This window comes from Aricia agestis, chromosome 21 (genome assembly GCF_905147365.1).
Source record: "Aricia agestis chromosome 21, ilAriAges1.1, whole genome shotgun sequence".
Lineage (NCBI taxonomy): Eukaryota > Metazoa > Arthropoda > Insecta > Lepidoptera > Lycaenidae > Aricia > Aricia agestis.
The window spans coordinates 3,668,847-3,813,025 of NC_056426.1; the positions used below are offsets into that span (position 1 = coordinate 3,668,847).

Here is a 144,179-nt window from a genome sequence, read left to right on the forward strand (position 1 = left end):
ACCGATTTGAGTAATTTTTTCATTAAATATTAAAGAAAGGCCTGAGCTGTGTTCCTATGTTTTAGTTTTTTTTGTATAATCTAGCCAAATCTGTTTTCTGGCTGTTTGAACACAGCGGAAAATCTGGCCATTTTTTTTTGGGTTTTTGAACGTGCATATCTTATTTAATAATTAAATTATGAAAAAAAAGAAAATATAGGGACATTGTATTAGTGGCCGTAGATATTCAAGAAAAAAATTATAACTCTACTAGCATTATCCAGGGACGAAACAGGGGACAACGTTTGTATGGAAAAAAGGGCGGTGTGGACTCCTCTTAACGCAAAAAATCAAACATCGTCCTTCTCTCTTCGCACTCACGCCCGTCTTTCAAATACATATTATTACAGTCAAGTCATTTTTAGGGTTCCGTACCCAAAGGGTAAAAACGGGACCCTATTACTGAGACTTCGATGTCTGTCCGTCTGACAAGAATCGCTATAGCTAGAATTCTGAAATTTTCACAGATTGTGTATATCGACGACCACTGTGGCTCAGTTGGTGGGCTGTTGGTAGCTCAAGCCGCGGGTCGCGGGCTCGAATCCCGCCGACGGAACAAAAAGTTTTCAAAAGTTCCTGGGTCATGGATGTTTATATAATAAAAATCTTAAATATATGTATAGTATAAAAGTATTAAATAATAAATATATTTCGTTGTCTGGTACCCGTAACACAAGTCCTTCAGGTACTTAGCACGGGGCCAGACTAACGTGGTGTGAAGCGTGCATAGATATTATTATTATTATACTATTATTATTATTATCTGTTGCCGCTATAACAAATACCTTCTAAAAACAAAATAAAATTAATATTTAAGGGGGGCTCTCATACAACAAACGTGATTTTTTGGCCTTTTTTGCTCTATATCAATAATGACAACAGGTAGGTAAGTACCTACTTAAATTTTTTCCAAAGTCCTCCGAGTTGAACGTCGATCTTCACTCAACGTCCAACTAGTTAGCGATTTGTAATATAGCCCTTTGAAGATAGCGGACATGAAATCAGTCAGGTAACTGAAAGTATTTCAGCGGCGCTAGTTGTCACTAAAACAAATATGGCGTCACAGAGCTCGCACAGCTGATATCATGTGTTCATATTTTGTGGATTAAATTTACTTTAAAGTGCTTTATTTATGATAAAATAATATGACAGCGTGGATTAACCTATTACTACCCCGTCAAAGGCTACTTAAAAAAATTATATCATCCCATTTAACAAATTCACTTTAACGTTTTGACTTTTAGTCAAAACGTTAAACGTCATAATCAACGTCTTGACGAGTTGTCCTTTAGTCATTCAATTGAATGATGTCATTCAATGAAATCGCTAGTCATTCAATCGAATCGTAGATTGAACTAGATGACTGTGACATATCCACTTCTTTTGCCTACCGTTTTGGAATTTTTCTGTCCCCAATATAACATCTGCAATAGACTTGTAAATCTGTTTAACTTGAAGCTACACTCAGTTCATAAAGGAAAAAAGATACTTACCAAATCACTGCTGTCCTGGATGGTCGTACGACGAATTCGAAAATCTATAAAAAGTGTACAAATAACACATAATATAAAATTACGTTCACACACACACGCACTCGCACGCACACACACACACCACCATACATTTTATCTTCTTATACAGGGTGTAATAAAAATAAGTGATTATACTTTAGGGTGTGTACTTGTTCCTTGTAGAGAGTTTACTGTGAAAGTAGCAGCACTGAAAGACCAAAAAAATGTTTCACTTTTGTATGGGGAAACTCGTGACGCTCGGGCCCTTGCCCATACAAAAGTGAAAAAAATTTTTCGTCTTTCAGCGCTGCTACTTTCACAGTGAACTCTCTACAAGGAACACGTACACACCCTAAAGTATTATCAATTATTTTTGTTACACACTGTATATAAAAATGGATTTCCAAATGTGTTAGTCGCGCTAAAAGTCGAAAATGGCTGAACGGATTGGGCTGATTTTAATCTTAAAATATTCGTAGAAGTCCAGGAAAGGTTTTAAAGTGACACGAAGTTCACCGGGACAGCTAGTTCATCTATATTTTGTTAAGAATAAGGATTTTTTTTTACTTTATTTTAACTGAGTTTTTAATTTATTGAAACTGAGTACCTAACTACTAAACTATGCCTTGTAAAAACCTAACTAAGATTCACGTCACGTAAAAAAAATCCTTTGAAAGGGAGACGTGGATTCGATATTTGAAATGATAAGAAACCTGACCTTGTACCCTTAGCTTTGTAGGAATCGAAATAGACCCTCAGATTTGAGAAGTAAAAAAGCAATAAACTGTGATACTAATTTTACCCTTTGACTTTAAGCCCCAATTTCACCAACGTATGTTAGTGTTAACAGCTTGTTAAAATGTCATGTCTTCTCTTTCATTCATAAGAAAAATGAAAGAGGTAACGTGATACTAATTCGAGCGTTAACTTTAACAGTCCTTGGTGAAATTGGGGCTAAGCCTGCTGGTTTCAAATAAACCGGCTACATTTCAATACAGTGAACCTACTTTCGAAAAAGAGGTTATATGTTTGACTGTTAAGCCTAACCGTCTAAGGTTTAAGATGAATATAAGAATAACAAAATATTATTAATATGAATAACAGTCAAACATATAACCTCTTTTTCGAAAGTCGGTTCAATGTATTGAAATCATAAAGTTAATATACCTAGCGGAATAGAGAAACAAGGCCTGAGCAAGAGAGATGTCACTATCAGTAACACTGCGTGGTAAAGAGACGTGTGATACATGACAGCAGAACTCTTTTTTTGACGTCCAGTTGGCACGTGCCGCACGTTGACAATTTAATCTCATAGAAATCATGTTCGGTCATGCTTGTGTAAGTGTATACGTACACAAGCACGTATACACTTACACAAGCATGACCACACACATATTTTAAATATTTTATACACAGATAAAACCAATTTCGGTTTCGTTTGACAACTCGAGATTGTTGCTCTATAGTCTATTCCGCTAGGTATATTAACTTTATGATTGAAATATTGAAACTGACAGACACCTGTCTTTCCGATCCTCGTGGTGTCGCAAGCGACCGCGACCGACAAAAATTCAAATAAAATGCCGCGTTTTATTTTTTAAAAATTCCGTTTTTAAATAATAAAATATTACGTTTTAAAAATTCAAATAAAATGTCTAGACGGTACCTTAGGTTGGATTGCACCAACTATATCTGTAACTTCAACTACAATGCAAAATGTCAAATCTTTGGTTAAAGTTAAAAATGAAAGCCATCAAGACGCCATATTTAACCATAACCATAGAGCTCGACAAGGTTTTATATGCACGTGGCGAAAAAAGGAACTAACGCTGTCATCATACAAAAACGCCATTTTTGACAGTTCTCCTTTACCAGCAGCGCCCCCGCCCACGTTCATTTAAATAACCTTGTTGGACCAGCTGTCATCTGTCAATTTCTCCGGTTAAAGTTAAAGGACGTCATATTTTACTATAACCTTAACTTTAACCACGCCTCTGGTGCAACCCAACCTTAGGGTTATATAAAACAAAAGTATCATTCATTAGTATTTATTTTCAAATATTAAAAATAAGAATTATAAATAAATTGTTAGAAAAAAAGTTTACAAAAGTATTAAAAACTAATGGCACTAAAACTAATAATAAAGCTTAAAAAAATACATCATTCGTTTTTAATTTATAAAAATATGTTTGGACGAATAAAAATGGACGGATTAACATTATAACTATTTATAACACACAGAAATTAAATGGGCACCTCGTTTTATTGAAACTTTCTGGAAGCAGGTACCAAGCTAATTTGTGCGTATTATAATTTCTAATAATATCAATATTCAAACTTGTGCTTAAAAATGAAAATTAGTTCTTTAATATGTATCATCGAGGAAGTTGATTCCTATGCAATTGACAGACCAACGTTATATGGTCGAATATGTCAATTCAATGTTAATTGTGATCTGTCAAGTGTCAGCTGGGTTTGACGTAACGCGACGAAACCACGTAGGTCCCCGATTTGCATAGGAATCAACTTCTCTGATAGTACAAATATTACCCTTTTTCAGTACTTAGGTTAAATTTCGGAAATTTCATGTTAACAAATGTTAAGGGCCTGTTTCACCATTTCCTGATAAGTGTCGAATAGGCTATCCACCACTTAACTTGACAGATAAAGTATAGACAATCTGTCAAAAAAGTTGTGGATCCTAACCTATCCGGCACTTTATCGGGAAGTGGTGAAACAGGCCCCAAGTCTTTGTTTGATACGCAAGAAATTGACAAGACGGAAGCTACGACAAAACATAACATTTTTGTAAATACAAAGTGATTTTTTTTTATCAGTGATCTAAAATGTTACTTGATTTTTCTAATAACTTTACATTTACGGGACACTTAAACCTACAAGTTAATCATATTTACATGTTGGACGGAGGTTATTCAGACTTATAATATTACTATAAGTACGATTGGAGGTATTATACAGACATTAACGGCCGTTCCCAATATTCAATCTATCTCTGGTTTGACATACAACCGATCGCAGTTAACATTCAATTGACATAAAATATATGTCTCTAATGTCTAATGTGAGCTATTCCTGTTTCTATTAGGGCAAAACCAGAGATAGATCAAATATTGGGAACGGCCGTTAAAGTGCTAGGACATTTGCATAGACTATGGGGTAGACTTCGTTTCTTATTACTTTGATCTAAAAAACACAAAGAATGGGAAATACCAATTCAATTAACAAGCTTTGTATATCAAAACACACTAAAACTTTAAAAATATATAATAACAGTAATTTAAATAAAGGTTTAACACAAAAATACTTTAGTGCTTCAACTGAATTGTTAATTTACCCATTTTAAAAACTCTTTCTTTATACGGTCGTGCTATGTATAGCCGGATACAGAACAGGCAGAAATGGTCTATTGACCTAGAGCAACTTGCTTCTTTCACTCGCTCATGAAAACATCTTTAGCCCGCTATAATGTTTATGAAAACCAGATAGCAATCTATTCGAGGCTCGAGCGAAACAGACAAGCAGCGATAGGTTGAAGATCGAATTTCTCTGTCATTCGCGTCCCGACTATAGAATAGAATAATTTATACTTAATACAATTTACAATTGATTTTGGAAAAACATAATCCTGGAAAGTCTGTATGAGCTGAGAACCTAAGGATTCTATGAAATAATGTCAAAGATGAAGAAGAAAATACATGATATTGTGATGATAATGATTATTGAGGATATAGATAATGTTAATGAAATTTTAGATGCGACTTTATGAAGTATTTAATAGTTTAATGTTTGGCGTTAGTAAAAGAAACAATAATGAAATGAATAAAAATGTTTCCATAATGATTTCGTTAATGGTGAAAATGACATGAATATAATAAACAATATAGCATGTGTTGATCACGAGAAAATAGTTCTTTGATATAAATCCGAGGGTATTCTAATTTCTAAAAAATATTTCTCAACTGACATACGACATTGACAGTTGACAGCTAGCTTTTTTAAGACTAGCGGCCTCTAGCACAGCATGATGGCGCCGTTTTCTTTCGTCTCACAACTTAGTTCAGTACATGAATAATTAACACAACACACAAGCATAATCTTTAAATCGAATCCGAGGGTATTTTTCTTCCTTCTTATGGCGTGGAGTCAGAGAAGAAATATCATATCTGACATACGACCTTCACACTGTCAGATAACAAACGACGACAGCTGGCTTTCATAACTGGCGATGTTGACACTGACAGATGACAGCTAGCTTTTTCACGCTAGCGGCCTATATTATACGTGCATTTATCATAAGGAATTAGTTCTTTGATGAATCTGAGGGTATTCCATAACTATACTATATCTGACTTTGACATTGACATATGACAGCTAGCTTTTTTCACGCTAGCGGTCTCTAGTACAGCACTACAGCATGATTGCGCCGTTTTCTTTCTTCACACAATTTAGTTCAGTACATGAATAATTAACACAACACACAAGCACAATATCTTTAAATCGAATCCGAGTGTATTTTCTTCTTCGTATGGCTGGCTCACTATGTCAGAGTTGCTAGATAGCACTTTATCTTAAAAAAATATAACTGACATTCGACTTTGACATTTACAGGTGACAGTTGACAGATGACAGCTAGCTTTTTTCACGCTAGCGGCCTCTAATACAGCATGATGGCGCCGTTGACTTTCTCCTCGAGCGCCGGCGCTATCGTCTCCATGTCCCGTCCGTCCGCCATCGCGATCAGTATACACACGTTGTTCACGAACGCTGTTATAGTAGCCGCGACGACTAGCCTGAAATTATTTAGGACGGTATTAGATTATTTGCTGTTAATTTCAGTTCGAAAATATACTTTGATTTAAACTAGGGACCTTAAATTGAGACTTAGCTTAACGACTTAAACTGTTTTTATCTTGCAGGTTCTATGAGAATGAGCGTAATGTCATTGGAGCATAACATATGGCATCTATTTGTTTTGACTGTGAAGAATGCTTCAGCCAGACCATCTATAGCGTCGAGCGTAAACAGCTTATCTTGCTAGAAGGACCATTTTGGTCATTCGAGCCGCATTCCAGAAGGATAGCCCCAGGTCAGCCAGACAATATAGCACCCAGCGTAAAAAACCTATCTTGCTAGAAGGACCATTTTGGTTCTTCACTCAATCACCAGAAGGACATCCCCAGGTCGGCTGTCGGATCGGACGTAAACAGCCTATCTTAAGGCACTCAGGACAGCCCCAAGTTGACCAGCGCCGCGCCGAGTGTGAACAGCTTATCCTGCTAGAAGGACCATTTTGATCTTTCGAGCCACATTCCAGAAGGACAGCCCCAGGTCAGCCTGGCAACTATAGCACCCAGCGTAAAAAAAAAAACCTATCCTGCTAAAAGGACCATTTTGATCCTTCGCGCCACTCAACAGAAGGACAGTCCCAGGTCGGCTGTCTGGTCGGACGTCCACGTGTTGGCGAGGTCCTCGTGCGTCATGACATTGTGCTGGAGCCTCAGGAAATACTCAGTCAGCCAGACAGTTATAGTGACGAGCGTAAACAGCCTATCCTGCTATGAGCATTATGGTCCCTCGAGTCACTCACCAGAAGGACAGCCCCAGGTCTGCTGTCCGATAGGACGGCCACGTGTTGGCGAGGTCCTTGTCCGACATCACGTTGTGCTGAAGCCTCAGGAAGTACTCCGTCAGCCAGACAGCTACCGCGCTAAGCGAAAACAGTCTATCCTGCTTCGAAGAACCATTTTGGTCCTTCGACCCACTCACCAGAAGGACAGCCCCAGGTCAGCCAGACTGCTATAGCGCTAAGCGTGAACAGACTATCCTGCTAGAAGGACCATTCTGGTCCTTCGAGACACTCACCAGAAGGATAGCCCCAGGTCCGCTGTCTGGTCGGACGTCCACGTGTTGGCGAGGTCCTCGTCCGACATGACATTATGCTGGAGCCTCAGGAAGTACTCCGTTAGCCAGACAGCTATCGCGCCGAGCGTGAAGAGCACTGGAATGTGAAAAGCATTGTATGAATGTACTGTATAATATTACATATTATTATAACTAATATGAATTATTTTAAAACTTAATTATTTTTGTAACTAATTTTTATATGCTTCTATGCTCTTATTTTTCTATGCTTTTTAGTGCCAATGCATCATTTTGGATTTTTGTGTCGTATAGCTTTTGTGGCACTTTTGTGTCGTGTCGTTAAAACTTTTTCCGTGTAGCCCCTTTCGCAACGCGTGATAAGGAACTTGGTTCTAAAAACGACCCTCCTCACCTGTAGCACAGTTACACACTAGCAGCGGGCGCGGCGAGCATCTCGTCCTGGCCGCGGACCCTAACGCCGCGAGCACACAGGCGCCGCCCGACGCTGCTAGGGCCACAGCCAGCTGCGCCGCCGTCCCGCACCACGCCCACCGCCGCGCGGGGTGTGTGCCTGCCTTTACTGGAAACGAAACAAGATATTTTAAAAACCAGACTACATAAAATATTTTTCCTAACAAATATTGTAAATGCGATGTCTGTCAAACAATCAATGTTTTTAACAATTAAATACTTTCACAAAGGCCAACTCTAGAGCAAAGTTATTACCATTGGCAACAAAATCTCTTTTTATGTCACCAAATTACTGACACTGGCTATACCTTATGGGAGGCCATTTTTAAAAAGAAGAAGAACAATAAAATGACAAACTGCTACGGATAGATGGCACTGTACACCAATCGTGTCACTTCAGTTAGATGTGTCGCGGTGTCATATTTTTGTTACAAGCTTATTCCACTGTTTTGCAATCTTTTTTCACATACATGAAGCTAAAATTCGCTAAATAAACTTATTGTTATGAAGCTTATAGCACGCTTTGTCGTAGAATAAAGTCGCTGATCTAACTCCCATTCAGAGTAATCTTTTACTGCAAAAAACTTTATTAAGAAAAAAATAACAATAAAAACTTACTGCTCAAATCATAGTCTCTTTGTCCATACTTCAGAATCAGCTTCTTGTGACCTTCGAAGAGTCCAAAGTTTATTCTACCCTCAGATTCCAGTGTGTTTGACAGTCTTCTTGCTCTTGCATCCACCCAATGTGTGGTACCCAGGGACGCGACGATCAGCGCTATACATAGACAAGCGCCGAAGAACGTCGCAAAGATCATCGATCTTTTGAATAAGTTTAGCTTCATGTTTACTGTCGATAGATGGCGTTGTCACATTAGTTCATTGTTCCTCCGCTAGATGGCGTTTTCAAGTTTGATGCATCCCATCGTTTTTGCGACAGATCTCTATATTGTAACCATTGTTCGCTTTCCTTTTTCTCGCGGTGTCTTCGAGAAAAGTCTGTAACAATGGAAGTATAGGTTGCAGTGATATTGTCAAGGTGAATACAAGAACACATGCCTAGATAATTTTCGCTATGCATTTTTGCAAACAAATTTTCGACGAGTCAAGTTTGTCTCTTGGTCAGTAGTCAGTACACATCTAAAGTCTAAACGATACGTAACGATACGCGACGCGATGACGAAGAAAAATTGACTTGTGTCAATATAACATGTCAAATATTATCCAGTCAACGGCCCTATTGAATAGATTAAATCTGTAAAAAACCCACAGAAAGTAGACAAGACATGAGTCGTCCTAATCCAGACCTTAAGTCCTCTTACTGACATTTCTAAAAAAGATCATTCTAGGGATGCCGTATTAATTAATTCGTACTTCAGTACCGTACTTTGTATCATATCTGTGTTGAAATCAGTAGACCTGTCAGTTTCCCCCATTAGTATTTAGAACACCTTTCTAGACACGCATACTATCATTATGATCATGCAATTCAAATCATTAATGGAATCTTGTAGGCACGGTTGCATTCAGAGACGTTTGATGATAACTTTAACTCGACGAATATTCTGACAGCAAATATATGAGATGTCAAAATCGTCATTAAATTATTTAAATCTTTCAGAAGTAAGCGATTGGAATTTTTCGCTATGAACGCGGATGGAGGACCCAAAGATTTTGAAGAAATGTACACACCGCAAAAAAGTAGCCTATGTTATTTCCGTGTTCTCTATATCTTTGCTAAAGTACATGAAAATTGAATCAGTACCTACTTCGAGAGATCAGCGCGTTCAAACCAACTATTGTGCTTATACAATACACTAGATGACGCCAGCAACTCCGTTGCACCAATATTCGGTTTTATATACAGCGTGACTGGTGAGACATGATCAATACTTAAGGAGAGTACTCGGTACTCGATACTCATTATAATTATGTAATAAAATTAGGTACTTAATTTTTGACCAAATTTCCCTTTAAATAAATTAATCATGGACACTTAGTAAATTACTATGCGGCCGGCGCGGCACGGCGGGAGTCCATGCGTTGGGCAAGCAATTATTTAACTTTAAGCTACATTTACTCAGTGATCAATTGAAATTTTTTATATATTTTTTTTCAACTAATATAATAGCCAAATATCACGTCCTCGAGTATTTAACATGTCTCACTAGTCATGCTCTAAATATTTTCGGGAAAAAAGGCCAAATAACTATCCTGTGCCCTTTCCCGACACTCAAAGTAACTCCATACCTTTCAGCAAAATCAGTACAGAGGTTTGGCCGAGAAAAGGTAATAGACAGACACACTTTGGCATTTATAATATTAGTATGGATGGCTTTGTGAGTGATGTTAGATGTATCATGTATGTGTATTGTGTACGCATGATGTATGAAACATGTAGGTATGTGTGTTTGTGCGATATATGAAATATGTATGTGTACGTTTGTATGATGTTACATGAAACATGTATTTGTGCGTTTGTACGACGTATGAAATATGCATGAGTGCGTTTCACCTGGCGACTCGTGAGCAATTAAACCATCTTTTATTTAACACTCGCCATGGCGTGAAGGAATTGTGCCACTCTCGATTGTACACTCCGTCATAAATGCTGCAGTGGATCCATACAAATATTATAAATTGCGAAAGTGTCTCCGTCTGTTATCTCTTCACGCCCAAACCTACTTTTGAGTCCCAGGAAAGGACTTTTGATACCTTTTCATCCAGAAAATGTACGATTGCCGCGCGATAAACGAAATTTCGGTGCAACGGACGTCTTACGGCGCGGCGGAGCGGGCGTCATCTATTTTGAAATTATCGGGATTCGGGACTCAAAGCATCTCCATACCAAATTTAAGCAAAATCAGTTTTAAAAGGAGAGGTAACAGACAGACAGACGGACAGATATACAGACAGACACACTTTCGCATTTATAATATTAGTACGTAAATGGATGTGGGTGCCTTAAATCCTACATTTTACTAAGCTGAGTGTACAACATAAACGCCTTGTTTTCCAATGAGAGCTGTTCAAAAGCCATGTGGTTTCACATTGCAGCACTTAATGGGTATTAATTAACTTAGGATTTTAAGTCATTTGGTACAGAAATTAATAAAATATGTTTTTAAAATCTTTAGGTCAGCTTATCTTAAAGTGATTGTAAGGGCTGTGCGAGCGATACATTTAAATTGTTTCCAGAAATGTCACGACTCATGACACCAACAATCAGCATGGACACAATTACGTGGGAGAGCCATGCTTCGGCACGAATGGGCCGGCTCGACCGGAAAAATACCACGTTCTCACAGAAAACCGGCGTGAAACAGCGATTGCGCTGTGTTTCGCCGAGTGAGTGAGTTTACCGGAAGCCCAATCCCCTACTCTATTCCCTTCCCTACCCACCCCTATTCCCTCCCCTTCTCTCCCCTATTCCTTCCCCTCTTAAAAGACCGGCAATGCACCTGCAGCTCTTCTGATGCTGCGAGTGTCCATGGGCGACGGTAGTTGCTTTCCATCAGGTGACCCGTTTGCTCGTTTGCCCGTTTATTTCATTAAAAAAAATTAAAGACAAAACATTTTTTGGGGTCCGTCAAAAATTACACTTTTTAAAAAATGTTAAAGATAGCACGCGAGCGCTTCATTACGTCCGATCCAAATTCGACCCGAACCCGAGAAAATACGCTCCGGACTCCGGAGGCTGGAGCGGTTCTTAGGGCGTTTGTGCACTACACGGAAATTTACCATCCGGCGCGGCGCGGCATCTCGATTTCCTACCTTATTTATATGGCAAACGTGAAAGTTATGAACGCCGGACGGTAAAATTCCGTGTGGTGCACAAACGCCCTTAGAGGGGCATATTCGTTGCCCATCGATCTTCATGCTTACAGCTTCGTCATCATGAGGACAATAATATTTATCCATCATTGGCCAAGGCCTTACTAGGAAACGGTTATCAAATAACATTTCCTGTTTGACCCATCGTTAAACTTTTTAACCTGTGACTCTAACCGTCAAATATTCCACCTCATTAACCTCCCTAAATGCATGCACCTTGATGTTAGGTCCCTTCTTATAACCAAATTGCGTACTTCCTTTTAAACTCTAGGGTTACGTTTATAAATAAAAACTAGAAGGTGAATTTACTTTGTTGGTCGAATGAGTTATGAGACATTTTCAGATCTCAAGTACATAATACGGACGCTCGTACGGTGAAGGAAAACATCGTGAGGAAACCCGCACATAGTTGGTCCCAGACGTATTGACTAGTTATTTCCTCTGGAATAGGCCGACTATGTTGCGAGAATTCCGTATGTGATTATAGGCAACCATGTGGCCATATTTTCAAAGTGTCAGGTACCCAAGTGGGTGGGGACTTGTAGACGTCTTCAATTCCCAAACACTATTTTGTTTGTATGTAATATGTATTACGGAACGAGCAAGTCATTCAACCCATATTGGGGTCCGCCCGTCGGCCCCATTTTGATGATAGACTGCTGTGTCCGCTCTGCTGAGCACTGGACACGGGCTATTATATTATGTTCCAAGGCCACTAACGCAGAGGATAGTAATTTAAATGTTACATATATCCACACATTCGAACTTATATTGCAATCTATATATTATATAAAACTCAAAGGTGACTGACTGATTGACATAGTGATCTATCAACGCACAGCCCAAACCACTGGACGGATCGGGCTGAGATTTGGCATGCAGGAAGATGTTATGACGTAGGCATCCGCTAAGAAAGGATTTTGATAAATTCCAACCCCAAGGGGTTCAAATAGGGGATGAAAGTTTGTATGTAATAATACTTCTTAACGCGAGCGAAGCCGCGGGCAAAAGCTCGTACAGAATAAATCCTATAATATTGTACCTAAATGCGATTGTGTCTGTCTTTTTACGCTCAAACCGATTTAGATGAGTGATGGAGATGCTTTGAGTCCCGGGATAGGACATAGGATACTTTTTATCCCGGAAAAATGTACGGTTCTCGCGCCATTAACGAATTTTGGCGCGTTGCGAGCGTCATCTAGTTTAAAAATATGTCCTGTCGAACCTTAGAAACTTGGCATAAAAACCGTGCGTTTTTCAAACCTCTTTTCCACCAAGCAGCCATTATTACATCTTCATTTTCGCAAGGCTTTTGAATTGCTAAACCGATTTTAGCTAATAGAGTTAGCCAAATAGGTTGAAATGTTCGTAGAAGTCCAGGGGGGGTGAGACCAGATGTTTTCTTAATCACTTCTTTATTATATAATCGCCGATCAAAATGTATGGAACTGACATTAGACGAGTTGAACGTCCACGTCATATTAACGAACGCTTATGTCAATTCCATACATTTTGATCGGCGATTCTATAACGAAGCGATAACGAAAAAGTTTTGCCTAAGGGTTGATTCAGACCGCAACACGACGAGGCGAGGCGATGCGCGGCGCGGCATAAATTTTTATGGATTTGACAGATTTCAACTGCGCGAGACGTCTTGCGAGTCTGTCAAATCCATACAAAATTTAGAAATTATGCACTACGCGTCGCGTCTGAATCAACCCTAAATGGCCAGGAAAGCTTTATAAAATTATATTAGGACCACAGACATAGATCAAGATAGATACCGCATATCGCTTCATTTGTATGAAAACGAGCGTATCACTTTTTTCCTACTTACTGTGACCTACCGGTGATAAGAAACGTGTCCATTATCTAGGCTAACGTTACTATTTGAATTTCTACAGTTCAATACGGCACATTTAGGCATTTAGGCATTTTTAAATTTCCGATAGACATCCGACTCCGATAGCAGAGTAAAGAACAAACTTTCGAAAGACGAGCATTGCTCGTCGTTTGGGAGCGCGATATGGCACGCGAAGTACATACACATGCGGTATCTATCTTGATCTATGTCTGTGATTAGGACATTAGGAGGGAAGCACTGAGATATAAGTACTGTGGAGGGAAGTGATGCGAAGTTCACCGGGTCATCTAGTATTTCAATAATAACAAGAACTCGATTTTAACATAGCTGTAGCTTGAAGTATTTTGGGCACGTAAAAGTAACTTTCACTGATGACATAAGAGCACCGAGCGTAGTTAAGAACAATAGTATCTTGAGCATTGTTTGAAGTCATCATTAGCTGATCAGGAGATGATCATCATTATATTCTGATGATGAAGGTGCCGTCAAATAGCGACCGTAATGTAACTGTGGACGATAATATTCTGTTTGGACAAAATTACTTAATACTTAATCCTTTTGTTTTTAGACGCCCACAAAAAAACACATTTTTTTATCTATTTTTGTTTATTTTTTGTTACTTGATACGGAACCCCTAAGTCTATGTCGCACTTGGCCGATTTTAATTAGTAAAGTAATTCCTCGCTGTTTTTAACTAGAAAACGATAGATTACGATCTCTAGGCATGATTACTATAATATTTTGTAAAGAAAAAATTGAAAACTGACATCAAGGTTAAAACAACAATAAGGTAAAAATTAAAATGTTTAAATATTTACCTTAGTCTTAGAATTAACATAGTAAGTATAAAAGTCAAATACTAAGGCTCAATTTTTACCGGAGCGGAATTGAGTGGAAGCGACTTTTTGTCACGAAATTGTACCATCGAGGAAATTGATTCCTAGACAGTTAGCAGACCAACGATCAATTGGTCGGATCATGTGAATTCAATGTTAATTGTGATCTTTCGGCTGGGTTCGACGTAACTCGTAACGCGACCAAGTTACGTAGGTCCCCCATCTACCTAGGAATCTACTTCTCTGATAGTATAACTTTATGTCAACAGTACCGACCGAAGCTTCGGCTTCGGCTTCGGCCGCCTTCGGCCAAAAAAAAACACACCTTCGGCGAAACCTTCGGCTTCATGCTAAAACCCGGCCGAAGCCGAAGCTTTGCCGAAGGTCCGAGCAATCGTCGAAATTGAACGAAAGACTGAGGCCCATATTTTTAGTCAGTACTTAAGAAGCGCCTCGGCCTCAAGGCGCGGTTCGCCTCTGTGATTGGTCCAAATTTTGACAGCCAACCAATCACAGAGCCTGAAACGTTCCTTGAGGCCGAGGCGCTTCTTAAGTACTGACCAAAAATACGGGCCTGAGTGAGTCTTGAAAGAGCGACGGACTGGTCGGCGGTCGTGTATGCAGAGGCCACTGGGAGTCACTGTCAAATACAATAAGCAAACACTAACTTCTTAATAAATCATTTAATTATTTACTTAGCAATTTAGCATTTGCTTATTTTATTTATTACTCTAGTTTTGGTCTAGTCGAGTCAAACAAAGACTGATTGATTGGTGTAATTATTGTTATTTGTGAAATAATAAAGAAATTATAATTTTTTTATAATAGTTCAGTCAATAAAGTAGTTGTAGAGTGCGTGAGCAGGAACCTCAGAGATTTCTGCTGGAACTTATTAAGGGTGATTAGGGACAAAACATACTAAAAGTCCTGTAGTCTAGGAGGTGACCTGGAGTGAGGGGAGAGTGACAAAAGTCTCAATTGCTGGTTGTTTGCTAATAACTAAAAAACAATGCGTTCCCTAATTATAACAAAACCTAGTATAACAAAAAAAGAATTACTGAAATCGGAATGGTAGTTCCAGAGATATGCGAACACAAACATAAAAACATACATACATACACTTGTAATTTGGCACATTTGTTCAGACGAAGATACAGATTAAATATATATGAAAATTGGGCAGTTCTGGAAATATTACATACATATTCGTCGAATTGATAACCTCCTTTTTTTTAAGTTCTGTTAAAAATTAATTACTGAGAGTCGAGCGATTAAGATTATAAACCTTCGGCTTCGGCCGAAGGTTGTAGCTATTGCCGATTAATCGGCTTCGGCTTCGGCCAAAAATAGACCTTCGGTCGGACACTAGTCCACACACAAATTGAATTCGAGCCAAAAAATTAATCGCGCTTCCACTCCTTTGCGCGACAGTGTAAATTAAGCCTATACATAGATTTATTTAATCATACTTTCGTTGGCAGAAGTTGAATTTGATAAATTTTAACACGAGCAACTAATATCTATTCTGTGACAGGAGCTAAATCTATACTAATATTATAAATGCGAAAGTATCTCTGTCTGTCTGTCTGTCTCGCTTTCACGCCAAAACTACCGAACCGATTGTAATAAAATTTTGTATACAGATAGTCTAAAGCCTGAGAAAGGACATAGGCTACTTTTTTACTGGAAAAAAGGGTTGTAAGGGGGTGAAAATACGAAAATTTGTTCAAATTAAGTTAGTTCCAAAAATTCATACTAGATGGCGCCATACGTCTCTTACATCGCGCTAACGCTTGCCCAACATCTTTCTATAAGAGGTGGTATCATCATACGTTCGTTTTTTTCGATTGTTATTTCTTTTTTACGTTATATACACTTGCGAGCAAAGAAATCGACCCACCCCGCGCATTTCTGTTGAAGTCGCTATATCTTAAAAAGTTATAGTTATTTATTATTTCTTTTTAGTTAATATGATAGAGAATGTGTACGTTTACTCTACATATTCTAAAACCAACATGCTTGACTACGAGTACAAACGACACAAATCACTAAGCACCCCCATCACTCAGTTTTTTAATCGTTAATTGAACGGTTATGTTCTGTATGAAAAATCGGTCAAATCTTATAGTTTTCGTTTTGTCTTGACTTTTATTGATTTATTGTTCAGTAGCTGTTGCCCGCGACTTCGTCCGCGTGGACTTTAGTTTATAGCGCGCGGTGTCAACAAAATGTGTGTCTTTAAAAACTTTTTAAAACCCTGGTAAGTGGTACCCCTCTTAGGGCCGCGCTACACCGGAATGGCAGCGCTGAAAGTGCTCGCCTCGCCGCTGCCATTCCGGTGTAGCGCGGCCCTTAATCAAAATACCCAAAAACAGCTGTGCAGTGTGCACATAATCTATACTAATATTATAAATGCGAAAGTATCTCTGTCTGTCTGTCTGTCTGTCAGTCTCGCTTTCACGCCAAACGCCAAAAGTATCTCTGTATGTCTGTCTGTCAGTCTCGCTTTCACACCAAACGCCAAAACTACCGAACCGATTGTAATGAAATTTTGTATACAGATAGTCTAAAGCCTGAGAAAGGACATATGCTACTTTTTTACTGGAAAAAAGGGTTGTAAGGGGGTGAAAATGCGTAAATTTGTTCAAATTAAGTTAGTTCCAACAATTCATAATAGATGGCGCCGTGCGTCTTCTACGTCGCGCTGACGCTTGCTCAAAAGTCTTTCTATAAGACGTGGTATCATCTTACATTTAAGTTTCGATTTTTTTCGATTGTTATATCTATTCTACGGTATTAAATAAGTCAGTACTTTATCTGTGCAGTGACGTAACCTTAAATCTATCAATGATAAATAGTTTATGGGTAAAGTTGAGTAATTGGAGGGCTAAATAAGCTTTAAAATTTGGCATAAAATATAAAGTTTAATATAAAAAAATGAAATACTTATCGTGTGCACACTGCACAGCTGTATTGATTTAAGGGGTACCAGGGTTTTTTTATAAAAGCTTTTGACACCAATTTTGTTGACATCACGCGCTATAAACTGAAGTCCACGCGGACGAAGTCGCGGGCAACAGCTAGTATTATACATAAAATATGTTTAAGATTTTTGAAATTTTATTTTAATACACATCCAAGACCCAGGAACATTGAAAACTTTTTGTTCCGCCTGCGGGACTCGAACCCAGGACCCCCGGGATGAGCGCTGGCCACGCGCAATGCGAATTCATTTTCATCGAAATTTTCATGGAAATAAGATATTTTCCCACATCAAAATGTAGCCTATGTATCCTTTCTCAGACTCTAGAATAACTGTATACAAAATTTCATTGCAATCGGTTCAGTAGTTTTGGCGTGAAAGCAAGACAGACAGACAGACAGACAGACAGACAGACAGACAGAGATACTTTCGCATTTATAATATTAGTATGGATTTAACTTAATTTTAAACGTAATTTCTTTGTGGCAAAATGGATATTACTCCGAATAAAGCCTCTCAAGCAAGGGCTTTGCTAAGAACTGAATTTAGACAACGAGTTGCGGCTAGAAGTCTTAATTTAAGTCGAACTTCGGTTACAAGAGTATACCGAAGTATTCTAAAGACTCTAAACTTTACCTTGCGACCATGTTCAGGAAGACATTGGGCTACATTTGAATGTGATGACCGTTTTAAGGTGTCAACATCCTTGCGGAATCGACATCTCATTTCAGTTCAAGTGCAACGACGGCCAAGAGAAGTCCGATGAGTTACAGTGATTGAGTAGACTGTACGACGAAGACTTGCAGGCAGCTGTTTGACTTCACAAAAACTTGCTAACGGTCCAAAAATAGCCCCAGCACACCGTCAAGCTAAATCAGTCTTTATGGTAATGATGGTCGCAGAAAAGCATAACGTAGATAAGGAGAATGATTTGCGCAGGCGTGCATTGACGAAAGGCTTCCATTTGGTAGGTGTTCGGGGACTGTATGGGGCGAGAATTCTTTTGATGCAAAACCAATCTTGAGTTCGTAACCGGGCCGCACCTTGGCACTTTGAGTACCTATCGCTGCATTTAGGGCGTACTGGGACAACATGAGGTGCCATGCGCTGGTTTTGTTGATGAAGGTTTCATATTGATGTAGAACAATGCTCGACCGCACGTTGCTGCGAAAGTTCGTCAATATCTCTCCGACGTCGAAATTTCGGGTTTGGACTGGCCAGCAAGGAGTCCTAACATTAATCCTATTGAGCACCTATGGGGAGAACTCAAAAGGAGGGTCAGGGCCCGGACTCTTGCCGCAGATACCCTTCAGGACCTCCGGGTGGCTGTACAAGAAGATCGGCATGATATCGCTCAGGAGTTCATCATAACTTTGATAAGGTCAAGGAAAACTCGGATGGAAACCTGAATTAGGGTAATGGGTGGCACTACGAGCTATTGAAATCAATTTGTTAGTGTTTTTTACAAGAAAGATGTCATTAATCGCCTACTGAAATGTTATGCCAAACTGACCGGTTTTTGTTTTAAGGCTGTAGAATTAGCAAACAATTTACAGTCACAATAACTATGGCATTAATTAAATCCTTATTGTACTGCCTTTAAAACGATACCAGCATTTATTTAATACTTATTATATTTCTTGAGTTATTACCGTTTGAATCATAAGGAGAGAGGTGGGTCGATTTTTTTGCACGCAAGTTTAATAAGTCAGTACTTTATATTATATACAGTGACGCGTGACAGTGACGTAACCTTAAACCTATCATTGATAAATAGTTTATGGGTAAAGTTGTGTAATTGGGGGGCTAAATAAGCTTTAAAATTTGGCATAAAATATAAAGTTTAATTTAAAAAAATGAAATATTATGTGCACACTGCACAGCTGTTTTGATTTAAGGGGTACCAGGGTTTTTTTTATAAAAGCTTTTGACACCAATTTTGTTGACATCGCGCGCTATAAAGTGGAGTCCACGCGGACGAAGTCGCGGGCAACAGCTAGTAGTAATTAAAATAATCATTATAGTTTAAGATCAGTACAAAACTCGCACTAACCACTAGGCAGTCCATTCAAAATTATTTCATCTACTTCGAAATAGATATTAAACCTTAGCAGGGCCGGATTTATAATATATTTTATGATTATAGGTCATTTTAATTTTGCCGCCCCTATGTACGAACTAGGGAATGCAATCTCGTTCTCGCGAGATCTCGGCCTTTTTTAGCGAGATTGATCTCGGACGAAAAAAAGGCGAGATCTCGCGAGTTTGACGAGATTGCACTTGAACATAAAAACGTCTTATTTGAAGCGCGGACTGACACGGACGGAATTGCGATCACGGAGTCAAAACAAAGAGGAATTGGCCTAAGCAACTGTGCACTGTAATTCTCAACTAGGTCCTGAATTTTGATTTCTCTTTGATTTGTTAGTTATCGAAGAACTATTTTATTACTAAAAGATTTGTGTTTGAAAGTGCGCTTTTATAATTCTGGACGTCACGTTATCGTGGACGCCGGCTTCCACGAGGTACGTTGGGTGTACGTTAAATGCCCTTTTGATTTTACGCACCGCGGACACTTTGTGCGGTTCAGAAGTGTAAACGTTGTGATGTCCTCTAACGTGAACGTTAAAAAGTTATCGTCGCCGTCGACGATAACTTTAAAAGCGTCTTCATATATTTCCATACATTTTACTTCCCTAGGTTATCGTTTTACCGCGGACGTCCACGATATTATCGCCACGTCCAAAATTATAAAAGCGCATTAGAAGAGAAGACTGGCTATTTCTTTTATTTGTTATTTGATAGATAGTAGATACGTATGTCAAAGTTTACTAACCACTAAAAATTATAGACAGATACATCAAACAATGTTTGATGCATAACATTCTATTGAAAAAAATCGTGAGAATGAATGTTAATCTTATAAATTATAGTACTTATAATATTTATTACTTTTTTTTCGTAATTTATTAAAAAATCGTGATTATTTGCAAAAAAACCCACCAAACTGCGAATCTCGAGAGATCTCGAAATTGGCGAGATCTCGCGGTATTGTATTCATAAACTCGCGGGATCTCGCTTGAGCCCCAATCTCGCGAGATTTGCATTCCCTAGTACGAACTCTGCCGCCATCTTAAGACGCGGATGCCATAGGATGCTGCCGAGTGCGGAGTGCCGCCCATAGGCCATGGCCTATTATACTGCCTATACATAAATCCATTATCCAGAGCTGCTTATTACACGAATATTATGTAAAATGCTAAATGAAATAACAATGGCACTTTCGTGCCACTATCCCACGGTTCTGATCTCATAAAAAATAAATCATTGTTATTAACTAAACGATGTTAATAGAGATCTCACTGTTTCGAAATTCATCTCGAATATTTAGACCTAACCCCAGCCGCACATTTTTTTTTTTTATGATATAAGGGGGCAAACGAGCAAACGGGTCACCTGATGGAAAGCAACTTCCGTCGCCCATGGACACTCGCAGCATCAGAGAGCTGCAGGTGCGTTGCCAGCCTTTTAATAGGGAATAGGGTAATAGGGAAGGGTAGGGAAGGGAATAGGGGAGGGTATGGAAGGGAATAGGGTAGGGGATTGGGCCTCCGGTAAACTCACTCACTCGGCTAAACACAGCGCAAGCGCTGTTTCACGCCGGTTTTCTGTGAGGACGTGGTATTTCTCCGGTCGAGCCGGCCCATTCGTGCCGAAGCATGGCTCTCCCACGTACTAAATTTCTGATCAGAAAAATTCGGACGCCCGCCGAATGACGGAACGCACTCTGTTCATACATTTTGTTGTAGACCCCGCATACTATCAGAATTCTGACGTGTCAAAACTCAAAATGTATGAGCGGGGCGGGCGTCCAAATTTTTCTGATCAGAAATTCGGATAATGTGCGGACCTTCTAAGTTCTAATAGGTTCGATTCCCGCTGATAGTACCAAGGACACTTATGGAATAACTAGGTGAAGCCCGTAACTCCGTTTCGCCAAATATATCGCAGAACCGTTCATTATTCTGGGGTAAAAAGTATCCCATCTCTTTTCCCGGGACTCAAAGAAATTTGGTATCGTATCTCCATACCAAATTTCATAAAAATCGGTTCTGCGGTTCGGGCGTGATTCGTGAAGAGGTAACAGACAGACACACTTTCGCATTTATGGTATTAGCATCGATTAGAAATGACCTAAAACATAAGTACGCTTTCATATTAAAACAGTAGTTCATTCAGAGTAACTCACTTTTGCTCTTAATTAGACCACATTATCGTACTGTAAAACTGTACCAATTTTAGTCCTTATTAACATACACATACGATCGAAATGCGGCAAACGGTAACCGTACACGTTAATTACGCGTTCCGTATACCCCATTAGTTACGGTTACCGCGATTCCCACCTTATACTTAACCGATCAATTAACTTTAACGGTAAATGTTTACTGGGTTAACTGTTATTGTTATAACCTCAAATAACAAATTGTTATGACTGAATTTCATCACATTCCTTGCATACGTGATGTATACGTACCTACTAACAGGGATTTTGGTAATTTGCGTTACATAGTTTACAGCAAAGTTTCAAGTTAAATGTATATAAAATTCTCGAGTCACAATGTTAGGCCGCGTACTCCGAAACGGCTTTACTGATTTTAACCAAATTTTATATGCATATTCAGTGGGTCTGAGAATCGGCTACTGGGTACTTTTTATATTGATAAGTGCATTTGTTGCATAAATAATAGTAAATTATTACAACTCGAGACCGACGGCGACAATAATTGTTTGTGCGACGGGATAGCGATGGACGTTGCCACGGTGACATACTTATTTAGTCACTTCAATAAAATAATACGGGCGAAATACTTTAATTATGGCAAAGAAACGTTTGCCAGGACAGCTAGTATTTTATATTAATGACGACCTCTGTGGCTCAGACCAGACCTCAGTTGGTGGGCTGTTGGTAGCCCAAGCCGGGGGTCGCCGTTGGATCACTGGATTGGAGTAATGTAAACCCTCTAATTGAGAAATTTTTGAGGTTGAAAGAAACAGGGTTTTCCAGTGATTTCATCAGTTCAATATTTTTCCAATTATTCAAGGTACCTCTACGTATACGAGTTTCGAGTTACCCAAGTGGCAGGAAAGCGGTTTAAGGCGGGGATTAATCTCAATCAAAAACGATAACCTTGCACACAACCAAAGACCAAGCGTATACGCATCGCAATACGATTCATTTTAGCTTAGCATAAAACTATAGGTTCTCGGGCGGATCTTCTCTATTTTTCCTGTTTTTTTTAAATATCTTTGGAAATAAATATTAAGAAACAAAATTGTTCGGTTAAAGAATTTTTAATATAGATTTACTAACAATTTATTCAAATAAAATGTACAATTATCCCAGTTAATACTTATATTTCGATGAAATAGAGTTTTTTCGGAGGTAAGTTTGTAAATTAATTACAGCCAAAGTATTACGTTTTATTAAAATGTTTCTGGTTTAAGGTATTTTGAATATTGTGCTTTATATATCATATTTCTTAACACTTCGTTAATATATTGGAACTAGGTAAACCAGGAGTCACGGAATAACAAATTGGGGTTTATCCTCGCCTTAAGTAAACAAACACCGTCGTTATATAATATTGTAATCACTTTCAAAGTCGATCGCGACAACACGGTCCGCTGGTTATAGTCAGATTTTTATGTGAAAGGCGAAAAATGCGATAATGCAGGGCTCAGGCAGCAGGCTGGATGTTCATATGTGTCCACGCGAACGCGCGGCGCGCGGTATGGCCGCTACATCGCGTGAGCCGAGATCACAAGCAAATGTAATGTAACGATTTATTTGATTAGCGGCGCGGTCTCGCTGTCATTTACTTACATACAATCGCTTGTGACCTCGCGGTGAGGCGGCCAAAACGCGCGTTCGCGCCGCCACATATAAATCCAGCCTTAGGATTCGATAACGCCTCCGTGACCCAGTGGTTTAGAGCTGACTCGGTTGTGGGTTCGAGTCCTACGATGGAAACATGTTTGGCTAGGAGTAGTACTTGATTGTAGGAATGAAATAAAAGTACAAAATTTGTGTCTCTTAATGATCAATCTAATCAACTGGGTAGCAAGTTTACAAACCCTCGTAATTAATTTAAATAAAATAATTTCGTTTTCAGGGAGTCAAAAAATGACTATTTTAAAAATTGATTTTCTCAAAAACGAAGTAAAATGCGCACACGGGAGTTCTACTCCTGCATTTGAAATATAAGACGCCATCGACTCATTGCATTAACTTAGTCATGTCCGATTTTGGGGATTTCTAAAACACTGTGCACTGGACCTATATAATTTCACTTTCGGTGTCAATAATGCATTATGTATGTATTGTAGCCACAACATTACCGAATCGAAAACCGGGCCGCTTTCGAAAGAAATTTGATTTGGTTATCTCGCTTTAATCGATTTTCATCAAGCGGTTGAGATTATCAATTAACTACACTTTGCTCAGCTGCTATCTAAGTTTATAATTCATAACGATAATAGTGAAAAGTGGCCAGTAACGTATAGTGCTCCAAGGCTTTAAATGAATATGTCAATGGGCGCTGCTGGTAAAGGAGAACTGTCAAAAATTACGTATATTTATGAAATAATATGCAAACGAGCAAACGGGTCACCTGATGGAAAGCAACTTCCCTCGCCCATGGACACTCGCAGCATCGGAAGGGCTGCAGGTGCGTTGCCGGCCTTTTAAGAGGGAATAGGGTAATAGGGGAGGGTAGGGATGGGAAGAGACGGGAATAGGGGAGGGTAGGGAAGGAATAGGGTAGGGGATTGGGCCTCCGGTAAACTCACTCACTCACTCGGCGGAACACAGCGCAAGCGCTGTTTCACGCCGGTTTTCTGTGAGAACGTGGTATTTCTCCGGTCGAGCCGGCCCATTCGTGCCGAAGCATGGCTCTCCCACGTTTTTGTATGATAGAAGCGTTTAGTTCCTTTTCTGGCCACGTGCATTTAAAGCCTTGTCGAACTTTACGAAACTATGCAGGTTCTTTTAAATGATGACCGACACGACGACAACAGGACTGACTTTTTACATGCCCATTCTTTCTACATGATTTTTGTACAATGTACATTGTCCTAACCTTACTTGGACTGATATTTTATTGTTGGAAAATCGTCATTTTTAAAAGTTTTCTTTTGATTATTTAAATTACTTATTTGTAACACATTTTATTTTTGTGCTGTATTCTGCTGTATTCAATAATCGAAATATGATGTGATTGGTCTGCTTTAAATACAAACCAAATGTAATGCCTCAATAGGATAATCTGGGGGCACGGCAGTGCCCCAGCCAAGCTTTTTAGCAAAAGCAGGGCCGTACCACACTTTTCTCGATAATAATTATTGTCATTATGTAAAATTTGTCCTAAAAATATTATAATACTTAATGTAATAGAAATCAAGTTACTTAATATTATATCTTTTAAGTATTCAGGAATTGTGTTACAGGATATTGAACATTAATATTAAGTATTTATTAAGTAATCCAAGTTAGTAATATTATAAACGCAAAAGTGGGTCTGTCTTTTGCCTCTTTTCAAGTGGGGGGAGGGGGGGTATTGGGGGTCCGGACCCCCACCCCCCCTAAGTAATCCTATTTAAGAAAGGTTTTAGCTAAAGACTGTCACCGGCAGTATTTCCGGACCTATACAACCTGCAAACCTTCAAGAAAAGAGTGTATTCCCTCTTAAAAGGCCGGCAACGCACCTGCAGCTCTTCTGATGTTACGAGTGGTCATGGGCGATGGTAGTTGCTTTCCATCAGGCGACCCGTTTGCTCGTTTGCCACCTTATTTTATAAAAAAAAAACATTGCCTGAAATTCTTTGACCACGCCAGAACCATACATTTTTCTCCAAGTATGATCTAAAATTCCTTCAAATCAGTTATTGAAACTCAACTGATTTAAAGGAAAAAGTCAAAAGACAAACAGACAAAAAAAAAACATTTACAAAATAATATTAACCGTTACCAATGCACCTTGGTTCACACGCAACACGGAAATTCACGAATATCTTAATATTCTAAGTGTTAAAGAGGAAGCAAAACGACACAGCACCGAATACAAAAAGAGATTACAGGAACATGTAAACACACTAGCAAGAGCCCTCATTACTAGTAATACGCATAAATCACGACTAAAAAAGTGGAATATACTGGACATTGACAAAAGATAGGGCCATAGGATAATGGCCAATACAGCAAACTTGGACTTACTCAATGGAGTTTGGACAAATAAAACCCAATTTAATAATGGATAATCTGATTATGGTTATAACTAGCCGATTGCAGATGTTGAAAGGGGAAAAAAAAGATTGCTTTTGCTCACCAAAGCCACTAATGATGGCATTCAATTTTGTGGTGTAATCTTGTAAGCAATGTCATTACACAATTTCTCAAGATTCATTCATTTTCCCAGCAATTTGATTCTTTTGTTGCTAACTTGTTACTTTAGAAATAGACAATCTTCTTAATAGAAACTCTTATTACAAAATGTAATTAATATTTAAGACTAATGAGATATTAAATACATAATATTATAAGACTACATTGTCTATATTTTAATGTATGGTTCTTGTGGCACTTCCTTTTGCACACAGTGCCAACATCTAGATTAGTTCTAAAATAGAAATTGTGTAGGTGAATATCAAAACCCGGCAAGTCACACCCATACTCAAAACTGAACTCTTGTTGATTTTATTGAATTTTGTGAGAAAAATGGAACAACACAGTATATACAAATTATTGTGGTGAATCCTGAAAGAGCAAAGAAGATGTCAGTGTCAAAAGTTAAAAAGAAAAATACCGAGAATAAAGTTAAAAAAAACATATTTCTCTCATTTGCCAAGTTTCGCTTATGGTGGACACTGGACATACCGGGATTTGATATTTGCCTACACAATTATCCTATGTGCTTTCCCAGGAGTCAGAGTATCTACATTATTCTACATTATCTACATTTGAGGGCTTTAATAAAACATAATAATCGGCCAAGTGCGAGTCGGAATCGCGCACGAATGGTTCCGTAACGTTATAGAGCGAAAATAAGGAAAAAATTGTGTTTTTTGTATGGGAGCCCCCTAAATTATTTATTTTAATTTTATTATTTAGTATTAAAATACACATGTAATTGAGGATTTTGTGAAAATTTCAAGTGTCTATAATATGTTGCCATTATGGAATAAAGGTGAAAATTTCAGAAGTCTAGCTATAGCGGTTCTTGAGTTACAGCCTGGAGACAGACAGATGGGCAGACATCGAAGTGTCAGTAATAGGGTCCCGTTTTTACCCTTTGGGTATGGAACCCTAAAAAGTGTCTACAACTTCCATATACTACATACAACTCAATTATTCAGTATTTGCACAAAGAGGTAAAGAGATTTTCCAGACAGACATACAGACTCCCTCTTGAATGTATTTATTAGTATTCAAGTATCCAATCAATTTAGCTGTTTAATCCTTCAATTGTGAATTCTTGGAATTCTATTGTTATTCTATTGTGTCTCGCTCACCGGTGAGCTTATGGAGCTTGATGGGTTAAGCATAAAAAAGGCAACATTGACAAACACAGTTTTGCATTCATAATGTTACAAATATATATATGCATAAATATGTAAATTCACAGCTAATATGTAACTTGACATACAGAACTCGTATGACAATCCTGACGAGACCTGACCTTGACAATACAACATTTGCACATGATGTCAGAATTATTTAGCAATATTAAAAATAGATTGCCTGTGTAAACAATGAGACAAATCAGAAACTGAGACATTTAGTTGATGTTTTGCGACTTGTCTCATGGATCACACTATTAGATCATAAAAGTAAAAGATGTTGAAAGTGTATTTGACTCTTCTGCATGATAAGATCCCAAATAAAATAAAGGTGTAAAGTTAAACTAACCTTCATCTTTTGAATGTGTTTTTCCTCAGGTGTTTTTTAATACTATTGGTTGTAATGAATGAAATATACTAAGTATGTGAAATTTGGCTAATTCCTTCGTTAATTTGGTCCAAACAAAAAAATATCATTACTTAGTTTAACCTACTTGTAGATAACTCAACTAAGTTCAAACTATAAGTAAAAGGTCATAAAGATTTAAAATTACTGGCCAAAGAGATATGAGTAAGATGCATTATAAGAACTTACATCATTTTATAGAAACATTTAACACACCGAAATTAAGTAGGCTCCCTGTTCTAAGGAACTCTATGGAAGCAGGTGCGAATTTCATTTCTGCACGTTGTATGTATTCGAAATTCAAAAATTTTTTTTAAACCACCTTCTATTTGTATAAATTGCAAAAAGTAATGCATCCTCAACAAACAAGTACTTATTTCTTATGTTTTTAACCATAAATTAAGTGGTGTAAATTAAACTTATGGAGTGAAATGAATGCAAAGTAAGGAATTTACCTGCTACAGTGTAAAAAGCGGCCTTCTTTCCAGTAATTGAGATGATCCACGCAACAGGATGCGAAATGCCCTACAAACACTTTTCACTAATTTCACCCAATTATTATACTTGCAAGCAAACTAGCAGGACTATAAAACTTGTAGATATATTCTCTGATATATTATTAGTCTACAGCAATTAACTGATTTACTTTTTACGGAGAAAACAAGATTCGTGGCGCACGCGACCACGACGAAATACAAAACACAAATGTCGACTGTCAGCTGACAACTGACAAGTGACAACTGACAGGAGAACATGACGTACGTCAACTGTCAAGTTTTTTTTCTTATTATGGCACTTCGGCCTTATAACCATGGCCAGTGTCGAGTATATTATAGCGGGAAAACAATATTCTAGGCTAGAATACTTAAGACTTTGACTAGATTTTGGATCTGACGACATAGAAAAACGATGCTGTAAGTTGTATGCTAGAATTTCTAGCATACAACTTATACGTTAATATCCTACTAATATTACATAAAAAACCCACTTTAACACAATTTTAGGAAAATAGTACAAAAACACAACATCACTCTTTCACATTCCCGGCAAAACTCCCAAGTTTTTTTAATCTAATACTCGATTTACATTCGCGCGCGAGCCACGAGGCGAGCCGCGAGACGCGCCGCGAGCCCTAAGTGTAAACTCGAGCTCGCGGCTCGTCTCGCGGCGCGGCTCGCGTCGGGAGCGATTTCCAAAGGAGCTCGAGGGGGACGCGAGCTTTGTGTTTACACTCGCGCTTCGACGCGAGCTGAGAGACGCACCGCGAGCCGAGCCACGAGGCGCGAGTATAAATCTCGTATAAACCAAAGACTCCAAGGAGAAACCACAAATTATTAGTATTTTGTCGTATGAAATCAAAAATGCATATTAAACAGAATTTTGGTTTATTTTGGTGTTTAAGCGATAAACGAAAGCGAAACTTTCAGCTTTATTATTAACAATTATTTTAATATTATTATGTTCACATTATTATTCCACTAGTGACAAAATAAAACAATAGATTCTTAAAAAGTAATCATTATTTTTGTACCATCACAAAAACTGTAATAATCACATAACAGCAGATAATATTTATTAAGTATTTATCATAATATACCTACACATATCAACAATAAGCAACACTCAACTTACAAGTTATTGGAAGACTTGATCTTACTTTTTTAACATTTAAAATTACTGTTTCTTTGGTGGTCTTGCTCCAAATATAACAGATCCCACTCTCACTGTTGTAGCTCCTAGTTCAATCTGTAATCATAAAATCAAAATTCAAAGTCAAAATTGACGACCTGGCTCAGTTGGTGGGCTATTGGTAGCTCAAGCCGGGGGTCGCGGGTTCGAATCCCGCCGACGGAACAAAAGTTTTTCAACGTTTCTAGGTCATGGATGTGTATTAAATATGTATATTGCGTATCATATAATAAAAATCTTAAATATATGTATAAAAGTATTAAATATATTTTCGCCCGAATTGACCAATCGTGCTATTCCAGCGGAATGACAGCGAAGATTTCGAGCACGGTGATTGGTCAATTCGGCACCGCTAAGCTCCGATCCGCTTCAGTGGAAACGCAGCCTTATGCTTGATAAGATTGAAATTTTGTAGGAAATAGCTAAAGAAGTGTGCTTGTAATGTATAGTATTACAAGCATGCATTAAAACACCTAGCTAGATAGTTTATTTATCCCCAAACCTTGAAATGTAGGGACCATACAAAATTTTAAACTGTATTATCATACCTTGCAGCTATTGCAGCTCAGGAACCCATTTTTTTATATAAAAATACAAGACTTAAAAAAATTTGATTCTGTATATGTGGTGTCACAGGTGCTTGCATTGATTTTGTGTTGGATTACAAATACTTACCGCATGTTCATAATCAGTAGACATTCCCATAGATAATTCGACTTTGTTTATATCCAAGTTTAGCTTCTCACATACTTCCTGTCTACATTTGGCCAGGGTCAAAAAGTCTGGGTTAGGGCCCTTGGAGGTATCATAGTCGTACTGGCCAATCGTCATTAACCCTTTGAAGTCCAATTCTGGACAGTTCTTTAGGACATGTTCTACGAGTTTTGTTGTTTCTGGAGGCTCAACACCATTCTTAGCTGAAAGTTAATTTGTTATTTGTTAATTAATTTTTAATTGAAGTGAAATTTAGTAAGTACAAAATATGAGTTTGCGCATTTTCAAATATGTATATATATTTAACTTACTTAGGTTGGGTTGCACCAGAGGCGTGGTTAAAGTTAAAGTTATGGTTATAGTCAAATATGGCGTCCTTTAACTTTAACCTTAACTTTGACCGGAGAAATTGACAGATGACAGCTGGTCCAACAAGGTTATAAATGAATGTGGGCGAGGGCGCTGCTGGTAAAGAACTGTCAAAAATGGCGTTTTTGTATGATGACAGCGTTAGTTCCTTTTTTCGCCACATGCATTTAAAACCTTGTCGAGCTCTATGGTTATGGTTTAATATGGCATCTTGATGGCGTCCATTTTTAACTTTAACCAAAGATTTGACATTTCACATTGTAGTTACAGTTATAGTTAAAGTAAGTTGGTGCAACCCAACCTTACAATAGCTTTTATATTTAACTTACCTTCTTCCAAACTTGTGTTAACTTGTACAAACACCTTCAACTTTTCATTCTCCTTTCTATATTTCACCCACTGCTTATTCAAAGTGTCTGCAATTTTATCAGAATGAATCGTTTGTACCATGAACAGGTTAGGAACTCCTAATAACTTATTTACTTTATTTGTTTGTGCGTGGCCTATGAAATGCCATCTAATGTCCTTGCATTTCTCTAGTATTTCTGGATCATTTGACTTCTCGGCTAGTTCATTAACATAGTTTTCACCGAAATCTCTTTGTCCGGCTTCATAGGCTTCAATGATGAGTTTTGGTGGTTTGATTTTGGATACTGCTATGAGTCTTGGTGTGATTTGTGGCAGTTCCTGAAATAACAATAAAAAAGTTTACCTACTTGTGTTATTTAAATATCTACTTAAACTATAGTAACTTTATTAAAGGTAAAATAGTTTAAGATCCATGAGTAATCTTAAAAGAGTATCAAATATTGCCTACCTTGCTTCTTCTAGCCACAGCATTTTCGATATTCGTCAAAACTGTTTTTAGCCCATACATAATATCGATTTCTTGTTCGCTGGCCGTTGACATAATAGTTGCCCTCTCGCGGTATCTACAACTGTTCGGAGTTAGGAACTGATAATAACAAGATTCACGGTCAATACTATCAGCTATTTATTATCAAAGCTGTTTATAATTCTGTTTTTCAATTTTCACACGAAATTTGTGAACAGCTGACGTCTGACAGAAGGTCGCGCAAAGTTTTATGTCAGATTCATCTTTTTCTTTTGATATTGTCAAAATAACCACAATCATGTATTGCAGTAATGAGGATATTGATATTTATAAAACTAAAGATGTAGGCTATCATCAGTCAGAGTCACGGCCTCACGGCCCACGGATCACCACTCACCAGTCACCAGTTCACCACTGACGGCTGACCTCCATTGACCATTATTCAAGTAGCCAGTAGCCAGGTATGCCACATTTTGATCTTAGCAAAAAAGGTTGATAAGCGATAGATAGGTACGCGTACAGTTTGTATAGTGGAAGTCAGTGGCTGACACTCATAGTCATATTAATACATAATATGCAGGACTGGAGGGTAGCTACTAGCAAGATGAGATGAGAAAAATATTGTGCAATGATGAATCAATGAAGCTGTCCTTTATATTTCAAAGCCGGGTCCGCAGCATAAACATAAAATAAACTTTATGTCACTGTCAAAGAAAAACCATCCTCTGTCAATGTCAGTTACGATTGATTTTTGTTTGTGGTGTTTTGGGTTTTGTGGAAAATTTTATCTTTCTGTTTTTATCCTGATTTACCCAAATCAGAATGATAAATAATTAAAAATCGTGAAGCCCTTTAGCGGTTCAACATGAACGTGTTAGAGAAAGCAGAGAAATCCCTAGAATATTTGAAGAACAGCGTCGATAGTACCTCAAAGTAAATAAGTTACTATTTCTGCATACCTAATTTTTTTTGCGATATTAGTGCTAATGTTGTGTATTTTTTGCAGATATCATGAGCTGCAGGCGGCGGCGAGTGCGCTGGGTCGATGTTCTGGTATATTAGGCAGTCGACATGCTTACGCTAGACACTATGCGAATTTACTTCCTTCTTCCATACCGATATTGCTGAATTTAGCCAGCCATGACAGCGTAAGTACTGCATAAAGCTGTACCAAATCAAACATTTTAAAAATTTGAAAAACGAGCCCTACGAGATCTTCTGTAAACAAAGATACTGATGATACATGGATGTAATGGGCGTGTGCCATACATGCCTTCAAATACGAATTTCAAAATGACTAGTTCAATGTCAAAGCCAGAACATCAAATGTTAAAAAGACCAGACTTTTATGAAACTTGGTTTTCCTTCTGATATGTTATTGTTTTCATATTTACTTGATGATCATATTTTTCATTTCATTGTTGATGATCATATCAGATTCATATGATCTATGATACTTTTAATAATTATAAAATATTCTTCATGTAGGAATAAGATTTCATATAAAGAGTTTTAAAAATTTTTTAACTAATATGTTGTAGGAGCTGTGATGAGAAATAAAATAGGAGTTCTTAATTATAGCCGCTCTTTGGCTTATTGTTAACTATGTCATTTCAGGCGGAGGTACGTCTTCTAGGTGATGAAGCTTTGAACAACTGTGTTGCTGGAGGTCTGGCATTTCATTCCCACAAAATAAATATTATACTACAGAACCAAATTGATTCTACGAAAAATGCAAGGTAAATATTTGTTTTTTAATCTGACTGAAATTTAACTTTGTACTGTGGACAATGATGCAAAAAAAATACAGTCACTTCTTTAAGTTTGGTGCCTGCCTTTGCAGTATGGATCACACATATTTTATTTTGTTTAAGTGAATTAAAATGTATTTTTCTTTGTGTAATTGCAATATTCTAGCCTCTCGTTTTTGTTGTTTTGTACAATTACATTAAGAAATCTTCTTATAAAAACTTTGATTTTTATTTTATGTTCCATTTCTTTCTAGATGGATAAGAGCTGCTTTATCACGAGTATGTCTTGGCGACTGTTGGTTAAGACCAGGAGTTGGAAAGATCCGATCTCAAGCACAGACATTGATTCCAAAACTGAGTCAGATAGTCCGACAGACAAGCGAAACCCAACTCATTGTAGAGGCATTAGAGAACAATTTACCACGAATATTAAATGCACTAGCTGAATATACAACAGATGAGGAAGTATCTGGTAAAATTACTTATTTTTTTATGTAAACGTTGATCCATTGCCACATACTCTTCCACTATTTTACGCATTGTTAGTGCGCAAGTGAAAGAGTTGCAATGGGTCATGGGTCTATAAGTAAACTACATAGGTACTAAGTTTTTGTAACACACTTTAAATCTTTATTGACATAAAAGTATGTAATTTTAAAATCTAAATGATATAATCGTACTAAGTCATGGATTCTAAGGCTAGAATATATAGAACAATCTTCTTTTCAGAACTGTCAAAAAGTCTACTACCCTTTGTTGAGTCTTCCGAGCCAGCGATAAGGAGAGGTGTAGCAAATTGTGTTGCTCATTTATGTTCACACCGAGAGCCACTGCTGACGAATTTACTTGCAAAAGTATATGGTATGTATTTCATTTTATGAAGAAAAGAATACTTCTTAGAGATTTCTACTGTCCCTTAGACAAAAAATTGCTTGATTGTAAGAGACAATACAAAAAAAAAGATGAAAATGTTTTACCAGAAAAACTTTGAACTTCCTTGTCTGAAAAGAAATACGTGGGAGAGCCATGCTTCGGCACGAATGGGCCGGCTCGACCGGATAAATACCACGTTCTCACAGAAAACCGGCGTGAAACAGCGCTTGCGCTGTGTTTCGCCGAGTGAGTGAGTTTACCGGAGGCCCAATCCCTATCCTATTCCCTTCCCTAACCTCAACTATTCCCTTCCCTTCCCTACCCTCCCCTATTACCCTATTCCCTCTTAAAAGGCCGGCAACGCACTTCTGATGCTGCGAGTGTCCATGGGCGACGGAAGTTGCTTTCCATCAGGTGACCCGTTTGCTCGTTTGCCCCCTTATTTCATTAAAAAAAAAATGAGCCTATTCAACAATGTTTTCTGGCAAGCCATGGTATTTATTTTATATCCATAGTAATATATTATGCGACCTCTATATTATGTGTCCCTCTGTCTATCTGTTACCCTTTCACGAAAGTTTTCTGAAAGTTATGGAAATACTTTGAGTCCCTGTTAAAGACATAGGATGCTTTTTATCCCGGAAAAAGGTATGGTTCCCCAAAAACGAATTTTGGCCCAACTTGGTTGCGGGCGTCATCTAGTAAAATATAATTGTAGTAAATACTCTGTATTATTTAAACACCCAATTTTTTTTGCAGATAAATTATGGCCCTTGACTCGCTCAGCTGAAGATGATAGTGCAAAACAAGATGCAGTTGTTTTGGGATGGTTTTCTATTATAAAAGCTATATTCCAAGTCACCGACATTGAGAAATTCCAAGAGAGTGATGTATTTAGCGTGCAAGATTATTTAAAGGTAATGATTAATTAATATTTAACAATGAAAAAAAACATGAAATTAATGTTTTTATTTTTTATTTTAACCACATTTAAAATAAAATTTTCGTTGAATCCTTAAGCAACTACTATTTGCTTTGCAAGTAAAGATACAGCACGGCTAATATAGCCACACTCAACATTTAAGAGTGTGGTAGGTTTATAACATAAGTCAAATGGGATTTTATACGTGGGAGAGCCATGCTTCGGCACGAATGGGCCGGCTCGACCGGATAAATACCACGTTCTCACAGAAAACCGGCGTGAAACAGCGCTTGCGCTGTGTTTCGCCGAGTGAGTGAGTTTACCGGAGGCCCAATCCCCTAACCCCTACCCTATTCCCTTCCCTACCCTCAACTATTCCCTTCCCTTTCTTTCCCTACCCTCCCCTATTACCCTATTCCCTCTTAAAAGGCCGGCAACGCACTTGCAGCTCTTCTGATACTGCGAGTGTCCATGGGCGACGGAAGTTGCTTTCCATCAGGTGACCCGTTTGCTCGTTTGCCCTCTTATTTCATAAAAAAAATAATAATTGTAAAATATACCTTATTACACTTAGAATTTTTTTCGTGCCAATGAAATAGAACGCAAAATTCTGGCAACGCCAATGGCTGTTGTTTCTCCGTTGTGTTCGTCAGAAAGTGCAGTGCGTAAATACACTTTCGCGTGCGTCGTGAGGAGTGGCGAAAAGAATCATGCTACCTTTCCGAAACGTTCAAGTGGTACAGAATCTGATGAAGTCAAGGGTTTCGTACAAAACGAACCTTTATTTAATGCACCTGCAGAGCGGAAGAAATCTGTTAAAATTTAGAAAAATTTAGTATTTTAGTAGCTATAAAAATTTTTAAGTTTAGATTTTCATGTTCGCTTAAATTTATTCTTTTTAGCTATACAAACTCTGCATTGACCACCTTGAAGTGACAACAACGGAACATAACATACAGAACACCATATTGGAATGTCTGTCTGTGTTGCTCGGTCAGGCAAGGGGCGAATATAGAAGAGCACTTCTCGAGAAGAACCCAAGAGTTGTTAGTCTCGACGACAGGAGCGATAAGGGACATAGGAGGAATATGAGTAAGTCTTTAGCTTTTTAACCTTTCAAATACTAGTATGTCACAATCTACACACACACACACGCACGCACGTACGCAAGCACTCACACACACACACACACACACACACACACACACACACACACACACACACACACACACACACACACACACACACACACACACACAAAAATAGGCTAACATCTACTATAGGCATCCGTCTCCTACAGAAAATTATGATTACGATCTCTGCCTCTTTATTAAGTAACTAGCTTTTGTCCGCGGCTTCGCTCACGTTAAAAAGTATAATTATTAATTAGGTATCAAAGTCTCTGACATCTACCTGCATGCCAAATTTCAGCCACATCCGTCCAGTGTTTTGGGCTGTGCATTGATAGATCATTATGTCAGTCAGTCAATTTTGACTTAGTATTTAGATATTATTGTTTATAAAAATGTGTTCACAGTCAAACGTATCAAACGATCCTCTTTTTTGGAAGTCGGTTAAAAATAATCAACTTTTTATTTTCTATAAAATATTTATTATTTTTATAGGTTACTCCAGCGCCATATCGTCCCGCACGGTGGCTAGCGCTCCCCTGGAGTCGCGGGAGCCCGAGATTACGTTCAGCGGAGCCCTGCAGCTGGGAAGCTTGTTGCAGCTCGCCACGCCCAGTTTGAGCGTCGAGGATCTTAATATAGAGGTATTATTATTTGTTACGGCCTGTCCACATCTCCACGTCACGACGTCGTCAACGTGGAACGGTGCGGTAACGTGGCTCGGTACGTCGACGTGACGTGAAAGTTTACGTCAACTTTTAGTTTCTCTCTCTCTCTCTGTCTTTTTTGTTTTTATAACTTCGTTCCATCCGGGTGTCCCTTGACACCTCTCAAGTTTTTAATATTATTATTTCTATAGATTGTAATTTTTGTATATCATTATCATTGCAGACGCCCAGCTCGCCGGCAGAAAGCGACGCCGACATCCGGCCAGACCCCGAGCAGCTGAGTCACGACGTCGCCGAAAAACTGCAAGGCTACGAGAGTGATGTAGTCGATGACGTGGTCGTTAAAGATGGCGGCGTTAAGGTAATAATAATAAAATTGCACATAAAACAAAATACCATCGAAGAAATTGAAGGCAGTTGACGGACTTACGTCAATGAGGGATATTTGGCGCTGTTCGCTACGTACGGTCCGATTCCGATCCGGTGGACGCTGCACCTTTAGTGCGTTTGTGCACTACACGGAATTTTACCGTCCGGCGTTCATAACTTTCACGTTTGCCATATCAAAATGTAAGAAATCGGAACGCTGGACGGTAAAATTCCTTAATTAATTAAGGAATTATTGCTTCGACTCTTGTTACACACTTTATAAATAAAACAAAAACCTGCTCAGGATCTTTCATCCAACCCATTCTTAACTTATTTTCTGCTATACTAATATTGTAAATGCGAAAGTATCTCTGTCTGTCAACAGACAGACAGAGATACTTGAGACATGACTGTCAGTCTGTCTGGCTGTCTGTCTCGCTTTCACGCCAAAACTACCGAACCGATTGTAATGAAATTTTGTATACAGATAGTCTAAAGCCTGAGAAAGGACATATAGGATACTTTTTTTACTGGAAAAAAGGGTTGTAAGGGGGTGAAGATGCGTAAATTTGTTCAAATTAAGTTAGTTCCAAAAGTTCATAATAGATGGCGCCGTGCGTCTCCCACATCGTGCTGACGCTTGCTCAAACGTCTTTCTATAAATGCGCTAAAAGCCTAGTCGCACCTCTGAGTATACTCTTCCAACGGTCATTGAACGAAGGTCACTTACCAAACATCTGGAAATCAGCATTCATTACCCCAGTATATAAAAGTGGTGATAAAACTAATATTAAAAATTATAGACCAATTTCTAAGTTATGCATTTTTTCCAAAATTTTTGAACGCATCGTCTATAACCAGGTTTATTCAGCACTATGCAATTGGTTCATCCCTGAGCAGCATGGTTTCCTGAGAGGACGCTCGACTACTTCGAATCTCCTTCTTACGTACGACTTTGTCAGCTCTTCTATGGATTCAGGCTGCCAGGTTGATATCATCTACACTGACTTCAGTAAGGCCTTCGACCGAATCGATCATCGCATACTCCTTGAAAAGCTCCATCAGGCAGGTATACACGGCAACCTGTTCCGGTGGTTCTCCTCGTATATTAATAACCGCTCTCAGGCTGTGGCACTGAATGGATTCATCTCATCCTGGATGTCCGTCCCATCTGGTGTTCCCCAAGGATCGCTACTCGGGCCACTTCTATTTGCGATATTCCTGAATGATTTGTCGTCCTGCTTTCTCCATTCACATTTTTATCTTTATGCCGACGATACTAAAATAATAAAACGGATCACCTCAAGTATTGATGTTCAATTGTTGCAGGAAGACCTTAATAGATTTTGCGAATATTGCTCTTTTAACAAACTTGACCTCAACGTTTCTAAGTGCTTCGTTGTAAACTTCACTCGCAAACTACTTATTATTAAGCATAATTACATTTTAAACAATCAGGCACTATCACATAGGAATTCGATAAAGGACTTAGGTATAATCGTTGACTCCAAATTGCTTTTCGACGAGCACATTGACTACGCTGTAAAGAAGGCCTCGAAAGCACTTGGCTTTATTATTAGATCCTGCAAAGACTTTAGAGCACTCAAGCCGATCAAAGTTCTTTACTGCTCCTACGTACGCAGTATACTTGAATACTGTTCTGAAGTATGGAACCCTAGCTATCTCACTTACATTTACAGAATCGAATCTATTCAAAAAAAGTTCTTAAGATACTTACAGTATAAATGTGGTGATACCCTTCTCGACTATGAAGTTAGATGTATTAAATATCATTTCCTTCCCTTGCAGTACCGTCGCAAAGTCTCGGATCTTGTATACCTTAGCAAAATTATTAATAATCACGTTGACTCCTCAGAACTACACAACAAAATAACCTACAATGTACCCACCAGATATTTCCGCAATTTTCTTCCTTTCCACATTCCACCCTTTAACACTAATTATCGTCGCAATTCGTTTATTTGTAGGTCTTCTGCCCAGTTTAATGATCTCATTCGTGCTCACCCAAATATAGATGCCTTTACGTTCAAACCATCACACATTAAATTACTGGCAAATAAGGATTTCTTTTCTCCTGAATAACCGATTGATGGCGTATGCATTTGGTATGAAACCAGTTCAGTGACTCATAGGTTATTAATATTAAGTATATTAATTAATTTTTCCTAGCAATTATTAACTTTTATTTTTAACATACTTACTCACTACTGTCATTAAATGTAAAAACTTGTAAATGGCTATTTGTTTCAAACTTAGTCGTTATTGAGATTTGTTTAGCTGTAAGTTTTTCTGTACAAATAAAATAAAATAAAAATAAAAATAAGAGGTGGTATCATCTTACATTCGAGTTTCGTTTTTCTATCGCTATTTCTTTTGCGTTTTTAAATAACTCAGTACTTTATCTATTCAGTGACGTAACCTTAAACCTATCAATGATAAATAGTTTATGGGTAAAGTTGTGTAATTGGGGGGCTAAATAAGCTTTAAAATTTGGCATAAAATATAAAGTTTACTTAATTAAAAAAAAAAAATATTGTGTGCACACTGCACAGCTGTTTTGATTTAAGGGATACCAGGTTTTTTTTATAAAAGCTTTTGACATCAATTATGTTGACATCGCGCGCTATAAACTGAAGTCCACGCGGATGAAGTCGCGGGCAACAAATGGTTTGTTAAAGAATATTATGTTTCAATATTTATTAGCTCCGTGAAGGACGTCCTAAGTTTGGATCTTTTACTATTGCTGCGTTTTTTTTCAGATAAACATAGGCTCATCAGCCGACGAAGACGTACGATTAAAGTACTGCATACGATTGCTCGCGTCAAAGTTTCTTCTCACTGGTAATAAAGGCGGTGTTATATCAAATAGGTAAGTTAATTTATTTCTACCTCCATACTAATAAAATATAATCAGTGAATAACTCACACAAAGTTTCTGTTGTTTTTTGTTAAATGATTTTTCAAAGTGTCAGCATATCTAGAGTCTGGCTAACGAAAGCGTGTCCTGGAGTTTCCTTATAAGTTTTAATATGGCAATATTATTCTTTTGTCAAACACACGTCAAAGTCTATGTTTGTTGTTGTCTTTATTTTGTACTGCTAATTGATTTTCTAAAATAATTTCTCTAATAAGGGTAAAACAATAAGAAGTAACGCGTGAAAGCTGCTACATACTATGATTAGTAAGTTCAAAGAAAAACAAAAGGAGAAAGAAATTGTTTTCCAAGAAAAACAACAATGTTTAGATACGATATCGGGTTTTTTTAGGTTTGACTTTATAATTTTGATCCTCGAGCTGATTTTTAAAAATATTTACGATAATATGGAATTTTTGGACTCTGATTTTGAATATGATTCAAATTAAACATAATTAAATATCAGTATAAATACTTAATTTATGTACACAAATTAATAAATCTGCATACTTTTAACATTGGGTTTAATTTAATATTCAATTATATAACATTTATTCCGAAAGTAAACCGTTTCGAAGTTTCGAGTGAACTAACGTTATTTTTATATAGCTTATAACGTTAGCTCATTCGAAACTTCAAAACGGTTTTCTTTTGGAACAGACTCTACAAATTAATTGTAAACACAAAAATACATAAGTATCAAAACATTTTTCTCCTACTATAGTGATACCATATAAAGATTTTTTGAATTTCCCGCTTTTTCTCAGGTCACGCTTTCGTTAGCCAGACTCTAAATACGCCATAACAATGTTAAGTAGTTGTAGTGCAAAGAGAACAAATTGGGTATTGAAACTCGTCTAAGTAGCGAAAAGCTTCATAATTTTACTGACAATCTTTGGTTATTTGAGAGACACTCAAATAAAGAAATCTGTTCAAATAAACAGCATCTATCTAAATAAAACAAAATAATATCATGTTGATCCTTAAACAATCTGTGTAGTGTGTAATGTAAAGATTTTCGCTTTACGTTTGTTATTGTATTTCAGATGTGTAAAGGTGTCAGTGAAATCTTCAGCCTTAACTTGCATAGCCGCTATAATGCAGCTTTACCCGCAAGCTGCGACATTGTATTTAGACAAGGACGCAGATATGAAGTTCCAGAACTATTCTGGTAAGTCTTTTAACGTATACACACGCGCGTTTGCGTTCACGCACGCATTTTTGCGTTCACGCACGCATTTTTGCGTATATGTTCGCACAGTTGCGTATACGTACGCAAGTCAACGTGTGCGTGCGCTAGACACCAAGAAAAAATATTGTATTGAACAAATAATTAAATAAAAGACAACATTTCATATTGCCTAAGAGTAACTGAACAAATTACGATTATTTGTTTTATACTCAGGGTCATCAGAAGGCACAGATTCAAATCAAGACCACATAAACGAGTTCATCCTGGAAAGGAACATTTGCTACCAAGACTCCATAACGGAATCCCTCAGTCAGGACCTTCTTATCCGAAGTTCAGACAGCCAAGCGCAAATATCTAAAAAAGACAGCAAGTCACTAGAAAAATCTACGGACAGCGAGCTCAAAAGTTCCAAAGATGTACCAAGTAACATATTAGACAGTAAAGCGAATTTAGTAGCCAGTGGTTTCACAGATGGAACAAATGTCAATATGAGTAATAGCAATTTCACTACCAACTCTAACATGACAGCTAGCAATGATCATATGTCAACCGGTTATCCCATGTCAAGTAGCGGAGATGTCCTATCATCGAGCATAGATTTGGACATGAAGTTCGATCATTTTGGAGATTCAACAACAAATTTAGAGTCAGTGAAGTATGAGACGCAGAAAGAGGTGACTCAAGTCGAACAAGAGAAAATGGAAGTTGATGACAGAGAGTTTGAGTTTCAGCACATCTCGGATATATTTGTGTTGCTAGAGTGTTACAGTGATCCCCAAGTAAGGGGTTTGGTGCGTGTATGTATTGGTAACTATTTAGTGTCAGCGTTGGATCTCTCTCATGGTGATTATCATAGATGGAGGAATTATAGTGCGTTGCCCAAAGACGTGAGTGACAATATCAGTACGGAGAGGTTATTGGAGATACTTTTGAAGGTAAGATTTATTTTGTTCCGTTAAGAGCGATTAAATGACGACAGCAACTGTTGCTTTCAGCCACATAATCTGTATGACAATGGCAGGAGCGACTGAATGTGTTATGAGGAACAGTTATCTATCAAGTTATATTTAACAATATGGCGGCGTTAGTTCCAATTTTAGCCGCTCGCTAATATCTTTCTAAATTATTGTCTTGATTATTTTTTTAGGGTCTAACCGACGAAATCCATTCGACTGTGAACCACACACTGTCATCGCTCACACAAGTGGCCGTATCGTTATGTAACAGCGTACATTGCCCACTGTTAGCCAATATACTGAACGCACTAGTAGCGGTACAGAACAACACATATTGGTTGTGCAGGGTGAACCTAGCTAAGTTGTATGAGAAACTGCCGTATCAGAGGTAAGTTGATTATGATGTTAAACCTTTGCATCCGCATTCGTAACTACGTTCGTAACCATCTCCATGACCGTATTTGCATCGGTATCCGTAACCCTGTCTGCATCTGCGTCCGTACTCAACCGTATTTGCAACTGCATCCGCATCCGCATCTGTGTCCGTAACGTTTCTGCATCTACATCCGTATCCATAACCGTGTCATGCATCAGCTTTCAGATCTGTATTCATATGTTTGGTTATTCTTTTAAATATTAATTCGTTATACATAATATTTTTAGGTTGTTCATGCTACATCCCGGCTATAAGGCTCGGAGTAAGCTCATCATGGACACGCTGTATGGCCTTTTGAAAGATAAAGACCAGAGAGTGAGGACTGCCGCAGCTCAGGCTATTGCTAGGTAAGATTTTGTATACTCAGTTTTACACAACACCATCCAAACACTCTAATATTAATCTAAATGCACAGTAAGCGCGACGGCTAAAACGTAAAATGCTCCAAAACATGCGGTACCGCATATTGCAGAAGATAACAAGAAAGCTATAAAATATCTTATTGCCTATATGTCTGCGCAACACACAACAGCATACATTTATATTTTATACTAAAGCCTATAGGTATATCATTTGGTGATGTAGAACTCTTATCGTTATTCTAGTATAGTACCCAAAATCTACCCTTCACCAAGAGCAACAGCTACAACTATGATGGCTCAGCTTGCTGCAGCACACAGCAAGCTATTCCAGTTCAACACGAACAAAACAGCACTAAATCTAGTCCGAGAGATATACTTCTACAACGATCTACCCGAACAACTCAAAGTTGGGGACATGGCTAATGATGTCGAAAGCCTTAGTGTGGTCATTGGAGATTTGATGACAAGACTCATGGCTTCTAATAGCAAAAATTATTTGGTGAGTGCCTTTAGCATTATTCACATGTTATTTGACTTCTAAATTGATTTTAATTTCATGTTAAGTAAATTTTGAGCTTATACGAGCATTCAAAATAGGAAGTACCACAGGGTACCGTTTTAAGACCATTTTCTTTTATGTTAAACATTAATGTATGTTTTAAGACCATTTTCTTTTATGTTAAACATTAATAATGAATGTATTGTATTTTTTAATGAAAATTCTTTTAGCAAGGTCTACTCGAGACTCTGCAAGCTATATGTCGGCGATGGTCGCCATGGAAACACATAGAGGCGTATTCTGGCCACGGTATACTGAACTATTGCTTACATCATTTGGAGAATTGCAACGGAAATGTGATGGCACGGACTATGTTATTGGATATCGCGCGGCTCGTTTATCCAGGTAATATAATAATATATACTTCCTTATTTACGCGGCTGAAGCTGCACGGAATGCCTTATTTGAAGGTAAAGGGTATTTGGGGATAAAAGAATCTTTAAGCTCAAAAAGCTTTATAAGGATGAAGCTTTTTGAGTTTAAAGATTCTTATAGTCTATTCATACTGTGAAAATTTGCCGACGCAATGGCGCGTTCTTACCAATGTTTTAACAAATTGAATGTGGACAAGACCTAACAGGATAACGGTTATGGTCATTGTGATAATAATATTCATAAAGCAAATAAAATAGCTATTCATACCTTACACCAATTTTATGAACTTTGCGTTTTAATGTGTTGGTAATTCTAGCAAGCGTTTGCCTCTTACGATATTTATTGTTTTACTATTTCAGTATCAATACACAATATAATGCATAACAAGACAAATCGTGATATCTTCGAACGTGACAACCCTGAAAGTGAGAAATGGCATTATCTAGATAACGCCGAGGTGGCAGCCCTGTCTGAGAAGTTCTTTCAAGTTACCCTGAAGATGATGAACTTGCTTGTGCATTTGATAGAGGAAATCAATCCTAATGTCCATATAAATAAGAGCAGTATTGCGTTGCCTGGTAGTCCAGTCAGGAAAAAGACTCAAGGTATGTGTTATAACTTATAATATGCCTTGTGCAACATGTTGAATTTTTGTCCGAATGTTTACTGTATAATGTATATCAGACGTGGGAGAGCCATGCTTCGACACGAATGGGCCGGCTCGACCGGAGAAATACCACGTTCTCACAGAAAACCGGCGTGAAACAGCGCTTGCGCTGTGTTTTGCCGAGTGAGTTTACCGGAGGCCCAATCCCCTACCCTATTCCCTTCCCTATCCTCGCCTATTCCCTACCCTTCCCATCCCTACCCTCCCCTATTACCCTATTCCCTCATAAGTTGATAGAAAAATGCTATGCAATAGCTTTGCCGCGGCAGTCCACACGTATTTTTTATTCGATGTTATGATTTTCACCAACAGATACATCACAAAGGAAGAGTAACACAACCGAAGATGAGAAAACTCTAAAGAAACGCGCCTCAGCCCCCGCTAATACGTTACGAGCTAACTTTGCTGGACATTTCTACCGGGAACCCTTCTATATGAAGCTGTATGACAGCTTGAGAGCTACTTATTCTAATCATAAGGTAATTTGGACTTGAGACTACATTATAGGGTGTAAGAAAACAAAGTAATAATACTTTAGGCCCTTTATACGAGACGCCCTTTAGACGACCTCTGTGGCTCAGTGGTGAGCGCGTTGGTAGCTCAAGCCGGGGGTCGCCGGTTCGAATCCCGCCGACGGAACAAAAAGTTTTTCATAGTTCCTGGGTCATGGATGTGTATTAAATATGTGTATCATATAATAAAAATCTTAAATATATGTATAGTATAAAAAGTATTAAATATATATCCGTTGTCTGGTACCTGTAACACAAGTCCTTCAGGTACTTACCACGGGGCCAGACTGACGTGGTGTGAAGCGTCGATAGATATTATATTATTATATTATTATTATTATACACACCCTAAAGTTTAGGGTGTGTATAATGGTCACAGCACACATATCAACTCGGAAAGGGATCGGCACCGTATCGCCTCGAGCCGTTCAATATTGTTTGTATGAAACTCCCTACTGCAACGCACACTAAGCGGAACCGTAACGTAATCGCCTCGCCTCGGAACAGGCTCCGAACCGGGATGCGAAGCGTGGTCAACTAGCTTACGGCTCGTCGTCCCCGCGCTTACGGCTCGTCGTCCCCGTGTTTACGTCTCTCCGTACTCCAGCTTACGTTTCTTCGTCCACCCTTGCCCCCTTCCCCGAGCCGTAAGCGAGGCGTCGCCTGGCCGCAGCCGAGTTGACGTGCAGGCGCTACTGATACGCTTTGGTTACGTGCATACGTTAGGTTGACGCCTGGTTGACGACTAGGCGAAAGGCGATACGGTGATGATGTGACCCTAAGTCTCCTGTATTGAGTTCACTGTGAAAGTAGCAGCGCTGAACAAGCGATTTTATTGGTGATTTGTATGGGTAAGCGTAATGAATTTTTCCATACAAAAGGAAAAAAAGTTACTCTTTCAGCGCTGCTATTTCACAGCGAACTCAGGGGTCGTACCACGAAACCGTTTTGAGACTCAAACAATCGTACGAGAATGCCGCGCCCTACTTTAACAAACGTAAAATGACGTTGTTAGAATAGGACGCGGCATTCTCATTCGATTGTTACGCCTGTTTTCACCAACCGCCTCCTAACGCTAAGTGGTCCCCTAGCGGCCATTAAAAGTACATATCTTTCAAGATTTCACGAATTTTTGTGTGTCACGTTCGTCCTTAGCTCGTAAGAACTTTTGCAAAACATTACTTTTTTTTTAAATGTGTTTGTTTTAAGAGATATTTGACCCGCAAAGATCGCTAGGGAACACTTAGCGTTAGGAGACCGTTGGTGAAAACAGGCATTACTCATTAGAGTCTCAAAACGGTTTCGTAGTCGGCCTACTATATAGGAGATCCATACACAGTATTATCGCTTAGATTTGTGTGTAACAAATTGTATAGTTGACGATATTTTTTTATGTTTTATTCGCTGCATTTATTTTACAGATTAATTTAGATCCAAAAAGCAGTATATTCTACAAGTTTCTGTCAACTACACTCAACTGTTTGGCTATCCAACTCGAAATGGCCACAGTCGAAGAATATGGCCATGTCACTGAAGAAATACTGTATTATCTAAAAGCCATAATGTCATTCTGTCCAGAGTTAACAGTAAATTGCATTACCCAACTGCTGAAATGTCTATTCGGAACGAGCATGATAAACCAATATTCAGACTATATGAGCATAGCGGACCCTACCCCGAAGAAATCCAAATCTAACTTATTTGAAGATGTGATGCTGATAAACCAGTTTAAGAGTGATGATGATGATGATAAGAATTTACTCATGATGATGGAGAATTTTGCAAGAAACAGAACAGATAGAAAGTGGGGTACGAACAAAGAGGAGTTGGGACGGTATATAAGATTGTTTGAGCCTGTAGTTATACAGTCTTTGAAGGTAAGTCATTCCTTTTCTTTCTATTTTAATTTGCAATCAGTCTCTTGACTATAAGCAAATGTGTTGTGTCATGGTTTGTTCCATTCCTTTAAAAAAAATGACACCAGATCTGAAAATTACAGTAATAAAACAGAACTTCCACTTATTAAAAGTTGGACATACTCATACGTGGGAGAGCCATGCTTCGGCACGAATGGGCCGGCTCGACCGGAGAAATACCACGTTCTCACAGAAAACCGGCGTGAAACAGCGCTTGCGCTGTGTTTCGCCGAGTGAGTGAGTTTACCGGAGGCCCAATCCCCTACCCCATTTCCTTCCCTGTTACCCTATTCCCTCTTAAAAGGCCAGCAACGCACTTGCATCTCTTCTGATGCTGCGAGTGTCCATGGGCGACGGAAGTTGCTTTCCATCAGGTGACCCGTTTGCTCGTTTGCCCCCTTATTTCATAAAAAAAAAACTGAATATTACGCAAAGATCGGCGCAGAGGGCGCTACTAGCGCATACAGTAAAAAGTCCGACCAAAATACGACATATTACACGCGTCATATCAGTATACAGGGTGCAATTAAACCTTCCTGCCAAATTTTGATATATTAATCCTTGTTAAAAATAAAAATACACGTATTTTTTCTTTTATAATCACTCAGTACTAAAATGTTGAGAAATAGCTTCCAAAAGTTATCCTAAAAAACACTACAATTAATGGACACTACGCGTCGTCCGCGCGCGCCTAACCTCGCGTCACCCCTGCTCATAACCAGCGCCGAGAGTGACCGTTCTGCAACAATTTTAAATGGGATAAAATATATTATTTAAAAAATAATAACATCCATTTTTTTGTTGAATGGGCTCTTAATGATACTTAATCCCTGGAAAAAAATTGGCAGGAAGGTTTAATTGCACCCTGTATTGACAAAAATGTTGTCAAACGTCAAATAAAACTTTTTGTTTATTGTCTGTGCTAGCTCTTTGTCCTATTTACTCGCAGACGAGAAAATTATACTTAGATTGTTCAAAATATTTCTATCTATCCCGTTACTGGACTTCATAAGTAATTACATTAAATTTTCTTTATCATTGTCCCTTCTGTTTCTTTCAGAGCTATACATTCCAAAACGACATACCACTCCAAGTGAGCGTCCTACGTCTGCTGTGTCAGCTACTGTCGCTGAGAGTGAACTACTGTATGCTGGACAGCGACCAGGTGTTCATAGGGTACCTGCTGCGGCAGCTGGAGCTGGTGGAGCAGCATGAGATACCGTGAGTGGACTGGTAGACCCTGAGTAGACCGATAGACAGTGAGTAGACTAGTAGACCACTCCAAGTGAGCGTCCTACGTCTGCTGTGTCTGTCACTGAGAGTGAACTACTGTATGCTGGACAGCGACCATGAGTTAATCGGTTGATGACCGAGTTAGAATGTGGAGCTAAGCTTATAATATCATAAATGCGAAATTGGTTCTGTCTGTCTGTTACCTCTTCATGCCTAAACCACAGAACCGATTTTGATGGACGTAGGATACATTTTGTCCCGGAAAGATGTACGTTTCCTACGCCATAAAGGAATTTTGGCACAATAAAGTTGGCTAGCAAAGTCTAATCAACAAACAATTTTGTGTTGGTCGTGTCCATGGCAGTCATTAAGTCATGTAATATTTTTAGTCAACTCATATTACGTTACATTATCATATTACATGCTGACCGTTGGGCAAAGGTCACCATAGAGTGGGCACCAGAACTACCAGAGGACGGACGACGCAACCGTGGACGGCCTCGAAAAAGATGGCGAGATAAACTGGATGCCTACAAACCAGGCTGGCCTGCGGTGACGTTAGAACGAGACAGGTGGAAGACCTTGGGGGAGGCCTTTGCCCAGCAGTGGGATAGTATAGGCTCGTAAAAAAAATACGATGTTTGTTGTTTCAGTAACTGCTGTGATCTAGTGAACGGAATTCTGCTATTTCTTGTCCAGTTGTCTTCCTCCAAACATCACACGAAACAAATTATTGAGTTGCCTAAAGTAAGTAAAAAGTTGACCTTAGATGTTGTAAGATAGGTCTTAAATAAAAAAGATTGAATCTTGACTTAAGGAATACTTTTTAGAAAAGTTTGACGCTATTTACTTTACTCAGAGTTCAGTGTAATGCAATATTTCTTATGGAAATATAGAATTTGAAAGTATAAAAAGTGTTACATACACACCCTAAACTGGCCTAAAGTATTAATTATTATTATTATCAATAAACAAATCTGTTGCAGCCTGCACATAAGTGTACGAATATGATTGCTAAAGTTTGTCTATCTGTTTTACGATGACAATTTGTCTGTCTTTTACAGTTGCTACAACTTTGCGACGGCTTGCTAGCGGCCGGCGCGTTAGATGAGTGCATAGCGGGGTTGCAACCGGTCGCTGTCAAAGTATTCAGTAATATGGGTGGTGAGTTCCCCAATATTGCCCGACTAGAATGTCACACGTGTGACTTTAGGGGAGGGGGCCAGGCCCCCCTCATTGTTTATTTCCAAACCAACTAGCAACAGACTAGTTATAGCCACGATTAAACTACCATGGTCTTAACCAGACCAGTAGCTTAGACCCTTTCAAAAAAAAAAAAAAAAAAGGGTGGTGAGTGTTTGTTTATGGTCCGTCTACACTCAGAGTAATGAATGAATGAAATATTATTCTTTATCGTGCACACATAAAAAGTTACAAATAATGGAATACAGAAATAGACATTACGAAGTTATAAATTTAACTTTTATTTTACCGTGAATAAGTCTCCTTTTAAATTGGTAGCATTAGTAATTTTGGACTCCAAAGCTGGGACAATCTTATAAAACAACCAAGCCCATAGGATTTTATGGGCTTGGTTGTTTTTTTGTTAAATATGCTGTAAAAAGACACGGCAAAAAATGTTGAAATTTTAGTAGCTACCTGAAGGCTGAGCATGAATTGTGTTTGTTTTCACACAGGTACCAGTGTCCTCGGCAAAGCACAACAGACCGAGGCGCAGGCGACACGAGAAGTCCTATTCTATATGCTGCAGAAGACTATGCACCAACCTAAGGTAAAATTACAACCTCATTCTGATTCCAAAATGCTGCTAATTTAATTTTGTGTTTTTTTTAATCTTTATTTTATAAAGGCCATACATCATTAAGATTAAGCCGGCCTTAACAAAAATTTAACAAATTAATTTAGGCGACATACATAACATTATTATCTAATTCTCTTAAATATAGGGAATGTATAACAAAACTTATTAACCTATCACTATGTTCAGCTTTGAAATCCGAACTTACAATATTATGTATAAAAAAATAAAAATCTAATTTGCTACATTTGGAGTCCACAATAAATTCGTTTCTGAGGGATTCGTTCCTATCACACTCCAAAAGAACATGATATAAATCCTCATAACGATCACATACTACACAATTTGGGCTGGAATTTTTGCCAATTAAGAAAAGAAAATTATTAAGAGGAATGTGATTGGATCGAATTCTAAAACAAACTGAGATATCTCTCTTATTAAGCTTGACATCAGAAAACCAGGGTTTTTTGGGAGGTTTACTAACTATGGTTCTATACCAAATGCCAGAAGTTAATGACTTTTGTGGAAAGTGCTGATTCCATTCATTATAACAATTCTCCTTAATTGACTTAACATAATCCTTGAAATATGAGATCACATTGCACAAAGAACCCTCGGTACGTGCTGCATTTGCTAAAGAGTCAACTGTCTCATTGCCACTAATTCCAACATGGGATGGTACCCACTGTAATTGGACATTAACCCCATTACGTATTAAACGATAAATACATTCAATAATGAGGAAAGCCTCGCTTCTGGCTAAGTTACCCCTACCGCAAGAGATCAGATGGTGAAGACCACTTTGAGAGTCTGTTACGATGACAACGTTTTGGTAGTCGGTTCCCTCTATATAAGTTAGTGCTTTTAATATTGCTATTAACTCAATGCTCACGATAGGAATATCCGGGTTATCAATCAAAAATTGGGATTTAAATTTACGCCGTGAATCATAAAATGCACACCCTCCAGAATTTGTAGATTTTGATCCATCTGTAGCTCTACCATGAGTTTAAAGCTATAGTATTTTTCGATACTCGATACCGACTACCGTAAATTTTTAGTATGGCAAATTTTACAGCGCCTCCGGCGGTTACTTGCGGCCTAAAATCGCCATACTAAATATTTACGTAGTCGGTATCGAGTATCGATAAATACTACAGCTTTAAACTCATGGTAGAGCCACTGTGTAGATGTGGACATAATCAAAATAACCAGTAGCAAGTAATTCTTCACTAAGTACTTTCAGTTCATGAGAGGATGCACTTTCCTTACATATATTATGACGTTCCATAGTTGCAGGTATAGCAGTGTGACATATATCTTCAATCGGTTTCTCAAATGAATGTAAAGGTATAATAAATGTAGGCCAGAGATTGAACTGAGAAATATTAATATCTTTAAGGTATTTGTAGCTGTTAAACATATAAAAATAATCGTGCTTATTCCAATAACGTTTACCTAGTTGAAGAATGCTTTAAAATTTTAAAATATTATTAAGTAAGCGATCACTGTTACGAGAGAAAATTTTGAGAAAGAACTTATCTGATAAAAATTTACGCCTTATATTTAAAGGGGGGGGGGGGGCGCAAAGTTCACTCTCCATTATTTGAATCGGAGTAGTTTTAATGAAACTGCCACAGAGTCTAAGCGATTGATTTTGGATATAATCCAACTTTTTAAGGACATTTGGACTAGCATTAGCAAAAACAGCACATCCGTAATCCAGTCTACTCCTTATTAAACTAATATACACTCTTCTTAATTGTAAGGGATGGACACCCCATTTATAACCGCTGATACAACTTAGTATATTTATAAATTTTGAACATTTTTGGTAGGTTTCGTTCACATGTTTGTTCCAGTTTAACCTGTAATCAAACCATACGCCTAAAAATTTAACAAATTTTACTAATTCTAAAGAGGTATCATTTAATTTAATTTCAACATTAGGAATAGTACATCGCAAACAAATCGTCATAATCACGTTTCCTTGTTGGAACATTGCTCGCCGAATAAACGCCGATAACATATTGAAGTTTAGATTGGTTAAGAATTTCTATACACAGAATATCTAAATTGTTACCTGACAGTGATAAGTCGATCGCCCTAGCTGATAAGCAGTTATGTACGAGAATGAGTAAGCCCCCAAAACCATCTTCTCGGTCCTTTATAAAGCAATAATATCCAGAAATGTTTATTGACTCTTCCTGTGAAAGCCAAGTTTCAGAACAAACACAAATATGTACACTTTCTTTTGCCAAAAATGATTCTAAATCAAGTCTTTTTGGAATAATACTTCGACAGTTCCATTGAATGAGTTTTAGATACATAAAAGTTATTAAATAATACTAAGTTTTTTAATTATTCTCGATATCCGATTTTTAACTTTACGCGATGAAATAATAGGTGTTATATCTTTAAGCATTTTAGTCAATTCAAGTCTTCAGTGTAACTCTGGCTGATCTCTATAATATTTTCTTTTCCATAAGTCTCATCTAAAAAGTTGGTAAATTCGATAATAGACATAGGGTAATCACTTTCTTCTATAATATTTTTAATCTCGTCCAGTTCCGATGCTTGTAAATCTGTTGTAGGTGTCCTTTTTTGTTTTTTGACGCCTTTTTTATTCTTTTTAGCTGAAAAAGTAGTTACAGAGCAATCTGTTAAGGCTTCACTCGATTCCGCATCACTTTTCGAATTGTCTTCTGAATCAGAGGATTCTGCAGGCAAAATAATACTTTGTGATGATTCAGTTGTAGGAGGATGCGGTCTTTTGAAGGTGGCGAGGGGTACAAAATCCGTATTGACGGTATTTAAAATAGAATCGCGACTGGCGGTTATTATATTCGCTGGTGTTATGTTTTCAGGGCATTTATTTGCAATATGACCCTCTTTTTGCAGATAAAACAGGTCATAGTATCATTGGAGGTGTAAACCCAGTACGTACTGCCATCAAAATCCACTTGTACACGATCGGGAACCTTTTTCAAATCTTCCGGCGATATGTAGGCTTGACGCCGAAAGCTTAAAATGTGGTTAAAACCGGGATCATTAATACCAGCCTTAACAAAACTGACAGGAGTGGCCAGATTTATTCCTAATTCCGATAGCTTATTCTCTAGTACTATATGCGGGATGATCGGGCAAACGTTGGAAAAAATGATTCGTTTGTTTCTTGTTATAAGCGGCCGAATGGGTATTTTGTTGTTAATAACTATACACTGGTATTTATCGACCAGTTCGTCGGCAAGAGCTTTTGTTGATACGAAAACACAAATTCTGTTGTTAGACATTCTGCTTAAAAATCTTATCTGTGTGGACTCGATTACTTTACTAAGGGCGTAGGCGTAGGCCGTCCTTAAGTGGGGTGTCATCAATAGCATCGATAACAACAGCTTGCTCCTTAGTGGGAAAAACAATGGCTTGGGTAACGGAGGAGTAACTTAGTTGAGGTTCCATCGTTCCCGTAGTCAGAAACGACGGAGGTATTAAAGATTATAGACAACCCGATGCCTCGCGCAAGCGCGGGCGCCTTTCACTCGGATAGGTACTCGCTAATTACACGTAGTCGATATAATGCGCGTACGTGCACACCTTACGGCACACAGATAACGACTGTTAATTTTGTGTTAAGATAGATTAATGTGTCTGAAGCTAATGTATATGTCGCAGCCAACTGGTTTAAATAGACGTTCAATCAAACAGCTAGCCCTTTGACTGAATAACGTCATTCAATCACACGTCTAGGTTTTTAATTGAATATTTGAGTTGCTCAAAACGTTCAACACTACAGCTGATTCAAAAGCCGCCGTTTTATTGAATTAGTTCAGCGCTCACCACCGCGGCGCTAGGTGCATTTTGTTTACAATATGGCGTCAACCGACCGGTGTTTTGTGAAGATATTTTTCGTAAATATACGTTATATGTAATATTTTATACTTAGCTACTCCCTGCTACCCGGTATGCGTGACAGACGAGGGGATATCCTATGAAATAAAAAAAATGTATTCTAAACTCAAATTCTTGATTTAAGAGTTTCGTTGAGCAATCAAAACTCGTATAACGTTGGTCTGACATACATACTAAAATTAAAAAAATCGAAAATGTGTCCGTCTGTCTGTCTGTTGCATCTTCATGCCCAAACAGCTGTACCGGTTTTGCTAAAATTTGTACTGTCCCCACCCTGTCACAATTTCTTTCCACTGCCTCCTTAGCGTCAAATGCCAATAGACTATCATTCCAATTTTGATTTCAGGTTGTATTGTCCCCACACTGTCAGTTCTTCCCTATGCCTTCTTAACGCTAATAGACTATGGTTGGGTTGCACCAACTAACTTTAACTATAACTTTAAGTACAATGCAAAATGTCAAATCTTTGGTTAAAATTAAAAATGGACGCCATCAAGACGCCATATTTAACCATAACCATAGAGCTCGACAAGGTTTTAAATGCACGTGGCGAAAAAGGAACTAACGCTGTCATCATACAAGAACGCCATTTTTGACAGTTCTCCTTTGCCAGCAGCGCCCCCGCCTACGTTCATATATAACCTTGTTGGACCAGCTGTCATCTGTCAATTTCTCCGGTCAAAGTCAAGGTTAAAGTTAAAGCTAACTATAACCATAACTTTAACCTTAACTTTAACCACGCCTCTGGTGCAACCCACCCTATATCTTCCACTTCTATTCCAGGTTTTAGAGCTCATCTCATCCGTTCTCTCACTCACTCGCGACCAACCGGAAAGCCACTACCGCTGGTCGGAGTTGGCAGCGGATACTCTTCTCAATCTGCTCAGCGAGAGAAGTCTACTGCTTGAGAAGAGAGAGGCAGTAGAGGCGTTGGAGACGCTACTAGACGTGTTGTACCGAGATGTGCTTCTAGAACAATCTAGAGTGGAGATTCTACTGAAGATACTGTTTAAGGCACCTCCGGATCAGGTAAAATTTGTTGGGATGTTTGCAGGTTTGCTGCTTTAAAAACTGCTGGATGTAGTTTCAAAACCATAGTAATATTATAAATAAAAGTTTTTTGGGATGTTTGCTGCTTTAAAAGTGCTGGATGGATTTCAAATCCATCCATACTAATATTATGAATGCGAAATTGTGTCTGTCTGTTACCTCTTCACGCCCAAACCGCTGAACCGATTTTGCTGAAATTTTGTATGGAGATATTTTGAGTCCCGGGTAAAGACATAGGATACTGTTTATCCCGGAAAAGTGTATGGTTCCCGCGCGATAAACGAATTTTGATGCGATTCGTTGTATGTCCTTGTTTGATAAGTGATAAGTAAGAAAAAACGCTTTTATAATGTCTGTGTGGATCTTTTTTGTAATAATAAAGTAGGCTCTGTAATTAAATATCTCATTCCTGTTAAATTTTTACATATTTTTAACTTTGGTTCTTTGTTTCAGGCAACTACACCGAAAAAACTGAAAATTCGTTACCTCATCATAATAATGGTGCTTCTCAGAAAAGTTCTGATATACGTACCAGAAACCGAGATACTACTGTCGATTAACTACTTGAAATCGACGTGTATAGCGCCGGAATCGATTTTCTTCAACGTCAAACCGAATGTAGATCCTTTGAATGTCCAAAATGTCAACGAGAACTGCGCAAATCTCTCGCCAGATGTCATTTTGGTGCGATTTTTGTTCAAGACATTGACGTATGCGATTCTTGAGATGGACGACTTTCAGACGAATCTCGACCTTGTGGATAGCGAGTATAAGGAGCAGAATAGGTTGATTTATTCGGTGTGCGTGAATATTATAGTGCAAGTTAAGCATATGCTACATTTGACAGGTGAGCTTTTTACACAATATTTACATACAAATTATATGTATGCATAAATTCATCAGATTGTATGTATTTACCGTATTATGTCTCGGATGTCTCTACACAAGCATCGTATGTTTAAAAATATCTTTGCCCTAAAGTGTTTGTTTTTTCAAGATGGCTGCCTCTTCCCACTCACCGCCATGATGGCTCGCACCATTCTCCACAACGAGCAGGACGGCCTCAACACCGGCCTATACAGCCCCGACGAGAACTTCCCCCTGGACGCGCTCAACCTCGTCTGCCTGAAGTGTGCTCATCGGGCGCCGCTGCTGACGGTGCATTGGTCGCATCTACTGATACGGTAACTGTCAACGAGTATAAACACCAAACGCAAACACTTAAGGCGGTCACCAAGCTCAAATTTAAACATCAAGCACAAGTTACACCAAACGAGAACACCAATCACTAAACTGAACGAAAGAGAACTTCAAGCAATAACCATACGGTGCGTTTCTTGCATCAATGTGCATTGTCCTAACCAGACTTGGAAATAACATGTGTCCAAGGCGGGAATCGAACCCACGACCTCCGAGTCAAGAGCTCTAAACCACTACGGACGGTAGCGTTAATGTAATGAACAATGTGTGTTTGTTTGTCCACAGACTAAACCTCCTGTCCCACAAGTATTGGCACAAGTTGGTCGGCTTCGTCCGCGGTGTTCCGCTCAACGCGAGCGGGGACTCCGCGCTGCTAAGAGCTGACTTGCTACAGTCGGCGTGCGTGCTGGCGTATTGTGAATACTTTGTGAGTTATACTTTAAATGTTACTACTAAATGACGCCCGCAACGGAGTTGCGCCAAAATGCGTTTATCACGTGGGAACCGTACATTTTTCCGGAATGAAAAGTATCCAATGTACTTTCCTTGGATTCAAATAGAATATGGGTATACCATATCAAACAGCAAAATCGGTTCAGCGGTTTGGGCATAAAGAGGTAACAGACAGACAGACACATTTTCGCAGAATATAATATCAGTATGGATAGCCCAAACGGCGAATCGAGGCACAAAAACTCATAAGTGTCCAAATTTGTAAAATTTTAGGCAACTAATTAAATCTTTCGTCAAAATGGGTAACTGTCTTTCGAAAACTTCATGTAGTCTCTCAGCCAGACAACTTAAAATACTGAGGCAACTAATTAAAATTCTGTTTTAATTAGTTGCCTTTTTTAATTTTTTTTAATAAATTTACTTACCAGGCCGTTTATATCACCTAGTACAATCATAAGATTGACAAGCAACTCGTCAAATCTAAGAAAACTTCTTTCGTCAAAGTCTATAACAGCTTCTCTTGCAAACTACAAACTCTATGTTGTTTTCCAGTGCAATGAACATCTCGTTAAGCAACTTGAAAAATCTTAGGCAACTTGTAAAATTTTAGGCACCTTGTAAAAATCTTGGCAATTTGTAAATTTTAGGCAATATCAAAATTTTGGCGACTAACAAACTCATCTTTCAGGTGGACAATGGTCTCTCCCAAGCTGTTCATCTCACCTGGCTGCTCGTCAACCGTATCCACGTGATAGTCTCCCAGTACAACGAGGAGATTGTCAGGCAGCTCGTCAAGTCGGTGCAAGCGGCGCCGGCGGCGTCAGCTTTGCTGCTGCAAGCTGTTGCTGCTAGATGTCAGGCTTGTCTCAAGGTATGTGCATCTTACGTCGAGCTGTTACATCTTTAGGGGTCCGTAGCCAAAGGGTAAAAACGGGACCCTTCGATGCCTGTCCGTCCGTCTATCCGCCTGTCTGTCCGTCCGGCCGATTTTTATCGAGCACCAAAATTTACACTGGTATACAAAATGTAGCAAAACTAAGTGATAATACCTTTGGGTATGTATGTGTCCCTTGTATAGTTTACTGTAAAAGTAGCAGCACTGAAAGAGCAATTTTTTATTTGTATGTTGCCCATACAAATATTTTTTTCCATACAAATGTAAAAAAAAGTTACTCTTTCATGGCTGCTACTTTAAAAGTGAACTCTATGGAGGGTCACATACACACCCTAAAGTATTATCACTTAGTTTTGTTACACCCTGTATAGTTTTCACAGGAAGAATAGAATTGCGATGATAATATTATAGTGTGACAATTTATTTTGACCAGGACGAGTTCGCTCTCAACACTCACAAGATACTAAGCGCGTGTCACGAGAGCCAATCCGGAGCGCTGATGTTCCTCATATGCCGAATAGTCGGCAAGATGGAGCCGGCCATAGCTATCAGGTAAGTGCTTACAACTATCCCTCTTACTAAATAATTATATGGGTATGTCGCAGTCATCTGGTTGAATCTGCTATTTGATTGAATGACTAGCGCGCTCACTGAATGACGACATTTAATTGAATGGGTAGGCCCAAAATTTATTAAATATGTGTCACTAAACGTCTAACTATTTAGCAGTTTGTAACATAGCCCATTGAACAAAATGAACATGAAATCAGTCTGGTGATTCAAATGTAGTTAATTTTTTTCCGACTGCAGCGTCAAACATCTCGCACATATAGCACTGTATAGATCTTTTTTTTCCGATTTATTTTATTTTAAAGTGCGTTATTGTAACTAAGCCACCAGCACCTACTTAAAAAAAAACAAGGCGAAACTGTCTGAATAACAGCGAACGAACAAGGTTCCATCACTAAAAACGTTCAGTTAAGACGTTGAAAGTTACAGTCAACGACTTGACGAGTTGTCCTTTAGTCATTCATTTAATCAAATAGCAGATTTAACCAGATGACTGCGACATATTATTATGTAACATAAAAATGCTACGTTAATTTCTAGCAAGTAAACAAAACTGATTTAAATAGGCTTAGGCCTTAAGGCGTGTTTCACCAGTTCCTGATAAGTGGCGGATAGGCTATCTAACACTTATTGACAGATAGAGTATGGAGTATCTGCCAGATAAGTTGCGGATAGCCTATCCGACACTTATGAGTAAGAGGTAAAACAGCCCCTTAGTAGTAGGTATTTTTAAGCAGAGAGTTATTCTAAGTACTCACATGCGGTTTTGCTCGACAGTTTTACTCCAAATCGAGTAATAATTACTGTGTGGACCGCAAAACTCACAGCTCGAAGGCTCGCATTGAGCCGGCTTGATGGAATTAAATATATCGATTTAGAATAAAACTATCGAGCAATGCTGAATGTGTGGACGAAATCCCGAGCCGCGGGTTTTGCTCGACGTTATTGCTCGATCGAGCAAAACCGTACGTGAGTACTTAGCATTAAGCAAAATTGACAATAGCTATTCAATCTCTGAAAGACCCTAAACTCTAAAGCCATTGACATAAGAACTACTCACAAATACTCAGATGTAATATAACTTTGAATGGGCCATAATATGTTGTGATGTAAGATATAATCAATCACACACTACCAATTATATTACCTAATATGGCAACAGCATCATTTTTTCCGTCGGTTAATGTACGGTACATAATAGTGTTTCCTTTTACTACATACAGGAAGGTGGAGACTTTCTAATAGATTAATTGTAATTATTTAATGATGGTTTGTATGGATTTTGTAGTAAAATCGTTGTGACCTCTTAGTATTATGCTAGAAACTTTTAGCTTTTTTTTCTTTATTTAAAAGTCAAACATCGTAAGATTAAGAGGGCGAGTAACGCAAAAAATCAAACATCGTCTTTCTCTCTTCACACTCACGCCAGTCTTTCATATGCCAGGTGAAAATGGACGACGCGGATTCATCGCCAAATTAGTTTTTTTTTGCAATAACTCGATAAATATACAACATTTTAAAAATCCACTAGGTCAGAATCTCAATTATAGAAATTTATACAACGTGTTAAAATATTATCTTCGTTTAATGCACGGTTATGGCAATATAAGAAAAATTCGTGTTTAGATGCATCTTTGTGATTTTTTTCTATCGAGAAAATTTTAAGATATCGTGTTTTCGCTTGGTCGGATCCTCGGAAATTTAATGTAGTATATCTATGTTTAGAAAATGAAACAATTCGGGGCTTTTTTTCAAGTATAAAAATGATTTATAACATCGACAATTTAGGGTTAGTCGCCCCCGTAAGTTGGCCAACTTTTATGGTGTCCATACTAACTAATAATATTATGTCTGTCTAAAAATAAGACAGCCTGACGAATATTAATATGTATAAGCGAAAATGTGTCTGTCTGTTTTTGTTTCTCTATCTATATATTAATACGCAAGCGAAAAACTTTGTATCCCTTTTGACGAAAAATGGGGAAACGTTGGTGAATGAAATTTTGCACAGTTATAGCTTATATGGTGAAGGAGTGCATCGAGCTAATGTTATTTTGAAATTATGCTTTTATCATATATTTTTTTAACAAATAAAACATAACACACACTACATAACGCACACTCAAGAAGATGACAGATTTTTGAGTGACAAACCTATACATACGAATTATTCTCTTTTATTTATGGTTGAAGTCTGTTGACAACAAGGTGACAAATTGAAAATGGAATAAAGTTTTTTTTATTGAATCTTAGATACTATTAGACAATGCTTACACGGCCAGTCTGAGATCAGCTGAGTCCTAGAGACAAGAGTTGAAAAAAAGTATGATAAAGTTAATATTTTTTACAAAATATAGGTAGTAGTCCTAATGTCGTTTAAACTAAGGTCGAATTTCGAACATTGGGCGATCTCTAGTATCTTTAAACTGGTAAGTTTGATGAAACTTGGTATAAAAAACATGCATCCCGGGAAAAGATAATTTTTATCATGTCAAGTCAATGTTAGTCGTGATCTGGCTAAGCTGGATATAACCCGACTGAATTACAAAGTTTTACCATTTCTATCGTGGTAAATCCATATACTAATAATTATTATTTTACATCCTCATTATATAAACAAACAAAATATTTACCCTTAGACCTTTAAAGGACATTTCTTTCCAATGTCAAACTCATTAGTAAAAATAGATGATTTTTATTTCTTTATTAATAACAGGTAAAATTCCTTTGATTTGTTTACCTTATGTTATTGCGTCTAAAGTTGTATAATATTATGTTCTGATGACCATACGCGCAATAGGCCTTACATTTTATTAGAATTATATGCGTCGTTTGCGGTTTGAGAACATACCCGTACTACATGACCTATTTAGGGGGTGAGGGGGGTCTTAAAAATACTACGCTAGGTCACAAGACGGTGGAGGGGGTTTAGATTTTTGCCACGTAGTCGATTTCGCCGAGAGATACGTCACGCATTTTGACTATCTTCGAATCTGGCGCGCAATGTTGGGCGCTTCTTCACCTTGACAACTTCACCAAACTATAAACTACCGGACAAACAGTGCCTGTTTGCCTGGTAGTTTTCAGTTTGGTGAAATACCACGTGAAAATTTGAAGGTTGGCATAATACTACGCGTGGTTACCAAGGGGGGAGGGGGTCAAAAAATCTTAAAAAATAGGTCACGTAGTATCGGTACGTTCCCCTACACTGCGAGATCACAAGCAAAATTTTATAGCTTGTAATTTCGCAGTCAAGCGGCCAAACCGCTCGTTCGCGCGGACGCGATTAAATCGAACCTTAGGCTATTAAAGTTTGGAGAGAGTCATCAGTGCGAAAGTCAAATACTTATTTGGCCTCGTCCTAAGCTGTGTTCACATTACTTATATTCTTACTATTTATATTCATCCATACTTATATTATAAATGCAGAAGTATGTCTGAATATAGTATGTTGATATATTGAGTCCCGGGAAAGGACATAGGGGACTTTTTATCCCGGAAAAATGTATCGTTCCCGCGTGATGATCGATTTTTAGCGCAGAGGAGTTGCGGGCGTCATCTTGTATTATAAATGCGAAAGTGTGTCTGTCTGTCTCGTCCTCATACCTCGTCACGCCCTAACCGCTGAACTGATTTTGCTGAAATATAGTATGGGGATACATTGAGTCCCGGGAAAGGACACAGGGGACTTTTTATCCCGGAAAAATGTACCGTTCCCGCGTGATGATCGATTTTTAGCGCAGAGGAGTTGCAGGCGTCATCTTGTCTACTAATAACTAAAAATACTATTACAACGACAGTCTATTAGCGTTAAGCTGATAACGATAATATTATCTTTACGCCGCTAGACTATGGCAGACACCTATGTTGATGATGATTTTTTAAAATAAGGAAGATAGTCTTTCTTATTAACGTAAAAGCTCGAGAAAAAAATAGAAAAAATGTACTTAACGTAAAAAACTTTATTGAATATCTAACTTAAAATACTGAAGTTATTTTTCCTTATAATTTAATTGAGTATTTTTTACAGATTGCTTTGTTACATCTTTATGACGATCGATTTAATCTTTGCTTACGAACTAAAGTATTTTAATTATTTTAAATAATAAAGCTTAAATAGAAAATGTAATCTAAATAATATTATAAGATAGCCGCCACTACTCTAAAAAAGTTTTTAAATATCTTATGCGGCTCATTCTTAATGGCTACTTAAAATTTCATACAACACGCTCGACAGGTATCTTAAAAACCTAGCCCTATTCAAATATACTTTCAGCATAACAAACAGTATAGTAACTCAAGAACATTGAAAGTTATATGCAGTGACGGATTAAGACTAAGCAATCTATGCCTGTGTACCCCCCCCCCCCCATCCTTATATCAACTTAGAATCGGTCTTTAAACTTTTACCACCTAAAAATATTAGTTTTTCCTAGAAACTTTTTTGATGTGGTTTTTGGTGACGTGAGAGTGAGACGTGATGCCCTAAGGATAGATGTTTTTCTGTCCTCCTGGTGCCCCCTCAGACGTGATGCCCTAGGCAATTGCTTAATTTGATTAAGGGTTAATCCGTCACTGGTTATATGCAAGTTACACTCACATGCTACGTGAGATTCCTTTTTATTGCTTTTAGTTACCTGAGATTACGCTTATGTATGCGTATTTTATATGTTACAACCGTTTTAGTTTGAAGATGTTCTACACCAGCGGCTCTCAAAGATTTTTGGTGGCGGAACCCTTGTAAGAAGTGACATTTTTGACAGATTCATTAGTCATTACGCATGAGAATTTTGTAATTTTGATTTTTATGAGGCTGGCATTGTCGGTTTCGACACAAGCCTTTAAATAAAGATAAAAAAATTTTTTTTTGACAGGCTCCAAAAATAATGCTTTGTCTTTGAATAAGTTGTCTCCAATATTGGTGTCTAATGACATTTTTTAATAACAATTTTGTGTAGCGCTCGTTCTTAGTCATACAAGTCCTTCGTTCAGCACAGTTTGAGAATGGTGTACTATATATGTTATATTATGTCCCCACTATAAACTAATATTTAAAAAGCTTAGCTTCCAATAAATCAAAATACTTTTCATTCGGATCGTATTTTCTTCTGAAGGTCACATAATCTTCTGGGAATAGTTCTTTGATGCGAGCCAAGAAGACTTTGAGGTGGTGCTTGTAGCGGGGACTGCACTTCTTGCAAGCCTGGGACACGTCCTGCGGGATACGTCCTGGAAAAATTGAAATTTGTGTCACCCTACAATTGTGAATGACGATTGCAACATATTAGAAGCAGGGTTGTTAATATATTCAGATTAAAACAAATAAATAAATTGATTTCAAAATGTGAAAACTTTAAAATATCTATCCTCATTAGGCGACCGGACTTCAGAACTATAAAAATACACAGAAATAAATACTGTCGCTCCAATAATGTGAGATTATGGCTATTTGTTATTCCTGCGACTTATAAAAATATCCTAGATGTCCTTATATCACTGTTATGACTATTTTCATCAAAATCGATGCAGCATGTACTTACAATTCAAGCGAACGTTGAACAACTCAATGTGTTACATAGTTACATACCCTAAAGTGAAACTCGTATGTACGGAGCCTAAAAGTGAGATTATCAATTGGCCATGCTACAAAATATTGCAATTTGATTACACTTGTTAACTCATGAAACAATGAAATGATGAAACTGTGTCAGTATGTTGAATAGTTTTCTCATATACGGACATACTATTCATGTATAATACCATAATAGGAAGTGTAGTTAGGAAAATATCGATCGCTTGAATATTTAAAAGACAAGTTTCTGTATACACAATAATATTGAACGTTTTGTTTCAATTATTAGACTTACAAATAGGTAAAACCCAAATTGAAATATTTTTGTCAGCCTAAAATCCAGTATAATACCTTTAAATTTTCAAGGCTTTCTTGGCAAAAAAGAGTGCGTTTTAAATGAGGGCGCTTTTCTTTTATTGTAGGCAACCCTACGCTACGCTTGAACTTTTGACACTTAATTCCTTTAATTTAAATTTCGACCTCCACGGCTATTCGCACTCCTGACAGCTATATTAGCGCACGATCGTGCTGCGGCTCAATTTGGAACTAATTCGATCTCAACGGCTTTTCCCACTCCTGACAGCTATACTAGCGCACGATCGTGCTGCGGCTCAATTTGGAACTAATTCGATCTCAACGGCTTTTCCCACTCCTGACAGCTATACTAGCGCACGATCGTGCTGCGGCTCAATTTGGAACTAATCAGACTCGTAAATCCAAATCGTATCTGTTTCGGGGGTAAAGCTGCTGGTGAGTATAATTTTAAAGACTTACTTTTACAAGCCGCGCTGATTTTAGCACACGTTCCTTTGCTGATGAAGCAGTCCAGGTCGTTCTTCAGATGCTTCACGTTGTACACGTTCGGCTCCATCATCGCCAGGTTCTTCTGGCAGTCGATTGCCAGGCACGTGCATGCCAGCATCGCCAGGATGAGCAGTGGCAACATGGCCTGCAACGAAGACACAATGTTACAAGGATACTCGAGTTTCTTATGAGGGAAAGATCTTCAGACCGAGGTGTTATGCCCACGTGATTGATTTCAGCTGTCGCATTTATACCGAAGCAATTAGAAAACTTCGCTAACGCGATGCAGTAGTTACTGCCACACCTAAGTCAGTTTTTTTGCCGATTTAGTTCGAACCGGTGGTAGACATAATTGTAGCTAGACGTTGAAAATATTTGTTTGATTGATACCGAATTTTACAGTGCCGACCAGATGGATGGATGGTTTCAAAACTGCTTGTCGCATTCAAACTTGAGATCGTGTTCAAGATCGTTATTATAAAGTAACGTAAGAGACGTAGAGTACTTTTGTTATAGCTTGCATTATTCCATCATAGGCCAACCTGGAAAGGCGGCATTAGCTTGAGCAGATTATAGTCATTAGGATAACGACTAGTTTTTGCACACAGACGCAATTTAAGTTTCATATAACACGGTAACCTTTGACATTGTTTAGCGTGTTGCAAATTGTTAATTAAGTCAAAAAACCCGTTCCATTTTTAACTAAAGACAATAAATTAAAAAATCGAATCGATATCTACACAGAAATTCATTAAAATTATTAAAAAAAATACGTGTGGCACTAAGGATTGCCGCGGTAAGGCTATTGCATAGCAATTTTTATCAACTTCTGCAATTAAAATTCGCATACGTCTAGTCGCACGCACACAAACACCGAAGCCGGCACAGTCGGATTGGTGTGTTAGGTTTTTTCGTTACGGAATTTCTTGATTTGTCAAAAATCGTTTCTGCTATAATGGATTTTTTTTTATAAAATAAGGGGGCAAACGAGTCCCAAGTGTAGTAAGTATACAGGGTGTAACAAAAATAAGTAATAATACTTTAGGGTGTGTACGTGTTCCTTGTAGAGAGTTCACTGTGAAAGTAGCAGCGCTGAAAGACCAAAATTTTTTTTCACTTTTGTATGGGGAAACTCGTGACGCTCGGGCCCTTGCCCATACAAAAGTTAAAAAAATTTTCGTCTTTTAGCGCTGCTATTTTCACAGTGAACTCTCTACAAGGAACACGTACACACCCTAAAGTATTATCACTAATTTTTGTTACACACTGTATAATTAGATCTATAACAAACTTTTTAAGTTCGTGATTATAACTGTTTGACACGATAGTCCTCCTAAAAGGCCGGCAACGCACCTGTAGCTCTTCTAATGTTAGAAGTGTCCATGAGCGACGGTAGTTGCTTTCCATCATGTGACCCGTTTACTCGTTTGCTGCTTTGTCCCCTTATTTTATATTTAAAAAAAAAAACTAGCTCTGCTTAGTTATTTAGCATCGGCATTTTGCACCAGTATCTAAGCATTATAATTTCGTGACAAGTTTATGGAAAGCTAGGAAGCTAGCGCCAAGGTTTTGTAGGGAATGCAGCTCTCTGCATACTTTATCTTCGAACCTTGTACTTGTAGGTATGACACTAACATAGATATACATTATACATGGTGTAACAAAACTAACTCCAGGATATCCCTTATACGGCTGAAGGCAAACCGCAGGTGGTTTTAGTGCGTAAGAGTCCCACATACCTCCGGGGCACATCCCCAACCCGGGGTACTCATGATAGGTTTACTCTTTTGTTTATGGTTGAAGTCTGTTGGCAACAAGTTGACAAATTGAAAATGGATTATAGTTTTTTTTTTATTGAATCTTAGATACTATTAGACAATGCTTACATGGCCAGTCTGAGATCAGCTGAGTCTCAGAGACAAGAGTTGAAAAAATATATTCATAAAGTCAATATTTTTTTTACAAAAAAGTAGTTCCTCCTAATGTCGTTGAAACTAAGGTCGAATTTCGACTATTGGGCGATCTCTAGTATACGTAATTATGAGAGTAAAGGAAGCGAGAGTGCTCTATTGTACTGCGGACACACTTCGGCACTATAAAAATTATTCCTGCTTAACTGGCCTGGTTCAAAGTACCCGGCCACCGTCACCGAAACCGGTGTGGGAGTTATTAAAAAAGCAGATTTTGAAACAGGAAGTACTCGTGATGATGATGATTATGCAAAATTATATTTATGTTAATCAAATCTATAATTTAGGATCTATATGGAAATTGTGTAAGTTACGTGTCTATTATTTTTTATGAATAATCCTAGAACATTTTAAAATTTTAAATCGTATTTCTTTAAAAATTTCATATTAGAACCATTTATATATTTTTTCATTATTTTTAGTCGGTTTTTACTTTGCTGAAATATTTGTATTCTAATATTTGTATGGGCATTCCTCGTAGCTAGAGTCCGCTGTAAAAGTAGCGCTGCTACTTTCACAGTGAACTCTATATTATTATACAGGGTGTAACAAAAATAAGTGATAATACTTTAGGGTGTGTACGTGTTCCTTGTAGAGAGTTCACTGTGAAAGTAGCAGCGCTGAAAGACCAAAAATTTTTTTCACTTTTGTATGGGGAAACTCGTGACGCTCGGGCCCTTGCCCATACAAAAGTGGAAAAAATTTTTCGTCTTTCAGCGCTGCTGCTTTCACAGTGAACTCTCTACAAGGAACACGTACACACCCTAAAGTATTATCACTTATTTTTGTTACACACTGTATAATAATATAGAGTTCACTGTGAAAGTAGCAGTATGTATGTAACATATTACACACCCTAAACTCTAAGGTATGTATTATTATTAGTAGACAGGGTGTAATAACACCCTCTGTACCCGCCGCATTAAAAAAACTTCTATAGCGCGATGGAGGATTTGGTCCGCAGGGTTATATCTGACAAGCGGAGATAAGACATAGTTGTAATAATTTGTTATTATGTCAATTCTTCACTCCAAACATAATAACAGTAAAGGTCACAGGAGGTTAAATACCAGGTGCTTATAACGTGACCCCAGAACACGCAGACAATATGAAAGGGACGACCCTGATCCCAATAGTATGCATGAGCTCATCATCATCAGGACCGTCTATAGCCTATTGGAGGCCCGGGGCATATTGAGGCCCTTATGACTTTGACAGAACACTATTTAATAAACATCTGCAGGCTTAGCATAACAACATTAGAAACGGGAAAGAATCGACATACTGACAGATTTTAGGTACAAAATGGCGGATTACCTGTCAATCTGTCACATTGTCTATTCTTCCGTAAAAAGAAACCGCTTCTATGGTGACTATGCTAAGCCTACTGGGGCCTATATCGATTTCGTGGTCCTGGGCACTTGCCCAATACAATGTACCCACTGGCAACGAGGCGTCTGATCATCATGGTCTACCGAGGGAGTTACTATCCTCCAGCCTTTTGCTGCCGCACTTACGGCCGTTCCCAATATTCAATCTATCTCTGATTTGACATACAACCGATCGCAGCTAATATTGAATTGACATAAAATATATTATGTCTCTAATGTCTAATGTGAGCTATTTCTATCTCTAGTAGGTAAGGGCAAAACCAGAGATAGATCAAATATTGGGAACGGCCGTAATGTGAGCTATTCCTATCTCTAATAGGGCAAAACCAGAGATAGATCAGATTTTGTGGTTTGCGTGTGATAATGCCTAAATTTTTAACCCTCCTCTACAACAGGGTTGAAAATCTAGAGGTTAAAAAAATGTATACTATATTTTGGATTGCTAATTTCGATGGACATGCATCTCTTGTCTAAGTATGGTTTTTTTTACAGAAAATGTTTCTCTTTTTTTCAAATATAATATTCAAAATCACCCATAAATAACTATTAAAATAAAAAAAATATTTGATGACTCAAACATCGTTTGAGGAATTCGGATAAGTAGTGTATACTAGTTCTACAAGTGTCATGCCAAATTTTGAGGTCATTTGTGTTCCTAAATAGGAATATGCATAAAATGTATAAATAAAAATGAATATTTAAAATATAAAAAGTCAATGACATGCATTTACAATGTAAAGTTAGATAGATATTGTGTAAGCGTTATTAAAATATTTTGAACTTTGATTCCTTTTTAATTTTCATGTTTTTTTTAACCTGAACTTCTAGGCGGTACCTCACCTCAACTCCTAACCTGATAATTTTTACCATCACTCCGAGCCAGTGTTGCCAGACGGCCAACTCGGTTTCTCCCCAAGTGTTCCCCGAAATCCCCCCAAAATTCGGGATTTCAAGAAAAATCCCCCCACAAATTATAAAAGAAAAATTTTGTACATTATGATTCATAATGTACAAATGGGATTTTCACAAATGGATACGATGAATGTACACTGTTTCTGCAATAGCGTCCAATCTTAATAGAATCAGCATCTTCGCGAGCTTATCATCATCATCATCATCATCAGGACCGTCTATTTTTATGGTTCCGTAAGTCGTAACCAAAGGGTAAAAACGGGCCTTCGTAGATTTCGCCGTCTGTTCCCAGATTTTTTCCTCCAACAATTCCCCCAAAAAATTGTTCCCCCCAATTTTCCCCCCATCACCAAAAAAATCTATCCTCTATAATAATTATTCTGTTTTCAATAATAATAAAAAATAATAATTAAATTTTGTTAGTCTCGCTTTAGCGAGGCGTTCTGAAGTTTTAACTCGAGAAAAGCTGAACCGATTTGGCTAATTCTAGTCTTGAAATATTTGTGGCAGTCCAGGAAAAGTTTATATTAAAAGGGAAGTGATACGAAGTTCACCGAGCCATTTACAATATAACTGGTCTCCGCTATACAATAAATTAAAGGTGTTCAATTATTTTAAAAGGTATTAAAAGTTTATGGCCCTGAGCCAAAATAATAATATAAATGTTGTAAAATTCTTACCCTATATATTTTAATCACCAATAATATTACACAGATTCTCCACCAATAATTAAAAGAAAAAGCTTTGTCACTTAATTTTTTTTTAATTCGTTCTATTTTAATTATTAACGTTATTAAAATATTGTAAGTATATCTTATGATAAAGAATATATCGCGAAAACACGGCTGCACTGTAAGAAGTTTAGGTTTAGAATAGCTGCCTGCATAGAATGTATGCCATAGATTGAAAGTGCGTCCATCAAGCTAATGTGAATTCACTTGCTATATCCAATATCGATACTAATATTATACTAATATTATAAATTCGAAATTGTGTGTGTCTGTCTGTCTGTTACCTCTTCACGCCTAAATCGCTGAACCGATTTTGCTGGGATATACTTTGAGTACCGGGAAAGGTCAGTACACTAACGGCCGTTCCCAATATTTGATCTATCTCTGGTTTTGCCCTACTAGGGATAGGAATAACTCACATTAGACATTAGAGACATATATTTTATGTCAATTATGAGCTATTCCTATGTCTAGTAGGGCAAAACCAGAGATATATTGGGAACGGCCGGCCTTATTCATTTGACAAGTACGACTTCGACATCTAAGGGCGATATCGTATTTTGAATACACGATGTGAAGAGAGTATGGATTATATCACTTCAAACTCATAAATAGTTGGAGATTATCATACGAAGAGTTACCAATATGAAACTATAATAGACTGTTTTTTTTTTAATGAAATAAGGGGGCAAACGAGCAAACGGGTCACCTGATGGAAAGCAACTTCCGTCGCCCATGGACACTCGCAGCATCAGAAGAGCTGCAAGTGCGTTGCCGGCCTTTTAAGAGGGAATAGGGTAATAGGGGAGGGTAGGGAAGGGAAGGGAAGGGAATAGTTGAGGGTAGGGAAGGGAATAGGGTAGGGGTTAGGGGATTGGGCATCCGGTAAACTCACTCACTCGGCGAAACACAGCGCAAGCGCTGTTTCACGCCGGTTTTCTGTGAGAACGTGGTATTTATCCGGTCGAGCCGGCCCATTCGTGCCGAAGCATGGCTCTCCCACGCTTCTTTCCAAGAATTCAATTTTATTCTTAAGTTTACAGAATGCAATGCGAGTGTTTTTCACAATATAGCTCCTAGATTAGGAAGGTCAATGACCGCTGGTGCCACCTTAAATTGTCCTGACTATAGGAAAAAATGACGCTGCCCTATAAGTGTCAGTTGAGCCTTTAGTCCCCTATGTTTGGTGTGTCCAAGATTATCTAACTGCACTTTTCTACCATAATAATGTCAGATTGTTTATTACACAATACAATTTAACACTTTTGTTTTCACATCTGACCGTGTTTCTATGCCCTTCTTCTATTGTTTTTATTTATTACGTAGCTTTATAGTTTACTAGTTGACCCGGCAAACGTTGTTTTGCCATTTACGTTGTTGGCAAATTCTTGACGCTGAAGCATTGGAGGTCAAAGTAACTTTTTCAGCGCTGCTACTTTCACAGTGAACTCTGTAAAGGCGGCTGTACATATTGGTCCAACCGTCCAACGCATTGAGCTAGCGCAGTGGGCCAACGTGTAGAGGCCTTGGCTTGCCTAAATCTCTACTAACATCTTTACTAATACACATTTTGCAAATAAATAAATTGAATTGAATTGAATTGAATAAAAATTGAACTGAATTAGCCAATCCGTACTCTACATAATTGGTCCAATGTTGGGCCAATGTTTACAACGGGCTTAACAAATAACACACACACCCTTAAGTATTATCACTTAGTTTTGTTACACCCTATATAACTGTTTCAGTATTAATTAACATCTTAAATTTATTACACTCTGAAATCTGAACCTGACACCTAGGTAGCGTATCGAATAACTAGCGGTTATTTTGTTACATAATGCCTATTTGAACCAGTTTTGTTGCTGATCAATTGTCAAAATGTATGTCTTCTCTTTATGAAAACAAAGGATGAAAGAGAAATAAAGGAATAGAAAGATGAAATGGTGATCCACGAATATCATATTGTTATTAACTGACTAGACGAGTCCGTTATTTTATTTTTTATTTATTTAGGAAAACTTACAGCTAGAGTAACAAGTAGTTATAAAATAACACAGGAAGGCCAATTACAAGTTTTCACACACATAAAATACGCTAGAGAAGTTAAACAAAGAAACAAACAGCAAACAAAGAACATAATACTTACATAATAATATTGTATATGATATTAATTTATTTAAAAAAGGGGTCGCTAAGGTTCTTCTTTACTCTACCAGTTTATGCCAGAACTCGTCTATCGCGCGGGAACCTTCCGATTTCAGGTTAAAAAGTATCCTACGCCCTTTTCCGGGACTCAAAGTATATCTATACCAAAGGGGTATGAAGATTTTGGCCGACCTACTGTCCACTAAATGTGGTTTTTTCGCGTTCACGAATATTTTTTTCAAAAATGGATAGATAACAAACTTTAGCAGCTCGTATCTTCGAAATGTGACACTTTACGTGGTTTTGTCCAAGATTATTTCTTGTTTGTATTGATGTTATCTATCCATTTTTGAAAAACACAACACAATTGCAGACAGTAGGTAGGTCATGCTCCATATAAAAATCTTCATACCCCAACATAATCGGTTTAGTTGTTTGGTCGTGAAGAGGTAACTGACACACTTGTATTTATAATATTAGTACGGATTTAATATCAAAGTCACTCAACTATAATATACACATGTGCGAGCGGGCCTTAGCCCCAATTTTACCAACGTCTGATGTTAGCAGCTTGTTAAAATTATATGTTTTCTCTTTTATTCATAAGAAAAACAAAAGAGATAACTTGATACTAATTCGAGCGTTAATTTTAACAGTCCTTGGTGAAATTAGGGCAAATTAGTATAATCTATAATTTATAATTATATTATCTATTGTTATAACTTATTATATAATTATTATTATATACATATTGTATGCTAGACTACAGTAAATTAGTTCAGTCATGTCCAAGTGATTCATAAGTACGGATGTCATAATTCAATTTAATTATTATGAATTATTTAGTCAAGTTAATTGACTTACTTATTGTTGTTTAAAGTCTTTAATGAAAGAAAATCGTTTTGACTTTCTCATTGATGACTCACTGTAAATCTGACAAGAAAAAGTATGATGATGATGATGATGATAACGATCTATTTCGATCTATTCTGTTACCCCTCACCGGCCTTGCTAACCGAGATCTCTGACAAACAATACGCAGTAACCCTTGACATTATGGTGTAGGAAGAACATCTGAATTCATACATAATATAATTATTATGTTAATAATATTAAGTTCTATAGCCTACTCGTGTTAATAGTATCCAGACCATAAATATTATTAATAGTGAAACTTATACATATGTTATAAATTTGTGGAGATGTGCGTGGAGGCCGCAAAGGAGGATCTTCCAACCGAGCGAGGTGTTATGCTCGGTCAGGCCGAAGCCCTCGTGATACATCTCAGCTGTCGTATATACCGACGCGCTTAGAAAACTTCGATAGCGCGATGCAGGAATGTTAGACGAATTGTGGGTACCGCCACAAATTGATAGTCTTAAGAGTCTATTTGTAAGGGTTTTTTTGTGCTCTGTATTTTTAGGGTTCCGTACCTCAAAAGGAAAAAACGGAACCCTTATAGGATCACTTTGTTGTCCGTCTGTCCGTCTGTCAAGACCCTTTTTCTCAGGAACGCGTGGAGGTATGAAGCTGAAATTTATATCAATTACTCAGGTCTACTGTCCCTTGAAGCTGTGAAAAAATCAAACTTCTAAGCCAACGCAATCAAAAGATACAGCCGTTTATGCCGCAAATTTTCGACACTTGCAAGGGAATCAAAACCTACAGGGTGCTTCCCGTGAACTCAGAATCTTGAAATTTGGTACGAAGCAACGTCTTATAGCATAGATAAAGGAAAAATTACGAAAACCATAAATTTTTAGTTACATCACATAATATATTTTTTTTTAATAATTTTAAACTTACTACCCATTTCCTCATAAACGCGTAGAGGTATTAAATTGAAATTCATACTAAATACTCAGGTCTATAATACCTTTAAGCTGTCGGAACCCTCGGTGCGCGAGTCCGACTCGCACTTGGCCGGTTTTTTTTTTTTTTGAAATTGCGAACGAGCAAACGGGTCACCTGATGGAAAGCAACAACCGCCGCCCATGGACACCCGAAACATCAGAAGATCTGCAGGTGCGTTGCCGGCCTTTTGAGAGGGAATACGCTGTATGGGCAAGCGTCCCAGCGCGGCGTCATTAATTGGCCTATTAAATTTAAAAAAAGTTACTCTTTCAGCGCTGCTATTTCCACAGTCAACTCTGTACTGGAGACTCATTGTCAATACAGACCACAACGCGACACGTAGATGCATTTCTAAATTTTTATGTAGACGTCTTGGAAATTTGTCAAATCCATATAAATTTAGAAATGCATCTTCGCGTCGCATTGAGTTCTGCATTAACCCTAAAGTAGTATCACTTAGTTACACGCTGTATGTTTATTTCATTCATCCCTTTTTTTTCTTATTTTTTATACGGGCTTTGGCCCACTATACATTCCCACCACTGTATCTCCTGTGTCGCCAAGATCATTCATCCCTTGAATACCTTTGCTGTAACTGTAGTGTTACTGCTCCAGGTTCACAAAGTTGGCGATAGACCGGTGTGCGCTTCTCCGCGGTCTCCCCCCGGAGGTGATCACCAGCCAGCTGTCGAAGGAGGACGTTCAGGTCGCCCTGGAGATGCTGCAGAGGGACCGGGTGCATGTGAGGTGAGCTAGGGGAAGAGACAGCAATGCGACAGGTGATAGACTGGTGTGCGCTGCTCCGCGGTCTACCATTATACGAAGTATTTGCTCTTTGCTTGATATTAACCTGATCTTTTTAAACGAGAAAATCCTTGTATGTGACATACAGTAAATTTTATATGCAAATTAGACTAATATAATATCAATTAATTTACAAAGAACTAAAATTAGTCATTATCATTAATGTTATGTTGGTCGCATACTGGTTTTGCATATTGTTTGCTATTTTGATGTGTGTAGACACAGACAAAATAATAATAATAAAAATCATGTCTTTACATATTCATATCATAGCACATTCCGAAAGTCTTTTGTCATCGTTATGTTTATAGACGACGGTACTTTCCATGGGGCGATTCGTTTGCTCGTTACCTTATTACTTAAAATTTTATATGTACTTATAGAGGCCTATGTCCAGCAGTGGACGACTATAGGCTGATATGACTTATAGTATTAAAATTGAGTTTTGTAATTTCGTAAATACAATAAAAAGTTATTGCCAACAGTACGTAGCGAAATATTTTTTTCTCGTTCAAGAATTGATTGCATTCGATAGGCTCGCTCATATATTAAAAAAAAAAAAACTTGTCAGATACAATTAGATCAGAGGGATACAGGCATCATTATCTCCTGTGCAGCGCTATTCCCTTTATAAAATCAAACAATTATATTTTACGTTGCCGACGAATTTACCTGGCTAGAAAGACCGGCGTGGCGTCAAAAATTGCTTTGCTACATATTATACAAATTGAAGGTGAAAAGTTAAAAAAATGCGCATAACTGTCCTCAGATACCCCACTCTGGTGGTGGAAATCAACGCGTTGGCGTCTACCGTCTTCGACCTGTCACCCCTGGACCTCAACCAGGACAGAGCTATCAATCCACACTATATACACACCACCAACGTGGATGGGCAATGGCTGGTCAACCAGATCAAGAGCAGGTAGGTGATGATGATGGTTGTGATGATGATGATGATATTGAAGCAAAATAAGCTGAAAGACTTGATATAATGCTTTATTGTGTCCGAAAAAACCACCAAGTGGGCTGCTAATTACGACATTATTATACAAAGCTTTATATTATTCAACGCCATAATGTTTTCTCTAAAAATGCAATGCTTATAGTTACATCATGTCTTAGAATGAAGGCTAAAGTACGGTATGTAAAATATCAGTTGTGAGTTTTAAGACTAATTTACAACTTTAGTAGCAGTGTAAAGTAAAATTACCTATTATTTTGCAGATGCTGTCAAAAGGATGACACATCTAAACATTACTACCTAGCGTGCTCGTTAGCTAAGCTCTCTTCAGAAGATATAACCACAATAATGTCTTGTCCAGAGTTCGATAGACAAATATTAAAATCTTGCTTCCAAATCTCGTGCGATACTTTCATTAAAGATTTCTTGAATTTGATCACCGATAATGAACTGAGAGAAGCAGAAATAGAAGCTGTAAGAGAGAGAAGAGAGATGGAGAAAATGAAAGAAGAGATGACATCATCTATAGACAGTAACAAATTGAATGTAGCTAACACTTTACATGTATTTAAAAAGAGTGATAATAAAGAATCAAAATCACAATTCTTCATATCGTACGTATCTGACGCAGAAGTTACTGATAAGATGGGAAGTCTAGAAATTGCTGACGAAGAAATAGACATAGTCATACCAGATTTGCCTAAACTGTATCAAGTTGGAGTTACAGTGCTAGATAAATCTTTGGCGGATCTTCTCAAAGTGTTTCCAAAGCAAAGCAGACCTTTAAGTCAGTCAGAGAACTTTAACCTAAATAACGAACACACAATAGATAGGTATACAAGAAGATGCCACCAAGTATTCCAAGATAAACAATTCTACCAGGAGTTTCTAACAATACACACAATTTTGGATGGTTTTCTGGAATGTATTAACAAAATAATGAGCGTCCTTGATGAAACCGATTGCGATCTGCTTGAAAAATGCTTCGAGAATATACTTCCTAATACCCTAGCGAGAAATGTTGCAGTATTCTCTGTTGTATCTCTACAGTATCTTTCCTTTTTGGTCAAAAACAAGAAGACGGTAGAAACTCCTGTGCATGCAGATGTGTCATTTAGAGTAAATAATACAGCTACTGATCATGTATCAGTAGATTATATAATATTAAAAACACTAGAGAATGTTGCTAAAGCGTTGAGAGTGAATGAAATATTCGCAGAATTGAATGTTGAAATCAATTTGAACAGGAACCAATCTGCTATCAATTGTTTGTATGCTGTGGTCAAGTTTTTGGTTAAGGTAAGTTAGTGCTAGATGATATGCAACTTCTTGCACTCCAAACATAGATATAAGATACAAATTATACTTCTATTTGTATTTGCCTGTAGTTTATATTTGTGCCTTTCATCAAAATTGACTTACGTTTTCATATTTTGTATCAATTCCATTAATTGCTTTTTATTTTGCGAATCATACAACATAGAATTATAGAGTCAGTAATTTTCAAATAAAGATCAATTAAACTTATTTAAGGCCAAACAATTTTTTCACATTTCCATTCTCTACTCTTTAGTTTGCGACGCCCTTAAGAACAGACAATTATTATATACAATCAATTCTATTTCTTTAAATTCCAGGATAAGAAGCCCTTAATATTGAAACCTCATATGAACTACCAAGGTGAAGGTCCAAAGCCAGATATCATCATCACCTGTGAGAAGATCATCACGCTTATTGACTATTGGGAGGAGAATTTCTATGAGCAACAAGATAGGCATCTGTTAGGAGCAAGATGTAGGAAGCCTATTGAAGATCTCTTGGTATCTTTGGCAAGGTGAGGGAATGCGTAGACAGAATAGAGAAATATTTTGCCACCTTGGTAAAAACTATTCTTGTAATTATTACTAAAAAAAATTGGCTACTTCAAGTAACTGCTAAGTGATTAAGTTAAGGCGACGCCTTTATAATTTGGCTGTAACGATGTCGATTTTTCTCAGCAATGACTAAAGCTAAGAAATTAAAGTTCTATATTATCTATATCTTTTGCTTTGATGATGAATGATTACTGGTGCAGTCTCACAACTGTGAAGGAAAACATGGTGATGGTTGGTCCCAAACTAATTGAGCTATTCAATCCTCTGGACTAGACCGACTTATCTAGCGAAAATGCCGTATGTGCTTGGGCAATCAAAAAATCATGTTCCAGGCTAGGGATAATTGTGTATAAACCATCCACAACGGATGCAAAGACCTGAATTTTGAGTCCCACAATAACTGCCCTTAAAGCCTAAGTTTGTTTATTTTTCAGGTTAGAGTTGCTAAGCAACGCAGCGCTCATACCGCCGATCGCTTGGTCGTCCGTCGACGCAGCCGTCTCGAAGGACCATCTACAGAGAATAGACTTACCGCTCCAAGCGCTGCAAGATATGGATGTGCTTGAGAAATTCTTGTTCAGGTAATTAGAATAATGATACGTTCGTTGGTAAAATTGGAGAATAGACCTTCTGGGCAAAAGTATTGCCCATTTGACAATATGGCGTAGTTAGTTCCGAAGATGGCCACGCGCTAAAGTGGCCTTGTGACTTTAGAATTGTGAGTCTGTAGATTATAATCTCACTATAAAATACGCCTATAATTCTTTGAATTAAATTTCAATTCACAGGATACTTATATTTGCCAAGTATCAATAGTATAGACCTTATTGTTTCGGAGTAAACTGTTTGTGTCATACCAACGTACAACAAGATAGACATGTAGAATATTTAAAAGTTCCGTTTTATAGGCATTAGTTACGGAACCCTTAGTTACAATTTGACTAATAAACATTATTGACAATGATAATAATATTAACTTTTAACTTTATTACACTTCCAGAGTTAACCTAATAGGCTGGTCATCAAAAAAGCAGTTCGAGGAGATATGGGTGGGGTTACTTGGTGCCCTTCAGGGTAACGGGGCGCATTGGGCGGTGCAGGGCGTCACTCAGCTGCTGCTAGCGGCCGGCCCCGTGGTGAGGGGAAAGGGGCCGCTACATATACCGCGAGCGTACGTGCCGCTTACTGACGGGTGAGTGAGCGGGATAGTAGATATATGAGAGCAGGATAGCATTAGTAATGGCGGTGCAGGGCGTAACACAGCTGTTGTTAGCGGCCGGCCCTACGGTGAGGGGCAGAGGGCCGTTACATATACCGCGAGCGTATGTGCCGCTTACTGACGGGTAAATAAGCGAGATAGTAGATCTGTGGGAGCGAGATAGCATCTTAAAGAGATATGGGTGTGGTCTCTCGCACTGGGCAGTGCAGGGTGTCACTCAGCTGCTGCTAGCGGCCGGCTACGCTGCGTGCGTACGTGCCGCTTACTCACGACGTTGTGTGCGAGCGGGTCAGTATAATTTGGGAGCGAGATACCAGTATTAGGACCTTTTATAGTCACCCAGACGCATCGACAAGCTTTTTTACGCTTTGAACATGTGTCATTGCGAGGTGCCGCATAGCTATCAATATTTTTACTCCAGTTTTTGGAATTTTATCACTGTATTTCAATTGATGATGTATCACAAAAGAATAATATTATATTATGAGATAGTTTTAAAAAATGTTAGATAATGTGATAACATTTTTTTTTCAGCATGGCCCGTCTAAGAAATATTTTAGTGGGTACCTCAGCGTATTCGATATTCGAAAATTTGAATCTGGAACGAGTGGCGATGAAAAGAAACGGCAACATCGGTTTTCACTACGGACAGTTTAGTACGGAGTATTTGAAGTGCGTTTCAGGTAGGCAGTTTTTTATTATTATTTATTAGGCTTATTGTTAACAGAAACTTAATATATTGATTAAAATGATTGTGTAGTTATCCTGCTATCTTACGGATAATATAAAAGGTGTAACAAAACTAATAAATGATAATAAAACTTAGGGTGTGTTCTGTGTATGAGTATAGAATTGTCTGTGTAAGTAACAGCACTGATAATGTAACTTTTTAAACTTTTGTATGGGCAATGTCATGATGCTGGGGCTTCTAATTTCACAGCGTAATCTTTCAGCGCTGCTACTTTCACAGTGAACTGTGTATAAGGGACACATACACACCCTAAGGCCAGAAGTATTATCACTATTTTTCACTTTGTAGATTGTTGGATTTTTTGTGAATCGACAAGCATTGATGTATTTAATAGTGTTGTAATTTAAAATATTATAGCAGCATTTCTTTTTTAACTTTTTAGGCTTGAACGATGGACCTTCATCTCTCAAAGTGAGAAGAGAAGTGAAAAGGACGAGAAAGAATGAAGTTATCGACATCAACAGCTGTATACAGATATTGATGGATGTCACTATTGATATGCTGGACCCTAAGGTATATACTAGAATCTAGATTAGGATATGCTGTTGACACACAGACATAGATCATGATAGATACCGCATGTGTATGTACTTCGGGTGCCATATCGCGTTACCAAACGATGAGCAATGCTCAGTGACGGTTTAGCCCTTAATCAAATTAAGACCTTGCCTAGGGCATCACGTGTGAGGGGCACCAAAAGAGTAAAGATTCAAAGACTGATACTAGTTGAGATACGGATAGGGACGCAGGCATGGATTGCTTAAGGCATCAAGTAGTCATAATCCGTCACTGGCAATGCTCGTCTTTCGAAAGTCTGTTCTTTAGTCTGCTATCGGAATCGGACGTCAATCGGAATTTTAAAAATGCCTAAATGCCTAAAAGTGCCGTATTGAACTGTAGAAATTCAAATAGAAACGTTGGCCTAGATAATGGGGCACTTTTCTTATCATCGGTACGTCACAGTAGCTATAAAAAAAGTGTCACGCTCGTTTTCATACAAATGGAGCGACATGCGGTATCTATCTTGATCTATGTCTATGTGTTGACAGTTGACACCTATAAATGGCTTACACATATTAAGTGCATGTTCAAGTTATAGACTACAAGCCCATGAAGAAAATTAACAGGTAAAATGAATATCGTTAATTATATTGATTAGAAGGCTGTTAATACGTCCGAAAATAACTCTGAGCACTATATCCTCACTTCTGAGCAGTATGGGTGAATATGCAGAGAAGTTAAGAGTTGCAACTGCCCCCTGCGTTGGAAAAATGTACGGCGCTCATGGTACAAAGTGTCTATAAATATATACAAAAGGAATTACACAAGTGCCGTTAAAAATGCGTTTTTCTCAATTTCCAGGCGAACACCGGTGCAGCGGCTCGCGTCGCCTTAGTCCGAGTGGTGTCTCTCGCCAGTGGCGTATTCAGACGCGAGGCGCATTGGGCGCGCGCCGCCGCCGCGTTGGCACACCCGCCGCCGCCTCCCGCGCCTGCTGCGCCCGCGCTACAGGCGCTAGCTACGTGCCTGCCCGTTATACATGGACATGAACAGGTAAAGGAGACTGTCCATTCTTCATACAAGTTGGGTTGGATGTCAACAGTGGAAAGGAGATTAGCCAAGCTAACTTTAAAGTTCTTTAGAGCGAAGTCGTATCGTTTCGTCGTCTAAACGAATTATAATAATTATCACGTATGCTATAAAGCTGTTTTGCGACAACGCTTGACAGTAGAAGACAGTCACCCTTCCACATTATCTCTTGTTATCTCTTGTCCGTTGCTACGTAAAAATGTCGCGTCAAAATGTGATATATATTATAAATATCATTGAAAAATTACACTCGGAGACGTTCACAGAAATAACCCAGTGTACTCGCCGAATTCTCACTTATTATTGCTCTTATGAGACAAGTATGACGTATTCCCAACAAGTGATATACGGTCAACGCACTGGCGAGTATACTGTTTTTATTTCGGAACATACCCCTCGTGTCATGACTCTTGGTTATGATGATAACGATGCTAATAATGATAACATTATAGGAGCTATCAACAGTCCACGAGAAGCTACTCAAGTCTCTATCATCGAGCTTCGCGCCGAACCGTCAGGCGTCTCTACGCGGCTGGCTGCTGCTACTGAACAGGCATACACCGGCTGACATAATCGCCCTGTTGAGAGATAAGGCGGCGCAGAACGTGCATAGTGATAAGTGAGTACTTTTTAGAGTATCCAATGTCCTTTCCCGTGATTCAATGTCCAATGTATCTCAATACCAAATTTCAGCCAAGTTCTGTGGTTTGGGGTGAAGAGTTAACGGACAGATAGACTGACAGACACACTTTCGCATTTATAGTAATAGTATGGTTTTATTTACTTAAGGGCTTTGGGATATATGACGTTTAAGTTTTTAATTTTTATATTTTCTTTTGACTGTGAAATCGCCATCAGCTGCTGGCGTTTTTATAAGTGTGCGTATCTGTCAAATGCCAGCTGATCGCCGATTCTACCTGCGTTATTATATTTTCCAGCTCTTTCGTGGCTTTCGTCGACAACCCAGTACATTACCTTTTACCCTAAATAATAAGATCGAATTTCCCTTACATTGAAAACCATTCTTTTTTTCAGGATATCAGTATACGAGCAGAGCCTATACTGGGCCATACTGTTCCGAGCGGCGGAGCTGGGCAGCCCCGACCTGGTGACTGTCGCCGTGGACTTCGTGTTGACTAAACCCCGACATTACTGCACCGAGCTGGTCGTCAAGGTATAGTTATACACATATATCAGTATACACTGCCTACACTGGGCTATACTGTCCCTAGCGGCGGAACTGGGCAGCCCCGACCTGGTGACTGTCGCCGTGGACTTCGTGTTGACTAAACCCCGAAAATACTGCACCGAGCTGGTCGTCAAAGTATAGTTATACACAATATATCAGTCATACGTGTCACCCGCGCGCGAAACAGCGCCTCGATTCATAAAGCGAATCCGCGCGGATACGTCTCGAATTTCTGAAACTCCTGTCACATTCAAGCAAATGACATTCGAATATATTTTGCTGTCACACTGGCATTAGTGACAGTTCTTTTTACGGGAATATAATAATAATAATAGCTCCCACACCGGTTTCGGTGATGGTGGCCGGTTTCATTTAAACCAGGCCAGCTAAGCAGAAGTAATTTTATAGTGCCCAAGTGTGTGCGCAGTACACAAGAGCGCGACGCAGGACCGACTTTTTACATGCCCATCCGACGCATGGATCATTGGATCATCTTACTTGTCAGACAATCAGAATGCATTGTCCTAACCAAACTTGGAAATAACATGTTTCCAACGGGGGAATCGAACCCACGACCTTCGAGTCAAGAGCCGCGCTCTATACCACTAGACCGCGGAGGCGTCCAATGGGAACGGACCGCATGCGGGTGATAACATGCAGCTGGCAGCTCGCGTGTTGCCCGCGTGACAGGATGCGGGCAACTTGCATGCCGACCAGATCTTCCCACTGCTGAACTTTGATGAACGATCTAAAAATTGTGCGCGGCTCTGTCATTTCAAATTTATAAAAAACTTAGAGGTAATTTTAATAAAATGTTTTCAGGGTATAACAACAGTGTTGAGGCAACAAGTCCTGCCTAAGGACCTCAAGAACAACATAATAGAAAGGCTGACAAAACACATGCAAGATTATCCCGAGCGCCATGCGATACGAATACTGATGGTGCACTTGTTTAGTGGTGAGTACAAGTTATTGAGATATTGTTTAGCTTTTTTTCGCGAGCTTTGCGACTCGAGCGCGGCGACCGAATCAAGGAGTTCCGTAACGAAAATAGACCTAACACACACCCCCCCGCTCCGACTGACAAAGCGGTGCGGCAACGCCGTGCATAGTCTAACGTCATTTCAGTTCGGCGGACTTCGGCACGCATACAAAGTTCGTGCGACTAGACGTATGCGAATTATAATTGCATAAGTTGATATAAAAATACTATGCAATAGCTTTACCGCGGCAGTCCTCGAGTGTCACACGTATTTTTTTATATTTGACGAGACGTGTTTAATCGTGTAATCCATACTATGGCTTGTGTGTTTATTTTGATTTTTTTTCAGCTGACAGCAAACTTATAAGTCCGAAACTTGAGTCAGACGTTTCTAACATGGATCCCGATGTGCTTATGAATTCCATGGAGCGTATAACCCTCCTATACAAATTGTTACGTCAATCTAAATCGAGGGAGACAAAACATATCGTCGTCTCTGTCTTGAAATACTTTTTAAGAGAGACTCTACCCCCTGCGGCTACTTTAAGTAGAGTTGTCATAGAGTTTTTAGAATGTTGTAAAGAGACGGAGAAGAAAAGGATAGGACTATTGAGCGAGAGGGACAGATGGATAGAGAACTCGGTGTTGACGGCTGATGTTGTTTTTGAGGTTAGTTTTATTTTATTCAATGTGAAAATTTACCCTTATTTTTAGGAAAAATCTGTCATCTAACGAGCATTTGAAAGTGTTTAAATGTTCATTCTAATATGAATGCACCTCCGTTCCTTTTTCGATCAAGTGTGTTTCATATCAATTCCATTTGGTTTTTTATAAAAACAGATTGTTTCGAACAAGAAACAAAGCTCCATTCATTTTGCATTAGAATTTAATTTTTATTTGAATCGCGGGACTACATTTTAGTTAGGCGTAAGTGGACAAACAATTCTTTTTTGTTCTAATAAAAATGATATTCAATAATTTTAACTAATTTTAATTTTTTCAGGTATTCGAAACCTCGATATCTCAAGACCAACTGCCCGTGCTGAGTTTTTGGATATTCGAAGCGCTATGTCACTTGGTCTTTGGCAAGATATCTACCGAACTGCTACCATATTGCCTCCTGACTCTACTCGTGTCTGCCAACTCGAATACGCACATACGGACACTAAGACACCTCTCTCAATATATATTTAAACTGGGCTTCCACAATACAGAGTCGAAATCGGGAATTTTCGATATAGCTAATAGGGTGACCATGTCGTTCGCGGATCGAAGACTGCTGTGTATAGTGTCCTTACATTCCGAGTTTAATGGTAACCAGTATGAGAAGTGGAAAGAAATGTGTGAGGAAAATGAGAGTTTGAAAGATGTACTGCAATGTATGAGTGCAGAGAAACCTGGGAACAAGTAAGCAGGCCCTAGACGATCAAATGTATTGTCAATATCACGCCTCAATTTTATTGAACAGTTTATTTTACAATTAAAAGGCGCGATGTTTAATATCAACCCTAGACGGTCAATAATCGTCGTCGTCTAGAGGCCCGCTTAGTCTTAAGCTCTTGGTCAGGTCTATAGGGAACGTGCGCAACAATGGTGCACTGCTGATAACTGGTGTCGTCAATTCGATTATTTAAAATTATTAACTTGACGGGTCCTGCCACCTATATTACCTTCACGTTGTCTTATATGTACTATCAGAGAAGTTGCTTCTAACAAGATGGCGGACCAACATAATTAGGTATGTTTATGTCAAACCCATCCGACAAATCACGCATTACATTGAATTGACATAAACCAACCAAATGACGTAGGCCATCTGACCATGAATCAAATTCTTGGATGGTAGGTACCATAAGGCTGCGATTCCACCAGAGATGTGTTACAAGGAATGTGTTTTTAAGATCCAATAGTACTAATCATTGGACAGAGCACAAAACAGTACATTTATAAAGGTTGCTTTAAAAACTACCTATTTTTCTTTAAAATCAGGCATTCTATTACTTTAAAACAGGTAGTTTTTAAAGCAACCTAAATAAATATTGTGTTTTTGTGCTTTGTCCAATGACTGGTACTATCCAATCACTAGTCATTTACCCTAGCATCGCCGCGCTGAGCGAGTTCACGGCAAGCTCACGTCAATGAAGCGATTCTATTGGTTCTCAAAAATACATTCCCCGGAACACATCTCTGGTGGAAACGCAGCCTAAAGAGTGCTGGTGTCACAAATCTGAAACTTTAAATTGTTTACAAGGCAAGTGCTGCCACCTATAAATCCTGCACGCTCCCTTTTAGCACAGAGCGTTTTTATGTAAAAAAGCGGTGAAAATTATCTAGTATTCTGTACTAGTCAGTAGAATGTATCGTTTTGAGATCAGAAAGTTTTTTTTTCCAATTTTGGCAATGTTAAAAATCGAATAGTATTTCTTTTAAGTATAAATTAAGTAATAAAATTATAATAAATTGTCGTTCTTTGGTTGAATGTGATATATTTTTAATTACTGGAATAATTTTAATGCAATGTGGCACAGTTACAGAAAACACAAGGAATAATATCGGCTACTATTTTTGCAGGAAAACGGTTGTAATATTTTTAACGCAAATTTAATACAGCTTATTGTATGAGATTAAAATTAATTATAGGTGTTACGCACAATTTTCCTCTATCATTATTGGGGACAGGCAAACAAAAATCTTTCTAATAAACAGAATAACAGCTACACAAGATTTGCTTCTCTTTGTCTGGCATATTAGAAGTGTCACATGGGAGAAAAAGACAACGAATTTTCTGTCAATAATCAGAATGAAAATATGTCACAGACGCTTTTGTCGAAGTTATAGTTTCTTTTTGTTACTAATGAAATTATGTACGCATCGTTTCCAATATCCCAGACAAAAACAACCGCACCTTACATAAATGTACTATTAGAGAAGTTGATTTCTAGGCAGATGGCGGACCTAAGTAGTTTGTTTGCGTTATGTCAAACCCAGCCGACCACTGACCTCCATTATACAAGTACGCTGGATTTAAGATACCCACCTGCTTTTTGTGCCTCTTTGAAGCGGAATCGGCGCCCCCAATGCGGGGGAAGAGAACTAAATCTGACGTAACTTGCAAATGGCCTTGTTGTCATCACTAGTATTAGTTCCGAGTACTCACACTACTGCTATCAGCGCCAATATGGCAATTTTCAAACGTCATTTTTAACATCAGATTTAGTTCTCTTCCCCCGAATTGGGGGCGCTGATTCCGCTTCAAATAGGCACAAAAATAGCTGTCATTTCAAAAAGGGTATCATATTAAGTCCAGCGTACTTGTATAATGGAGGTCAGTGCATCCGACCGATCACAGCTAACATTGAATTGACATAAGCCGACCACATGACGTAGGTCCGTCAACTGCCTAGGAGTCGATTTCCTCGATGGTACAATGTTTGCCTGTCTTTGTAGTTAAATATTTTTATTACTACATGGGTAATCATTATTTACAATTTGTTTTGTTAATGTTATAAATATGTTATTGATTCGATTATGCAATTATGAAAGTAATAAGTACTTAGTTTAAAAAAAAAAACTCTTAATTTAATTATTCTAATTAAAGTATAAATCTAATAAATAATCATTTATTGTTTAATGTTTAATGTTATGACTTATGACTAATATGAATTATTGTGTAACATTTTTGGGATATAATTACTTTTAATCAAATTATTTAAGCGTTTCAATGTTAGTTGTATTATTTCATAGCGTATAAGAAAATCGGTTGTTTAATATATTTGGATAGGGGGATACATTTTAGTAAACTGTATAATACGCAGAAGTTAACTAGGCACCGTGTTCTAAGGAAACTCTATACAGGTTGTAACAAATCAAAGTAGTAATACTTTAGAGTGTGTACTGTGTATGTGTCGCCTGTATATATTTGGCTGTGAAAGTAGCAGCGCTAAAATACTGATTTATTATTGTATGGGCACATTCATGACGTTAGGTCATCTCTCATAGAAACAGAAAAGATAAAAGTAATTTTTCAGCGCTGCTACTTTCACAGTGTACTCTGTATAAGTGACACAATCACATCCTAAACCGAAGATTGCTCAGACTAAACTGAATTATCGGTCTGTCTGCCTGCGACTATTTATACGGCCGAGACAAATTTAGGAAGGTTCCATTCTAGATCGTACCCAATTCGCGTAAACAAGTGTGGAATGTTTCTAGAAAATACGTACATATTGTAATCGTACACCTAACGTCATCTAGTATCGAGTAGGGGATTTATGTTGTCTGTGTTCCCTCGATAAGTTTCGCTGGTTTGACGCTAGATGGCACTACGTGTCATGTCGTAACAGTATTATCACTTTTTGATACATTCTGTATAAACAGCTGTCAAGGTCATTTGTGCGTGTTATAAGATATAATTATTGTTAAGAATCTCAGTGACTTAGTTTCAGTACAAAAAATCTTGCTTAAATATTATATGTAGGTAAAACTTATTCACGGCGAGTAGTTGTAAATGTCACACTCAACAGATGACCGATAAAAGAAAGTTTACGTTAACTTTCATGTACTCTATAGTCTATAGGTCATACACAATTTTGAGAGTTAATCAGTGCAAGTGTACAATATCTACTACAGAAATCGATCATGATAGATACCGCATGTGTATGTACTTCGCGTGCCATATCGCGCTCCCAAACGACGAGCAATGCTCGTCTTTCGAAAGTCTGTTCTTTAGTCTCCTATCGAAGTCGGACGTCAATCGGAAATTTAAAAATGCTTAAATGCTCAATTAGAAATGTTGGCCTAGATAATGGACACGTTTCTTATCATCGGTACGTCACAGTAGTTAGGAAAAAAGTGGCACGCTCGTTTTCATACAAATGGAGCGACATGCGGCATCTATCTTGATCTATGTCTGTGATATCTACTAATATGAATCCTATCACACAGAGAGTGTTCAGGCAGTCAAGCGTTGAAGTGGTCAATTTTGCATTATTTGTGTTTTTTTTTTTATATTTAATGTATGTAACGTAATATTAAATTTATGTTATATTTAATATTACGTTATAGTCCGTGCAATCCACGAAGACGTGCCCCACTTTTCTCCTAATCGTTTAAAGTATATGTGTGCAAGCTTTCGCCAATGTTTGAGTGTTATCGGTACACGCTAACTACCTATGAGTGCACGCGCACACTACAATAAATATACCAATTAAGAAAAAGCGTCACGGTCAAAGGGAAAGATGCTCACCCAAAAAGTGGTGGGCGTGCCTTCGTGGATTTCACGGACTATAATAGATATTATACTTACACAAGAAGCCTTCTGACCGCGTCATAATGCCTTCTGTGTTTCAACATTAAGAACTGTCTGATAGGTCTCTAACGTGTCACCTGATCGAAATCTACCAATAACGATCTACCTGATCACTGATCTACCAATAGCAGAGTAGACAGAACTAAGGAGTACCTCGACTTCAAACAAACGGGCGAATATACGCGAGTTGAGTGCTAATGTCACTTTCAACATGTTTCGCAATGCTAAGTGACGCATTAGTACGGCGCGCGCCGGCCGATATGACATACTACGTCAAACGTATAAAGAACATCGAAACTTATCGGCATACCTGTCGTATTTTGGTGTACACATATGAAACATACGCCAATCGAAAGAGAAGATATTATTTACAATCAATAAATATTTTTTGACAAAATGTCGTAAATAATAATATTTTTACACACAGATGGAAACCAATTTTGGTTCCGTTTGACATTGTTGCTCTATTCTGCTAGGTATATTAACTTTATGACCTATACCTAATTAGTTTCAAGTACTTAAAATGACATATTTTTGTGTACACCTATGAAACATACGTCAATCGACAGAAAAAATAATTACGAACAACAAATATTCTTTAACAAAATGTCGTAAATGTTATACTTTTTGAAATATTTCAGGTTCTATATCTAAGATGTTATTTTACATTTTCAAACTGAAATAACTCAGAAAGTATATTATGTACGTATACACTTACACAAGCATGATTGAACATGAATTCTATGAGATTAAATTGTCAACGTGCGGCACGTGCCGACTTCACGTCAAAAAAAGAGTGCTGCTGTTATGTTTCTCACATTTCTTTTTACCACGCATTGTTACTGATAGTGACATCTTGCTCAGGCCTTTGTTTCTCTATTCCGCTAGGTATATTAACTTTATGGTATCTGGTATGCTACGTTCCATACAAAAAGGTTCGAACTCTTTTCGAGATCTCTTCTGAGTCGGCCTACTCTTTAGTTCTGTATAACCGTATCATGTCGCTTTATTGAAAAAAAAACCAATGGTTCCAGATTCCTTTTTATTTAAATGTCTGCAAAACCGGTTAATATAAAAAGAAATTTAAAATGAGATTTAGAATAATTTGTATATTACTTATACGCTTTTCAGTCACATAATTATTAAGATTAATATTATAATTATTAAAATGTAAATAGTAATATTATACAGATAGGTGCTTGACAAAGATGTATATTTTGTTTCAACAAGCTGGGAAATAAATTATTATTAGAAATACTGTATTTATTATTGGAAAATACATATTGTTATAGGTATCCCTGTTAAGTTTTTTCTGTATCTATCTATCTATCTATTATTTAAAGCCCATGATTGGCAATCTAAGATTTTAAGTGATAAACGAAGAGATCTATCTATACCTAGGTACTAAATATTTGAAATGCAAAAGTCTGTCGTGTCTGTTGTTCACGATTAAACCGTTGAACCGAATTTGATGGAAGTTTGGTGTGGAAATACTTTCAGCCTCTGGAAAGAGGCTAGGATAGTTTTAACTATTGGACGGACAAAACGAATTCCATATGAACTAGTCTAAGTTACAAGCAACATCTAGTTACCTTCGAGTTTTAAGTTATTGGAACGAAGTTCCTTATCGCGCGTTCGGCGTAAATCTGAAGGCTAGACAGAACGATATTTAACCTCGACACTTTCTTATTAATACGATCAAATTAATAAAATCAGCGGAAATATTTCGTGTAGTTTTGAAAATCGCTACAGTTATTCCTTGTGATATCCAGATGAACATGTCAAAAGTCCTCAAGGGTGGGGGGTGAGCTAAGAGTGTAGGGGGGGGTCAAAGGACCCTTTTTTTAGGTTTTTGCTCATAAGTAAAAAACCTGCACAAATAGCATTACGGTTACTTCTAGGAAAATTTTCTACATAAAATTTCCTCTAAATTATGTTCTATAAATTTTTTTGTACGGTCGATACTTTAGGAACTACAGGGGGGGTCAAATTCCTCAAAAGTGCGAATCGCAAAAATAACACGCATCGAACGTCCGAGACTAAGAAAACAACTTATTCTGATTCAAATACCTGCTATTCACAGATAATTATTTGTCCTAGCTGCTATTATTACAAAACGTTAGACTAGTCACCATGGAATTAGGAAATACTATGCAGCGGGAAGGCTTACTTCATCATTTTGAAATATTAAAATGAACCTTACTTCCATGTGCTAAAGTATTATTTTTATTAACTAATATCTCCTTATAGTAGCGAGCACGAGCGAGAAATCGATTTTCTTGGTTTGTCCCTTTCGCACAATTGCCATGTAAAATATACGATAATACATTGGTAGTAAATTGAAAAAAGCATTTTTCGTAGAAAACGATAAAATAAGGCATAAATCCATACTAATATTATAAATGCGAAAGTATCTCTGTCTGTCTGTCTGTCTGTCTGTCTGTCTTGCTTTCACGCCAAAACTACTGAACCGATTGCAATGAAATTTTGTATACAGTTATTCTAGAGTCTGAGAAAGGACATAGGCTACATTTTGATGTGGGAAAATATCTTATTTCCATGAAAATTTCGATGAAAATGAATTCGCATTTCGCGTGGCCAGCGCTCATCCCGGGGGTCCTGGGTTCGAGTCCCGCAGGCGGAACAAAAAGTTTTCAATTTTCCTGGGTCTTGGATGTGTATTAAAATAAAATTTCAAAAATCTTAAACATATTTTATGTATAGTATTATAAAAAATCCAGAAATATATCGATGGAATGAACATTTTAGTTCTAATACGATTCAACAGATGGCGTTTTATTTTTTACTTTATTGTAACATAGAACTAATCATACTTATTAGTTAGTATGTTTTTGTTTATAGTTTTTAATACGTTAGAATATTATCTATACTTACTAATATTATAAATGCGAAAGTATCTCTGTCTGTCTGTCTGTCTGTCTCGCTTTCACGCCAAAACTACTGAACCGATAGTAATGAAATTTTATACACAGATAGTCTAAAGCCTGAGAAAGGACATAAGCTACTTTTTAACTGGAAAAAGGGGTTGTAAGGGGGTGAAAATGCGTAAATTTGGTCAAATTAACTTAGTTCCAAAAACTTAAAACAGATGGCGCCAAGAGTCCCCTAGATCGCGCTATTGCTTGCTCATACGTATTTCTATAAGAGGTGGTACCATATTGAGCTAAATTTTTCGATTCTTTCGATTGTTATACACGTTATTAACTAATAACTCACCTACCAACTTAGACATCAAATTCAAAAACAACAGCGCCAAAACTACTGAACCGATTGTAATGAAATTTTGTACACAGATAGTCTAAAGCTTGAGAAAGGACATATGCTACTTTTTAACTGGAAAAAGGGGTTGTAAGGGGGTGAAAATGCGTAAATTTGGTTAAATTAACTTAGTTCCAAAAAACTCAAAACAGATGGCGCCAAGAGTCCCCTAGATCGCGCTATTGCTTGCTCATGCGTTTTTCAATAAGAGGTGGTACCATGTTGAGGTAGGTTTTACGATTCTTTCGATTGTTATACACGTTAATATTAACTAACTAGCTGTTGCCCGCGACTTCGTCCGCGTGGACTTTAGTTTATAGCGCGCGGTGTCAACAAAATTTGTGTCAAATTTAAAAACTTTTTAAAACCCTGGTAAGTGGTACCCCTCTTAGGGCCGCGTTACACCGGAATGGCAGCGCTGAAAGTGCTCGCCTCGCCGCTGCCATTCCGGTGTAGCGCGGCCCTTAATTAATCAAAATACCCAAAAACAGCTGTGCAGTGTGCACATAATCTATACTAATATTATAAATGCGAAAGTATCTTTGTCTGTCTGCCTGTCTGTCAGTCTCGCTTTCACGCCAAACGCCAAAAGTATCTCTGTCTGTCTGTCTGTCTGTCAGTCTCGCTTTCACGCCAAACGCCAAAACTACCGAACCGATGGTAACGAAATTTTGTGAAAGGACATAGGCTACTTTTTTTACTGGAAAAAAGGGTTGTAAGGGGGTGAAAATGCGTAAATTTGTTCAAATTAAGTTAGTTCCAACAATTCATAATAGATGGCGCCGTGCGTCTTCTACATCGCGCTGACGCTTGCTCAAAAGTCTTCCTATAAGACGTGGTATCATCTTACATTTAAGTTTCGATTTTTTTCGATTGTTATATCTATTCTACGGTATTAAATAACTCAGTACTTTATCTGTGCAGTGACGTAACCTTAAATCTATCAATGATAAATAGTTTATGGGTAAAGTTGTGTAATCGGAGGGCTAAATAAGCTTTAAAATTTGGCATAAAATATAAAGTTTAATATAAAAAAATGAAATACTTATTGTGTGCACACTGCACAGCTGTATTGATTTAAGGGGTACCAGGGTTTTTTTATAAAAGCTTTTGACACCAATTTTGTTGACATCGCGCGCTATAAAGTACTATAAACTGAAGTCCACGCGGACGAAGTCGCGGGCAACAGCTAGTATTATATAAACGACATGTTTTAATACTGCGCTTTCCTGCTTCAGTTTAATATTATTTAATTTCAATAATTGTTATTAAACTGAGCTTCTCAGTTGTGCGATTTTCTTTTAAAATGTCTTAAGATTTACACATAGGCAAGAAGCATGGTTACACTAGTTTGAAAGGGACAGACCAAGATTAATGAAAGTGGAAATGCAAATATTTTCCTCACAAGAACTCCAAAAACTCTCATTTTGCTCTTCCATTCTTTTCCTACATAGCTTCAGCGGTTGCGACACAACTTCAGCTATTTACAGGAAAGGCAAAGTGTCAGTTGTTAAGCTATTTGATCAAAAACCAAAAATCAAGGATATTGCCGCCATCTTCTACAATCCAACATCAACATCTGAAGAAATAGCAGAGTCAGGAGAAAGGATGTTTTTGACGATGTATCGTGCAGCCACTGATCAGCTTGATCTTAACAGACATCGATACTCAGTTTTTGTCAAATCCAGCACCAAATCCAAACCAGATCTTTCCTCTCTCCCACCTACAAAAGGATCAGCAAAATTTCACTCATTCCGAGTGTTCCACCAAGTACAAGAGTGGTTAGGTAACGCACTGCCTCCTGAAATGTGGGGATGGAAGCGAGGAGCTGATGGAAACCTCGAGCCTGTTACCACTCATGATCCTCCAGCTCCTGACACCGTGCTGAAGTCAATATTTTGTCGCTGCAAAAGTGATTGCACTGGTAATTGTGGATGCCGAAAAGCTGGTATCACGTGCAGTCTAGTATGCAACGGCTGCTTGGGTTCGTGTACAAATGGCGTACCTGTAGATTTGGTAGATATAGAAGGTGAAGATGATGATGATGTAGTAGAAGAAAATTATTGATTTAATTAAGACTGTCTAATTATTATTTTCTAGATTTGAATACATTTTGAAAACATACCAATTTTATTTTATTTATAAAACCGTCTCATTTTTTATACCTATATAAAGTTGAACACTCTGTAACTTCTAAAGTATCGACCATACAAAAAAAATTATAGGATCAAATTTAAAGGAAATTTTATGTAGAATGTTTTCCTAGAAGTAACCGTTACGCTATTTGTGCAGGTTTTAGACTTATGAGCTAAAATCTTAAAAAAGGGTCCTTTGACCCCCCCCTACACCTTTAGCTCAACCCCACCCTTGGGGATTTTCGATATGTTTATCTGGATATCTCAAGGAATAACTGTAGCGATTTTCAAAACTACACGAATTATTTCCGCTGATCGTCCATTTTCGGCTTAATTTTCTTAGGCTATATTAGTACCTGCATGTTAGGGGCAGAGAGCGTTGATAGTAAGTATTCCTGTGCGTCAACTAGATGTCGTTTTTTAAAAATAAACAGCGACGCGTTGTTAATATTCCTGGGCGTCAATAGATAGCATTTTTAAAATATTTTTTTGAGTGTATAATATTATTATGTACTTATACAAGTTTTTTGAACATAAGAAATAACTTCGTTCCATTCGGGTGTCCCTTGACACCTCTCAAGTTTTGTGTAATAATTTTAAAGTTTTCTTTATTTGCGTTTGTGTTGTATTTATCTGTCTATTTTATTTTAGCTTTGTAGGTACTTGTAGTGTGTACTGTGTGGTAATAGCTATACGTGGGAGAGCCATGCTTCGGCACGAATGGGCCGGCTCGACCGGAGAACGTTCTCACAGAAAACCGGCGTGAAACAGCGCTTGCGCTGTGTTTCGCCGAGTGAGTGAGTTTACCGGAGGCCCAATCCCCTACCCTATTCCCTTCTTTGCCCTCCCCTATTCCCTTCCCTTCCCATCCCTACCCTATATCCTATATATTATCCTATATCCCTCTTAAAAGGCCGGCAACGCACCTGCAGCTCTTCCGATGCTGCGAGTGTCCATGGGCGACGGTAGTTGCTTTCCATCAGGTGACCCGTTTGCTCGTTTGCCCCCTTCTTTCATAAAAAAAAGGTAGGTCTACCAGAATCTGATGGCAAAAAGTGAGAAATTAAATTGACTCTAGCAATACCGGGGTATTTGAAATAAAACATTTTGACCTTTTTTTTTCCTTATAGCGGCTTATTATGTGTGTGAAAAATGCAAATTATAAAAATTTATCCAATGATCAAAGATATTTTTTGAATATCTGCCGTCAAAATTTGCCATCAGATTTTGGTAGACTTATAGTAAAGCGTATCAAGTAAATACAGAAAATTACCAAAAGACAAAATTTGACGCCCCGAAGTTATGGAAAAATTTCATCCCCAAGAGAAAGAAATATAAAAGTATATTATAAAGTCAAATGAAAGACGAAACTTAAGGTGATGAAAATGTTCACCACCTAGGATGAAAAGAAACAAATATAAACGAATCAAGAAATTTCACCTATCAAGGTGATTAAAAAAGTTTCACCACCCAGAGAAAAATAAGGTAAGACAAATGGAAAACTAAACAAAATTTTATCCTGAGGAGTGATGAAAAAATTCACCACACATGATGAAAAGAAACAAAGATAAAATAATGACGAAAGACAATAATTAATTATACAGGATGTAACAAAACTAAGTGATAATACGGGTATGTATGTCACAATTATCTATTCTGTGCCCCTGTGTTCACTGTAAAAGTAGCAACGTTGAACATTTTTTTTAACTTTTATATGGGAAAATCTATGATGTTGGAACGCTTGTCCATACAAATCACAAAAAAATTCTCTTTCACCGCTGCTACTTTCACAGTGAACTCTACCTACATGTCTCTACATATAAGGATCACTTAGTTCCGTTACACCCTGTATATTAATGGGTTAAATATTTTCACTCATGAAGGTCATTACAAAGTTTCACCACCATCAAACGCGGAAAACCAAAATGCCATTCCTATCAGTCATACGCATTATCAATAATTAGTAATATGATAAGATATCGGGAATTATCATTATCCTTTGATGGCTTAGTTCAAAATGGCAGTGACGCGAAGAGGTTATATATTCTGTTCCTTCGTATCCAGTGTATTTTGTGTTATATTCATTATAGTTTCCGTGTCTAGTGATAGTTGGGTGAGTCTATACCATAAAGTTAATATCACGGACGTAAAAAAAATAGTTAATATACCTAGCGGAATAGAGAAACAAAGGCCTGAGCAAGAGAGATGTCACTATCAGTAACACTGCGTGGTAAAAAGAGACGTGTGATACATGACAGCAGCACTCTTTTTTTGACGTCCAGTCGGCACGTGCCGCACGTTGACAATTTTATCTCATAGAAATCATGTTCAATCACGCTTGTGTAAGTGTATACGTACTCGTACACATATTTTTACACACAGATGAAACCAATTTCGGTTTCGTTTAACAGTTCGAGATTGTTGCTCTATTCCGCTAGGTATATTAACTTTATGGTCTATACTTATTTTTCACTAGAAGACCCCTCAACTCCGTCGCGCCAAAGTTCGGTTTATCGTTCGGAAACCGTATATTTTCCATACATATTTCCGAAACTCAAAGTATCTCTTTCATCAAAATCGGTTTAGCTGTTTGAACGTGAAGAGAATAGATAGACGGACAGACTTTTCGCTTGCATTAATAATATTAGTATGGATGTAACAAAACAAAGTGACATAATATAACACTTTAAAGTTTAGGGTGTGTACGTGTCCCTTTATTCACTGTGAAAGTAGCAACGCTGCAAGAGATACTTAATTCTGACTTACTTATATGGAACTTCTAAACTCATGGAACAAAAATATCACAGCCGAACCTAGAACCCCCTCCTATTTGGTAGTCGGTTAAACGAACAAAAGAAACTAAACATCACAATAAATGTACAATACATATTATATCAATTGATATAATTAATATTTACAATGACGCAAATCGCAATAAAGTATTATTATTGTTGTTAAAATTTTATCTTATTTACATTTAGATCAAGTTGGATTTGAACACACATTATAATTTATAGTATACGTGGGAGAGCCATGCTTCGGCACGAATGGGCCGGCTCGACCGGAGAAATACCACGTTCTCACAGAAAACCGGCGTGAAACAGCGCTTGCGCTGTGTTTCGCCGAGTGAGTGAGTTTACCGGAGGCCCTATCCCCTACCCTATTCCCTTCCCTGTCCTCCCCTATTCCCTTCCCTTCCCTATCCTATTACCCTATTCCCTCTTAAAAGGCCGGCAACGCACTTGCAGCTCTTCTGATGCTGCGAGTGTCCATGGGCGACGGATGTTGCTTTCCATCAGGTGACCCGTTTGCTCGTTTGCCCCCTTATTTCATTAAAAAAAAAAAAAGTCGTTTAAGTACATACTAATAGCAACTTACAGGTAGGTAGGCATAGCAACTTATTGGACAGAATTATCTTTTACAAAGAAAAATAAAGAAAAGAAAGGTCATAGTTATTTGTCAAACGCCGACGACTCTCTTCCGGTGCTGCGGATGTCTGAGGGCACTTAATGCCAGGTTATCCGTTTGCCTGTTTCAACAAAAGACTCAATGCCAAGGTATTTACCTTCATGACCGTCATTCTACGAACAAAAGCAGATTTTATAGTAGTTTTTCTCTAAGGTAAATCTACCGGACGGATTTAAAAAAAAGGGTAAAAGATTTACTTGATCCTTAACATATAATATTATACCTAAATGCGAAAGAATCTGTTCGACTGTCTGTTACCTCTTCGCGCCCAAACCGCTGAACTGATTTTGCTGAAAGGTATGGAATATGGATATACTTTGAGTCTCGGGAAAGGATAGGACACTTTTTTTACGAAAGGTAAAAATAATAACTATGGAAGTATGGATATAAATATGGCGAGATGGATTGACGAGAAAAGAACATAGGATACTTTTTATCCCGAAAAAATGTACGGTTCTCACTTCTCTAAACCTAATTTCGGTGCAACGGAGTTGCAGGCGTCATCTAGTTTATAACATCATTATGGATATGACAAGATGGATATGGCGAGTAACGCGTCTCCACGTTCCAGGTGGTTGCGACAGCATTCACGGAAGACCAGACACAAGACAGCACTGTCCGTTATGGCATGTTCAAGGGAGAGTTCGCACTGCACATCTTCGATACGCCGTCTTATAACACTCTGTACAGTAAGTTTCGTCTTTAAAGCCCAACTTTTTGTGCCACCCTTTTTAGGGATACACTTTTTCATGGAACAACGCTTCGTGGCCACCTTTTACACTTTTCAGTGACACACTTTTCAGTGCCACACTTTTAGAGCCACACTTTTCGGACCAGATACAAGACATCACTGTCCGTTATCATGGCATGTTCAAGAGAGAGTTTGCACTGAACATCTTCGATACGCCATCTTTTATAAACACCCTGTACAGTAAGTTTTTAGATAAAATAAGGGGCAAACGAGCAAACGGATCACCTGATGGAAAGTAACTACTGTCGCCCATGGATACTCGCAACATTTGAAGAGCTGTGGGTGCGTTGCCGGCCTTTTTAAGCCACACTTTTTCAGGGTCACACTTTTTCAGGACCACACTTTTTGGGTTACAATTCTTCTGGGCTACACTTTTTCAATGCAACACTGTTTCAGAACCACACTTTTACACAGTAAACTACGCTGAAAGTAAAAAGCGCGATGATGCTCAATGTAGATCGCGGGTTCTAATCCCGCCGAGGAAATATAAATTTTAAGTGTTCTTGGGCCACGTATTCAACAGATACATTATTATAATATTCCATGTTGCTGACTTTCTGTCAAGTGAATTTTCCAACTTAGAATTATGGACTAGCATGATCCCGGAGTAATAGGTAAGGCACAATAGTGCAGGTATAATTATTATTAATGTGTAGTAAGTATATTAAAACCATAATGGTTACGAAATATTAATATAATAAAATAATATTATTTCCAGTGACCTGTGTCCCGGACAAGAATGCTTGTGCGGTCAGCTGTAAAACCGAAGCTTCGGCTAGGGAAGAGGAGGTAAAAATGTTATTTCGAATTTGTTATAAAGAAACCTTTTTGGCCCTTACTGTCCATTGTGTTTTCCTTGTGTATTAGGTATAAGTTATAACTAAGACTGTTGTAACACACTAGACAAGGACATGACATTGTGTATTTGTGGGCTCCTACACATAACTACAAATTCGTGCGAATTCTCATGGCAATATATTTTTATTATGAGTTTTTTTGGTATGCGAATACGTAGTTTTGTGTAAGAGCCCTTTAATGTCTGTATACAATTGCCGAAGATTATAGACACAATAGGTAGATATTTAGATGTATTTTCCTTTTTACATGTAGGTGGTGTGCGTCTAAATAATTGTAATGTTAATTACAATGATAAAAATGTATTTTTTATTTAATTATTTATTGCAAAAATAATTTTTAACATGAAATTATACACAGAAAAAAAAGATGACACAACAGGTACTGCTTATTATCTGTAATGCTAAGTACTCACATACGTTTTTGCTCGATCGAGCACACGTAGAGTAAAAACCACGACTCTGGCTTTCGTCCACACATTCAGCATTGCTCGATAGTTTTACTCTAAATCGATATATTTAATTCCATCGAGCCGACTTGATGCGTGCCTCGAGCTGGCTCGATTCGAGCCTTCGAGCTGTGAGTTTTGCGGTCCACACAGTACCTAATTATTACTCGAATTGGAGTAAAACTATCGAGCAAAACCGAATGTGAGTACTTAGCATAACAGGAATTATTAATTTTTAGGTGCGCGCTCTAGCCCAAGGCTTCCGGCCGAACCAGGCATGCGTGTCTGTCACCAACGTCTCTGAAGACGACCCATGTAAGTTACTTAAGGAGATACAGCCTGACAGACTGACATACATCTCGCACAACTTTAAGAACTAAACAGTAGAGCTTACTTGCAGAGATAGGGTGCCTCTGTCAGCTAGGTTAACAAAACACGACCAAATTACGTAGGTCCGCCATCTGACTATGAATCAACTTCTCTGTTAGTACGTTATTGGTAGATGTACAAATGCGATGGTTATTTAGTTTTGCCAAACAATCTTAAAGAGGTTCACAGCCATTAAATACCATAATATCTCCATTAAAATTCTTCCACGTGCTCTTGTACATTATACAACTCGAAACTTTTAGGGTGGGTTGTACCAGAGGCGTGGTTAAAGTTAAAGTTATGGTCAAAGTTATGGTTATAGTTAAGGCTAACTGTACTTTAACCTTAACTTTGACCACATAATTTGACAGATTGTCATCTGTCAAATTATGTATCTGTCAAATTATGTGGTCAAAGTTAAGGTCCAGCTGTCGCTGGTCCGACAAGGCTTAAAATGAACGTGGGCGGGGGCGCTGCTGGTAAAGGAGAACTGTCAAAATGGCGTTTTTGTATGATGACAGCGTTAGTTCAGTTTTTCGCCACGTTCATTCAAAGCCTTGTCGAGCTCAAGGTTATGGTTATAAAATATATGGCGTCCGTTTTTGACTTTAACCAAAGATTTGACATTTTGCTTTGTAGTTATAGTTAAAGTTATAGTTATAGCTAAAGTAAGTTGGTGCAACCCACCCTTAGTAAGGCGCGTCTATTCTTCTTGAACATAAAATATGCATTACATTCGTCAAGTTTCGTTTCGAAAGTACAAACACATTTCGACCGTATATCTAAAGGGGTAGGGTTTAAAAGGGGTTATACGCATGTGTTGTTAATAAAAGTTACAGTATTGCCACAATATAATACAGTAGAGTAACTCGGGCGTGTCCTTGTATTTGTAATCAAACTCGCTGAATACTTGATTCACATTGTAAGGGTTAGTTTTAATTGCAACTTAACGAGGAAATTCATTTTAAAATGGTCCATTCAAATGGCAGTTCAACATTCAGGCAACAGGCAGTTCAGTCAATTCAATGAGTATTTTCTTATGCAGTGTATAGTTTAGTTTATAAAGCTCATTAAAAGGCAGCATGTCTTTCACGTTGCTGACTGACCAATGACCATGTCACCATTATAATAATATTATTAAGATACTTCAAGTTTTTATAAATCATGCTAATGTGTACATGCGTGATGCGAACGTTGTGGTTTAATTATAATAATATGTTAGTCTACTGTTTACTTTTAAACTGTGTTGTTTTAAAAGTTTCCATGCTCTTGTTGAGACGTACTAAACAGTAAACTTTGCTAAAAGAATGTCTATGTATTTTACACCTTCGAGTTATATGTTTTAGATGGGGGAAGTATTTATACATACTAGAGATCTAGAGATCGCCCAATGGTCGAAATTCGACCTTACTTGCAACGACATTAGGACTACTACATATATTTTGTAAAAAATATTGATTTCATCATAGTTTTTTTCAATTCTTGTCCCTGGGACTCAGCTGATCTCAGACTGGCCGTTTAAGCATTGTTTAATAGTATCTAAAATGAAATAAAAAAACAATAATCCATTTTCAATTTGTCAACTTGTTGTCAACAGACTTCAACCATAAATAAAAGAGTATAATTCGTATGTATAGGCTTATCACTCAAAAATCTGTCATTTTTCCTAGTAGTGTATCTAAAGTTTTATTTGTTAAAAATATATATGATAAAAGCATAATTTTAAAATAATATTAGTTCGATGCACTCCTTCATCATATAAACTATAACTGTGCGAAATTTCATGCACCTACGTTTCCCCATTTTTCGTAAAAAGGGTTACAAAGTTTTTCTCTCACGTATTATATAGATAACTTTTATTCAAAATAAGAACAAAGTGAACCCAACCTACCGAAGATTGGATTATCTACGTATATAAAACTCAAAGACGACTGACTGACATGGTGATCTTAAATCTATTAACGCACAGCCCAAACCACTGGACCGATCGGGATGAAATTTCGCATGCAGGTAGATGATAATATGACGTAGGCATCCGCTAAGATAGGATTTTGATCAATTCTACCTCCAGGGGTTTAAAATAGGGGATGAAAGTTTGTATATAATAATACTTCGTAACGCGAGCGAAGCCGCGGGCAAAAGCTCGTTATATTATAAATTATAATACTATGACACAACTAGGTTGCAACAAATTTGTTTATCGCACCGCACTTTTTCCGTAACAAAAATCCTATGTCATTGATCCGTTATAGATAAAGGTACAGAGGTAAGACCCGTGTTTTGAGGTACATGTGGTACATGGTAAGTACTCATGTTACATGTAATGAGGGCTCCACGCTCGCGGCGCGAAAGCCCGCGAAGGCCGTGCTGCGTGCACCGCGAGTGTGCAGGATTTCGCGGCTGTTTCGAGGCGAATGTAAATGCGAAGATTGCGAGTGTAGAGGGCCGTATTTATCCGCGTCGTGTTCTTGGCGCGTAGCGCCGTGCCCGTGAATCGCGGCGCGAGTGTGGAGCCCGCTTATCATAAAACAATTAGGTTTTTGATAACACTTACAATTTACTACATTTTAAGGCCCCAAAAACGTAGGTGACATGCACATTAGTCATTAGTCATTAGTGAAATCTTAAAGAATAATAACTAAGGTACACAATACACATAATGGCCGCTAAAGGTCATAGCCCATAGGATCATAGGTGCGATTGGTGAAAACAGCCCTAAAACTCATAAAAATTGTAAATCTTCTGTCTCTCCCACATCTTCTGTCTCTTACAGTAGAACACCCTCCGGTTCTCTCGTTCGCGATCTACATCAGCATCCTTTTGATCCAGTTCCTTCAGCTGGCTGCTGGCATCGGAGCCGGGGCGCTGGCGCTGCTCAACGCGACGAGGAACCCCACGGAACCCGTGTTTGGGTTGCCTGGTGAGTGGCTACTGTAGTTTACCCAGCTTTGGCATATATGTGTAGGCAGTATAGGGAGGGGCGGCAGCGTCCTATTGGCATCCTAGGATGGCGGCAGCGTCCTAGAATGGCGGCAGCGTCCTAGGATTGCCTGGTGAGTGGCTACTGTGTTATTTGTGAGATTAGGCTGGTATTACAGAGCTACGAAAAATTTGTGGCATTTGAGTGACATTGTCATGAACTCAAAAAGCTGTTGGTCTAAGAGCCGATGGGAGGTCGACCTTCACCGATCTGATAACCAGATGAGACATATTTTTTATCAAATATAATTTATAAACAAATATGCCTATAATTACTTGCCTATCTAAAAGTGCTCATGGCTATTTTTAATTAAATTAACTTTAATGGATTTTTTTAACTTTCATCCTTTTGATAATCAAATGAATTTTATTTCACTGTAATTAGTTTTTAACACACAGAATATGCCTCAGTAGGCTTGCCTACTCATTTCTGTGTATGCAATGTGGCAAGCCGATGTGAACAGGTAAGTCAATTTAGGTGACTCCTCGTTCTGCTAACTTATCGCAAGTTATATGTATATATCAAATTATAGATTATTTTAATACAAAATGAGTCATATAGACTTGCCTGCAAAAAATCATATTTAAAGTACTATACTGTTGCCTAGCTAAAAACTTAAAAAAAAATAGCCATGAGCACTTTTAGATAGGCAAGTAATTATAGGCATATTTGTTTATAATTTATATTTGATAAAAAATATGTCTCATCTGGTTATCAGATCGGTGAAAGTCGACCTCCCACGGTCTCCTCTACTATGTTTGGTTAGAACTTAGTACTTACTGAAGTTGGAACCATAAAGTTAATAGAGCAACAATCTCGAGCTGTCAAAAGAAATCGAAACCGAAAAAAATATGGTTTCATCTGTGTGTAAAAATATGTGTACATATACACTTACACAAGCATGATTGAACATGATTTCTATGAGATTAAATTGTCAACGTGCGGCACGTGCCGGCTGGACGTCAAAAAAAGAGTGCTGCTGTCATGTATCACACGTCTCTTTTTACCACGCAGTGTTACTGATAGTGACATCTCGCTTGCTCAGGCCTTTGTTTCTCTATTCCGCTAGGTATATTAACTTTATGGTTAGAACTAGTTGATATCATCTTTTTGTGTATCTGTGTGTGTGTGCGTATCCGCGTCCATACTGCGTGTCTGTCTGTTACCTCTTCAAGTCCAAACGGCAAAAAATTTGGTATAGAGATATCTAAACGAATTTTGGCGCAAAGGAGTTACGCGCATCAACTAGTATACTCATATAGTGGAATCTTCTAAAGTCTATTGCTTGCAGGTTGTCTATGGGCGAACGTGCTGGCGGCTGTGCTGGGTGTAGCCGTGATGATGATGTTCGGCGTCTACTGGGTGGTCTCCGGCCTGCGGGAACACCTGGCCTTCTCCTACATCGCGCTCGGCACGCTGGAAGCAAGGCCTGGTGTTGGGTTCTCTTACTGGTAAGCCATACTATTTTTTTTTAAATGAAATATGGGGGCAAACGAGCAAACGGGTCACCTTATGGAAAGTAACTTCCGTTGCCCATGGACACTCGCAGCATAAGAGATGCAGGTGCGTTGCCGGTCTTTTAAGAGATAATAGGGTAATGGGGGAGGGTAGGGAAGGGAATAGAGGAGGGTAGGGAAGGGAATAGGGTAAGGGATTGGGCATCCGGTAAACTCACTCACTCGGCGAAACACAGCGCAAGTGCTGTTTCACGCCGGTTTTCTGTGAGAACGTGGTATTTCTCCGGTCGAGCCGGCCCATTCGTGCCGAACGTGGCTCTTCCACGTATGTATGACAAACTTTCACATCTATAATATTATAGATGTGAAATATTGTTTGTCTGTCTGTTACCTCTACACGCTTAGACAGCTAAATATCTTTCTGGTAATCCTTAGTCCTTACTAATATTATAAATCCAAAAGTGTGTCCGTCAGTCTGTCACCTCTTCAAGGTTAAACGGCTAAACTGACTTTGATTAAATTTGGTACTTCTGACGTGTGTGGCGACCCATGCTGCCTACCTATCGCCTATGTCATAATAGCATCTTATTTAAAAAGACGTGGGAGAGCCATGCTTCAGCACGAATGGGCCGGCTCGACCGGATAAATACCACGGGCTCACAGAAAACCGGCGTGAAACAGTGCTTGCGCTGTGTTTCGCCGAGTGAGTGAGTTTACCGGAGGCCCAATCCCCTACCCTATTCCCTTCCCTACCCTCCCCTATTACCCTATTCCCTCTTAAAAAACCGGCAATGCACCTGCTCTTCTGATGCTGTGAGTGTCCATGGGCGACGGAAGTTGCTTTCCACCAGGTGACCCGTTTGCTCGTCTGCCCCCTTATTTCATAAAAAAGAAATTGTCGGTCGCAGTCGCTCGCGGCAAAGAGGCGAAGAGTAACTTTTACGCGTTGCGACGACGCAATGTAAAGGCGTCTCAGTGATTTGTATGGAGGCGGATTTTTGCGATGAGCCCCGGCACGCTGAGCCCCGGCACGGCCCGTCTCAGTGTGCTCACTCCTCAGCAATTTGGCCTCTATAAATGTTGCACGTCACGTCTCAATGTAAACTAACCTTTCCACATTCCAGGGTACTCCTCGGCTCCATCATCTGTTCCATCAGCAACGTGGTGCTCATCCAGGTGAGGCAGTATCTTCTAGAACGGGACCCACCACCGCCCACGCTGAAGGTGGAAAACCATTCAGATGGTACCATCTTCTTGTATTGATACTAATAAAATGATGTCATTAAAAAGGAAAAATCGGCCAAGCGCGATTCAGACTCAGGTTCCGTACCATTGTAAAGCAAGGATATGCCCAAAATTGTGTTTTTACTTTTTATTAAGTAGTATTTTTATTATAGCCGCAATATAAACTATACAACCTGTAAAAATTCAGAAGTCTAGCTCGAGCAGTTTTTAGAATACAACCTGGAGACAGACGGACGGACAGACTTTGGGTACGGAACCCTAAAAAGAGCATGTGCAGAGTGACAAGTGCCAGAAGTTAAACTTTTGTCAGAAATAGTGACGGCGTCAGGCTCGATTTATGTGCGTCCGCCTGAACGCGCGGTTTGGCGGCTACACCGCGAAATCACAAGCAGTTGTGCTATTTAAATAAATAGCTGCGCCGCTATTTAAGCAAATCGTTACCACGGTGTAGTGGCCAAACCGCGCTTTTGGGCGGACACAATATAATATTATACATTGAGACTTAGGGTCAGTCAAACAAAAATGAGACGAAACGAAAATACGCTAAAAGCAATACAATTGAAATGTGAATTAGGCTTCGTCTCACCAAATCTCGCTGTGAACTGACCCTTGGGCTTCTTACAGACGAACGGCATATGTCGAAGGCACGCGTCGACGGCAGCCGTCGACGCGTGCGTTCAACAAATGCCGTCGACAAGTGCCGTAACTCTTTTGTAAGGTATCTTTTGATAGCTGGCAATATCAAGTGACAATTTCTTGTTTGATTGTGATATTTACTTGTAAAATATTGAAAATAAAATATTTTTAACTACAATTGAATATTTTTTACTACGCTAACATGACGAGGTGAAGCGGCGAGCCTACTGTCAAATTACACAAACAACACCTACACACAACGCTATCCGCCAATAGTGATTCGTGATTTAAAGTACAATGTTTCCATGAATCGTGCTCCCGGGCAATGTGTTTTACACTGCAGCTAATAGTGAACAATATCGCGTAACAACGGTTCCCGCATTATAACACGAAACTCGAAAGTAAAGGTCGTAAGTCTTAAAAATGTTTTTGATGATTACTTAAAAATTAAATACAATACTAATATTTCCTTTAGCTATTATTTTGTTAAGTGTGTAATCGTTGTAGTGCAAGTTATTTAATGATAGTAACTCAATTAGTTGTAACAGATATTTGTTGAAAAGCCCAGAAAGATTCATAATTTCGAAAAATATAACTATCGAGTCAAAATAAGTGAATCGTGTTTTCCGTTAGCCAAATCATCATCATCAATATTAATACGCGAACGAAAAACTTTGTAACCCTTTTTACGAAAAATGGGGAAACGTAGGTGCATGAAATTTTGCACAGTTATAGTTTATATGGTGAAGGAGTGCATCGAGCTAATATTATTTTGAAAATGCTTTTATCATACATTTTTTTAACAAATAAAACATTACACACACTACAACACACACACATGAGAAATGACAGATTTTTGAATGACAAGCCTATACATACGAATTATACTCTTTTATTTATGGTTGAAGTCTGTTGACAACAAGTTGACAAATTGAAAATGGATTATAGTTTTTTTTTATTGAGTTTAAGATACTATTAGACAATGCTTACACAGCCCGTCTGAGATCAGCTGAGTCCCAGAGACAAAAGTTGAAAAAAAAATCATCTACACTACTATTATAAAGAGGAAAGATTTGATTTTTTGTTTGTTTGTTTGTTTGAGTCGAATAGGCTCCGAAACTACTGGACCGATTTGAAAAATTCTTTTACCATTGGAATCCTGCATTATTTCTGCTGAACATAGGCTAATTTTTATTTTGGAAAAATATAAGGTTCCGTAAGATATTTGGGATTTTCGGACGCAAGGTTTAAAAAATCAACCAGAAAAGTTACTTATTTTGCGTACGCTGCCTAAACTATAAAAGATAGAGGCATAAAATGTTCTAAGTAATTATAGATCTTTTAAATATCTACAAAAAAGTCCGCGACACACTATACCTATCTATGTTGAGTGAGGCACAATAACCATTTTTTTATTAAAAAATCTAGAATTTTTTTTGGACTATATTTAAATGCGTTTATTTAAATCATGCTATTGACCCTTATCAAAATAAATTATTTCATCACTAAGTACAGTTAATGTAGATAATATTCGGTCTTTGAATGATTAAAATTGGACGTTTGGTTTTAATGTTATGGCGAAATTAAAATATTACGATTTCTGCTGCACGTTGCGAATTGGGCGTCAAGGCGCGATGCGCGGGTGTGCGTGCGGTAGGGGAGAGATTTAATTATCAGCACAGAACACTTTTACTCCTAATTATCAGTGGCACAGACTCGCCCGGAGAGTCCACGTAAATATTACCTCGATCGTGGGAATCGCAGACACAATAGATTTTCAATAGTTATGCGACAGCCGGGTGCTGCTTTATTGATTTGATATAGACTATCGTGCTTCATTATTATAATCCTAATTTCAAAAAAGCTTTAAAAGTTATGACTACGAAAGTAATATTTTTAGAACTTTTTAAAATAAGTTTTGAATGACTATTATTTTTGATTGCTATTATAATTAATTAATTTCTTTAACTATAAATCTCCAATAGCGGCAGCCGGCTGCCAGCATAACAATTGAAGATCTATTGTGTCTGCGATACCCACGATGCCGATGCACGATGGAAGTATTAATGCATATTTTTTAATCCACACTATTTCTGCTGAATATAGGCTATATTTAATGGGAGAAAAAAGGGAACCGTATTAAGTGTTAATAATTGTGTGAAAAATCTACCAAAATATTCCTTCTTGCTTATCCATACTAATATTATAAATGCGAAAGTATCTCTGTCTGTCTGTCTGTCTGTCTGTCTGTCTGTCTGTCTGTCTGTCTGTCTTGCTTTCACGCCAAAACTACTGAACCGATTGCAATGAAATTTTGTATACAGTTATTCTAGAGTCTGAGAAAGGACATAGGCTACATTTTGATGTGGGAAAATATCTTATTTCCATGAAAATTTCGATGAAAATGAATTCGCATTGCGCGTGGCCAGCGCTCATCCCGGGGGTCCTGGGTTCGAGTCCCGCAGGCGGAACAAAAAGTTTTCAATGTTCCTGGGTCTTGGATGTGTATTAAAATAAAATTTCAAAAATCTTAAACATATTTTATGTATAATATTATAAAAAATCCAGAAATATATCGATGGAATGAACATTTTAGTTCTAATACGATTCAACAGATGGCGTTTTATTTTTTACTTTATTGTAACATAGAACTAATCATACTTATTAGTTAGTATGTTTTTGTTTATAGTTTTTAATACGTTAGAATATTATGTTTAATAATATTATCACTTGGTATAATAATAATCAATCTATCTTATCTTATGTAGAACTCCTACTGCATTTCTAATCCATACTATCCATACTAATATTATAAATGCGAAAGTATCTCTGTCTGTCTGTCTGTCTGTCTGTCTTGCTTTCACGCCAAAACTACTGAACCGATTGCAATGAAATTTTGTATACAGTTATTCTAGAGTCTGAGAAAGGACATAGGCTACATTTTGATGTGGGAAAATATCTTATTTCCATGAAAATATCGATGAAAATGAATTCGCATTGCGCGTGGCCAGCGCTCATCCCGGGGGTCCTGGGTTCGAGTCCCGCAGGCGGAACAAAAAGTTTTCAATGTTCCTGGGTCTTGGATGTGTATTAAAATAAAATTTCAAAAATCTTAAACATATTTTATGTATAATACTAGCTGTTGCCCGCGACTTCGTCCGCGTGGACTTTAGTTTATAGCGCGCGGTGTCAACAAAATTTGTGTCAAATTTAAAAACTTTTTAATACCCTGGTAAGTGCTTCCGGTGTAGCGCGGCCCTTAATTAATCAAAATACCCAAAAACAGCTATGCAGTGTGCACATAATCTATACTAATATTATAAATGCGAAAGTATCTCTGTCTGTCTGTCTGTCTGTCAGTCTCGCTTTCACGCCAAACGCCAAAACTTCCGAACCGATTGTAATGAAATTTTGTATACAGATAGTCTAAAGCCTGAGAAAGGACATAGGCTACTTTTTTACTGGAAAAAAGGGTTGTAAGGGGGTGAAAATGCGTAAATTTGTTCAAATTAAGTTAGTTCCAACAATTCATAATAGATGGCGCCGTGCGTCTTCTACATCGCGCTGACGCTTGCTCAAGTCTTTCTATAAGACGTGGTATCATCTTACATTTAAGTTTCGATTTTTTTTCGATTGTTATATCTATTCTACGGTATTAAAATATAACTCAGTACTTTATCTGTGCAGTGACGTAACCTTAAATCTATCAATGATAAATAGTTTATGGGTAAAGTTGTGTAATTGGAGGGCTAAATAAGCTTTAAAATTTGGCATAAAATATAAAGTTTAATATAAAAAAATGAAATACTTATTGTGTGCACACTGCACAGCTGTATTGATTTAAGGGGTACCAGGGTTTTTTTATAAAAGCTTTTGACACCAATTTTGTTGACATCGCGCGCTATAAACTGAAGTCCACGCGGACGAAGTCGCGGGCAACAGCTAGTATATGATAAAGTCAATATTTTTTTTTACAAAATATAGGTAGTAGTCCTAATGTCGTTGAAACTAAGGTCGAATTTTGACCATTGGGCGATCTCTAGTATCAGATAAATATACACGAATTCCTTAATAAAAATAAATCTCAAGTCAATCGTCTTCCGGGATCGTAATAAGTACTTATTAGAAACCACAGCAAAATTTGACAGCCCGCTCTTAAATGAGGCATGTAAAACGTAATTTTACTAACTACTAGATGACGCCCGCAACCCCGTTGCGTCAAAATTAGTTTATCGCAAGGAAATCGTAAATTTTTTTCGGGATAAAAAGTATACTTTGTTATTTCCCGGCACTCAAAGTAGCCTGTATCTCCATACCAAATTTCAGCAAAATAGATTTTGTGATTTGGATGTGAAAAGGCTACAGACGGACAGATACACTTTCGCATTTATACTGCATAACTGGTGAGACATGTTCAATACTCGAGGACGTGATATTTGGCTATTATTTTAGTTGAAAAAATCTATTGATTACTCAGTAAATGTAGCTTAAAGTGAAATAATTATTTACCCAACGCATGGTCATCGCGCGCGGGAGCCGCGCCGGCCGCATAGTAATTTACTAAGTGTTCATGATTCATTTAATTAAAGGGAAATTTGGTCAAAAATTAAGTACTTAATTTTATTACATAACTAGCTGACCCGGCGAACTTCGTATCGCCTAACAGTCGATTCTTTAACTTTTGTATGGGAGTATAGAAAAGTGTTGTTTTTAGACTTTTTCAGGAATTTTTTATTTTTAGAATTTTTCTCTCCGTAAGAACCATCCTCGTACTTCAAGGAATATTTTAAAAAAAGAATTAGCGAAATCGGTACAACTGTTCCCGAGTTTTGCGCTTAGCAACACATTCAGCGACTCATTTTTATATTATAGATTATAATGAGAATCGAGTACCGAGTACTCTCCTTAAGTATTGATCATGTCTCACCACCGTCACCAGTCATGCCGTAATATTAGTACTACAAACTAATATTAGTATTACATACAGACGATACAGACTTGTGATAGATTGGGTTACCTGTTTATATTTTAAATGGCTAATTTAAAAAAGTCATCGCCTCGTCATGTTGTAATGTGTACTGACCCTAATATCTATACTTTTACATTCATTACTATTCTCAGCTCTCATCCATATTAAAATCCCTTTGAACCTAGACCATTTAAGTCTAACGATGTGGATCCTTGAATCTTCTAGGTCAGAGACTGAATGGCCTAGATTTTTTTCTTATATTTTTAGTACTAGGTCTGAATTTTGTAATTTTACCAGCATTTTCTTTCGACTTCGCTGTGTTTACTGTTTACTCTATAGAAAATTGTTTGTATCTATATTGTATCTATATGATACTTTGAAACGCCTCCGTGGTCTAGTGGTATAGAGCGCGGCTCTTGACTCGGAGGTCGTGGGTTCGATTCCCGCGTTGGAAACATGTTATTTCCAAGTTAGGACAATGCAGGCTAATCACCTGATTGTCTGACAAGTAAGATGATCCATGCGTCGGATGGGCATGTAAAAAGTCGGTCCTGCGCCTAATCTCTCGCCGGTCGTGTCGTTCTTCCGTACCCACTGGGTTATGAGAGTAAAGGAATAGAGTGTCTCTTGTGCACTGCGCACACACTTGGGCACTATAAAATTACTCCTGCGTAGCTGGCCTGGTTTCAATGAAACCGGCCACCGTCACCGAAACCGGTGTGGGAGCTATTATTATTATATTATATGATACTTTGAGCCCCGGGAAAGGACATAATATTATGATACTTTATGTACCGGAAAAATGTACGGTTCCCGTGCGATAAACTAATTTTTGCGGCTGTCATGTAGTTAGTAATAAAAGTCACTACTTATCCTTCGCAGTCAGGTAAAATTATAAATTACTCCAAAAATAATTTTTAATATCTATTTACGATTCACACCACGTCTGTCCGGCCCCGTGCTAAGTACCTACCTGAAGAACTTGTGTTACGGGTACCAGACAAAGGAAATATATTTAATACTTTTATACTTACATACATATATTTAAGATTTTTATTATAATAAACATATTATATTTAATACACATCCAAGACCCGGGAACATTGAAAACTTTTTGTTCCGTCGGCGGGATTCGAACCCGCGACCCCCGACTTGAGCTACTACTCGCTCACCAACTGAGCCACAGAGGTCGTCAAATTATCTTGAGATTTATTAAAGCAAGCCCAGGTCGATACTTCATTTCCGCTAGTCGTTTTATCCAAATTTTCACATCAAAGATTTAACCGTTACCAATTGTCTCCCGCGTCTTGCTGCGTCTCATTTCCGAGAGGTTGTCACACTGATGTCGTCTGTCGCGCGATCCTTGAAAGCTCAAAATGAGCAAAGAACGGCTCTAAAGTTTCTTGTGTTGAAAGCTCAGACTAGGAACTGAAAGCATAGAGAGTTTTAAAAGACGTCTGTTCTCGCCTTAGATTACTTAATACCAATTATTATAATTTATAAATTATTGTAAGTACTTATATAATAAATACAATGCGGTAAAGTTGAAATTCTAACGTCCTCAAATTGAACTCAATATTATTAAAAAAAAAATGTTTTATTTCTGAATAAATTTGAATCAAATATTTTCAGAACGTTGAACTACATGTTGCCTACCACCGGTTCGGGAACTAACCCGGCGAGAAGAACCGGCGTAAGAAACTCGCACGGGGCCACTTTTTAGTAAAAAAGTGGAAAATTTGTCTTTAAAAAAAATTTACAATGTATTAATAATACAATGTAGTAATAAAAATAAAATTATTATTTTAGACTCCAAAACTATTATAACTTTAAATAAGCGTGAAGGCAAAAAAGGCAAATTTTAATTGATATTATTTATTAGCGATCGCTTTACCATAAACAATAACTACCTTTTGTTGCTTTTTATGTAAAAATGTCATTCAAATATAAGTCTTTGCCCTTGGGGCGGATAAGAATGATTGACTTTATATTATAGTAACATGGTACACAGTTGAAATAAACAATATCTCAGTATTAAATACATTTTTGTTGAGAGGAATTTTAAGGTATCAGCCCAAGGCTGAAATACGAGATAATTTGCAGCAACATGAGACGATAATTAAAAAAAAAAACTAAAAGAATATTAACTGCGTATTTCGTCCGCAATGTGATAAGAACCATCAATAATGTAGATCTCCTTTATATTCGGAGTTAAATGTGACTGCTTTCTCTTGGCTGTAATTTCTACATCTATCTCGTACTCATCTTAATGACTTTTATACCTAGATGACATAATAAAGTTTATCATACGAACGGCAGAAAATAATAGTAAAGTAATTTATTTTAGTGTAACCAACTTGCAATAATGCTCCTTACTACCTTACTAACATTATTCGAAAGTGTGTCTGTCTGTCTGTCTGTTACATCTTGACGGCAAATCCGTTGAACCGATTTTTCTGGGTATGGAGATACTTTGAGTCGTGGGAAAGTATATAGGATACTTTTTAGGGTTCCTTACCCAAAGGGTAAAAACGGGACCCTATCAAATCAAAAAAAAATCAAAATCAAAATTGTTTTATTTCTGAATAAATTTAAAATAAATGTTTTCAGAAAGTCCTACATGATGCCTACCACCGGTTCGGGAACTAACCTGGCGAGAAGAACCGGCGTAAGAAACTCGCACGGGGCCCCGTGCGAGTTTTTTTACGCCGGTTCTTTTTTACCAAAAAAAGTGAGAAAAAAATTAATTTTTAAAATAAAGTTTACAATTTTGTAACTAAATATTATATACAATATCCACATTTTTATTTTTATACGTGGGAGAGCCATGCTTCGGCACGACTGGGCCGGCTCGACCGGATAAATACCACGTTCTCACAGAAAACCGGCGTGAAACAGCGCTTGCGCTGTGTTTCGCCGAGTGAGTGAGTTTACCGGAGGCCCAATCTCCTAACCCCTACCCTATTCCCTTCCCTACCCTCAAATTTTCCCTTCCCTTCCCTTCCCTACCCTCCCCTATTACCCTATTCCCTCTTTAAAGGCCGGCAACGCACTTGCAGCTCTTCTGATGCTGCGAGTGTCCATGGGCGACGGAAGTTGCTTTCCATCAGGTGACCCGTTTGCTCGTTTGCCCCCTTATTTCATAAAAAAAAAAACATACATAATTGTAAGTCCTATAATAATGAAGAAGTAGCCTTGCAAGAAGCCATCCTACTCCCAAGGTGTGCCATCGTTTATGAAATCATTGACCTTATAATATGCTTTGGCACACAAACGTTCTTTAACTACTTTTTTAAATTTATTAATGGAAAGATTTTGAACGTTTTCTGGGATTTTGTTGTAAAGGCGTATACATTGACCTTTAAAAGATTTACTGACTTTACTAAGTCTGATCACCGGCATATCTAGCTTGTGCTTATTTCTAGTATTCCTAGAGTGAATGTCACTTTTAACTTTAAATTTACTTATATTTTTTCCAACATATATTACATTATCCAAAATGTATTGAGAAGCAACAGTAAGAATACCAATTTCTTTAAATTTATCTCTCAGAGATTCTAAAGCAGACATTTTATAAATAGAACGTATGGCTCGCTTCTGCAGCACAAATATTGTATTAATGTCGGCAGCGTTTCCCCATAAAAGGATTCCATACGACATCCTACTATGAAAATAACTAAAATATACTAATCGTGCCGTGTCTTCGTCAGAAATTTCCCTAATTTTTCTGACTGCATATTATGCTGCAGAACTGAGCCTACCTGCAAGATTAACAATGTGAGGACCCCACTGTAATTTACTATCAAGTGTAATACCTGAGAATACAGTGTTGTCTACTAAATTCATCTTCTCATCATTTAATACTACATTGGTTTGGACTTGCCTAACATTGGGCAAAGTAAACTTTATACATTTAGTTTTATTAGAATTTAAAAGTAAGTTATTAACATTAAACCAATGTACTATTTTTGAGAGAGCACTGTTTACCTCGTCGTAGTTCGACTGTTGTCGCTTCACTTTAAAAATAAGTGAATTATCTATTACTGAGACTTCGATGTCTGTCCGTCTGTCTCCAGGCTGTAACTCAAGAACCGCTATAGCTAGAATTCTGAAATTTTCACAGATTGTGTACAATATTATCTGTTGCCGCTATAACAACAAATACTAAAAACCAAATAAAATTAATATTCAAGGGGAGGTCCCATACAACAAACGTGATACTTTTGGCCTTTTTTGCTCTATATCAATAATGGCAACAGGTAGGTATTTGAATTTTTCTCTAAGCCTATTCTATAAAAAAATATCTCAACGCATAGCAATGTGTAGTGTACCCTTGGCATACCTTAGAAGTAAAATCAATAAAGGTAGGTCATTTAATTAGCTTAAAGCTTGTAAGCTCTTCGCATTGTCTATAGGGACTTTAAACGAGGCCACAATACTTCGTTGCGTTGCGGTGTCGCAGCAACAACGCTGCGACGTTACATACTCTAAACATAATATCCATACTTACTAATATTATAAATGCGAAAGTGGGCCTGTCTGTTACCTCTTCACGCTTAAACTTCTAAGCCGATTTTGATGACATTTAGTACAGAGGTATTTGGAGTCCCGTGTATATCTTTAACCTAGTTTTTTTTAAGACGGGAAATGCGCTTAAGCATCTCCGGCGGCACTGGAGAAGGACCTCAGGGGTATGTGGGACTTGCTGCGACCGAGAAGATGGTAAGTTGGCCGCAGCTCTACCCACTAAAACCCGTCCGTGCCTTCTCCTCCTCATCTTTAACGTACTAAAACAAGTCCGTTGCGCCAATTCATTCTCGCGCGGGAACTATTCATTTTTCCGGGATAAAAAGTATCCAATGCCCTTTCCGGGTATTTAAGGTGTCTTTATACCAAACTTCATCAAAACTGTTTCAACGGCTTAAGCGTGAAGAGGTAACAAACAGACAAACAGACACACTTTACTATTTGTAACATTAGTATGGATTCGTAAATGAATTGAATTGAAAATGCCTTGAGTTGTATTATCGCGCGTTGACGCAACGATGCTGCATTCTGTTCCGAAAACGTTACGCTATAATGCAACGTGGCCACGCTGTCGCAGAAGGAATTAACTGTAAGCTTTGATTAATAGTAACTTAGTAAGGTTTCATATAGGGAAAGCAATCCCGCAAGATATTTTCAATCCCGGTATTTGCGGGACTGAACCATCACAATCCCGCTGGATCCCGGTATTTGCGGGATCCCGCAGGGTGGACATAAACTCGTAAAATAAATCGTTCTAATGACTTTACTTGAAAGAACCCGTTTTATTCTTAGAAACTCAAATAAAAGAAACTTTGTCAGACACTTTTTTACAAGGGTTTATTAATACTTACTTCATTCTTTAGAATATATAAAAATAAAAAATAAAACTTTTTGTTTGGAAATGGCTACGTAATAATAATATTTAAAAAATAATATTATTTATTCTCAACTTTTATAAAAAAAATTAATAATTTTCCAAATAAGTATACGAAAAATTGTGCTAAAAGACTCCGTTACACACATACAGCCCAAGCTTATAAAAGTATGTTAAAGAAGTTGTGTCTGCAAAACGACTCCTGATATTCGACACAAGGTGGCCAGCAGCTGAAAAAGTTGGCTCAGCTTCAACGCTGGTTGTAGGTACATTATTGTCATTGAATTATAAGTGAATTGAAGGTAAATTGTTTAGTGGGCACTAGGCTGCCTGTAGCCAGTTCACGCACCCCCGCGCGCAGAGTTTCGCGTATGAATCACGCTTTTTTGTAATCCCGCCAGTCCCGCGGGATCCCGCTAAATTTTCGACCGGGATTAGTCCCGCAAAATGCATGCGGGATCCCGGTATTTCGGGATCCCGGTATCCCGGTATTGCATTCCCTAGTTTCATATCTGTTGGGAGACATCGTTTTTTACTACGTACTACATAAATTTCAATACTATATAATATAATAGACGTGGGAGAGCCTTACTTCAGCACGAATGGGTCGGCTCGACCGGAGAAATACCACGGGCTCACAGGAAACCGGCGTGAAACAGCGCTTGCGCTGTGTTTCGCCGAGTGAGTGAGTTTACCGGAGGCCCAATCCCCTACCCTATTCCCTTCCCTTCCCTACCTTCCCTTATTCCCTTCCGTTCCTTACCCTCCCCTATTACCCTATTCCCTCTTAAAAGGCCGGCAACGCACTTGCGGCTCTTCTGATGCTGCGAGTGTCCATGGGCTTTCCTGTCCTTGTTGTCCATGTTGCTTTCCATCAGGTGACCCGTTTGCTCGTTTGCCCCCTTATTTCATAAAAAAAAAAATATTCCCTATTTTAACACTCGCGAGGCAGCTGCCGATCAAGGTTCACACCGGTTTTCTGTGAGAACGTGGTATTTATCCGGTCGAGCCGGCCCATTCGTGCCGAAGCATGGCTCTCCCACGTATAAACCAACCAACCAATATATTACCCAAAGGTCGACGCAGAGGGCGCTACTAGCACATCAGTCACTGACCTCTATAATACACTGGACAGGCTATGCCGTACAAAATGACAGCTATTTCTTATGCCGATTTGAAGCGCCGCGGTGAGCGTACTGTGAACTAATTTATATAGAAAATGACAACCGCCATTTGCAAAATAGTAGTTCCAAGTACACTCACTACTGCTATCACATAGCAATCAGCGCCAATATGGCGACTTTCAAATAGGAATATTTTATTGATAGCGATCGCTTGTCCAGTGTATTATCACAATAGACATAACGACCAGTAGTTCGACTGCAAAGAAACGGACAGGTTTCAATATCTGTCAAATTCGTCGGGTTTCACTAGGATTATGAACGGAATGTGCCTCGCGCTGGCTGATAATAATTTATTTTTAAATATTTAAAACAAAGATTTCAAAATTGGATTCTGACAATTTTAATCGCATGTGCCAAAACACAAACAACAATACGACCAAAGAGGAACACGTCCAGCGAATATGTCATAGTTTTAAATTCGTAGGTAACAAGTTAACAACCCTTTTTTTTTTTTTTTTTTACATGGGGAAATGCGTTACGCATCCCCGGCGGATTGGGGCATCGGCCGGGGTATGTGGGACTCTCCGAGGAACTACCCACTAAAACCCCATGGTGCTCAACTCACCGCTTAGGCAAAGTTACGGGCACGATCAACCCACCGCAACTTTGCCAACGTTTGTCTGTGTCAGACCCATCAAAACATGCAGGCTTTTCTAGGTCGCCTCGCGAGGTGGCCTAGAAAGGCCCACACGGTGGCCGCGATGTGCAGGAGCACCATGCGCATCACGGCTCTCTCTGGAACTCGGTGTAATGGGCGGCGGTGTCCCCACACTACCACCCCGAGTATCCTAGCTAAGAAAAGGCGCTGCGGCCACTCCGTGAAGTTAACAACCCTAGCGACGGTTTTCGTCATAATACGTCAAACTTAAAAATTTCAACATCAGTTCTAAGTCGGCATACTCTATCATTCTGTCTACTCTGGTATTATAGAGGTCAGTGACATCAGTAAATCCGACATGTTGCACACGTCATATTGACAGAAACGTTGTCAAACATCGAATACAACTTTGTTTACTGTTTGTGCTGCGCCGGTCCTTTGTATACGAGTACTGTACGTGCTGGTGCTACCTCGCGTGAAATGTGGTGAAAACATTGTGGTGAAAACATTGCAGTAATTTTATATTATAATAATAATATAATAATATCTATGGACGCTTCACACCACGTCAGTCTGGCCCCGTGGTAAGTACCTGAAGGACTTGTGTTACAGGTACCAGACAACGGAAATATATTTAATACTTTTTTATACTATGTACACATATTTAAGATTTTTATTATATGATACACATATTTAATACACATCCATGACCCAGGAACTTTGAAAACTTTTTGTTCCGTCGGCGGGATTCGACCCCGCGACCCCCGGCTTGAGCTACCAACGCGCTCACCTCTGAGCCACAGAGGTCGTCTTATTTCTGTCTTATTATATTAAGAACTAGCTGTTACCCGCGACTTCGTCCGCGTCAACAAAATGCTAAATACATAGGTAAAAAATAAAAAAGTAAAAAAAATGTCCTCTTCCTTTTTGGAAGTCGGTTAAAAAGTAGCCTAAGTTACTCCTTATTAAATCAGCTATCTGCCAATAAAAGTCCCGTCAAAATCGGTCCAGCCATTTCGGAGATTAGCCGGAATAAACAGACAGACATACAGACAGACAAAAATTCTAAAAATTGTTATTTTGGTGTAAGTACCGTATAAATATTCATATGCATGTAGTAAAAGACGATTATTTTAATATTACAAGCAGACACTCCAATTTTATTTATATGTATAGATGTATAGATATAAAAGGTTGTTAGAACATGACGTGTCTAGTTATTTTTGTAATTTGAAGATGTTGATAGACTGTAGAAAACTTGTTTTAGGTTGTTTTATTTTATTTATTTATTTATATCAGGCTACATAGGCCCATACAATATATACCATAATGAGTAACATATAAATAAATTATATTATACACTTAATAACTACACTTTATCATGAGTTATCGGCGACGTGACGCGCGCTTCATTCCGGAGTCTCCCTCGGAACCTTCGGTAGACCAAATCAGTCGGCCAGAATTCTATTCCTCCGCTTCAAAGGTCGACAGAAGGTTTTAAGTGATCCTACAACTCTAATAACTTCTTGTAAGTATTATTCTTAATTTCTTCTCTGTAGAAACCCTTAACCCAGTAAGTTATATTATCCCTAACCAGTCAACGACGCTGGTCAAAAGATAAACTTCAACCTCAGAAATTAGACATAAAATATTCAATTAAACCACATTTGTAAACCTCGTTTCAAATACAAAACAACCAATCGACAAACCGAATACACAGTATTAATGTCAAATAGTACTGTAAATAAGTCATGTCCTTGAAATCAATCTTTATCAACACAGAGAAGTAAGTTATACGCGAGTACAAATTGGGATGATGACAAGGTCAGAAATTAGCGAATTTTGTTAATAAAATAAAGAAATAACGGTAAAAAATAAGTGTTTCCAAAATTTCAGCTTGATAGCATTTGTATTTTTTCAATTAAATTTATTAATATTTGTATACTATTCAATAACTTATGTAATTTAAAACAACTTTTGTTATGAAACCACTTTCATAAACGCATACAAGCAACTCTAAGGTGACGTCAATCGAGTAGCATTTTGTATGGAGCGTTTCGGGCAGGTCTATTTTATGAGACGTTTGAATTATTGTCATAATATCTTGGTGAATTTTTAAGCTATCAGAGGCCGTGTTCATCGGCGTAATTTTTAGCGCATTCGCTGCAAAACCTAGTTATTGCGCATGTCCAAATCATGTCATGCCATGGCAACGACAACTGTTTACGACTTGACATTTAACCCAATTGCAATTTGTTGGTGGCGTTGCAATGAACAAACCAGTGGGAGAGCCATGCTTCGGCACGAATGGGCCGGCTCGACCGGAGAAATACCACGCTCTCACAGAAAACCGGCGTGAAACAGCGCTTGCGCTGTGTTTCACCAAGTGAGTGAGTTTACCGGAGGCCCAATCCCCTACCCTATTCCCTTCCCTACCTTCCCCTATTCCCTTCCCTTCCCATCCCTACCCTCCCCTGTCACCCTATTCCCTCTTAAAAGGCCGGCAAACGCACCTGCATCTCTTCTGATGCTACGAGTGTCCATGGGTGACGGAAGTTGCTTTCCATCAGGTGACCCGTTTGCTCGTTTGCCCTCTTATTTCATAAAAAAAAAATATTATTAAATTTTAAAAAATTTCCAAGTGATCCATATCCATATTTTCCAAAATAAAATAATCAAACACTATCATAGTGTTAAATAAATTATTTGTGCGGCTTTTAGACAATTTAGGCTTATGTATAGCTTTTATTATTTTAATCATGTATAAACAATTAAGACGTTGTTTACGACCAGCAACTTGTTATGTCGTTGCCATGACATCTTTTGGACATGCGCAATAAAAGGTTTGTCCAAAAATACGCCGACGAACACGGCCATAGTCATTCTTTCACCGATGTTTCTATTTTTGAAAGGTCTTTCAATTACCAATAAGAAAAAAAAATAGTCATCATGCCTATTGTCTCTGCATTTTATTTTTACTTCAATATATCTGGAATCACGCTAATGTGTGCGTGTTTTAGCATCGAGTGAAAGCACAAAGATGGTCTACTGTATATTGTTTATATTGTGTCGAATAGTTGGTAAAGCAATTTCAATTTGGAATTCCGGAGTTGTATTACTTAAATGCTAATTAACTAGTTTTGTGAGGAAAGTTAAGTTCTTGACTTACTAGTAAGATGGTAGATTCGAGATTGGTTTGCGTATCTTAAGAAATCAACCCGTTTTTGGGGGTTGAAATAGACTATCCAGTTAATACAAATTACAATCAGGCGTTACTTTGCGGAAATCCGTAGCTTAAAATTTAGTATGTTATTATTTTTAGCAATATTCCGCGAAATAATTATTTCGCGGAATATTGCTAAAAATAATGACATAAGTACTACATTTTTTTTATATCCCATCCAACCAAAAAATATTTTGCAATTTGAAAAACTTCCTGAGATAAGCGCGATCAAACAAACAAACGAAGAAACCAACTTTATAATAACAGTAAAGATTTTAGATTAATATAATATTAGTATAGTTTTGATAAGCAAACCCTCTCATTACAGTCGAGCGAAACTACGTATTATCGCTGGTTTACATTATTCCAATCCAGGGCTGGATTGCTACAGCTGGAATAATGTAAACGGGTACTAAATTGCTCAGTGGGGCTAAAATGGTCGCTTTGGAGAATCATATATTGAATCATAAGTGGAGTATAAAAATGAATCATAATATGATTCATTTTTAAACTCCACTTTGCGTGCAATTAATATAGTGATTCGCTTCGATTAATGATTGGTCGCCGCGCGCGAGCGCCGCGCGAGAGACCAATCATTGATGTAAGCGAATCACTATATGAATTGCACGCAAAGTGGAGTTTAAAAGTGATTCGCTTCGATCAATGATTGGTCTGCGCGCGCGAGCGCCGCTCGCGGGACTAATCATTAATCTAAGTGAATCACTATATGAATTGCACGCAAAGTGGGGTTCAAAAATTAATCATATTATGATTAATTATGTGATTCTCCAAAGCGACCATTTTAGCCCCGCAGGAATGTACTGAATTGAATTAAAAAAGGACGTGTTTATTTCAGGTATCAAAGAATTGCATTCCCGTCCATTCGAGTGCCCGTTTACATTATTTCAGCAGCAATGACGACCTCTGTGGCTCAGTGGTGAGCGCGTTGGTAGCTCAAGCCGGGGGTCGCGGGTTCGAATCCCGCCGACGCGACGGAACAAATAAGTTTTCAAAAAGTTCCTGGGTCATGGATGTGTATTAACTATTATTTAATAGTTAATACACATCGATGACAAAGGATGATGCATTACTAGGGCGGTCCGATAAGTACTTAGCCTCACCGCCCAGTGGCGCAAGATAAATTTATTATCGTGTAGTATATTCTCGTAGACGGCTACTGTTAAAATTTCAGCCAAATCGGACTCTTAATTTGATTTTGACCGCAGGTGGAATCCGGCGTGTCCGCAGATTTTAGAAAAATGGAAAAAGAGCAATATCGGTCGGTGATTCATTTTTGTTTTTGGAAGGGAAATCACGCAGCGAAATCAAAGAGCGCTTGGATTCTGTGTACGGTGACTCTTCTCCTTCGATGGCGACCGTCAAAAATTGGTTTAACGAGTTTCGACGTGGTCGCACGTCGGTTTTTGATGAGCCACGCCCAGGTACCCCGAAAACGGCCACTACGGACGACAATGTGACAAAAATCCACGATCTCGTGTTGGCAGACCGCCGATTGAAGATACGCGAGATAGCTGAGACAGTAGGCATCTCGAAAGACCGCGTGGGACATATCCTGCATGAACTTTTGGGCATGAGAAAGCTGTCGGCGCGATGGGTGCCGCGTTTGCTCACTCCAGACAACAAGCGCAACCGTGAGACCATTTCAAATCAGTGTTTGACGCTGTTTAAGCGCAATCCGAAGGAGTTTCTGCGTCGTTTCGTGACCGTCGATGAAACATGGATCCACTGGTATACGCCAGAGACCAAGGAACAGTCGAAACAGTGGACTTCACCCGGCAAACGTGCTCCAAAGAAGGCGAAGACTGTCCTATCAGCCGGAAAGGTGATGGCCACCGTTTTCTGGGATTCACACGGTGTGATCTACATCGACTACTTAGTGAAGGGTAAAACGATCACAGAGTTGTACTATGCCGAATTATTGGGCCGGTTCGACGCCGAATTGCAGAAAAAACGGCCCCATTTGGCGAAGAAAAAAGTGCTCTTCCACCATGACAACGCACCGGCTCACACCTCCGCCCTCGCCACGGCCAAATTAATCGAATTGGGCTACGAACTGCTGCCCCATCCACCGTATTCTCCGGATTTGGCCCCCTGCGACTTCTTTTTATTTCCAAACTTGAAAAGGTTACTCGCCGGGCAGAAATTTGAGTCGAATGAGCAGGTCATTGCCGCCACGGAGGCCTATTTTGCAGACCTCGAGAAAACATATTTTTCAGATGGGATAAAGAAGTTGGAGCATCGCTGGGTTAAGTGTATCGAGCTAAAAGGAGACTATGTCGAGAAATAAATCGCCACTTTTCCAAAATGTTCGTTTTTCTTTTGTAGGCTAAGTACTTATCGGACCACCCTCGTATATACTTACTTACATATTTATGTAAGTATATCACGTGATAAAAATCTTAAATATTATAATGTACCTATACAGTATAGTTTAAAAAAGTAGTAAATATATTTCCGTTGTTTGGTACCTGTAAGCTGTAACACAAGTCCTTCAGGTACTGACCACGGGGCCAGACGTGGTGTGAAGCGTCCACAGATAGATATTATTAGATATTATTACTAATCCAGTATTGAAATAACGTAAACCGGTCATTAAGGTCGTTTTTCACATTTTCCTCTGAATTTAAATCCCTGATATCTGGAGTGTACTCAGTACTTTAATTTCGTTTCGCATCGCTCAAGTGGACAGCCTTCAGCCCGAATGTGATTGATGGTGATTGGTGATTATGTGGACGGCTGTTACAGGCAATGCCTCCGTACTTACGGTTCTGTATGTTCGATTCCCGGGTAAGCCACTTGTAGAATATTCATGATTTGAGTAATTGCTTACATTCCATTTAGTCAGGGAGCTCTAGAATTTTTTCTTATTACTTTCAAGCTAATTTTCGTGAGTAGCTTCATTTTGATAAGACAAACAACATTTTTATCTGCGAAAAATCTTGAAAGTGGTAGCTATCAGAGATAGAAAGGATTTCATACTTTGATGTGATGGTCCTAAAATATGGATTGTTCTATTTGTAGGACAATGTTACTCTTACATTATATAACTACCTACCAATATACAAAAAATCTGCTGGTTAGGGTTCCGTTTTAGGGTTCTGTAATCAACAAAACTTGGTTGTCTACGTTACCCTAAAGCGGAACTTTAACCAGCTGATTATTATAATTATTAATTATATATTATTATCATTAATTTAAGAGTAACATTGTCCTACAAATAGAACAATCCATATTTTAGGACCATCAAATCAAAGTATGAAATCCTTTCTATCTCTGTTATCCTTAGCTACCAATTTGTTCTAGGGCTCCCTGACTAATTGTGAATGGCTTAGGTGGGACTTGGTAGTGTGTTCGATTCACGCTTGGAAACGCTTTTTCCAAGTTTGATTAGGACAATACTGATCACCTGATTGTCTGACAAGATGATCCATGCGTGGGGTGGACATGTCAAGTCTGTCCTAATATCTCGCAGTCTATTCTGATACCCCAGCGGATGACCGACAGGTCATCCGCTGGGGTATCAGAGTACACTGGAATGGCAGCGGCGAGGCGAGCATTTTCAGTGTCATATGATTTTAAACTTTATCTTCATTATTGTAATACATAATATCGCTTGAGAAATCGTGGCCGTAGATTTTTCAAGCGATACTATGTATTACATTAATAAAGATAAAGTTTAAAATCATATGCAGTGACGGATTAAGACTACTTGATGCCCTAAGCAATCTATGTCTGTGTATCCCCCCCCCCCCATATCCGTATGTAAACTAGAATCGGTCTTTAAACTTTTACCACCTAAAAACAGGTTAAGTACAGGTTTTTTGGAAACGTGAGACGTGATGCCCTAAGGACGAATGTTTTTTATCCTTCTTCTGGGGCACCCTCAGTTGATCAGACGTGAGAGTGAGACGTGATGCCCTAAGGACGGATGTTTTTTGTCTTTCTTCTGGTGCCCCCTCAGACGTGAATTGCTTAATTTGATCAGGGATTAATCCGTCACTGATTATATGACACTGAAAGTGCTCGCCTCGCCGCTGCCATTCCAGTGTAGCGCGGCCCTAAAGGAATAGAGAGGGCTCTTGTGTACTGCGCACACACTTGGGCACTTTAATGAATACTGTAGGAAAGGAAGTGAATTCTCTACCCATTTATTTTTCAGTTCAAAAATCTAATCAGTAGTTTAGGACCTGCCTTTAAAGCGACATACCCACTGTATTCACGTCTTTCTTTGGCTAAAAAATGAAATAAATAGTATAATTATAATTAAATATATATTTTTATAAGTTTATTCTAATAAAGAAACATTATATTATTCTAGAATCTAGTTTCAGCAGTTTTTACAAGGATATCCTTGTTCGCCATCACAAAACAGCAATTCGCTTTCAATATAAGTAATTTATATCCACTGGATATAGGCCATAAATTACCGAAAAATCGCCTAACATCTGCGTGTAAGGGCAGCTGAGAAAATTTTAAGGAAATCTCCGCATCGGAATTTAAGCTTTATGTAAACGGTGTAGGAGTTGTTTTTCCGTGGTACAATTTTTAATATAAAGTTATGGTCGATTAGGGCAAAATAAAGAGATATTGGTTCGCTGGATATATTGAATTATGTTTGAATATTATATTCACTAGATTTACAAAAGATAATAATTTAGTCATGCTGTAACTATTAAGGGCCCCACACGTACCCATAAAGTTAATATACCTTAATATACCTAGCGGAATAGAGAAACAAAGGCCTGAGCAAAAGAGATGTCACTATCAGTAACACTGCGTGGTAAAATGAGACGTGTGTTACATGACAGCAGCACTCTTTTTTGACGTCCAGTCGGCACGTGCCGCACGTTGACAATTTAATCTCATAGAATTCATGTTCAATCATGCTTGTGTAAGTGTATACGTACGCATATTTTTACACACAGATGAAACCAATTTCGGTTACGTTTGACAGCTCGAGATTGTTGCTCTATTCCGCTAGGTATATTAACTTTATACACGTACAAAATGTCGTCGAGCAGTGGTTACGTGTGAATGGTGTCGCTGCAGCTTTTTGTAGTTGCGTTGTGGTACCGACAAAATGTCGACGTGGTTGCGTTGTCGCCAGTGGTTGCGATGTGGTTACGTACGGAAGACAATGAAACGGAGGGGGGAAGAGCGCGGGCGGTGTGCGTGCACTGTCATTGCATCGACGCAACGTTGTCGTTGCGATGTGGTCGGTATCACACAAGTGGTCGACAACGACTGCAAAATGTGGTACGTGTGAATGGTCCAGTTCATTTACAATACGAAATATACACCCGACCACGTGGTGTGGTTGGAGTGTGGTTGTGGTACGTCTGGGTTAGCCCTTAGGGTGTTTGAGAGTCATGTTGATTTTCTTTCGCTATGCAGGGATTATAAATTATTATTTTATTATTTATTATTAGATGGTTGGTGAACTTTATATCACTTGTCTTCTTTCACGAATATTTCAAGACCAAAATCAGGCACATCGGTTCAGCCGTTCTCGTGTTTGGCGCATAAAGTTAATAGGTATACCTAGCGCAATAGAGCAACAACCTCGAGCTGTCAAACGAAACCAAAATTGGTTTTCATCTGTGTGAAAAATATGTGTACGTATACACTTACACAAGCATGATTTCTATGAGATTAAATTGTCAACGTGCGGCACGTGCCGACTGGACGTCAAAAAAGAGTGCTGCTGTCATGTATCACACGTCTCTTTTTACCACGCAGTGTTACTGATAGTGACATCTCTCTTGCTCAGGCCTTTTTTTCTCTATTCCGCTAGGTATATTACCTTTATGGTTTGGCGAGACTAAAAAATTTAAAATTTATTTTTATTTAAGTATATAGAAGATATAGAAAGATTATATCATTATACAAGTTACATATTTTCTAATTCAAATATTTAAGGTCCTAAGATAAATATCACCGATAAAAACTACTTTAAGAGGGCGACTAAACCAAATAATAAAACATCGTCCTTCTCTCTTCACACTCACTAGTCATAACTCATACTTACCCGTCTTTCACATGCCAGAGGGGTTAGTTCGAGTTTTATTCGATCATACGCATCGAGCACGTTAACGCGAATTTATATGGAATCAAAGCAGCGCCATCTACTGGCTAACGTGGATACTGCTTTGATCCCATACAAATTCGCGTTAACGAGCTCGATGCGTCGAATCGAATAAAACTCGCACTAACCCCTCAGGTGAAAAAGGACGACGCGGAATCATCGCCAAGTTAGTTTTTTCTTAATAATCTCGATAAATATACAACATTTTAAAAATCCGTCGGGTTAGTGTCTCAATGATAGAATTTTATACAATGTGTTAAAATATTAACTTAGTTTAATGCACGGTTACGGAAACATATGAAAAATTCGTGAAAATTAGATGCAATTTGTGATTTCTTTCTATCGAGAAAATTTTAAGATATCGTGTTTTCGCTCAGATCAAATTATTGGAAATATAATGTAGTATCTATGTTTAGAAAATGAAACAATTCGGAGCTTATTTTCAAGTATAAAAATGAATTATAAAATCGACAATTTAGGGTTGGTCGCTCCCTTAAAGTTGTCTCGCTGCGTTGTGTGTGCCTGCTCGTAGCATCGTAACATCTAAACGACGTGAATATCGTTTCTCTTGTTTCGATGCTACGATGCCATGGACATGCCAGACAGATAGACGGTCAAACTTATAACACCCCTCCTTTCGTCGAGGGTTAAAAACACAGACAGTCCCAGACTGCAGACACGTCAAACTTATAACAACCCTTACCAGAGTTAAAGCACAATTTATATTCCCAATTTAAGCTTTTAGCTACAGCTTTTTGATATTTCTATCCGTTTCCACGCTTAGAGCTTACAAAAGCTTACGTAAGCTTAACTAACGACAGAATAATTTCAGCTGCACAATTTTGTGCACTAGCTGTTGCCTTCGTCCGCGTTAGCGTAGTATAATAACGGAAATGTATAATTTTCTTTACTCTATAATTTTTATGGTCCCTTACGCAAAGGGTGAAAACGGTAACAAAGATAAGGTATCAGCCTTTAGTCCTGGATATGGACAGACGGACGTCTGTCCATATTAGCGTTGCCAGACGTCCCGATTTTGGCGGGACGTCCCGATTTTTTCATCAAAATTAAATGTCCCGCGCGGGACAGGCTCAGTCCCGCTTTTCGAGGAAAGCCCGAACGTACCTGCAGTGTGCTGAGAAAGAAAGGAGCGTAATTAAGATAAGAGTGTGGGAGGTAGAGGGGTGAATTTTCTTTGGCTACTTTAGCTATCTATTGTCACGTAAACGTTATTTAACGCAAATAAAATGATAAAAATTCAAAAAAACTTTCGATTTTATACCTTTTTTTACTTTGTCCCGCTTTTGACTGGAGAATCCCGCTTTTTCACTCAAAAAGTTCCAAAGTCCCGACTTGGCACAAAAAAAATCTGGCAACGCTGGTCCATATCCAGGCTGTGCCTCAAGAACCGCGCTTGACAGTTGACATTTTCACAAATTATGAATTTCGCCCCCCGCTCCTGGAAATGTTGCTTAAAACAAAGTTTTGTTTAGGTTAAAATAATTTCATTAATATGATATTCACTATTAATTATTATTAAAAACTTACCGCCGTACTCGGAGACATTTAGAGTCTGGCTAGCGAAAGATGAGACTGGAAAAAGGCGGCAAATTAAAAAATCAACGTATAACAACCCTGTCTATAGGCGGAATTATAGTTTTGATCTACGAACTACGAATAATAAGGTTTCTTAGTTTTTATTTTTCGTAGTTCGTAGAACAAAACTATAATGCCGCCTATAGACAGGGTTGTTATACGTCGATTTTTTGACATTTAAGTAATTAATGTTCCACTCTGAGTGCGGCATTTTTATTTTCTTCAAAATCACTTAACGACCCACGCCTATTACTTTTAGGGCGTGGACCGATGTCTACGATGCGGCGCCGTTGGCACCGTGACGTGTTACGGTGGCGATGCCGTACTGTTGCACGGCAAACGGCACCGCACCGTAGACATGGTTCCACGCCTTTAGCGTGTTTACACACGGCGCCGCAGCAGCGCTATCATGGGTCCGACTAGCCTCGTATTTTTGTTGAAAACTGTGGCACCGCTCGCCGCCGCCGCAGCCCGCAGTGGGCCCGGGGCCGAGTGAAAAGGACCCATAGAAATACAAGGATGAGTATGCAGCGGCGCCGCCGAGATGGCGGTGCCGCGGCCGCTGCGGCGCGTGGCAACGTGCCACGCCTACAGGACGTTGACTCCGAACAAGCAAACGCTTCAACAATTACTATTAATTGTCAAAATGCAATTATGATTTGTTACCGTCACGTGTCAAGTATATAAATCCCACGAACTTTTGTGTTACCTATATTTTGTGAGGTGCGTGCAAGCGATAGCGCGATCTAGGCGACGCTTAGCGACATCTCTGTGGCCATCTGATAACTAAAGATAATAAAATTGTCATGGAGCGTTCTATTAATTACGTGGAGATTAGAGATATAATTATCTACGTTTTTATTATTCGTAGGATATTATGACAAATAGTCGCTGTTAAGCATTAGTGTCCTAACCCAAATTTTTTTTGTTGTTAAATTTTGAATACAGTCGATACAGTTCTAAGTTAATAATAATAATAATGAACATTTATTCAACAAACATTCACATCACACAACACTTAAATACACATATAACACAGATACGAGGTACAAACAAAAAACAACAAAACCAGGGAAACTAAAAAAAAGACAAAAAATACCAACAATATAAGAGACTTATTATTAAGAGCTCACCTGACTCTAAAAATCAAACATCGTCCTTCTCTCTTCACACTCACGCCCGTCTTTCATATGCCAGGTGAAAAAGGACGGCGCGGAATCATCGCCGAGTTAGTTTTAATTGAATAAAAGACGAACTATAATGATTATGAAAAAAGTGTTTTGAGCAAATTTAGGTTTTATCAATACCTTTTTAGATATTAAAAAATATTAAATAAAAGACAGCAAACTTCGAAGATCCAAGCAAAAATGTGTCTAAAACAAGGTTTTTTGTAAAAAAGAAACTATCGAGCATTTTTTGAGTAATCGTGTTTTCGTCTTGAGCATTTAATCTTTATGAACTGAAGTTACTTGTGTCAAAAAATCAGTTTTCTAGACCTTACAGATTTTGAGATCTAGGCTAAAGTATGTAGTCAAGTTAGGGTCATATGGGCTCTTAAAGACGGACAAGCCCCCGTAGACAAGTGGCAAAACGCTAACGCTAGCGCTAACGCTGACGCTACAAAATGTATGGATTTGACATTAGTATTCGCTAGCGAAGCGATGACTTATGTCAAATCGCATACATTTTGTAGCGCTAGCGTTAGCGTTAGCGCTTTGCCACTTGTCTACAGGCCCAGGTACCCTGATGTAACTGTGCGATACGAAAAGTCAAAAGATTGTCGAAAAGGATTCCACTCAGGTTGTGATCACGGTATAGGCACCGCGATCCCTGGTATTCTGTGGATCCTATTATAGTTGTCAGGCGATTGACAGACAACACGCAGTATTTTATAAATATAGATAAATATTATTTTAATATAATAAATAGTTCTCAGTTCTAAATCATCTGCCGATTATCGGCAGATGCCGAGTGTCATGCGACGCAAGGGGCTACCGAGACCATAGAGCTCTTGCACCATGTGCGTGTACCAACTTCTTTTGATGATTTAAAAACTTATAACAACCATTGTTTTCCAACATTTCGCGAAGCATGTGAGGCAAGGGGATTATTAGAAAATGAGAATCATTGGGAAATCACACTATGAGAGGCTGGGCAGTGTAAAACGCCAGCTAAAATGAGAGAGCTCTTCGCTATATTAATAGCCACATGCGGCCTTTCAAATCCTCAAGGTCTATGGGAGATGCACAAAAATGATATCTCAGAAGACATTTTATATAGATTAAAAGAAGTTAATCCAAATGCTACGTATAAATATGGTCTCATTTACAACGAGGCCCTGACAATTATTGAGGATCGGGTGAATATTATTATGGGAAAATATTTGTCGGGTTTTGGCATGAATGGCGCTGATAGAAATGTAGAACTTAGCAGTGATTTAATTAGAAAATTGGATTATGATGGCTTTACAGCAGCAACTTACTTTATGTATTCCACAACTAATGCGACAGCAAAAATTGGTTTTTGATAATGTTATAAATAAAATTGAAAAAAGCGAAGGAGGTTTACTCTTTTTATAATAGGGACAGGTCACAGGTGGGACAGTTTATGTGCGAACATAAACTGTCCCTCGATGGCCATCTCGATTTGTTTGTTACATTAACGTTTAATCCGAGCTGGTCTGAAATAATAAATGAGCTGATGTCGGGACTAAAATCACCTGATAGGTACGACATAGTGGCTAAATATAATTATAGGCTACAGCGGTCGTCAAACAGTTGCGTTCGTCATTGTGAATTATCTGCAGCACCAGGGAACTTCAGAATTTACGGTGCGGTAGAACTAACTGCATAACTTCCTGCTGTGGTTATATAATGTACATCAGTGAGCAGCTTGACTTGACATAGATGTGTAGATGTGAGATACAAGATTCAGTATGATTCTTCGAATATTATGCTTGAGCAGTGTTTTTCAACCCCCAGAGGGTCGCCCACAGGTTGAAAAGAAACAAAACAGGGTTGAGAACAATAAAGATTAAAAAGAAATATTTTTTCATACCAAGGGAATGCGAAATAAAAAAAGGTTTAAAAACACTGTGATCGAGAATGCTTGCCTCCAAAGAAGACCTTTATAAAAAGTAGTCATTTCTTTTGTTGTTTATTATACCTTCTATAGTTAAAATATTTTAAGGTGACACCAGAGGTCATTGACCTTTTAGTCTAGGAGTTATATGAAAAATGCTCGCACTGTATTCTGTGTGTAATTTAAGAAAAAAATTAACTCTTATAAAGACACACACTATAGATTCATCGGAAAATCTCTTGGTAACTCTCATAATGATAATCTTTAACTATTTATGAGTTCGAAGTGATATACTTCATAGTCCGTGCAGATCGAGTATGCATCATAACCCTCCTTTTTGCTTCGCCGTAGTCGGGTAAAAATACGATACGCCCTTAGACTAGAAACGTCTGTCACTTACAAACATACAAACATACGTAATAACATTTTTGGGTCGTCCCAAGGGTTGTAGGTGTCTGACCCTTGATGGCTCGAGTTTGTCCTACAAAGTGATAATGATCAGACCTATAGGGCCGTGGCGGGCTGCGAATGTCCTTTACGAGTAGTTTTTTTATGACCTAGGGTTTATTTTTTTGAGGTTTTGCAGTTTTGTTAGTTTTTAAATCTTGTTAGTTTCGCTAAAACTCAAGAATGGCTAAACCGTGGCTAATACGGAGAGCCATGCTTCGGCACGAATGAGCCGGCTCGACCGGATAAATACCACGTTCTCACAGAAAACCGGCGTGAAACAGCGCTTGCGCTGTGTTTCGCCGAGTGAGTGAGTTTACCGGAGGCCCAATCCCCTAACCCCTACCCTATTCCCTTCCCTACCCTCAACTATTCCCTTCCCTTCCCTTCCCTACCCTCCCCTATTCCCTCTTAAAAGGTCGGCAACGCACTTGCAGCTCTTCTGATGCTGCGAGTGTCCATGGGCGATGGAAGTTGCTTTCCATCAGGTGACCCGTTTGCTCGTTTTTTTTTTTCATAAAAAAAAAAAAAACGATTTTGCTAATTTTATTCTTGAAATATGCCTGGAATTCCAGGGAAAATAGGGAAAATATATAAGGAGGAAAGTGATACAAAGTTCTAGTTTGAATAATATTTATTGTAGAAGTTTAATCATAAAAAGTTTAATATTTTTGTTGGAATACGACTACAACTTGTCCCCCACTTCGAACTCCATACTTATTTATTAATTACTAGCTGTTGCCCGCGACTTCGTCCGCGTGGACTTCAGTTTATAGCGCGCGATGTCAACAAAATTGGTGTCAAAAGCTTTTATAAAAAAACCCTGGTACCCCTTAAATCAATACAGCTGTGCAGTGTGCACACAATAAGTATTTCATTTTTTTATATTAAACTTTATATTTTATGCCAAATTTTAAAGCTTATTTAGCCCTCCAATTACACAACTTTACCCATAAACTATTTATCATTGATAGATTTAAGGTTACGTCACTGCACAGATAAAGTACTGAGTTATTTAATACCGTAGAATAGATATAACAATCGAAAAAAATCAACTTAAAAAGATGATACCACGTCTTATAGAAAGACTTTTGAGCAAGCGTCAGCGCGATGTAGAAGACGCACGGCGCCATCTATTATGAATTGTTGGAACTAACTTAATTTGAACAAATTTACGCATTTTCACCCCCTTACAACCCTTTTTTCCAGTAAAAAAGTAGCCTATGTCCTTTCTCAGGCTTTAGACTATCTGTATACAAAATTTCATTACAATCGGTTCGGAAGTTTTGGCGTTTGGCGTGAAAGCGAGACTGACAGACAGACAGACAGACAGACAGACAGAGATACTTTTGGCGTTTGGCGTGAAAGCGAGACTGACAGACAGACAGACAGACAGACAGAGATACTTTCGCATTTATAATATTAGTATAGATTATGTGCACACTGCATAGCTGTTTTTGGGTATTTTGATTAATTAAGGGCCGCGCTACACCGGAAGCACTTACCAGGGTTTTAAAAAGTTTTTAAATTTGACTCAAATTTTGTTGACACCGCGCGCTATAAACTAAAGTCCACGCGGACGAAGTCGCGGGCAACAGCTAGTATTATACATAAAATATGTTTAAGATTTTTGAAATTTTATTTTAATACACATCCAAGACCCAGGAACATTGAAAACTTTTTGTTCCGCCTGCGGGACTCGAACCCAGGACCCCCGGCATAAGCGCTGGCCACGCGCAATGCGAATTCATTTTCATCGAAATTTTCATGGAAATAAGATATTTTCCCACATCAAAATGTAGCCTATGTCCTTTCTCAGACTCTAGAATAACTGTATACAAAATTTCATTGCAATCGGTTCAGTAGTTTTGGCGTGAAAGCAAGACAGACAGACAGACAGACAGACAGAGATACTTTCGCATTTATAATATTAGTATGGACTAGCTCTCCCGGCAAACGTTGTTTTGCTATATAAAGTATTTCGCCCATATTATTTTATTGAAGTGACTAAATAAGTATGTCACCATGGCAACGTCCATCGCTATCCCGTCGCACAAACAATGATCGCCGTCAGTCTCGAGTTGTAATAATTTGCTATTATTTATTGAATAAATGCACAATTATCAATATACTAGCTGTCCCGGTGAACTTCGTGTCACTTTAAAACCTTCCCTGGACTTCTACGAATATTTTAAGACTAAAATCAGCCCAATCCGTCCAGGCGTTTTCGAGTTTTAGCACGACTAACACATTTGAAAATCCATTTTTATATATATAGATAAAGTACCCAGTAGCCGATTCTCAGACCTACTGAATATGCATATATGTAAAAATCAATAAAGCTGTTTCGGAGGAGTACGGTGACTAACATTGTGACACGAGAATTTTATATATAAGAATATCCGTAGTCAGTATAAACTTACCCGACAAAGGAAACAATAATATGACAATATTTTTAGGGTTTCGTATCTATAGGGTAGCCAAAAACAGGACCCTATTACTGAGATTTCGATGTCTGTCTGTCTCATAAAGTTAATATACCTAGCGGAATAGAGCAACAATCTCGAGCTGTCAAACGTAACCAAAATTGGTTTTCATCTGTGTGAAAAATATGTGTACGTATACATTTACACAAGCATGATTGAACATGAATTCTATGAGATTAAATTGTCAACGTGCGGCACGTGCCGACTGGACGTCAAAAAAGAGTGCTGCTGTCATGTATCACACGTCTCTTTTTACCACGCAGTGCTACTGATAGTGACATCTCTCTTGCTCAGGCCTTTGTTTCTCTATTCCGCTAGGTATATTAACTTTATGGTCTGTCTCCAGGCTGTAACTCAGGAACGGTTACAGCTAGAGAGTTGACTTTTTCACAGATTACGTATTTCTATTGCCGCTATAACAGCAAATACTAAAAACAAAATATTTAAAGGGGCCTCCCATATAAGAAAGGTGATTTTTTAAACATTTTTTGCTGGTTATTAATGATGTCAACAGGTAGCCACACATACATAATATATCAAGATGGTAGCTACCTGAAATGTTCATAAATTACTCAGTTATATTTGTATTTTAATAATTCATTTTTTTAATTTTTTTTATGAGCCTATATTATCCCACTTCTGGGCAAAGGCCTCCCCCACACACCCTACAAGCCAGGCTGGCCCGCGAGACAGATGGAAGACCTAATAATTCATAACAAAATTTAAATAAAATTAATAATTAAGGGGTCCCGTACAAAAACACTCAAATTTTTCTTATTTTTGCTCTAAAGTCGTACGGAACCCTTCGTGCGCGAGTTCAACTCGCACTTGGCCGAATATTTATCATTAAAAAGAGCAGTAGATAGAGTGTACAGTAGTACAACTTTGTAGACTTAGTGGACAAAGTCACAGTCGAAAGCCAGCGAGTACGATTCGGGACCAATTCAAACTGTCTAATAATGACGAAGTGGAATGAAAATCGCGAATAATTACCTAAAGGCTCGTCACACTTAATGCGTATATTGTTTTTGGATAAATCCTAATTTTCTTAAAATTAGGATTTATCTATGAATTTCAATAGTAATAAGGTAAAATTGTTCGGTGTACATATCCCGTTGTCTGATTGCCATAACATAAGTTTTTTTACTTAGCATGCGATTAGACTTTATTTTAGCTTCATGGGATTAGACGACGTGATGTACACTGCCTAGTTTATACTATTGTATAGATATTAATAAGTGTATTTAATAAAGAATTTGATCATCACGGATGGAAGTAAATAAGGATATCCACCTCAAAATCGTAGGTAATAAATAGTAATAATCATTATTATTTTCTAGGAACCTTGTCGTCAGTGTTCATAAAACTATTCAATACAACGTCCAAAAAAACAAACCATAAAATCAAGTCGTCATGTACCATTAAGTTAATATACCAAGCGGAATAGAGCAACAATCTCGAGCTGTCAAAAGAATTCGAAATTGATTTACATCTGTGTGTAAAAATATGTATAGGTATACATTTACACAAGCATGATTAAACATGAATTATACTCGTATGAGATTAAATTGTCAACGTACCGATAAGTGCCGACTGGACGTCAAAAAAAGAGTTCTGCTGTCATGTATCACACGTCCCTCTTTACCACGCAGTGTTACTGATAGTGACATCTCGCTTGCTCAGGCCTTTGTTTCTCTATTCCGCTAGGTAGGTATATTAACTTTATGTCGTGTACTTGTCGCATATTGTTGAACCATTGGTGAAACAATGTGACGTATTACCCCCACAAAGTCATATTGTAATACCTATGCTAATGCATTGGCCTATATTTCGTAACGAGTCAACAGTATGGCGTCGATTCTAGACATCAGAAGCACTTGCCAGTATATAAAATAACAATTATCATTACCTACTGTCGAGCTCAAATAATTATTTGAGTATTTTTGTTGCCTTATAAGACAAGGCGTTTAGACTTAAGAGCACGAAAGAAACACACACAATATTTGCAAAACGCAAGGCGGGTCTGGCACAGTCGGGTAAAATCGCAGCGTTTGTCGCAGCAAGTGTGAAGCTCTTAGCGCCCTTGCCAAGGACAATGGGAGCATTAACAAAAGACAGAAAACAATAGAAACAGATACAAAAGATATAAATAATCTCTGAATAAAACAAATGGGCGCCAAATGACTTTTGTTAGTACCTGGACCCTGTCTGTGCACTGTCATTTGCATCATCATCATCATCACTACTACCACATCACTAATACCAGACCTATACAGTGTGTTAGTGTAAACACCGTTATCCTTGAAACCATCAAATGAGCCCGTCAAAATGAACAACTTTTTCTATGAGAACAATCATGCTGGGAGCTCTAAAAAAATGCAGTCTTGATACCCATACGGATGTCCGGATCGGCAATTTGTATGGGTATGAAGACGGATTTTTTTATAATAATAATATTATTTTTCTGAAATAAACTTAATTGTGATCTTATTCCACGTTTATTTTATGTTTGATAGCATTTTAAACAAAAATATTTAATATTTATAAATATTTATATAAAAATTTTTACTATTCGAATTATTCGAAAAATAATTTGGCGAATATTCGAATAATAAAATCGTCGAATATTCGAATAAAACGAGTATTCGAATATTCGAATAACATACCCTATAATTAACTAATTTATTCACAGTTAGCGTCTGGCATAAAGTATAAACAAGCCTTCAGCTAAAACAACTAGTGAACATAGATTAAAAAACTAATCAGGGCCTTCAGACAACTTGCAGTCGATAATTTATAACTTCCAACGATAACAGCAGGGCTGAGCAGGGTGTTTTATGTTTGACGTGTTTGTCTGTCTGCAGTAGCGGCGATAGGGGGGCGCGACGCTGGGCGACCGCCCAGGGCGCTGGATAAAAAGGGGGCGCTGGCCGCTGGAAACAAACAAAAGGGGTGCCAATTTTTTCCGATCTATCAGCACCCTGGGAGCCGAAGCAATTTCGCCCAGGGCGCTGTTAATGTTAAAACCGGCCCTGTCTGTCTGTATGTGTAATTCTCTAGATACTGTTTTGTGACAGACAGCAAAGTCTTAGTAACAGAGGCCATGGGCGCCAGCAGGGGGGTGCCAGGTAATGCACTTGCAATGGATCTCAAGATCAACAGGAATTATTGAAATAAAAAGAAAAATATCGGCACAAAATATTATATTCTGTTGACGTAAATATACAGTCATTGTTGTTCGTAAAAAGTAAAAAGAAAAGAAAGGAAAGAAAATTAAAATCTGCACCCCTTGGAAATTATTTCTGCCTGCGCCTATGAACAGAGCATTGTTTTACCTTGCGGGTTGGATCACTTGGAAACCCTAAAATGTATGGGAATTGACATAATGCATCTCTGACTGTCGCACTCCATACTTCCATACTAATATTATAGACGCGAAAGTGTGTCTGTCTGTCCGTCTGTCTGTCTGTTACGTCTTAATGTCCAAACTGCTTAACCGATTTTGCTGAAGTTTGGTATGGAGATACTTCGAGTCCTGGGAAAGGACATAGGATACTTTTTATTACGGAAAAATGTACGGTTCCTGCGCGATAGACGGAGTTGCGGGCGATATCTAATACCTACTTAAGTATATTTTTATTACTGGCTTCGCTGTCGAAATTATCGAATGTAAGTTGAACACAATTTGACTACCTACCCATTAGCTTATTTGACGCCGGAGTCTCAATGATAGTGATCCTTATTTTGTCGGAATAAAGGCGATGACAGGGGTAATATAGCTCTGAACGGCAAGTTGGCGCTAGAGTTTTGCGGTCGTGTTACCAGTTTTCAATTTAGCCGTAGCCAACTAGTTTCTATTGTCATTTTATACGTAGCTGGAATGGTTGTGTAACTCGGTTTGCGGGGCAAAAAGAATCGGCAAAGCGCGAGTCGGACTTAACACACGATTATATTTTATAACAGCGTGTAACATACGCTACAAGTTACAACATGTATTGTCAAGGCAGAATTGCTGTGTGGGAGCACCTTTACAGACAGAGAGACTCAAACTTTCGCATTGTTAACATTATCACAGATAATACAAATATTTTTTTATTTCCTTTACAGCGCGGGAACCGTACAATTTTATGTCCTTTCCCGTGACTCAAAGTATCTCCAAAACAGCAAAATCATTTCAGCGCTTCGCATTATAATATTAGACGCCTACCACAATAGGATTTAGACGTGGGAGAGCCATGCTTCGGCACGAATGGGCCGGCTCGACCGGAGAAATACCACGTTCTCACAGAAAACTGGCGTGAAACAGCTCTTGCGCTGTGTTTCGCCGAGTGAGTGAGTTTACCGGAGGCCCAATCCCCTACCCTATTCCCTTCCCTACCCTCCCCTATTCCCTTCCCTTCCCATTCCTACCCTCCTGTATTATTCCTATTCCCTCTTAAAAGGCCGGCAACGCACCTGCAGCTCTTCTGATGCTGCGAGTGTCCATGGGCGATGGAAGTTGCTTTCCGTCAGTTTGCCCCCTTATTTTATAAAAAAAACAATAATATTATGTGCAATGTGCATGCTTGACCACAGTTTTGCTTGCGCATGAACATTGTGCGTGTGGTTGGTAAAACGGTAATATGCGCAAGCCCCAAAGTTTGGCTTGACGGTTATTAAACTTGCTTGAAATTCTGTCATGCAAGCCTTCGTGTACAAACTTGTCTGCGCTGGTTGGACGTTGAGTATTCAAGCCAAGTTGTTTATGCGCCGTCGATCTCGGCAAGAATGTGGCTTGCGCATGCATAACTGTGCCGTGTGGTTGATACCTTTTCTTTCGTCTTCCGTCTTTTCATGCGAGAAGCATGCGCCAGCAAAACTGTGGTCAAGCATGCACATTGCACGTGTGGCAGGCACCTTATTATGGATGATGACATAATATTACTATGGATGATTTTGTTATCTTTACTCTATAGAGACAGCAATAGCTAATATGTATAGCGCGAGAAGTGTTTACATAACTCGATGCTGAAATTGCTCGCCCGAAGCTTTGGAGGCGACAGTTCCAAACTAAACACACTCTGAATTACCATGTTTAGACACTATTCTTGTGCAAAGCAGTGTTTTTCAAACTGTGGGTCGCGACCCCTTAAAGGGTCGCTAAGCTACAGTCGCCAGAGGTCGAGAGCACTATTTCAGGAAAAAAAACAATAAAGATCAAAAATAGTAGGAGCATTCTATCAAAAATATATATTCATAAGATACAATAATATGCTAAAAAAAGCAAAGGTTGGGAATTTGGGGGCGTAAAATATTGCAAAAGTCTGTTTGTTCTTCAGTTCTTTACGCTTAAGGGTCAATTCTAACCCAAAACGACACGTAGATGCATTTCTAAATTTGTATTAAGAGTCCGTATACGAAATTTTGCCGAATTTTTGAAGTAAACGACAGAAATAATCTATATAGATAAAATTCTATCCAATTCGAGAAAAAAGAAAAAAAGGGAACAAATTGTGCCAAAAAACACGATTCAAAACAACCTAAATCTCACATTATATTACTCGCCGCAAGGCTAATGTGAGATTTAGGTTGTTTTGAATCGTGTTTTTTTGCACAATTTGCTTTTTTTTTTCTCGAATTGGATAGAATTTTATCTATAGATTATTTCTGTCGTTTTCTTTTTATGAATTACAGCTCCAAGTTGCCGAAATTAAAAGCAATTCTTTGCCCATTTTCGCTAAAATTTTGCCGAGTTACATATTTTTTTACTCAACTATTTCATATTAAAGTGGTAAAAAGTAATTCCAACATTGTATAGACGACTTTCTCAACAGTACATTGTATTTTTTTCATATCGTTAAGACGTCAACAATACAATCCATAAACAGGTGCTTTTACAGCAAAAATCACATAACTGTCGCGGGTTTGAGTTAGATTATTTAAAAATACAAAAAAAAAAAAACAAAAATCTAGCTCCAACATTAGATTATAATTGGAATGGTCGTACATGTTGTGCATTAAATCTTATAGAAATACTGTATTTTAACTGTTAAATCACGAAATCGGCAAAATTTCGTATACGGACTCTTAAATTGACAGGCTAGAAATGCAATCTACGCGTCGCGTTGCGGTCTTAATTGACCCATAGACACTGAAAAAATATCCGGGAAAGGACATAATTATTATGATCGTATTTTCTCAGTTCCCTATAGTTTAACAAGAATTAGCCCGGCCGCACGTTGTCCGAAATTTCTGATCAGAAACAGTTGAACGTCCGCGCTGTCTCTTCCACATCGCAAGGACAAAATGTCATCAAGCAGTGGTTACGTGTGAATGGTGTCGCTGCAGCTTTTTGTAGTAGCGTTGTGGTACCGACAAAATGTCGACGTGGTTGCGTTTACGCCAGTGATTGCGATGTGGTTGCGATGTGGTTACGTACGAAATTCAATGAAACGGAGGGGAGAGACGAGCGCGGGCGGTGTGCGCGCACTGTCATAGCATCGACGCAACGCGCAACGTTGTGGTTGCGATGTGGTCGGCCGTGGTTGCGATGTGGTCGGTATCAAACAAGTGTTCAGAACAACTGTAAAATGTGGTACGTGTGAATGGCCCAGTTCATTTACAATACGAAATATACGCCCGACCACGTGGTGTGGTTGTGGTACGTGTGGGTTGGCCCTTAATCTGTTCAACACCGATGTTGATTGATTAATATTTAGATGTCAGCCAATCAAAAGCGTAATGAATGTATAAACCTACGTCTAAGTACCTCAGAATTCAAAAATCGGGCATAATAATATTATGACTATTTTAAATCGAATCGTAATTCGCCCACATCACGTGTTGGGTCCCGATGCTCGGTGGCACAGAAATTCCATTTCCGATTCGGTTATCTTTGTCCGTGCGACTTCGTTTAAAATATACGCTTTGACCTGTGGCTTCACTCCCATCATTTGCTTTTATTTTTGAGGAGAAATACGTTACGTATCCCCCAGCCCCTCGGGGGAAGGGGCAAGGGCATGTGGGACTCCCTCTCGAGGTTTACCCACTAAAACCCCCCATGCCCTCCTTCCAGCACCATTCCAGTGGGACACGGGTACTCTCTACAAACTCCGCGTCCTCTTGCTGCCTAGAAAATCCATACTATTTTTTTTTTTATGAAATAAGGGGGTAAACGAGCAAACGGGTCACCTGATGGAAAGCAACTTCCGTCGCCCATGGACACTCGCAGCATCAGAAGAGCTGCAAGTGCGTTGCCGGCCTTTTAAGAGGGAATAGGGTAATAGGGGAGGGTAGGGAAGGGAAGGGAAGGGAATAGTTGAGGGCAGGGAAGGGAATAGGGTAGGGGTTAGGGGATTGGGCCTCCGATAAACTCACTCACTCGGCGAAACACAGCGCAAGCGCTGTTTCACGCCGGTTTTCTGTGAGAACGTGGTATTTATCCGGTCGAGCCGGCCCATTCGTGCTGAAGCATGGCTCTCCCACGTATAGAATATAATAGAAACTATGGCTGTCTGCTACCTCTTAACACCCAAACTGCTGAAAGAACTGAAAGAGCTGAGATACTATCTGGGAAAATATACTTTTTATTCCGAAAAAAATCAACAAACGAATTTTGGTGTAACGGAGTTATGGACGTCATCTAATGTGAAACAAATGTTTTGTTAAAATATACTTTTATTAATTGGACGCTGTTAAGCATTTGTGTACTAACCCACATAAAAATTACGTACTTACTGAGTTATAAATGCAGTTATGTTCTTTAGATGATTTAGAACAAGACTGCATTCATAATTTAACGACAAAAAAAATGTGGGTTAGGACACTAATGCTTAACAGCGACCAATTAGAGAGTACAAGACATGTACGCTAAATTCAAATTATATTTCGATGAATTCTCTCAAAACAAGGGTATTTGGTATAAATCCATTGTAGACCAACCACCGCGCCTCCCTTGGTTTTCTTCACGACATTTGAAACGAAAGGAATTGACTATTTGTTTCCGAACTCGAATATACCACGTCCCGCTTAATAAATTTAATTACAATATGAAAAAAAAAAAACGATCCCCACTGCTCAATATGTCAGAAGGAGGAGGACCTCCTACACTTAATTCTAGAATGTAGAATCAACGAACAACCGAGGTTGGTATTTTTAAGAGACAGTGGGTGTTCTTCGGCGGACCTCCTCTTTTTTTTCCATCGAATCTTAGCCTCAGAGTTCACTGACAAACACAGTAACAATATTTTAAATTTTATTACACATTCTCTGAGCCTAAGATTTGAATACTATAAAAAAAGTCCTTAATCATAATATGTTAACCCTAATGTCCTAAAGTAATTGTTATAATATAATTGTAAAATGTAACTCTTAAGCCGACTTAATCTTCAGGATGTAAGGCTTATAAAATAAATGAGATTAAAAAAAAAAGATTTAAAAAACACTCAACAAGACGAATCAAACGAGTCCAAACTCGATAGGGCTATGTGGTTTAATTACCGAGTTCCTATGGCCACCTTCCAACACCATCATCAGACCCTGGAAACTATTTGTGGGGCAAGTACTCATCAAGACAAATCAAACGAGCCCAAAGTCGATAGGGCTATGTGGTTTTATTACGGTGTTCCTCTGGCCATCTTCCAGGACCATCATTGTTGATGAAATGTGACAAAATTAACCGATTTTGATGAAGTAATGGTATATGATATGGAGATACTCTGAGTCCTGGGAAAGTATAAGGATGACTTCTTTTAGGTAAGTACTTAATTTAATGTCACAGGCAGGTTAGGAGGGGAAAAGGTAGAAAAGTGATCATAGGGTTCAGGGATAAGAAAGACAGAGAAAGAGTCAGAGACAAAATAGAAAAAGCGGGAGTGAAATTAGATACACAGATAATAGAAAATAAGGATCCCCAGGTTGTGCTGTACGGGGTGCTGAAAAGCTACACTGATGACGACATTCTAGAAGCCATCAGGGAGCAAAATAAGCACCTCGTAGAGGGCATCCTGGGAGGGACAGAGGATAGAATGAGTGTGAAGTATAAGAAGAAAGGTAAGGATGATCACACTCAGCACGTGGTACTCAATGTGTCGCCGGGGCTGTGGGTGCGTTTCACAGAGGCAGGGTATCTTTATATAGATATCCAGCGCGTCAGAGTCGCCGACCAGTCCCCCCTAATCCAGTGCTCGCGCTGCTTAGGGTACGGACATGGGCGGCGATTCTGTAGCGCTGCCGAAGAGAAATGCGCCCACTGCTCCGGAGCACACCACCGGGCTGAGTGTGATGATCTGAAGGAAGGAAAAAAGCCGTGCTGCACAAACTGCAAAGGGGAAGGTTTAAAACAGCATAACCACAACGCATTCAGCGCGGAATGCCCGGTGAGACAAAGATGGGACGCTATAGCGCGCGCAACAGTTGCTTATGACCCTGAGGACAAATAGTCACGGGTAAATGTAACAATTAAGCTAGGTTAATAATAATAAGCATTGTCAGTAATTAATTGTGAATTAGATACTACAATATAATACTGTAAATGTGTTGTGCGGAAGAAAAAAAAAAAAAAAAAAAAAAAAATACAACCTTTGCATTTACATGGTATTATTTTAAAAATAAGAGAGCATGTA

The 144,179-nt window shown here is 38.3% G+C and overlaps 4 protein-coding genes across 4 annotated transcripts; 2 read left to right on the forward strand and 2 right to left on the reverse strand.

The window, feature by feature from the left end:
• Positions 1 to 4,648: 4,648 nt before the first annotated feature.
• Positions 4,649 to 28,146, reverse strand: LOC121737683. Its single transcript, XM_042129352.1, has 5 exons — positions 27,900 to 28,146; positions 8,523 to 8,902; positions 7,846 to 8,013; positions 7,434 to 7,569; positions 4,649 to 6,361 (listed from the first exon to the last, which is right to left on the reverse strand). The coding sequence occupies exons 2-5, from the start codon at positions 8,746 to 8,748 to the stop codon at positions 6,226 to 6,228; spliced, it is 666 nt and encodes a 221-aa protein (XP_041985286.1). The 5' UTR covers positions 8,749 to 8,902; positions 27,900 to 28,146; the 3' UTR covers positions 4,649 to 6,225.
• A 970-nt stretch (positions 28,147 to 29,116) lies between these two features.
• On the reverse strand, positions 29,117 to 31,274 carry LOC121737596 (pyridoxal phosphate homeostasis protein). The gene is made up of 4 exons (XM_042129254.1): positions 31,034 to 31,274; positions 30,546 to 30,903; positions 29,809 to 30,050; positions 29,117 to 29,190 (listed from the first exon to the last, which is right to left on the reverse strand). Exons 1-4 carry the CDS (start codon positions 31,124 to 31,126, stop codon positions 29,119 to 29,121), a joined length of 765 nt encoding a protein of 254 aa, XP_041985188.1. The 5' UTR covers positions 31,127 to 31,274; the 3' UTR covers positions 29,117 to 29,118.
• A 542-nt stretch (positions 31,275 to 31,816) lies between these two features.
• LOC121737580 (huntingtin-like) lies at positions 31,817 to 84,036 on the forward strand. The gene is made up of 43 exons (XM_042129237.1): positions 31,817 to 31,984; positions 32,058 to 32,199; positions 32,669 to 32,790; positions 33,057 to 33,274; positions 33,532 to 33,663; positions 34,435 to 34,592; positions 35,500 to 35,689; positions 36,223 to 36,371; positions 36,619 to 36,756; positions 39,545 to 39,654; positions 40,746 to 40,870; positions 41,105 to 41,826; positions 42,039 to 42,235; positions 42,511 to 42,630; positions 42,889 to 43,144; positions 43,375 to 43,549; positions 43,939 to 44,184; positions 44,559 to 44,725; positions 46,180 to 46,635; positions 47,735 to 47,895; positions 48,561 to 48,654; positions 48,972 to 49,071; positions 49,605 to 49,699; positions 54,419 to 54,664; positions 55,139 to 55,532; positions 55,683 to 55,869; positions 56,171 to 56,312; positions 57,027 to 57,209; positions 57,667 to 57,785; positions 73,801 to 73,932; positions 74,759 to 74,911; positions 75,214 to 76,249; positions 76,588 to 76,784; positions 77,259 to 77,405; positions 77,825 to 78,016; positions 78,578 to 78,726; positions 79,177 to 79,307; positions 80,157 to 80,348; positions 80,837 to 81,003; positions 81,420 to 81,558; positions 82,396 to 82,531; positions 82,905 to 83,224; positions 83,559 to 84,036. The coding sequence occupies exons 1-43, from the start codon at positions 31,917 to 31,919 to the stop codon at positions 83,964 to 83,966; spliced, it is 9,111 nt and encodes a 3,036-aa protein (XP_041985171.1). The 5' UTR covers positions 31,817 to 31,916; the 3' UTR covers positions 83,967 to 84,036.
• Positions 84,037 to 95,278: 11,242 nt separating this feature from the next.
• Positions 95,279 to 104,999, forward strand: LOC121737637. The gene is made up of 7 exons (XM_042129296.1): positions 95,279 to 95,390; positions 97,317 to 97,434; positions 98,215 to 98,285; positions 99,039 to 99,114; positions 101,942 to 102,088; positions 103,440 to 103,599; positions 104,730 to 104,999. The coding sequence occupies exons 1-7, from the start codon at positions 95,295 to 95,297 to the stop codon at positions 104,866 to 104,868; spliced, it is 807 nt and encodes a 268-aa protein (XP_041985230.1). The 5' UTR covers positions 95,279 to 95,294; the 3' UTR covers positions 104,869 to 104,999.
• Positions 105,000 to 144,179: the final 39,180 nt, after the last annotated feature.

Bases quoted from the DNA above. Each gene is read 5' to 3' on its own strand.
- LOC121737683 (XM_042129352.1), bottom strand. From the start codon at position 8,748: ATGAAGCTAAACTTATTCAAAAGATCGATGATCTTTGCGACGTTCTTC. The intron at 8,014-8,522 runs GTAAGTTTTTAT...TTTCGTTTCCAG, and splicing joins AAGAGACTATGATTTGAGCA to TAAAGGCAGGCACACACCCC. The intron at 6,362-7,433 runs GTGAGTGTCTCG...AAATAATTTCAG, and splicing joins GACCTGGGGCTATCCTTCTG to GCTAGTCGTCGCGGCTACTA.
- LOC121737596 (XM_042129254.1), bottom strand. From the start codon at position 31,126: ATGTCAACGGCCAGCGAACAAGAAATCGATATTATGTATGGGCTAAAA. The intron at 30,904-31,033 runs GTAGGCAATATT...TTGTTATTTCAG, and splicing joins CTGTGGCTAGAAGAAGCAAG to GAACTGCCACAAATCACACC. The intron at 29,191-29,808 runs GTAAGTATTTGT...TTATGATTACAG, and splicing joins CTACTGATTATGAACATGCG to ATTGAACTAGGAGCTACAAC.
- LOC121737580 (XM_042129237.1), top strand. From the start codon at position 31,917: ATGAACGTGTTAGAGAAAGCAGAGAAATCCCTAGAATATTTGAAGAAC. The intron at 54,665-55,138 runs GTAAAATTTGTT...TCTTTGTTTCAG, and splicing joins TTAAGGCACCTCCGGATCAG to GCAACTACACCGAAAAAACT. The intron at 56,313-57,026 runs GTGAGTTATACT...CTCATCTTTCAG, and splicing joins TGGCGTATTGTGAATACTTT to GTGGACAATGGTCTCTCCCA.
- LOC121737637 (XM_042129296.1), top strand. From the start codon at position 95,295: ATGGCAGTGACGCGAAGAGGTTATATATTCTGTTCCTTCGTATCCAGT. The intron at 102,089-103,439 runs GTGAGTGGCTAC...TATTGCTTGCAG, and splicing joins ACCCGTGTTTGGGTTGCCTG to GTTGTCTATGGGCGAACGTG. The intron at 103,600-104,729 runs GTAAGCCATACT...TCCACATTCCAG, and splicing joins GGTGTTGGGTTCTCTTACTG to GGTACTCCTCGGCTCCATCA.